The sequence below is a fragment of the Oryza brachyantha genome, chromosome 6 (assembly GCF_000231095.2).
Source record: "Oryza brachyantha chromosome 6, ObraRS2, whole genome shotgun sequence".
NCBI lineage: Eukaryota > Viridiplantae > Streptophyta > Magnoliopsida > Poales > Poaceae > Oryza > Oryza brachyantha.
The window spans coordinates 8,054,076-8,194,929 of record NC_023168.2 but is presented as its reverse complement, the minus strand read 5'-3'; the positions used below and the strand labels follow the sequence as shown (position 1 = coordinate 8,194,929).

The 140,854-nt window shown below is 41.9% G+C and overlaps 13 protein-coding genes and 1 long non-coding RNA gene across 22 annotated transcripts; 7 read left to right on the top strand and 7 right to left on the bottom strand.

The window, feature by feature from the left end:
• Window positions 1–18,504: 18,504 nt before the first annotated feature.
• Window positions 18,505–25,715, bottom strand: LOC102703600 (pyrophosphate--fructose 6-phosphate 1-phosphotransferase subunit alpha-like). 3 transcript variants are annotated; one of them, XM_015840508.2, is made up of 19 exons: window positions 25,496–25,715; window positions 24,237–24,278; window positions 23,965–24,137; window positions 23,344–23,456; window positions 22,811–22,999; window positions 22,662–22,729; window positions 22,445–22,528; window positions 22,130–22,183; window positions 21,496–21,576; window positions 21,310–21,403; window positions 21,115–21,188; window positions 20,936–21,046; window positions 20,806–20,850; window positions 20,662–20,718; window positions 20,451–20,555; window positions 19,911–20,027; window positions 19,675–19,778; window positions 19,226–19,391; window positions 18,505–19,110 (listed from the first exon to the last, which is right to left on the bottom strand). In XM_015840508.2, exons 1-19 carry the CDS (start codon window positions 25,598–25,600, stop codon window positions 18,982–18,984), a joined length of 1,911 nt encoding a protein of 636 aa, XP_015695994.1. In that variant the 5' UTR covers window positions 25,601–25,715; the 3' UTR covers window positions 18,505–18,981. The 3 variants fall into 3 exon arrangements, with proteins under 3 accessions (XP_015695994.1, XP_040380770.1, XP_006659170.1); XM_040524836.1 differs by lacking the exon at window positions 24,237–24,278 and having other exon boundaries at window positions 25,487–25,715; XM_006659107.3 differs by lacking the exon at window positions 24,237–24,278.
• A 19,703-nt stretch (window positions 25,716–45,418) lies between these two features.
• On the top strand, window positions 45,419–50,638 carry LOC102708825 (AT-hook motif nuclear-localized protein 10-like). The gene is made up of 5 exons (XM_015840377.2): window positions 45,419–46,520; window positions 47,486–47,538; window positions 48,925–49,053; window positions 49,612–49,773; window positions 50,073–50,638. The coding sequence occupies exons 1-5, from the start codon at window positions 46,001–46,003 to the stop codon at window positions 50,307–50,309; spliced, it is 1,101 nt and encodes a 366-aa protein (XP_015695863.2). The 5' UTR covers window positions 45,419–46,000; the 3' UTR covers window positions 50,310–50,638.
• Window positions 50,639–53,374: 2,736 nt separating this feature from the next.
• Window positions 53,375–58,263, bottom strand: LOC102708552 (damage-control phosphatase At2g17340-like). Its single transcript, XM_006659814.3, has 12 exons — window positions 57,966–58,263; window positions 57,776–57,841; window positions 56,460–56,526; window positions 56,298–56,366; window positions 56,044–56,184; window positions 55,649–55,777; window positions 54,904–54,990; window positions 54,342–54,416; window positions 54,159–54,236; window positions 53,989–54,066; window positions 53,828–53,890; window positions 53,375–53,720 (listed from the first exon to the last, which is right to left on the bottom strand). Exons 1-12 carry the CDS (start codon window positions 58,133–58,135, stop codon window positions 53,646–53,648), a joined length of 1,098 nt encoding a protein of 365 aa, XP_006659877.1. The 5' UTR covers window positions 58,136–58,263; the 3' UTR covers window positions 53,375–53,645.
• Window positions 58,264–63,428: 5,165 nt separating this feature from the next.
• Window positions 63,429–66,028, top strand: LOC102708273 (probable inorganic phosphate transporter 1-10). Its single transcript, XM_015840023.2, has 2 exons — window positions 63,429–64,156; window positions 65,032–66,028. The coding sequence occupies exons 1-2, from the start codon at window positions 63,429–63,431 to the stop codon at window positions 66,026–66,028; spliced, it is 1,725 nt and encodes a 574-aa protein (XP_015695509.2).
• A 2,601-nt stretch (window positions 66,029–68,629) lies between these two features.
• Window positions 68,630–71,113, bottom strand: LOC102707992 (probable inorganic phosphate transporter 1-9). The gene is made up of 2 exons (XM_040525371.1): window positions 70,398–71,113; window positions 68,630–69,748 (listed from the first exon to the last, which is right to left on the bottom strand). Exons 1-2 carry the CDS (start codon window positions 71,111–71,113, stop codon window positions 68,749–68,751), a joined length of 1,716 nt encoding a protein of 571 aa, XP_040381305.1. The 3' UTR covers window positions 68,630–68,748.
• A 7,290-nt stretch (window positions 71,114–78,403) lies between these two features.
• LOC102703234 lies at window positions 78,404–86,418 on the top strand. 7 transcript variants are annotated; one of them, XR_005812038.1, is made up of 14 exons: window positions 78,405–78,701; window positions 78,783–78,843; window positions 78,938–79,035; window positions 79,423–79,661; window positions 79,733–80,021; window positions 80,114–80,241; window positions 80,385–80,580; window positions 80,710–81,070; window positions 81,145–81,258; window positions 81,339–81,671; window positions 81,770–81,857; window positions 82,117–84,863; window positions 84,965–85,906; window positions 85,992–86,418. It is a non-coding gene; the product is annotated as an uncharacterized LOC102703234 (long non-coding RNA). The 7 variants fall into 7 exon arrangements; XR_001550917.2 differs by having other exon boundaries at window positions 80,114–80,580; window positions 84,965–85,212; window positions 85,676–85,906; XR_001550916.2 differs by having other exon boundaries at window positions 80,114–80,580; window positions 84,965–85,212; window positions 85,671–85,906.
• An 11,769-nt stretch (window positions 86,419–98,187) lies between these two features.
• Window positions 98,188–98,923, top strand: LOC102704899 (protein LE25-like). Its single transcript, XM_015838527.1, has 2 exons — window positions 98,188–98,352; window positions 98,462–98,923. The coding sequence occupies exons 1-2, from the start codon at window positions 98,266–98,268 to the stop codon at window positions 98,621–98,623; spliced, it is 249 nt and encodes an 82-aa protein (XP_015694013.1). The 5' UTR covers window positions 98,188–98,265; the 3' UTR covers window positions 98,624–98,923.
• Window positions 98,924–99,715: 792 nt separating this feature from the next.
• Window positions 99,716–100,512, top strand: LOC107304457 (inhibitor of trypsin and hageman factor-like). The gene is made up of 2 exons (XM_015838543.2): window positions 99,716–99,822; window positions 100,112–100,512. The coding sequence occupies exons 1-2, from the start codon at window positions 99,774–99,776 to the stop codon at window positions 100,333–100,335; spliced, it is 273 nt and encodes a 90-aa protein (XP_015694029.1). The 5' UTR covers window positions 99,716–99,773; the 3' UTR covers window positions 100,336–100,512.
• A 616-nt stretch (window positions 100,513–101,128) lies between these two features.
• LOC102706849 (thioredoxin-like protein Clot) lies at window positions 101,129–101,901 on the bottom strand. Its single transcript, XM_006655978.2, has 2 exons — window positions 101,637–101,901; window positions 101,129–101,546 (listed from the first exon to the last, which is right to left on the bottom strand). Exons 1-2 carry the CDS (start codon window positions 101,785–101,787, stop codon window positions 101,281–101,283), a joined length of 417 nt encoding a protein of 138 aa, XP_006656041.1. The 5' UTR covers window positions 101,788–101,901; the 3' UTR covers window positions 101,129–101,280.
• A 353-nt stretch (window positions 101,902–102,254) lies between these two features.
• On the top strand, window positions 102,255–105,288 carry LOC102706570 (CDK5RAP3-like protein). The gene is made up of 9 exons (XM_006655977.3): window positions 102,255–102,500; window positions 102,703–102,797; window positions 102,896–102,990; window positions 103,095–103,230; window positions 103,324–103,473; window positions 103,571–104,092; window positions 104,331–104,539; window positions 104,660–104,792; window positions 105,068–105,288. The coding sequence occupies exons 1-9, from the start codon at window positions 102,305–102,307 to the stop codon at window positions 105,206–105,208; spliced, it is 1,677 nt and encodes a 558-aa protein (XP_006656040.1). The 5' UTR covers window positions 102,255–102,304; the 3' UTR covers window positions 105,209–105,288.
• A 1,310-nt stretch (window positions 105,289–106,598) lies between these two features.
• Window positions 106,599–112,423, bottom strand: LOC102706291 (beta-glucosidase 24). The gene is made up of 13 exons (XM_006655976.2): window positions 112,283–112,423; window positions 112,117–112,186; window positions 109,751–109,809; window positions 109,571–109,646; window positions 109,205–109,282; window positions 109,027–109,114; window positions 108,626–108,881; window positions 107,974–108,089; window positions 107,656–107,873; window positions 107,543–107,574; window positions 107,253–107,355; window positions 107,073–107,181; window positions 106,599–106,947 (listed from the first exon to the last, which is right to left on the bottom strand). The coding sequence occupies exons 1-13, from the start codon at window positions 112,421–112,423 to the stop codon at window positions 106,779–106,781; spliced, it is 1,515 nt and encodes a 504-aa protein (XP_006656039.1). The 3' UTR covers window positions 106,599–106,778.
• A 4,046-nt stretch (window positions 112,424–116,469) lies between these two features.
• LOC102706012 lies at window positions 116,470–118,183 on the bottom strand. The gene is made up of 2 exons (XM_006655975.3): window positions 117,727–118,183; window positions 116,470–117,372 (listed from the first exon to the last, which is right to left on the bottom strand). The coding sequence occupies exon 2, from the start codon at window positions 117,164–117,166 to the stop codon at window positions 116,732–116,734; it is 435 nt and encodes a 144-aa protein (XP_006656038.1). The 5' UTR covers window positions 117,167–117,372; window positions 117,727–118,183; the 3' UTR covers window positions 116,470–116,731.
• Window positions 118,184–121,806: 3,623 nt separating this feature from the next.
• Window positions 121,807–123,262, top strand: LOC102705726 (chlorophyll a-b binding protein 1B-21, chloroplastic). Its single transcript, XM_015837929.2, has 4 exons — window positions 121,807–122,105; window positions 122,201–122,303; window positions 122,406–122,694; window positions 122,876–123,262. Exons 1-4 carry the CDS (start codon window positions 121,909–121,911, stop codon window positions 123,025–123,027), a joined length of 741 nt encoding a protein of 246 aa, XP_015693415.2. The 5' UTR covers window positions 121,807–121,908; the 3' UTR covers window positions 123,028–123,262.
• A 1,027-nt stretch (window positions 123,263–124,289) lies between these two features.
• On the bottom strand, window positions 124,290–129,375 carry LOC102704624 (protein adenylyltransferase SelO). The gene is made up of 8 exons (XM_015838076.2): window positions 129,028–129,375; window positions 128,758–128,867; window positions 127,760–127,816; window positions 127,376–127,675; window positions 126,093–126,340; window positions 125,698–126,004; window positions 125,339–125,612; window positions 124,290–124,825 (listed from the first exon to the last, which is right to left on the bottom strand). The coding sequence occupies exons 1-8, from the start codon at window positions 129,319–129,321 to the stop codon at window positions 124,571–124,573; spliced, it is 1,845 nt and encodes a 614-aa protein (XP_015693562.2). The 5' UTR covers window positions 129,322–129,375; the 3' UTR covers window positions 124,290–124,570.
• Between the last annotated feature and the right edge of the window lie 11,479 nt (window positions 129,376–140,854).

Here is a 140,854-nt window from a genome sequence, read left to right as displayed (position 1 = left end):
TGTTTCTAAGAACGATGGTTATGTAATCAACATTGTCTTTTGGTGTACCCTGGCTGGTCCTGGACAGGGATTTAATACACAATTAAGTTCAGAAATTCGTGTGAGGAATTTCTGGGCGTGACAAGTTGGTATCAGAGCCTCCTTTGACCGTAGGATCAGCCCAACGGAAACCCTAAGGGCCCTCTGCTTTTCATGTTTGTGCATAGTTTGCGAAAGTGGGAGTGTTTTGAAAATGGGTTAGTGCTTTTCAAAAGCGTGAGTGTTTTAAAAAGACAAAACCCCTTTTGATTGAAAAGCGTGAGTAAATCGATTTACGGGTAAAACTTTATTTACTTTCTTTCTTTTATGATTTATTTATCTTGAAATAAAATTTTGCATCTATTGATTCCAAATCCTTGTGTTCTTTAGATGGCTGACCACCCTTTGTATCATCGTGGAAACGGGATGGCTGGATTCGTGGCAGAGTTGGCAAGAGTCTCGTTCACAGCAGGATACCCCTACGAGCCGGAGTACACCACGATCCACCCTCTGGAAGGCAAGTTCCCCCACCGAGTCAGATTGGAGCTACATGGAATCCCCGGTTTCCTCCCTAACTTGGAAGCAGAAGGAGCTAGAGGTTCGCATGAGCATGCCTGCCAGGAAGCTGCCTACAGTCTGATGACAACGCTCAGGGCCAGGCATGACCTGACGTTTCGGCATTCGGCTTACCGGTATCACCCTGGTCGTGGACCCAATTCCATGGTCAGTAGGTTTCGATCTGCCCGAAGTGAGTAAGACCCTACCTTCGGTAGGATGTGCACGGTGATGCAGGGTCTCGACCAGATGCATCACGACCTCCACGAAGCGTCCAAGGCTCTGAACGACGCCAAGCTCACCCAGATCGTTCGTCTGCAAGATGAGGTTGACCGCTTGAAGAAGGAGAACGCCAGGCTGAAAGGACTCCCAGAGCCGGGAGGTGCAAGGTGTCGCACTACGGCAAGAAAGCGAACCCGTGGGCCGCCAAGAGTTCAGTCTTACCCCGGTGCCCCGGATGAACCAAGACCCCTGATGCAGATGGTACCGACCTCTCCGACCCCAGTGCCCGAGGAAGGTGTCTCCCCGTTCAACGCAGCAAGGAACCGCAACAGGGTCGTCACGGTCTCTAGCAGCAGCGAGTCCGCTTCTGGTGAGGATGAAGATGGTCTCCCTAGCAACTCAAGAAGCCGCTCTGAAGACGAGGAAGAAGATCCGTCTCCCGTCGTCGATCGTCGCTCTCCTTCCGTGCCCTAGACGCCGCCCTTAGCTTCGTTTTAGTCGTTGTGTGCTAGTTTTGGTGTGTTAGGTTTGCTTCGCTTGGGGCTAGTGGTGAACCATAGCAGTAGTGGGGTTATGGTTGTACCGCCAGAAGTTGTGTGGTTTTTAAGTGTGTTTCTTAAGCAAGACAATTACAGTTCACTAATTAAATAAAGCCCCTGTTTGCTTAGTCGTTTCTTTTTCTTCTTTCTCTTTTTGTTCCTCCTGCCCCGCAGATGGTGAACACCCGCCACGGCAACCGCGACACCGACCAGTCCAGCACCGGAGGACCGCCCCCGCCGCCTCCACCAGAGAACCCGTCGCTTGCCCAGATTCTTGCTAGCCAGAAGCAGATGCTCTCTTGGATGATGCAGCAGATGCAACAGCAACAGCAGCAACATCAACAAGTGCTCCACCAGCTTCTAAATCAGAACCAGAATAACCAGCAACAGCATGGACCACCCCCTGTGCAGTCCAAGTTACCAGAGTTTCTCCGCGTCCGTCCCCCAACTTTCTCAAGCACCACCAACCCCATGGAGGCAAGTGATTGGCTCCATGCCATCGAGAAGAAGCTCAACTTATTGCAGTGCACTGACCAAGAGAAGGTTTCCTTCGCCGCACATCAACTGATGGGTCCCGCCTCTGCTTGGTGGGATAATTTCCTGGTTACCCGCACCGCTACCACGGAAGTGACTTGGGCGGAGTTCTGCCTTAACTTCCGCAAGGCCCATATTCCCGATGGGATAGTCACCCAGAAGAAGCGTGAGTTCCGCGCTTTGTAGCAAGGTACCAAGACGGTGACTGAGTACCTTCATGAGTTCAATCGCCTAGCGCGATACGCTCCCGAGGACGTCCGCACTGACGCCGAAAGACAAGAAAAGTTCCTCGGAGGCTTGGATGATGAACTGAAGAAGCAGTTACTTTCGGGCGACTATGCCGACTTTGTGAAACTAGTAGACAAGGCCATCCGTCAGGAGGACCAGCACCTCCAGATGGATAGAAAGAGGAAGGCTTCACAGTCCAGGTCTAACCAGCCGCCTCCTCAGAAGCCTCGATTCCACACCGGCTCCTATCCTTCGAATCAGCAGCACGGGCAATCAACCTTCATTGTCCGCCAACATCGTCCTTACAACCCCAGCAACTTCTCCAGCGGTTCATCCCAGCGTGCTCCACCTCAACGCGCTCTCCCTGCACCAGCTCCCCGGCAACAGAATGCTCCTCCACCAACAGCTCAACCTCCTCCAGTCAGGAAGGATGCAGGTGCAAAGCCTGGGGTGTGCTACAACTGTGGCAACCCAGGTCACTTTGCTGACAAGTGCCCGAAGCCGAAGCGCAGTGGGCAAAGGTTCGTGCAAGCTCGCGTGAATCACGTCACCGCCGAAGAAGCACAGGCTGCGCCAGAAGTAATACTGGGTACGTTTCCTGTCAACTCCGTACCTGCTACAGTACTTTTTGATTCTGGTGCTACACACTCTTTTATTTCAAGGAAGTTTGTGGGATTGCTTGGGTTAAAAAGGGAAAAGTTAAGAGACCCGATGCGGGTTAATACTCCAGGGCATAGTATGTTTTCGGACCTTTATAGCCCTGATGTGCCCATAGAAATCCAAGGGATATCCTTTCTAGTCAATCTCATCCTTCTCGAATCTAAAGACCTAGATGTCATTTTGGGAATGGACTGGCTTACAAGGCATCAAGGAGTGATTGATTGTGCCAAGCGTACAGTCACCTTGACCAGTGAAGAAGGTAAAGTAGTGACTTATCAGTCGCTGGAGTCAGTGTCAACCAGGACTTGTTTGAATCAGATGGAAGCCGAAGAGCAACCCTCGGGAAAAGTCAAAGACCCAAAGAAGTTGGAAGACATACCAGTGGTTTGTGAGTATCCGGAGGTGTTTCCAGATGATCTCACAACGATGCCGCCAGAAAGAGAGATCGAGTTCCGTATCGACTTGGTACCTGGAACCGCACCGATCTATAAGAGACCCTACAGGATGGCCGCCAATGAGATGGCAGAAGTGAAGAAGCAAGTGGATGAACAGCTCCAGAAAGGTTATATCCGACCGAGTACCTCGCCTTGGGGTGCCCTGGTTATTTTTGTTGAGAAGAAGGACAAAACTAAGAGAATGTGTGTAGACTATCGTGCGTTGAACGATGTCACTATTAAGAATAAGTATCCTCTGCCAAGGATTGATGATCTGTTTGATCAGTTGAAGGGAGCCAAAGTTTTCTCCAAGATCGATTTGAGATCAGGGTATCACCAGTTGAGAATTCGGGAAGAAGATATCCCTAAGACGGCATTCACTACTCGCTATGGCTTGTATGAGTGTACGGTAATGTCGTTTGGACTTACTAATGCCCCGGCATTCTTCATGAATCTCATGAATAAGGTGTTCATGGAATACCTGGATAAGTTTGTGGTTGTCTTCATCGACGACATTCTTATCTACTCCAAGTCAGAAGAAGAGCACGAGCAACATTTGCGGATTGTGCTAGAGAAGCTAAGAGAACACCAGTTGTATGCCAAGTTCAGCAAGTGTGATTTTTGGCTGCATGAAGTGAAGTTCCTTGGCCATGTGATCAATGCCCAAGGTGTAGCAGTAGACCCCAGTAACGTGGAGTCAGTGATCAAGTGGACCCCGCCTAAGACGGTTTTCCAAATCAGGAGTTTCTTAGGACTTGCGGGCTATTACCGCCGGTTCATTGAGAATTTCTCAAAGATAGCCAAGCCAATGACACAGTTGTTGAAAAAGGAGGAGAAGTTCAAGTGGTCAAGTGAGTGCGATAGGAGTTTTGAAGAGCTCAAGCAAAGGTTGGTTTCGGCACCCGTGTTGGTTTTGCCGGATCAAACGAAGGACTTCCAGGTTTACTGTGACGCATCCAGATCAGGACTGGGATGTGTGCTAATGCAAAAAGGAAAGGTGGTTGCTTACGCCTCTCGTCAGTTGAGACCACATGAGGGTAACTACCCGACTCATGATTTGGAACTAGCAGCTGTGGTGCATGCCCTAAAGATTTGGCGACACTACTTGATCGGTAACAAGTGTGAAGTATATACGGATCATAAGAGTTTAAAGTATATCTTTACACAACCGGATTTGAATCTCCGCCAGCGAAGATGGTTGGAATTGATCAAGGATTATGATTTAAGTATCCATTACCATCCAGGCAAAGCAAATGTAGTTGCAGATGCTTTGAGCCGGAAGAATTACTGCAATGCTGCGGTAACAACAGAAGTTTGTGAGCAGTTACAACAGGAGTTTGAACGACTAAATTTGGGTTTAGTCGAAGAAGGCTTTGTGGCAGCTCTAGAAGCGCAGCCCACTTTGGTGGATCAAGTTCGCCAATCCTAAGCAAATGATCCGGAGATAGCCGAGCTAAAGAAAAACATGCGAGTCGATAAGGCCCGAGATTTTTCAGAAGATGAACATGGAACAATCTGGATGGGAAACAGGTTGTGCGTACCAGATAACAGGGAGTTGAAGGAGCTGATACTCCAAGAAGCTCATCAAACCTAGTACTCTATCCACCCTGGGAGTACTAAGATGTATCAGGACCTCAAAGAAAAGTTTTGGTGGGTTAGTATGAAGAGAGAGATTGCAGAATACGTCGCCTTGTGCGATGTTTGTCAACGAGTCAAAGCAGAACACCAAAGGCCAGCAGGATTGTTGCAACCTCTCCAGATTCCAGAATGGAAATGGGAAGAAATCGGGATGGATTTCATCACTGGTTTACCAAGGACGGCTGCTGGTCATGACTCGATTTGGGTAATTGTTGATCGATTGACAAAGGTCGCTCATTTCATACCAGTTCACACTACCTACTCGGGGAAAAGATTAGCCGAGATTTACTTGGCTAGGATCATGTGTTTACATGGATACCGAAGAAGATCGTTTCTAACCGTGGAAGCCAGTTTACTTCAAAGTTTTGGCAGAAGCTACAGGAAGAATTGGGAACCCAACTGAATTTTAGTACGGCTTATCACCCACAGACAGATGGTCAGACAGAGAGGGTAAATCAGATTCTTGAAGATATGCTCAGAGCTTGCGCTCTCGACTTTGGTGGAACGTGGGATAAGAATTTGCCGTATGCAGAGTTCTCATACAACAATAGTTACCAAGCCAGTCTGCAGATGGCACCTTTTGAAGCATTGTATGGGCGAAAGTGTCGTACACCCCTCTTCTGGGATCAAACAGGAGAACGTCAAGTTTTTGGGACTGAAGTTCTAAGCCAGGCCGAAGAGAAAGTCAGAATAATCCGTGAAAGGTTGAAAACAGTTCAAACCCGACAGAAGAGTTATGCAGATAATCGTCGAAGGGACTTAGCCTTCGAAGCAGGAGACTATGTGTACCTCCGCGTCACACCTTTGCGAGAAGTACACCCATGGGAAAGAGAAGATGAGCTCAAGGCCGCCCATCCGCACCTCTTCGCCAGTGCCTCCGAATCTCGGGGTCGAGATTCCGTTTAAGGGGGGTAGGTTTGTCACACCCGGAGTTTCGTCCTAAGCCTAAATCGTAAAAAGAAATCCGTAAATAACAATTGGCTTAATTAACTCAGGAAAAATCCCTCTAAAAGGAATTAATTCAATTAAATCGAGGCTCGCAAATCGACTAATAGGATTTAAATTCAAATTGCAGAAGTATAAAATTTGGCCAAACAAATTAATTTAAAACTCGGCAAAAGTGGGGTTTTCCTTTTTCCCACCTTTTTCCTTTCTTTTTCCCTTCCTTCTCAAATTGGGCCGAAGTCCAATTTTCCTCCCTCTCCCTTTTTCCTTTTCTTTTTCTTTTTCTTTTCCTTCCCGGGCCGGCCCAGCCGAGCCGGCCCACTCCTCCTCGGCCAGCCCAGCTGCGCCGGCCGCTCCCCTCCGCCCGCGCGCGCCCCGCCTGGGCCGCCGCTCGGCCCAGCTCGCCGCGTCGCCCGCGTCGCGAGTCCGCGCCGCCTCCCTCCTCTCTCTCGCGCCACTGACAGGTGGGGCTCACCTGTCAGTGACCATTTCGCCCGCCCGCGCCCGCGCCGCGCCGGCCGAGTCCGCCGCCGCGCCGCAACCGCCGCCGCCGCAACGGCCGCCGCCGAGACCGCGTCGTCGCCGACTCGGTCTCCAACCTCCGCCCGCCCTAGCCGGTGCCGCCACCCTATAAATCCCGAGTCGTCGCGCGCCGTCGCTCACTTTCCGCCGTCGCTCGAGTCGCCGCCGCGCTGCCACCGTTCGCCGCCGCCGCGCAATCTCGCCACCGGACGCCGGTCGTCGCCGCCTAGCCGCGTCATCGTCTTCGCCTCGGGGTCGCCAACCTTTCCCGGGCTCTCGTCGTCGCCGGTGGACGCCTCGCGCCCGCCGCAGCTCCTCCAACCTCTCCGCCGCCGCGGCTCGCCCCGTCGCCGTCACCCGTCGATCTCCGCCGCCACCGCTGATCTCCCGCTCCCGCCCGCGTCGTCACCTCCGCCTCGGTCTCGCCGACCCGTCCGCGCCCTCGCCGCCGCCGGTGAGCACCCGCACCCTCCTCCCCTCTCTTTCCCCCTTTCCGGCCGACCGCCGCCGAGTCGCGCGCCGTCGCCGGACGAGTGTGAAGCTCGCCACTCCCGCCGGCCGCCGTGGTCGTCGTCGCCTCCGCGTCGCCGACGTCTGGCCGCCATTGCTTGCGCCCGCGCGTGCCGTGCCGTCGCCGCTCGCCAGTCGCCGTCGCCGCTGTTCTGCCGGGTTAAGCCCGTGCGTCGTCGCCGTCGCGTCGCCGCCGCGTCGCCCGCCGCTCCCGCCGGTCGCCGCCGTCCGCCCGAGCCCGTGCGCTCTGCTCCTCTCTGTTCCCCTCCCGCTGACGAGTGGGTCCCGCCCGTCAGCCGTTCCCCGCGCCCGCCTCCTCTCTCTCTCCTCCCCGGGCCCGCGTGTCAGTCTCTCCCTCTCCCCTTCTCTCACCGACAGGTGGTCCCCACCTGTCAGCCGTCAGCTTCCTCTCTCCTCGCTGACGTCAGCAGCCCCATTAATTGCGCAATAATTGATTTAGGACTTTTCTGTTTAGCTAAAAAACCCAGAAAACTTCTAAAATTCATAAGTAATTCATCTAGTCTCCGTTTAGGTCCATTCAAATTTCATTAAATTCATAAAATTATCAAGAATCCGTTAAAAATAGTTTCTTTTGCTGTTTCAGTAGAGTTTGTGCCTGTTTTATTTATTTTTGTGCTTTGTCGCTTAGATTCGGACCCCGCCGAAGAGCCGGTTTACTTCGAGATCATCGCCGAAGTTCCCCAAGGGCCAGAGCAAGGCAAGTGACACTCATCCTTGAACATATTGAACCCATTATTGCAAATTCCTCGCTTATTTATTTCAAATATGCATTGTTTTGATTAAAGTATTTACTTTATGCTATTTTCGGGTAAACCTTATTATTATGCCGTTGTTTATCCAACTTTATTCATTGCTAGACCAGGGGTAACTTGATTAGAGTCAGGCCTAGGTTAATGCTTAGCCATGCTTAGAACAAATAGCTCATGGGATCACATGTAATCATGCTTAGTTCTGTTTAGCTGAGACATTGATTCACTACCTGGTTCGGGTTAATGTCAACTAAAATATTGATAATGATGGGCTGTGGGTGCATGGTTTTGAGAGTCGCACCCATGGCGATTAAGGACCGGTTCACGGGAAACCCTGGAAGTCATTAAGTGCTAACCACATGCCGAAATGGGTAAGGTGGGATTTGGAGCATGACTTCGAACTATTTGACGTACCCAGGCAAGGGTAGGCGTGATGGAGTATGGACGGGCAATCGTGGTGTAACGAAAGCTTCTCCTGCTTCCGGATCTACCAAGGCACAAGAGGGGACTGCCCGACTTGGTGTAAAGGAGGGGGTGAAACCTGAAGTGTGGTGCGATTAAATAGGGAGGGTTGTGTAACGGGTCCTATCACAGTCTCCTTTCCGGTATGCCGTGGTGGTATGTCGGCGCACGTTCAAGTGTAGTGGAGTCGTGTCTTGTGGGTACAGTAGTACACCTCTGATCAGAGTATAAACTATTCGAATAGCCGTGCCCACGGTTACGGGCGAGCTCCCAGCTTCACTGTGATTAGTGAACCTCTAATAACCTGAGTAAATTGGTTATCACTCGGGATTACTGCAACGTGGTGTAACGTTGAGTAGTGGTTGGGCCTGTTGCAACGTGGTGTAACGTTGGACAGTGTTGTGGTACTTTACAACTGCTTATTTTATTTATGCTTTACTGTTCTTAATTACCTTTATTCTTTAAGCTCTGTTATTTATTTAAACTGCTGCTTTATTGCAACTAACCCTAGCCTGTCCTTGCAAATCCCGTTGCATCATTTATTTTTCCCCTTGTCCGTGTTACTTGTTGAGTACGGTGGTTTGTACTCAGCCTTGCTTAACTTTCCCAACCCAGAGCTAGAAGCAGAGTCCGATGGAGGTGCCTCTCAGGAGTGAGCTGTTCCGCTGTCGAAGTGTTGCCTGTGGACTGGAGCCGTACCCGCTGGAGCTAGTCTACCCCTTTGTTTTTCTTTCCGCTGCATTTCCGCTAGAATAAGTGTAATTTTCAGTTGTTTCTAAGAACGATGGTTATGTAATCAACATTGTCTTTTTGTGTACCCTGGCTGGTCCTGGACAGGGATTTAATACACAATTAAGTTCAGAAATTCGTGTGAGGAATTTCTGGGCGTGACAGGACTGGAGCCGTACACGCTGGAGCTAGTCTGCCTTTTTGTTTCCGCTGCATTTCCGCTAGAATAAGTGTAATTTTCAGTTGTTTGTAAGAACGATGGTTATGTAATCAACATTGTCTTTTTGTGTACCCTGGCTGGTCCTGGACAGGGATTTAATACACAATTAAGTTCAGAAATTCGTGTGAGGAATTTCTGGGCGTGACATCAACTCAACTATCAGGTGAGTTCTTTCTTGAGTTCATGTTCATCTTCTTTATATCTTAGAGACGCGTGCACTATTGTTTTGCTCAGAAACGTTGGAGAGGATCCAGATGGACGAGGATTCGCGCGGGTAGGATTTGCACCGTAGGACAGCGACAACTTCTGACGGCCGCCATGACTTCATGCAAACTCGCATTTGGGCATACAAGTACCTTATCAAGTCTATTTTCAAATGGATCTAACTACACATCATTATCTATTCTGAAGCAGCTGTTATTGCTATTTTACTTCAGACTGTTCTCTATCTATGGGTGTCGCGTCACCTCTTTTTGGCCCAATGGGTTGTGTATCAGGTTGGGCCTACTAGGGGTGCGTCCTAGGGTTAGAGCACGCCCCGTGGTTGCTCTATCCCCCTATTTATACCCTAGCCGCCGTCAAGAATGAGGGGGTTTTGTTTCTGCAAGTTAGCTTTTGGTACTTCCTTGCACACGTGTGTGTTGGCGCAACCACTCAAATACTTGTTCACAGAACCCCATCATAATAAGATTCGTCTTTGTGCTAGATATTCATCTTACAATTAAGTTACATATTTACTTGTTCTTGCTAGTTCTTCGATTGCTCATTGGACAAGTGCCCTTGTGGCCAGCGTCGAGCACCGCAAGATCGTGGTGACCATTGGAGGTGGTGTATCGGTTGCTAAGGCGCAGTGTTCTTGGACAACTGTAGTCGAGCCATGAACGTCACATCCACTTCAATCGAGTTATCCTCTCATCGAAAGATTGGGCACCAAACAGAAACCCTCGCGGGTTCCATCCGATCCTCTGAAAGCCAAATTACGTTTACCAAGAAATTTGACAATAACAATCATTCTTAGTAAAACTAAACGTATACGTTCTTTCTCCTTAGCAATTTGTTGTTGCAATTCTTTGTCAATTGTTTCATTTTTTCCTCAATCTAGTTCTCAATTCATTCCAAGAGGTCATGTTGGTGATATGCTCAACACTAACTTCATGTTCTTTTAGTCTTTCACTAATATGCCTCCAATCTCTGAACACATCATGCACAAGTGAACTCTTGCAATTTCTAGAGTTGAAAATCTTACAACAAAAGTAAAATACTCTATCAACATGATTCAACTAAACCAACCATTTTCTATCATGACCCTCTCCATTGCTCATTTTTCTAGAAAAAAGAGCATATGCGAATTAAATTGTCATCCAAAGGGAATTCAATATTTTTTCTCTTATAGCCCCCTTCTTCACGAATATGTCCCTAGCTTTATTATCAAGTTTGTCCCAATATCTTGGATTATAGATATCGGCAATAAAAACCAGTTTGCAGCATGTGAATTAAATATGTTATCACGATCACTTAAATTCGTATCATCCTCATTGCCCTCGCCTTCAATGTTCATTTGACTTGCTTCCTCCACAACAACTATAGCCAACTCATCTGGGTTCATTGACGTGCTTGTGTTAGTGTTACCCCTTAAAAGTTTATCCATTACCCCCTTCTGGGATTTTATTAAGTCATCCGACCTTTTCCTTTTTTTCCTTTTCTCGCTACCCGAAGCATTCTTTCTCGATGGCATGGCCTAGCAATTGCAAAAAAGTAACATTAATAATTTATTATAATGCCATAGTGGTTTAACTCATATAAATTATACTACAAAATTGCACATCTAGATTTAAAATCTTACCAATTGGAATTGAAGAAGATGATGAATTATTTGACTAAATAAGTGAATATGAAGTCTTCTGTCCAGCTGTTTTGTTATGTTATGATTCATGAAAAGATGATAGATCATAGATGAATATCAGAATATATCACATATGATTATATGAAACATTGAAACTATCAGTCTATCAACCTAGTAACTAGTTAGTAGACAGTAGTTAGTTAGCACTAGTACTTACCTAGCTAGCCTGAATCCCTAATCTTTAATTCTTGATCTGCCCAACTGCCTCACTGCGGCTATGCAGCACTGCCTAGAGGTTGGTCTGGCTGGACGTTAGGGCTCAGGAGATGCTTAGTTGCTCATTTTGCTTAGATGCAGACATGTAGTCTATCGTCCATGCTATGCCGATGCGGATCAGCTCAATGCGTCAACGTTTCAGCGGATGAGGCCATGAGGATTAGGGATCACCGTCGCCACCGGGATGCGAAGTCCTCTGTCGTCTCATCAGCTCATCAAAGTCGGTCGGTCAGCGCGATTCCCCATTCGCAAAGAAGTCATCGGAAGACCAAAGACGAGAAGACGTCGCCCCTGATCACACGACACAAAGATGATCTAACAAGATGATCATAATCAAATCAGTAATCATGATATAGTCCATGCGGATAGAAGACGAAGAGTCATCGAGTCCAGGCCAAGTAGGCGGTCAGCCTCGTCATGTCGCAACTCGCACCCTCACGGCATCGCTCTCGCTGCACAGCGACCCAAGTTGATATGAGGCCGAATGGGACAGGAGGGGGTCGGCCTAGGTAGGGGTAAGGGGCCCCTGGGATTTGGGGGGCCTAGGGCAGCTGCACCTCTAGTCCCACCCCCCAGGCCGGCCCTGCACATGAGGGTAGGAAGAGGGACATGAATCATTTGAAGGGTCATTGGCACAAGATCACAAAAAGGTATCACTATTCAATGGGTGCTACATTCAACTGAGGGAGGCATAAGCGAGCAGGCAGAGCAATGGCCAACTCATGGAGCAAGATATTGAGCTGTAGAAGACTCGTCAAGGAACTCAATTTCAATATCTACATTAGTGGAACTGTTATGGGTTAGGGGATAAACACTGCCGGGAGGATAGCCAGGCAGCGACGGCTGCTTGGGATGAGAGGTGGACTTAGGTTGGGGAAGACTAACTCTGATTCATTGCTTGATTAGAATGACGATACAATCCATCCTTATATAGATGGTGAGACTTAATCCCAAGGTAACTAACTTGATCTAATCTAATTTTATCTCTTAATCTTATCCTATCGCCTAACCGATTGCTACATTACCGCGTGTACTGTTCACTCACTAGGGGGTTGGGTCCATGGGCCTCGATCCCTAGGCCCCTACCTATGACAGGAACGCGGTAGCCGATTCTCCAAAGTGGAATGTGCACATGTGTAGTGGAGGTCCTGGACCTATGAAGAACACTCCGGACCGTAACATGACTACTGAATCAATAGTGCGACCTGTGAGGATCAAGAGGGCAAAGAAGGGGAAGGGTACCGCTGATGAGGTCACTGGATCACTTGAAGACATTGGTTGATGCTCAAGCCAACTAAAGGGAGGAAATGGAGGGAATAAAGGGTTGAAGCTGCCTACCTTCAGCTGAGGGTTGCACATGGGAGTCCACAAATGGGTTAATGGGCCAAAATATCAACATATACATCATATACCGGGGCCCCTCATGGGTTCCCCGCATGTGGATTTCTTCCCTAGGTCCTTCTAGGGCCCTAAGCTCAAATCCCCACGGGACAAAAACATCCCCTGACCTCGTAGGGGTGGGTCCCTATTGGGTCCTCAGCTCGACAGGGATATTGCCATCCCTAGACAGAGCTTGCCCGGAGTGCCTTATCGGTGACAGTCATTACTCATTAGGTCCTTCGAACATGCACTGAAATGCCTCTTTGTCTATGGTAGAGAAAATCGGACTGGTCTCTCCCTTGCTTCTACTCCCCAATGGCAACAAGTGGTAGGGAGGAGGCAACATAGTATAAGGCAACATAGGATGCATTGCTAGCATACACCTATGTTTTTTTTTGTAAACCTCCACTTCAAAGCTTTCATTCATAAAAAAATTCATATGAAAATATGTGTTCGCAGCGCATATGCGATAATTAACAATCCGGGGAGAGAGGGGAGACCTAGGAGAAGGAAGGGAGGGTAAGCGTGGGGGAGGGCTGGCCTCCTGGTCCTGCTCCCTAGCTAACAACGTGCATCGGTATGCCCATGCTCTATGGAAACACAATGCGCCTTATAATTAAACCAGTTCTCCCCCTTCTAGCAACCCCTCATCCCCATTGCTCATCACCATCTAGAACAAGAGAAGGAGCGTGAGATTGGCCGCTCTTGAGCTCAGATCTCTCTATGCTCCGTCTTGCATCCATTACAACCGTTGGAGAGAAATCTCCCTTCCTGCAGCCCTCGTCCCTCTCACTTGTCAAATACCACTTTTCTTGATGGTATCCAGCACAGGGCAGCCACTGGCATGGGTGTAAAAGTACTAATATGCTATCTTGAAATCCAGGATGTAAGGCTTGACTCCACCAAGAAAGAGCATTTTACTACCGAAATCCGGAATGTAAGGCTTGACTCCACCAAGAAATTCTACTACCTACGTCCTAAAAAGACTTCATTTTTATCTCCTCATGTTTGTGTCACAAAGACTTTATTTTTGAGGTATTATTGTATGGGAGTCTTAAGATTTAAAAAGAATATGAGACATGCATTGAGATTTCAAAAGTTGAAGGGTATTGTAGTGTTTTTGGCTTTATTTTGGTAGATATGAGTAAATATAAAAATAATGTCTTTTTAGGATGGAGGAAGTACGCGCCAGCAACACGGACATAGCTCGCTTGGAGTGCATCGTTGATGATGGTCATCAGGTCCTTGGAACATGCATTGGAATGCCTCTTTGCCTATGATAAACTTTCCTTCATAAAAACTTTCATCCAAAAAATATGTGTTAATTAGCAATCCAAGGAGAGAGGGAAGACCAGGGCGAAGGGATGAAAATATGTGTTAATTAGAAATCTAGAGAGAGGGAAGACCCAGGCGAAGGGATGAAAATATGTGTTATTTAGAGCCTGTTTGGGACTGCTCCGCTCCAACTCTTGCTGCTCCGCTGCCAAAACAACCAGCCAAATAGGTCTAATTCTAGAGACTCTGCTCCAAGAAAAAGGTGGAGCCAAGGGGTAACTCCATGTTTTTTTGAAGCTCCTGAAGGGGTACTCCACAAATCAGACTTTCGTATCTCCTCATGGAGTTGGGAGGTAATTACCCCCAATTGCCACTAGTTACATACGTAACACTTCGTTCTTTTTTTCCTAGGCCGATAACCCTTCCTCCCCAGGCTGCGTCCCCCCTCGTCCACCCTAGCCAGCCGCCAGGCGCCGCCACCGCCTCCTCTTCCGGCCACCATGATGAAGATTCTAACAATCTGATGGAGCACGACAAGAATTTCGACCACCACAACGAGGCTTCATGGGCGGCAGGCATACATGGAGCAGCGGCGGCCAACCGCACACCAGCGACGGGGGACCTAGTGCGACGACGGGGACAGCTGGTACGACGGCCATCGAAGGAGCAACGACCAGCAGAGGAGCCGTGGGGCCAGCTGGATTAGGTGCGGTGGTGGGCAGAGGTGCCGTGGGAGTGGCCGATAGAGGCGTCACGGGGGACGGCTGATGGAGGAGCAGCGGCCGGCAGAGGAGCCCCAGCCGATAGAGGAACGGCGTTTGGCGGGGAAGGGTAGCTCGTGTGGCTGGTGGAGGAGGTGTTGGCGCGGCTGCCAGAGAAGGTGTTGGTGCCAGTGGCCGAGGAGTTGCGGCACTTGCCGGGAAAGGAGGAGCTGGGGCTGTTGCCAGCAGAGGAGTTGGGGCGCCTGCTGGCTTTCATGGGGTGCCTATTGGCCAAACAACGACTGCGGGTGTTGCTCTCCAAGGATGTGGTGCACGCAAACGTGCACCACCTACAACGAAGAAAGATGATCAGGTATTGCTCTTCTTTGTAAAATAAACTTGTCACCGTGCATGTTCTTTCACATAAAATTGTTACTGCATTGTGATTGCAAAATTCAATAGTGTCTGGCATGCTTGAACATATTGTTGCAATGCCATGATTAGGGTGATCAAATGGAATGGACCGATGCTCATGTGACATTAGCTTGTGAGTTGATGGCTGAACAAGTTAGCAGAGGCAATCGCCCAAATACTCACTTGAACACTGTAGGTTATACCGAGGTCTCAGATAGGTTTTATCAAATGACTGGTATATTATTATCAAAGACACAAATAAAAACAAGTGGGATAAATTCAAGCCGATTGGACCATATGGCTAAAGTTGAAGAGGAGGCAAACGGGTATTGGTTGGAATAATGCGACACAGACAATTGACATGGAGACTGGGTGGTGGAAGAAGGCAAAAAATGTGAGTGCTGTCAAATTGAGTTTTTATGTTTCGATGCACTGATACATATATTGATGTATATGTTTTCAAGTTATAGGATATTTCAGGTGGTGGTAAGTTTAGAAAAAAACTTCTCCAAAATGAGGATTGGTTATCTCAAATGTTTAGAAATATTACAAATGAAGAAGTAGATCACTGGAACCCTATGAGCGACAATCCTATTGTCCCTATTAATCATGAGCAACCCATTGATGTGGATAGTGAATATGGAGGTGAAGATAATTATGTGCTAGGTGATCCATTTGATGGAAACAATGAGGGGGACGACGAGCTATAGGAGGTCCAAGAGCTCACTCCAAGATCAATTCCAAATAAAAAACCTTGTGTAGATAGGAAAAAGGCAAAGTCAAGCATTGCACTTCTAATTCATGAAGCAATTTTGAAGATATCTGATTGTACAAGTTCTTTTACAGCAAAGAAGCAAGAAGGGGTCACCATCAAAGAAGTAATGGAGCATGTTTTGGACTGTGGTGCAGAGTATGGTTCAGATGAGCATGACATTGCCACCCAGTTGTTTGTGAAGAAGGATTATAGGGAAATGTTCATGACCCTTCCTACTAGAGAAATAAGGCTCAATTGGCTTAGGAAGAGACATAATGACAAATATGGAAGCTAGATGTTTGTGAACATGTATGCTATTTGCTTATGTACTGCTCTTTGAAACAACTATTTGTGAACCTATATGCTATTTGCTTATGTACTGCTCTTTGAAACAATTATTTCTGAACATGTATGCTATTTGCTTAATTTTTTTCAATTTGAGTTGAGTTTTTATCTCTAATGTCAACATGAGTGTAGTTTTTAATATGTGTGTAGAGTGATGATACTGACACTAACCAAAGTGATTCTGACAATGAGAGCATGATGTCTTGTAATCTGGCAATGGTTGGTGCTAATGTAGCTGCAGCCTATGTTGATTTGTATTGTTGTGCCAAAAATCGTCCTAGGATATCATTGCTTTGTGGAATGGGCTGGCTGATAGAGACATTGAACACACCGGGTGAGTGTCAATCACAGCTTCGTATAAGCACAAAAATATTCTACGACCTTCATGATATGTTGGTGGGAAGGTATGGTCTCAAACCATCCCTACATATATATTCTTATTTGTTTGTGCTGGTAATGAGTCTAATAGAAAAACTCAGAACCGGTTCAAGCACTCAGGTGAAACTATTCATAGGAAATTTTATGAGGACCTCATTGTTTTGATGGAAATGTCTAAAGATTTATTAGACCAAAAGACCCCAATTTCCCAACAGTTCATAACAGAATAAGAAATGAGGATAGAGCATATCCACATTTTAAAGATTGCATCGGTGCTCTAGATGGCACGCATGTTCGAGTTTCCTTGTCACCTGATGATCAAGCGAGATATATTGGAAAGTCTGGTTTACCAACTCAAAATGTTCTAGTAGTTTGTGACTTTGATATGAGATTCACCTATGTGTCGATCGGACAACCAGGGTCTATGCATGATACTAGTGTCCTGTATAATGCATTAAGAGTTGACGAAAGTTTTTGTCCACCTCCTCCAAAAGGTGAGCTTATATGTTTTCCTTATGTAAGATACTCTATTGTTTCATCAAATGCTTACAAATAGAAGCTAATTTTTTTCAATAGGAAAATATTATGTTGTCGATGCGGAATATCCTAATCGTCCAGGGTACCTCTGTCCTTATAAAGGTGAGAAGTATCGTATGTCGGAATGGCATAGAGGAATGGAACTAAACACTCCTAAAGAAAAGTTCAATCGTATGCACTCATCCATCTGTAATGTTATTGTGCGATCATTTGGATTGCTAAAAATAAAATGGCAAATTCTCTTTAGAATGTCGTCGTACCCAATGTTCAAGCAAAAAATGATTGTTGTGGCTAGTATGGTCCTTCGTAACTTCATTCATGAGCATGGCGGTGAAGACTTGGACTTCGCTCGGTGCGACCATGATCCAAATTATATTCCAACAATTCCTGAACGGTATCACAAATATGTAGCTGCATCAAATGGAGATACTATAGAACCAAATGCTCCTACTCTGGATCTATTGCGTGATGAGTTGGCCACCTCTCTTTCTCTAGCTTGGAATTAGAATTATATGTATTGGCAAATGGTCTCTGTTCGAAAGATGTACTTTGTTCTTTATGTATCATTAGTTATATATCCGTGCAATAATATTCATAGGGACAAATGTATGGAATTTATTGACCAAATAACTATTTTTTACTTTAAATGCAACGATAAATGTTACATCATATTAGAATGGATAAAAAAATAATCACGTACACAAGCTGTGCATACATCAAAACAGACACCAAACACTATTTAGGGGCATACTTGACCTTTGTCAAATAAACAACATGTTCCTAGAGCTAGAGTTATGGTGTTTGCCAAACAGAACCATTTGCTCCAAAACTCCACAGTGCAGTTGCTTTAGAGTGAAGCTAGTAGAGCAGAGCAGGAAAAACTACCCGGAAAAAACTGGAGCAGAGCAGTGCCAAACATGCCTTAGCAATCTAGAGAGAGAGGGAAGACCCAGGCGAAGGGATGAAAATATGTGTTAATTAGCAATCCGGGGAAGACCGGGATGAAGGGATGAAAATATGTGTAATTTAGCAATCCGGGGAGAGAGGGAAGACCCGGGCGAAGGGATGAAAAATGTAGAGGGAGGGCATTGCAAGCGTGAGGGAGGGCAGAGCCGAGCAATGGCCGGCCTCTTGCTCCTGCTCCCCTGCTAACAGTGCACAGCGTTATGCGGTTTTATGGCATTTTCATGTGGTTAATCTATGTATGACAATAGCTAAAACCCGAAAGTGGCAAATGAATCAAGGTGGTAACTAAATATGTGGCATTTTTTTTTACCAAAGTCCAACGAAAAGAGTGACAAATTATCGATTTTCTCCCATCAGGGTACATAGGGGAAGCCATGGGAGTCAAGGGCAGATCTAGCATGGGGGCGGCAGAGGCTAGAGCCTCTCTGCCCTCATTAAAACCATTGAAGCTTGTCCTAAAATTTTATGATAAAGATAAATAGAAAGGAGGACTGAAACTCTATCTAATTTATTCAGACCCCTCTAATCTTATTGGCTAATCCACCACCACTGATGGGAGTGATTTATCAGCTACCTACCCTTGGGAGGGATTTGATTTTTTTGACACTTAGAAAGATTGAGGTTCGATTATTTGACATCCTGACCCACTGTCATTGACTCTAGATGGTTCCATGTGTCATGCTCGTAAGTTTTAACATAAATAATTGGTCAACGAAGAAAGTGCCAAATCATCAAATTTATCTATTTCTATTTCACAGGAACCAGGAACTCCTGAGTTTAGGCAGAATTCATTCGCTGCCCATGAACAACCTGCCGCAAAGGAAAAAGAAGAAGATAGCTATGACCACTCCGAAATTCAATCTCTTAGCTCACGTGATAGCAATTGACCCCCGCCGAAATTTGAGGTTCTAACTCCACATTTCATAAATAGTGCCGCCAATATGTGTTGAACTCAACCCATGCAGCAAATACTCTTGCAAATGCAGTGACCTGTTCGAGAAATTATTGCCGTTCTCTATCTCATCATTCTCAATCAACTCTATCACACTTAAAATTCAGAGGTCCAAAAATAGAAACACTCAAAACAATGAGATACCAGAATATGACTGACTGGCTTCACTGGCTCTCAGATGGTTGCCTGGCCACTGAAAGAGGGGGAAGACATGATGGTCAGCATCTCGGTGACAGAGGCCATTGCACTTAACGCTGCTTTCAGGACATCCTGGGAGCACCCAGGCTTCACAATACTTTTGACCTGCAAGACAATCAAAGAAACCACAATGAGACAAAGGTTTCTGTAGATCTGACTGGTTTTGATAAGGAAAAAAAGACAAAAAAAAGGAAAATAATAACAAAGAAAATAGCGGCACCTTCTCCAAATACTCCTGCAATTGCTTGATCCTCCCCATGTAGTCTCGATCTTCGACACACAGTGAAATCGGCTTTGTCTCTCCACCAGGCCCCTCAAACTGCAATGGACCAGGGTTTCTGTAGATGTCTTCCATCAAGAAATTGGAAGAGTTTTGTCTCAACAACCTGGAGTACAAAAGAAAATTTTCATTACTTAGTAAGATGAGCAACGAAGCAGAATAAACAAGGCTAGGTGTCCTAAGCATATTTTAATGATTTAATTATTAATTAATACTGTAAGTAGTATGTGGACTAAAACAACTAAAATAGAAATACCACCGAGCGACATGTGCACCGGAGTAGTCATGTATACTTGACCACGAGTAAGAATACGTATACTTTCATTGAAATGATAATTCTTAATTACAGATATGTTAATCTACTGCATAAATATCAGCAATATACATACTCATATGGTTTTCCTTTTAGGTCAACACTCGCCATGTGAACAGCAGGCTTCCCAATTTGACTGGCAGCTGGGCCACGCGACCATCGCTTTACGGTCATCATGGACTGTTCATAATGAAATGTAGAAATGAGTAAGTCTTTCTTTTATAATTGACGTGAACTCATGAAAAATTCTTGAATTGACAAGTTATAAAGAAAATATTTTATTTAATAGCACAAAAGTAACTCTATGCTCACAGTAATAGGAGCAGCGCCACATTTCCACTTGTTCACAGGACTCTTAAGATTTGTCACAGTGGCCATATAGCCATTCAAGCCAGCAGCTAAGATGTGATAGCATACATGCCCGAGAACCTGCAAGCAAACAATAAAACAATTAGGGCTTGTTTAGTTTGCAAAAAGTTTTTGCAAAAATATCAAATCAAGTTTTTGGACACCCATTTGAAGTATTAAACGTACTCTAATTACAAAACAAATTTCAGATTCCACCTGGAAACCGCGAGACGAATCTTTTGAGTCTAATTAATCCGTCATTAGTACATGTTGGTTACTGTAGCACTTATGACTAATCACGTCCTAATTAGGCTTAAAAGATTCGTCTCACAATTTTCCGCATAACTGTATAATTAGTTTTAATGTTTATATATATTTAATGCTTCATTTAGGTGTCTAAAGATTCGATGTGATGTTGCGAAAAGTTTTTACGAACTAAACGGGGCCTTAAGGGCGAATAAACAGCAACAACAGGCATGAATAGTGAAGTGAGCAGAAACTTACATAGGCATAATCACAGTCGAACTTTGAGGGTAGGGCACCTCTGGCTTGGTAGCCAAAAAAGTGGCAAATTGCATTGAACTTCTTTCCTTTATAAGTGCCTTCCTTCTGCAATAAAATACAAAACGTACATCGCATTGATAAAGCTTTGTGCTTAAAGACCAAGTGAAAGTAAAATCCATACACCTTTTAAGGGTGTCCACAGAATGCTTACCAGGCGTTTGTTCATTTCTGTTTCAACTAATTGGGCTAGAAGTTTCTCAGTTTCAATCTGTAAAAACAAGCATATAATATTTACTCTCAGAGCATAGGTGATACAATAAAAGCAAAATGAATCACATATGATGTGCTATCATGCCTGAGAAAGTTGAGCAGAGTCATCGGATTCAGGATGAAGAAGTAGCTGCATGACAGAAACAACATACTGAAGCAACAGAACTTCTGTAAATTATAAATTTCTGATTATTATCCAAAAATAAAATATATACCTGTTTCCTAATAAATGGAGGTAAAAATTCAAACAACGCAGAAGCCCAAGGAGAAAGATGAGAAGAGATGTTCTCAACAGAAACACCTTTACCATGTAGCCCATGAATTTCCTAGAAATATTAGCTCAGCTCAGTAAATTTTAATGTAAAAAGCCAGTGCAGTCGGTGCTGATGCTGACCTGAAGCAAAGCATATAATTCAGGGATACTTTCAACAAGGCCCTCAGGAATAAGTACAACACCATGATATTTGTCTGCACAGGACATTATGACCATCAGAAATGAGAGCAATGAAAGGCATTTATGTGTACAAGATGGTATGAACTGGCAACTTGGCACTAAAAGATGAAGCCTGTAAGGTAGCTTTTTTCCTACCTTTTTGAGCCCTTGCCTGGACTGCGTCACATATCTGTTTGGTGATGTCAAAAATGGTGAGTTTTGATGCAGCAACCTCCTCTCCTAGTATAACCTGAGCATGATTCAAGCCATATTAAATGAGTAAAATCGGTCTTTTTGACCAACTAGGTCAACACACACAAAAAAAAAAGAAGTTTGTCTAACCATATTTGGATGAGATTGAAGAGCACATTCCAATGCCACATGAGATGCTTTGCGCCCCATCAGCCGAACAAAGTAGTAATACTACCAGAGGAAAAAATGTATGTTTAAGAAATATAAGCAGTTGATACTGTGAATATGAATTGTGTTAGTGTAAAAAAATCGTAAGAATATGCATCAAATCTGCAATGAGATAAATTATAATATAGAGAAACTTTGGAATTTGGATACTACTCGTGTATTCGAAGCTCAGACAGTAAATATCCCAAGATGTACCAATGTTGGATAAAATAAGTTCCCCTAAGATTAGTCGATAAATTGCAGAAAGTTTGGCATTGGACCCAATGTTGCCTTATGGAACAGTCAGCCATTAATACTATCGATACGGGCAGTAAGGTTATTTCCATTTCTAACAAGAACCAAAGGTATTTATGGTTTCATTTTTATGCATTACATCATTCTATAACGGATCCATGTGCTGATATGCCATATGTCTGGGGGTTAGTACTTAGCAGTATACAGAAAGGACAAGAAAGAAAAATAATTTACAGCAATTTCCCTATTTCATCACGAAATACACAACCTCGAAACGATGGTAATTTGTTAATATGGCATCTGACAATCTGTTCAAACTTACCTTCTCAGCAGAAAGAGCATCAGTGCAAACATTGCTTATAAGCTGTGAGTTCACCTACAAAATGGGAAAAAGTTCAAGTAACCATCACAAATTGCAATGAAATGATATAGCACAAAATACTAGTATAGTGTTAAATTGAAGTATGCTGAAACCATTGTACAAAATAGAAGTGAAATGTCAATTTGCTTTCATACAAATATCTCATACAGCTAGAGAGGCCAACTAGAAGTAAAAGGTGAATAATTAAACAACGTATGTTTCATACAGGACTTTAGATGATGGATGCAACTCTTTGATCTATGCATATATATATACCTTACAGATGGTATCAAAACCAACAGTTGTCTCCACAAACTGGTTCTTAAGGTCCCCATTCAGAGTTACAGGAACACCAACTACCTGTTGAGGAAATAATTGTGTCAGGTTATTTATGAGGCATAGGGAAAATTCTTGTAAACAGTATGTAGACCAACTTAAGGAATCCAGAATCAAGAGACTAGCCAAATAGATGCAAGACCAAATTTCTGCCAACCTTTGTTGAACACTTTGACTCAGCAAAAGTCTCAGAAAGCTGAGCAGCATCCGTGTTGGATGTAACACCTTATAAGAAAAGAAAAGGTGGCAGGTTATTCAAATGAATAATATCAGAAAACTTCAGCATACTGGCATAAGGAATACTACCGCCAATTATTACAAGAGCATCCAACTTCAAGTCCTGGCAAGCAGTCATTGCAGCATTCACTTGTTCAGTCGTTCTGATTTGATCCCTTGTCCGTCCAAGCATATCATAACCACCTTGATTTTTATAAGAGGAAAGAACCTCATCGGTAATTTCCAAAGTTTTCTGTGCAAACAATCCATCAGTGCCTCCTGTTTCCAAACAAAAACAATAAATTAGTAATTAAGTATATACAAGTTAACTCTATTTTAACTAATCTACCGTGAATGTCAGTTTTGAACATGTAAAAGTGAATATGGTCAGACATTTTGAGGACTGAGGACATACTAAGCTCACTTCTCATTATCAATCCTAAAAACTTATTTGTTTTCTAGACAATCCTGAATCAGAACAAAGTAGAATACATCTAAACACATTGAATAGCTATCAAATCCTTATTTTTTTTACGCAACAACAAGAAAAAATAAACAACATAAGATACATATATTAATTGAATTAAATCATAACAGTTTCAGAAATAAACATATGCACTGACCAAGAAAACCAATAAGCTTGCTGTTTGGGTTGTGAGCCTTTATAGCATCATGGAGTCCCCATATAACATTGTGCCCACCTGGGGACTGCCTCCCACTGAAGACAATACCAACCCTGCATCTCGCACAGATTTTAAATTAAAGTTGTGCAGAGTGGTAAGAGTCAAGGTTACTGCTCCAAATCATAACAGGAAAAATAAGCGGACATGACATGATTACACCAGTATGCATCTCACACAGGCATGTAACTATTTGTCCTCTTCACGATGACTAAATAACTTATCAGAAAAAGATACATGTTAAAGAAATCAGCAAAAAAAAAATGTTTGCTAAACGTTTTATGGCACAGATAAGTACCACCTTTGTTTGCTACATACTATAATAATGACACGAATTTGTGAGCAAAACTAGAGTAAAGTCCTATAAAAAAGTAAAGCAAAATAATGACAACTTGCAGTTTGTTTAATGTTTTATGCTTGAATACGAAAGAGTTTGCCAGATCCCCATTTATTCTTGAAGCTTCTATAAATACACATTTTCACCAATTTTAGAGCATAAGAAAGGTGCTTCACAACTTCATAACATGCCAGGACCGAACTGAACAGAGGAGGGTGAGTGTGTGCCTGACGACTGGATGCTCTCTTATGACGGTAGCATCAGGCACAACAGAAGTCTTCCTGAGGAAATGAGCCAGCGGCTGGCCGTATGTGTGCGGGAAGGCGTGGCTGATGACGTGCGCGCCTGCCACGTCGGCCGCGACAGCCGCGTCGCCGTACTCCACCCTCACCGTGGTGCCCTGGTGTCCCACCATGCAGACAAGAATTCAAGCCAGTCATCAAGTTTTGTCAGTCAAGAACATGACCCGCTCGACCATTCTAGCCATGTATGTACGCACCGGCTCTACCCTCAGATTGCTCTTATCCGTTGTCGCTGTGCACTTCCAAATACAAAAGAAGCCCATAAACCCAGTAAGATAAGATCAACAAAATTGGTGATTAGCTGCGTGCCAATGTGCCGTCGCATTCGCTTCCCCTCGTCGCGATCCCCATGCCACGTGGCGGAGGATCGAATCACAATTTTTTAAAAATTTTTTCATTCTTTTTGTTTTTGTTAATTCAAATTAAACTCCACAAAAAATTTTATTTTGATATTTAAACCTTTTAACTAGACACTACCTCATGTCACACTGAGTTGGTGTCCAGTAATTAACGTGGCGAGATAACGGTATCATCAAACAACGTAGCCATGCTTTGGTCTGGCCAAACAATTCAGGTTTAGAAATAAATTCTGGTGGACTTTAGTTCTAAATTTTAAAAATAAAAAGGTTCACATTTTTTTAGAAAATATTGGATGACTACGCATTGCTGCAACCTGCAACTGGCAAAATCAAAGGAGATGCCGAATTTTAGGCCAGCATTAAATATACATGAATATTAGAACTAATTATATAGTTACGGGGAAAATCACGAGACGAATCTTTTGAGCCTAATTAGAACATAAAAATCATGAGACGAATCTTTTTAAGTCTAATTAGTACATAATTAGAGAGAAACACCCAGGGGTCTTCTGGCTAGTTCCACAAGGTGGTGGGCTAGACAGCCTGGTTCGAAGCCTCACTTCTACTTATTTAAGGTTCTTTCCTAATATCCAAGTTTTAGTACATAATTAGTCTTAAGTGCTGCAGTAACCAACATATACTAACGATGAATTAATTAGACTCAAAAGATTTGCCTCGCGGTTTCCAGACGAAATCTGAAATTCGTTTTTTCATTTGTGTCCGGAAACCATTTCCAAAATATATTTACCAAAAGTTTGGCAACTAAACAAGGCCATACTCCTGTGTAGGCTCGGCCGCGGAATCCTAGACACGAGATCCCACACCTTACTCTTCATCCTCAGTAGTTGATGGAGAGCGACGGTGGCGTGGCGTCGTCATCGGCGCATTACTGCTACACCTAACCTCCCATCCTACCCCACCCCACCCATCCATCCGAATTCCGAAAGCTCTAGGGGAAATTATTCGAAACCGCACGACACCCCACTTAGGTTTAGCAACCTGGCCGCCGCCGCCGTCGACGGGATCGATCGATCGATCGATCCGGCCGGCGCGCGTGTGGTTGCCGCCGCAATGTCTCGGCAACGTACGTCGCGTACCTGGAGGCAGGGCGGGAGGCCGGGGCGGTAGAGCGCGCGGGCCTTCTGCAGCGCGGACAGCTCGCGCGGCACGCCGTAGTCGGAGTCCATCGCCACGCTTCCCATCAGCCGCCGCCGCCGCCCACACACACACGCACGCACACACTTTCTCTCGATCGTCTTCCTCGCAGCCGGTGCGCCGCCCTCGCTCTTCCTCCTGTATTTTTGTCGCTAATAAAAAAAGAAAAAAGCAAACGAGATAAACGGAAGGGAGAGGCTGCGGCATCTTATACCCGCAGCGGAGCCGATCGGGAGGCAGCAACAACCAGCTAGCTCGTCGCGCCGCGGGCGGAGGTGCCACGTGGCAAGCTGCCGTGCCGTGCGGGGGGAGATCTTGGCCGTTGGTTCACGTTGCAGTGGCGACTCTGCGACGGACGGAGGAGGGATGGGAAGCCTGAGCCTGACGGGTGGGGCCCACCGGATTTACCTGGAGTGGTGTGCTAGCCCAGTGCGCTCTCCCCGTCACTGCCGCGTGGGCCATGCCATGCGGGGACCGCAACTGCTTCACGCGACTTGCATGCATGTTGGGCCACGTTGGGATGGATGGTGATCCAGGCCTCCCCCTCTTCCTGATCTCATAGCAACTCTAATGGGCTATTACTTGGCAGCCCACTGACACCCCAATTTCTATCTGCAAAACAAATCCGCAGAGAAAATGTCACTGACCAATTGCGCCTCCCGCAACTACTCACCGTCGAATCCAATTTACATAGCTCAAATCTATCTCTATCTCATTTTACAGTGCAACAAATGGCGTGACTCATGACTTATAGGATAAAACTAATGATATAAAATTATCTATATCAATCAAATAACCTAGATCGACTCTGCATCCTATATTGTTATGCATGGAAAAATGGTTTCTATATACTTGCTACAAAATATAAATATATACAACTTTATACATATAACACCTATAATTATGCTACATATTGTGCGTGTTTCTATAATTACCAAAAGTGATGAAGTTGTAGCCATTGAGTTTTAGAAATGTATAAGATTAATCATTATATACACAATTAGATTTCTAAATTTCATATGATTAAGATTTATCATTAAGTTTTTCATTTACCTGTCATGTGATTTGTCGTGGACACTTTTGTTATATTGTGATAAATGAACATTGTTCAATGAGATGATATGAATTTGTCTAAATGTTTTTATTTATATGAATGAGAAGATAGATCCTAATTGCATTATATTAAATAGTCATACGCTCGTCTTCAAAAATATTCCTATTTAGTCCATCTTTAGTATACAAATGCCTTCATAGCAATGGATGGTACGTATATGATCATGAAATTCGTTTGATTGAATATAGATATGATAGATAAAATTGTGCAATGTTCGAAACATAAACTTTATTTCAATTAATTTTTTTCATTATCATTATCAAATGTCACCATTAATTCATTAGCACATGTATGTTTGATATATGACTTGAATCAAATTAAAGTGCAATAAGATATTTTTTAAAAAATAATTGTGTAACATGAAATTAAATGATGTATATGATATTATGATATCGTAGTGTTAACACGGGTATATTGCTAATATAAAATTGGGTACACAGTATCCTTTAACTTTTCATACCATTTGAAATCAACTCTCTCGGTGGTTTCGCAAGCGGTTTCATCTCATGTGATATGTTGACCAATTGACATGGATGTTTGACCGTGGCACATGCGATAACATGAGAAATTGCTTTTTACATGTGCTGATGCCTATAAGCCAAAATTTAAAATTTTAATCTTAAATTTAGAGTTATTTTTTGAGTTTTTCTTTTAAACTTAATTTTTAGAGCACTAAAAATATGTATATACATTTATTCACAAATTATTTTTCGTTACAAACATGTTTAGCCAAACATTCACCCTTAGTTCTATCTGCCCCAAGTCTCAAGCTTGACTTTCCGAAGTTGGGTTTACAAGGCACGTCTCATATTCTTGGTTGTTGGTTTGGCCCATATATATATATATGTCCATTCTTTTCTCTCTCTCATGGCCCAATTATTTTAAGATAATGAAGTGCATTTAGCCAATTACACTGACCCACCTCAAGAAAATAATATTCGTAGTGGAGAAATTTCCCAGTTACATAATGGCTTAACACAAGGCAAAATCTAAACAGCTGTAATGCTCAGCTTTAACCGGTGCACAGGTACCATTCTAACACTAGTCTATCTTTGTTGTGCTTTTTATGACAACCCATATCTTTTAAACCATACATTTATCTTTAATGTTCTTTTAAACCGTAATACCCAAATTAAAATATAAAATAAAACAAGTTTAATACTAAATATTTTAAAACTAATTTATACAATATAGAACTAAAGATAAAAATATATTAGGTTCATCAGAAGGAACTACACTGAAATAGTTTAAACCAATTAATTATGTCAAATAATTTCATAAGTAAAATGTAAATAAGATTCATAAGTAATTGCTAGACTTATGTTTATTCTTAGAAATCATTATATATATTTTTAATAAAGGTAACTATGCATCATATAGAAAGTAACTCTTTACCATACTACTACTTCCGTTTCATATTGTAATACTTTCTAACCTTACCTAAATTTGTCAATTGATGAATGTATATAATTTATATATATGTCTAGATTTATTGTCATCCATATAAATCTAAACAATGCTAGAAAGTCTTACATTGTGAAACGGAGAGAGTAGAAGTTACTACGCTGCTAGAGAGAGAAGTAATCTTGAAAAAAAAGAAGTAACTCGGTATGGGATACCCGTATATGGGGTATCCTTAGCCTATATATATCTATATAGAGAAAGGGATACATGACAAGGACGAAAATATTATCTTGCACTAGGTCGGTTAGAGTTTGGTTATATCTGGATTGTATGCCGAGATTGTTAGGCTCTACCGTATTTAGGTCGGGTAGGCATTGATCTTATCAAATTAGGTCTCTATCTGTAAGCATGTCCCTCAATATATATAGGGGGACATCAACTCTCTTTGAATGGTACATCATATTTAGATCGGCTATCTCATGATTGATCTACTCTCCACTGAATACAATATTCAAGCAGGAGTAGAGTATTATCTCATATACTGAGAGTCTGAACCTAGGTAACGCCTTGTCTACAGCTTACCATTGATCTTTGTGTCTCGTTAGAGCATCTCCAAGAGACTAGCTAAAATTTACCTCTTCAAAACTCCTAATTTAGCTATTCATGTCAAAAGATTTCATAGCCAAATTGATGTGCACTCCAACAGACTAGTCATCTTCACTAACTAAATCCTAATAGACATGTGGGCCTACCAAGGTTTGGCTATTGAGATGAGGTGGGAGAGACTAGCCAGATTTGACTATTGAGAAAAAGAATTTAGCCATTTCAATAGCCTACTAGGTTAGAGCATCTCCAAGAGATATGACTAGCTAAGCTAAATTTTAGCTATTGTGTGAAAAAACAATCTTCAAGAGAAGAGCTATCCAACCTGGTAGGCTATTAGAATGGCCAATTTTTTCCCTCAATAGCCAAATATGGCTAGTCTCTCCCACCTCATCTCAATACCCAAACCTAGCTAGGCCCACATGTCTGTTAGGATTTAGCTAGTGAAGATGACTAGTCTGTTAGAGTGTACATCAATTTGTCTATGAAATATTTTGACACGAATAGCTAAATTAAGATTTGAAGAGGTAAATTTTGGCTAGTCTCTTGGAGATGCTCTTAGATAGCTCTTCTCTTGAAGATTGTTTTGTACAAAATAGCTAAAATTTAACTTAGCTAGTCATATACCTAGTCTCTTGGAGATGCTCTTAGCCACCCCATAGTATTACTTCGATCCAAATCATCCACAATGAGTATTAGAAGTAACTAATGTTCTCAAGGAGTTAAGAACAACAATAGTTAAATAATTTGATGGATCTAGTAAATATGAAGGCATAATGACATGTGATAATTTTGCATAATTCTGAATGTATTCTTTCTATTTTTTAATTTGCGTTGAATTTTGAATATATATTTGATTGTTCGTCTTATTCCAAGATTTTCTGCAATATGTAAAATTATAAGTCATGCTTAATTGTCTTTAGTAATAAATCAAATCATAACAAAATAATTACTTCCTCTATCTCAATATAAGTGCATTTTAGCATGATAATGCAAATTAGTTGAAAAAAAATGACTTTAAGGACTCTCATTAAATAAGGAGGTGGTATGGAGCGAGCGGTTGGTAGAGGTAAATTGGATAGAGATTTGAATATCCGCTGATTCATGGACAGCTAGCACTCCACAAATTCAATCTTTGTAGGACAAATTTGATATCCAGAAATGCACTTATTATGGGACAAATGAAGTACTAATTATGAAAAAATTTGAATAAGAAAATTGAACAAACATAGACAAACAATCAACAGCATCAAATAATAAAATACGGAGGGAGTTACTGATATATATTGTAGGTGTAACTTACACTTGAATTAAACATAACCAGATGCAAGTTCCTCAAAAAAATATTAATTGAGTTAAGATTTTAAAAAAATAAATGTGGATGCATGAAAATGCATGGCAGAGTAGGGGAAATACATAAGCGCTCTTTTTGGCATTTGTTAGAGTGGTAGCTGGTTAATTAAGACTTGCACTGCACTATGTAGTCGTGCCCTTTCATGCCTAAAATGACTGCGCTAACAATAGGTTATTAGAACCTTTCAGTAAACAAGAAGGCCTTTGTGTGCTGGTTTGGAAAGGCCTATTGACTATTGTTGCTGGATTTTGTGCTAGAATCTATGACCGAGGTTCATGGGCCGGTGTCCTGTTAAGAACTGACACATATGGCCATTCAGGATTTTTTTAAAAAAAAGCATCGAGCAAAAGCTCAATGAATCGAGTCGATTTCAAGCCAAATATCAGAACGAAAAAAAAATAATCACAAAATGAATCACAAAATCATCACAAATATATCCAGCAAATCACACAATTAGTATCATCATATATATCACATAATCATAAAACCGAATCACAAATACATATTTATGCCATGGTAGCCACGATACCCATGCCGTTGTCATCCAGCATTGCGGCGATCTCTATCTCCATGCAAATCAAATCCAAAAGTACTCGAATTGGTAATAGGGAAGAGTCAAACAAAAACAAACATGCATATGCAGATAAACTATCGTCGCTGAGGAGGTTTGCAATTGCAAAGAGGTTAGGCATGTTATCCATGGCTACCAAGCTAGGTGTTTCTTCCTCCAGCTCCACCGCCATGTAGACCTGGAGCTATGGACGCCATCACCGACGTTTGGACCTAGAGATATGGGTGTCATCGCTGCCGCTGCCGCTGTGTCGACCTAGAGCTGGGGTGCCGCTTACTTGCCGGAATCGCTGCTCACTACATTGGTCGGATTTGGCCACTACCGATCGAGCTTGTGGAGGCCAGATCCATAGCTAGGAGAAGTTGCTGGGGATTGGGGAAGTGGAGATGACAGGAGAGGGAGGACAATTGCCAAGCTCTAATTGCCCCAACCTCCCGGTGGCTAGATATGGTGCATGTGCCCCTCGAGCTCGAGTCACTATCGTGTCCACTTGGAGATCAGGGCCGGCTCGGATCGCTGCGTGCATGGAGGTCGAGGGCTCGGTCCTTGCTATCGCCACTCGGAGGTTAGGGACTCAGGTCACTGCTGCTGTTGTACCTATAGTTCGGGACTCAGGTGGAGGAGGGAGAGGCTGAGAGGAGAGGAGAGGAGAGGAGAGGGGAGGGGAAATCAATGGAGTTTTTTTTTTTTGCCTCTATCATCAGCTTGGCTGGTTTGTTATTGGTGTTGGTTTATTATTGGAACAAATACTATTGGTTATGTTTTTCAAAGAAGCTGACACCCATCGTATGTTGCAACTGCCATTTTTTTCCGTTTTAAACCCAGGTGGGAGGATTAGGGGCGGAAAATGTCACGTAGGTGTTGGTTTTAAATTAAATACTAACTTTGTGCATCCTATTCCATATATGACATACCTGTCATTGCACGAAAATGTGTTTGATCTGGTCGTGACAACATCAGTTAAACACTACAAAAGTATTCTGTTAGTACAACTTAAAAATAACATCTATAGGCAAATAAAATGTTTTAGAATAAACCAACATTATTACTAATGCGCCAAATAGCTCAGCAAAATGCATTTTACTTCATGGCAAAACCACAGCGAGTAGTGAGATATGCACGTACGCAATTGTCAGGGACTTCAAGCGGAACGAATTAGTCGATCATCATATACTACTAGCTAGTAATTATACTTGAGTGTTAATGATGGCCTTACCAAATTGCGGGGTATGCTGAAATAAGTATAACAGTAGATTAATCGTCAGTTTTGATCAACAAGCAAAATTAATCCTAGACTGGAATAATAGCGTGTCTTAACACAAGCACTGCATGGTGATGACAGTTAATTCATACGGTAGTGTTGGTTACAAATTATGGCTTACACCGTCCGTTCTACAGAAAAAAAACTAAAATTTGAGGGTGAATCTAACCATATTTGTCCTAGAAATTGATTTTTTTACGTGGTATAAATTACCATGCATGTTTAGGGTAAAGCAGAGTTGAAATAGTCATAGACTCTCTCATATACAGATACATGATCCGATGTAACCACATGACGATCGTTACATATATAAGAAAACACTTGGCTGTTGTCCTAGATTAGGACTTCTAGTAGGTTAAGAGTCATTAATACCATCATATACTATAACTCCGCTGCATCAAGAGGAACATCCATAATCAGTGTCTTGAGGTCGTAGACTTTGGGTCAACATCCATAACAAATATTGCGTCAAATTATTGTTATCAAGATTAGATCTTATATGGTGTTCTTCTACGTTTAGCTACTAATATATATATGTCTCAATTTATTCAGGACAAGTTATATCCGAGCGTAACCATAGAGGTTGATTCATGGATATAATAAGATAGAGATGCCCACGTCGCTTCACTTAGACGTGATATCTGTGGAGGACACTAATAAAAAATGAAGCACGGCAACAATCAATAGATTTATCGTTAGAGTTAAATACTTTGGGCTGGTGATCCTAATCATTCAATGAGTTATTTTGAACATGAGGATGGTTAGGCACAACACTTAGGGTTATTGAAAGTTAAGGTGATGTATGATTCGATTAGTGGTGTTGAATACTTCGGTGAATTGTATTCGATAGAGCTCGAGGTGCGACTCAAGTCATTTGGTGGTTGTGAGGATGACGCGGTCAAAGGAGGTGACCGTGCTTGCTAGTGGCGGTCGAGAAGGCATATACATGTTGGCTTGTCCTCAAGGGAACAATTACTCAGTGGTTGGTCGGTCGAGTGTCGTTAATACCCTGATATGTGGTGATCAAATCAAATCAAGCAGAGACATTAATTCATAATCATTATCATAAGGGCACGTACAAAGGGCTCTAATTGGCGTTTCTATCCCTGCATGCTCGCTGACGGGGAAGAGAGATGATATGAGAGAATATTGGTTGTTTTACATGGAGTCAGCAAAATATTAACTCTTGGCACATAAAACTAAGAGACAATCATAAAATCTGCTTTGTACGTGTGCTGACTTTAACTAGAGACGCTGACTAGATGGAAGCAAACAAAGAATTAATTATTCTAGAGTCAGCTTGAAAGACTGTCATTTGTATGACGAGTTTTTTCTGCTAACGTGAAATGAGATAGAGCCTATGATAGGCTCTACCACTGAACATGCCCTAAGGATATATGTTTTGGCTAAAGCCCACTAATAAATATCGTATTAAGCTCATTTTTATTAGATTTGGATCATTCACTGAGCTATATAGCTGTCGGTATTTTTATAACGTCATAAAAGGTCCTGATGAATGCGGCAGCAGCTTAGCCGTTATAATGGCGACGTCGGCGAAGCCAATGATCACAGGGATATGCATATGTATGGATCAATGGATGATATGATAACTCCTCATTGTTCTCGCGATGATAGCTTCTCACTGTTCTCGCGCGTGACCTTCCAGCAACATTTGCATACTCCAAGTTGCAGTTTTGTGGGCGTGTGGGAAGTCATTCAGAAATTGTTTATTACAAGTAATTTTAATACTAAATCACCGGACAATTTTTTTAAAAAAACTGAACCATTTGATCATACATGTGTTGGTAGCGTGGCAAAATAACGCCGCCACGCCGCTAAATCGGTATGGTATGGCGTGGCAAGACAATGCTGCCACGCCACCGACAATAACGTGGCAAGTTGTTTCGCCACACTAACATTGGTAGCGTGGCCAAAAAGATTCATAGGATCAAAATATTTTTCCTGAAGGTCTAATAATAAAATTATTTATTAAAATGATATAAAAAAATAAAATAATTTCCGTCATTCATGCATATGTGGTGGCTGCATGCGCCGGCTAGCAACGAATGACGATCAATACAGCCAGTTTAGTTTTCAAACTTTTGACCAATAAAGCATTAAACATAGATAAAAACGAAAACTAATTACATAGTTAGGGAGAAAATCGTGAGACGAATCTTTTGAGCATAAATAGTCTATGATTAGCCATAAGTGCTACGATAACCCACACGTGCTAACGATGGATTAATTAGGCTCAAAAGATTCGTCTCATAATTTCTAGGCGACCTATGAAATTCATTGTTTATTCGTGTATGAAAACTCCATTTAGTCAAATATTTAATGTGACATTAAAAAATTCTCTTTTCGTTAACAAAGGGGGCCATATAAGCTGGGTGCATGTGTCAAGTACTAATGGACGTGAGAGTGGTGGGTGGGTGGGCCATTCTATTTGAGTAACGTGTGAGAATATATTGATATTAGTGGAGTCAAGTAATTAATTGTAGGTCCACCTAGCTATAGCTTGACGTCATATATCTTTTCCATGCGTGAGAATAAATGGAATACATGAGGGTGGGTGATTAAATGTTATATTTCTAGAAGAAAAATAAGTTGAGAATAGAACTTTTTTTATATATTTGATGATCTAAAAGCCAAAGCTAAGAAATAAACTTTAATAAAAAAACCTCAAAATCTACCCCAAATTTAAGGTTAAAAAAACAAATTTTGGCTTATAAGCATAAGCAAAACATGGGGCTAGAGGTTATATATTAAAAGTACGTAAATGACTACTTATATTTTTTAGATAAAGGAAACTTTTATTGATCTCAGATAATTACATCAAAGTGATACAATCACTCAAATACCAAATTTGACCTCCGCATAACTAAGATGCATACAGTAAAAAAACTAGACACAAGCGCAACCAAGTACTAAAAAATAAAGCAAATCCTAGCTAAGAAGAAATCCGCGATCTAGATTGCCACCCATAGTCCTGGGTAAAAAACTTCGTGACCACCAGTTTCAATTGCTGAGACACCATAAGCACTGTATTCCGTGATCCAGGCTTCTAGAGGATAGCCTATGTACACCAGTGAATAATTCTAAAAAAAACCTGTAAATGAGAAATTATCTTTTTGTCAAATACTATCTCATTCCTGCATAACCATAACGACCAACAGGTTGACGCAACCCCTAGCAACATAAGTGACTTAATATCATTCGTAAAACCCCGTAATCAATTACCAACCATATGAGTAACAGAACGAGGTTGTGTCTGATTTAAAGCCATATGAATTATGGACCACGCTGATCTCGTAAAACAAGACTACCTATAAATCACCCATATATAATTTTTACTAGAATCAGATGGACGTAACTACAGTACTGTTATAAAATAATTACAATATGATTATTATGTAAGTATAAATGTAACTAGTATAAATAGCACGTAATTAAGTCTTATGCAAATAGAAAATATATTATATCTTAATGCTAGTTACATTGTAATTATACTAGAACATTACAATCGTGTGATTTTAATCCGAAAAGACATATAACAAAATCGTAAAACGAAATGCACTTCGAAGAGCTCGCAACGCGGATTAAGAGCAAGTTTTCGATAGTATAGCCAACCACTAGCTCCAATTTATCTATAGTTAATCTAATAGTCAATTTATACCATAGCTACTTATAAAACATATATTACCATGTCCACCTGTCATATACACATTATGTCTTGGAGCCTATGCTGCAGCTGGCTAAAAATTAGTAGCTCACTACTCTTCTCTCTCCTCTTTTATCTCTTTAAAATATGTTTATAGCTGACTTATAGACTGCAATTGTACTTGCTCTAATCGGATAAGGACTAAGGTTGTGTTCGTTAGTTCGGGTGGGAACCGACGCGGAAACATAGCAGAGGATTAGTATATAATTAATTATTAACTATAATAACTTGAAAAATGGATTGATATGATTTTTAAGACAACTTACCATAAACAATAAACTTGTTAGGGAACCGCGTATACATGAACCGAGTGAATACAGTTTGCTAAGACGTGCTGTGAAACACGGCCTAAGAGAGTCCTCTGGTACATTTATTCTAAGTTGTAAGTGTGCAACTCCCTGTATGCACAAGCACAAACTCGATCTGGAATCTATCCATCTCTGTTAATTTGCTTCTTATCGTCCAGTTTTTTCTTCAAGCTCTTGGTCATCCATAATTCTTGCTGTGACGATGAGGCTTGTTGCGAATTCATGACACTAGAGATGGAAGCAATAGTATTAAACCTATGATTTGCAAATCTTTTTTGCATATATTTACGCCAGGGGCACTGAAAATTTTAATTTTGACCAAATTTGAAAATTTTAAGATGCATGTTTTTATGTTTTGTCTTTTTGTTGTTGTTGGGAGGGGGGTTCCAGAATTTCTAAAACACACCACAATCCTCTGTAATTATATTCAAACAAAATCAAAAAGTTGTGAGGCCTAATACGTACAATACAAGACAAGACAGTTTGCCACTACTCACTGGTAGTTAGTGGCCCGGACCATGCATGCATGGAATGGAACACAAAGCTACAGAAGGAGATAGCATGATAAGTCACGGGGTTACAGCCACTGACATGTAACTCTCACTCTTCTATAGATCCATTGTCATTGGCTATAATAGCACACTATCATTTTGGTAAAGAGTGTGAATCAGTGAATCACATCTGTAGATTGATAGATATTGTTGCGGACTACCATTTGCCCAGATCATGCGTGGAATGGAACAGAAAGATAGACAAAGAGCATGATAAGACGTCGGCTTGGATCTCTTATTATTATGTTAATGTTATTACACTCGCTAACATGTACTCTATCCGTTCTATAATGTAACATATTTGACTTTTTTCTTGCAAAGTTCAACTATTTGTCATATTCAAAAAAATTATAGAAATATCATTTATTTTACTTGTGACTTACATAATTATCGAAAGAACTTTAAACATGACTCGTCATTTTTTATATTTATACTAAATTTTTAAATAAGACGAATAAGGTTGCAACAAAAAATATCAAACATTTTACATTATGAAACGTAGACAGTAACCATGTCTTTCTATAGATCCATAAGTCCATAGCTATAATAATACTGTTGTTACGATAGAGGACGTGAATCCGTTAGTAACATGTGGAGATCGATAGATGTTGTTTAGTTTAGAGCACGCCAATATCTGGCCTCCCGGTGAGCCACACGTACCGGTATAATAGCCCCCACATGCTACAAGAAGTGCACTTCAAGTCATCTCCTGTCCGTCTTCGTCAACCCCGATCTTGATCCCTCCCTCACTTCAGACATGCTTAACTGTCTCCATCATCATCACGTACGTGAGCTCCACTCGATCTCGATCCCTAACTAAGCCCTAGCTAGCCGTATATAAACGGCCGCGGCGGCGGCCCAGCTGCTTCCCTGCACCCTCTTGTCCACCTTCTTGTTGGATTGCACGTGCCGTCGACGATGTGCGGCGTGGCGGCACCGGCGGTGGCCGTGCTGGCTCTCATGGTGGCGGCGGTGGCGGCGGCGCCGGTGTTTGGTGACGGTCGGGTTCAGGTGCAGAGCTTGGAGCCGGCTGGTGGTGGTGTCGGCGGCGGCGGGAATGGTACGTACAACGCGACCAGCGTGGCCGGCCGGAAGGATGGAGGCGGTGGGGGTGGAGGAGGTGGCGGGAGCAGCGGGGGCAGTTCTTGGAGCTATGGATGGGGCTGGGGCTGGGGAACTAACGGAGGCGGCGGTGGGGGAGGTGGTGGTGGCGGCGGAGGCGGCGGCGGCGGCGGCGGCGGCGGTGGAGGTGGAGGAGGCGGCGGCGGTGGTGGCGACGGAAGACGGTGCTGGTGGGGATGCGGCGACGGCGGACGACGGCGTGGTCACAAAAGTGGCGGAGACAAGGGCGGGAGCATCGGGACGAAGCAGGACGGGGAGGGCGACGGCGCGCGGCGGGCGGGGAGGCAGCGGCGGCGGCAGCGGCCAAGCTACAGCTCGGAGCTGTACCGCGTGGGGGAGTACGCGCGGTGCACGCGGGCGTGGGGGCGGTGCCGCGGAGCGCTGCTGGTGTGCCCGATGCAGTGCGAGGGCCCCTGCTTCTACGACTGCACCGCCAACTGCAAGGCGCACTGCCGCTTCTAGCATCTCGATCGATCAGCTCGCCGGCGTACCGGCACCGGCCAGCCAGCTGGTTGCATTATTATTGCCTTCTCTATAATTTATTATTGCATTGTCGATTGGCTGCTTAATTTCACTTAGTGCTGAGAAATATATACAGTATACTACTATATATATATATATATATATATATATATATATATATATATATATACACTGTTATCTATCTATAGGCTATAGCTGCATATATTATGAGGAGCGTGGATGCATGTGTGTGATGGCTTTTTGTGCGACATGCATGGTTGTGTTGGTTTAATTTGTCACCCTTGCTTGGACTGCTTTGTTACCGCCGTTTTCTACCGTGAATTTGAACAAGCAAGTATAAAGTATAATAGCAGGCTATAAGCCGGCTAAATATTGAGGTGGAGGAGAGATGAGAGAAGAAAGATGAGAAGCGAGCCGTAAGCTTACAACTAGCTCTGACACTAGAACTAAAAAACTCTATGAGAAAGATAAGTGCACATTTCATTAATTATAAATAGCTAACTACTATCAGGTTGTACCGCCTACCTTGTATTAGCCATGCAGACGAAATTGGAGGTCAAGAACCTATCATCTATTCCAGTGGTGTCAGAATTGATCAACGTCTTCCATGAGTGGTCGCCCTAACGGTCACTCTCAAATTCACTACTTGAGTGACGAAAGTCACTTAGCTTCTTTAATAGGGATTGCCAAAGAACCCCTCCGGGGCCCCAGGAAGAGGAAGAAGGAGATAGAGCAAAGGTCTCCTCTTTCTGTCCGCTCTTCCCGGTATGCAGAGATCCAATTGGGCTTATAGTTTAATTGGTTGAAACGTACCGCTCATAACGATGATATTGTAGGTTTGAGCCCTACTAAGCCCATCTGACCATCTTAATCAATGATACTATAAGAATTCTTATAGCCGGTTTACTAGTTATATTGTTATTAGCCTTGCCCTTATGTGCGTTGTGCAGCGTAACCGGTTCTTCTACCAACAAATCCTTTCTTGTACCATAATTAACCAGCCGTTTATAACTCTTCTTTTTTTTATATCAAAAGCACAAGTAACGTGATATTGAAGCCATGGGTATACTGCACTTATCGGAATTAAAATTCTAGCCCCCATAATTAATATTATATACAAATATATAGCGTGTGTGTATTTTCTGTATAATCGAAAAAAGCTCGTAAGGTTCAATCTTTAACAATGGTAATAATTCACTGCTGGAATGAATGGGCGAGTCTGCTGGCTAGAAATCTTGCCAGCTAGGAATCAATTTTGAGTGGGCACGGTAACGGGCTTGACAGAGACAACGGCTAGTTTTAGTTTAAGTTAATTAAACACTAAACTCCAATAAATGCTTGTGAAAAAATATAGAATTTACCAATAAAGTTCATGGAAGATTTTAAAAGCATTTACTCCACTTGTTACATATTATAAGATATTTTGGTTATAACTAGATTTATCAATAAATCAATATATATTTTATATGTGTGTGATTTATTGGGCGCATTCGCAACCGCCGATTGCATTAGGCTAATTCGTGCATCTAAAACGAGGAAATCTATTAGCATGTGATTAATTAAGTATTATCTATTGTAAACATAAAAATGAATTAAGCTAATTTTAAAGCAACTTTCATATTGATTTTTTTTTAAAACGCACCAAATCGTGCATGCAAAAAATTTGGAAAAATTAGCCCCCACAGACATTTGCGAACGCGGCCATTGAAATCATATAAATCTTAAGGGAATACGGATATTTGTGAACGCGACTAATTAAGAACCTAACTAAGATAATTGTAGAAAATAGACTTATTTAATTTCCAAAACTACTTATATATAGTTTTTTCTTTAAAAAAAAACGCATCGTTCGACAGAGAAGACCATCCAGCGAGCCGAAAACAACGGTTCCTATAAACTATTTATTATTGCGTGCTTTGTGAACGGTAAATATATGGCTGTGATGATTCGGGATGAAACCAATCTGGACATTTCCATAATGTGTGCCACGACTGAACCGGCCGTCTGGAACAGAGATTCCTTCAGCCTTTTTCTGTGCGCAGTAGAAAGAGGGAATGCTCTCCTCGGTACAAAAGGCTGGCTGACCACTTTACTTGTCCACTCAGCAGCTCAGTATTTGAAATATTGGTGCATCATCCCTCATAGCTCAATAGATAGTATGCTGTTGTCCCCATCATACACAGATATAGTACGTAATGCTTAAAAAAAATGCATGCCACTTTATTTTCCTTATGAAAAATAACGCTATGACCCACCAGATGTGACTTCTTTAAAGCCTTGTTCCGTTGGAGGGGGATTGAGTGGGATTGGGCCACAACCCCCGTGAATTTCTCTTCTACGGAATAAATCACGGTCCACGGTAAAATCGCTGTTCAGTTAAGCCCAGTCGGAGTTCTAGCCCGGTTTATCCCGAGATTTTTTCATTGTCTTGCCGAGAAATTAATCCTCCCTATCAGTGGTATGAAAAAAATCCCGTCACGAGAAAAAACCAAAATATTTTATAACATGAAACGGAGGTAATATTTTTAATTAGAGACCATTAGATTACGCTATTATTTCAAATGGTTAGATGGCTATGATGAACCACTACATAGTCCACTCTTTGGGTAGCGATAAGCCAGGTTATAATGTGTTGTGCCAGCTTGTTGTTTTTCTCTCTTTTTTTTTATGTTTTAAAAACCACTTGAGATGTTGCAAGCATATATTGAAGGTTGCAGTAACAATTCTTCGTCACAACATTTTGATTTCAAATGTGAGTCCTTTTATGTTGCTATATGAGTATGTCGTTGTTACTGAAAAAGCAAACTCAAAAAAACAACTTATTTGGTGTAATGGTAGAATTATGGTTGCATAGCTTCGTCCACCCACTTACCACCTTGATGTAATTAGTTGGGTTCAAACTTCCATTGTCTTGAAAAATATAATTGTACCCATATGCATCCATGGTTAGCACAGAAACAGAAAATTAATAAACCTTTGCATCTAAATTTAGTCTATTTGGGTAGTAATATTAATCATCTTCTAAAATGATATCAGTGATATATTTCAATTATTTTCTAAATACCTTTTGTTTTTTACTTAAATATTATCACACACACGTAACCATTGACATCTAATTAGCACAAGTGAATGAAAACTGAGTCTCTCTAACTGGATGATGCCAGTAGCTCATAAAGTGTCTAATGCATGTCAATTAACAAAGCAACAAAGATGTGGGGGTGACGTGGTAGGTACATAATTTCACTCGATGTGACAAGTCATGTGGTCTGAACAAAAATTACACATATGGGAGTGTTTTAAATAAAATTTAGTTAGATTATTAGGAATTTAATTAGTACTATCTTCATCCGTTTAAGCGTTTTACTACTGATATATGCTTTCAGTAATGTACGTCTTATGCATACACAGTAGTACGTGTAAAATGCACATCTTCCGCGTAGTTTTGCAAAAAAAAAAATATCTACCGCTGATCACATCACAGTTTCCTTGAAAAATTCAATCTGTTTAGTTCTCAAAATTTTTTCCCAAATACATTACATCGAATCTTTCGACATCTAAATGAAGCATTAATAATCACATCATGTTTTCCTCCACCGCTCACTTCGACTGTCTGCGCTAGATACCCATGTTGACCCATCCGCGGCCGCGTAGCACCAACTGGGTTCCCCGCGCACCTCGCTTCTCTCTCACCCGCATTTATATATGTGGGAAGATAGTAACTTTTGAATTTGTAAGAATTGGAATAAGCATTTGCACTACGACGATGCAGAGTGTAGGATGCATGAAGACACAATCATCTTTTGACATAAGGATGTTGTTGTTGTCGAGCCGCATGTGAGAGGGTAATAACAACACACTAATCCTCGGGCAAGAAATCGAGTAACTGGCCACAATTTTCTTGGACTCCATTGAAGACAGCTGCTTTGATCTCTATCTTTTTTATTTTGAAGAAATTAATGTCAGGACTTTGCCCAGGAGCTGCTTTGATTTTAACCTAATTTGCATTTTTGAGCCATATTGAGTATGAATAATTATGACAGGCGTGAAGGTGCAGGGAGGCAAGAACCAATTAACTATGTTTACCGAAGGAAATCTGGTAAACCTGATCCATTCCTCTTAACTCTCTAGCTTCCCAGTGATGTCTGGTGAGGTTAAGCACGAGGTGTAGCCACATATGTGTTTGAGCCGTCGGTTCCTTGAAGTCTCGATCTTGCTACCTGAGGCCAGTCTCAGTCCTCAGTTTCATTTCACAGTTACCAATAGTGCCACGTCAGATTTTTAGTCTTAGTCTGAGAAATGAAATAGCATGTCTCAGTGCCCAGTTTCATGTCATAGTTTCATGTGTTTGACAGAACATTGAATTACTACATGATGCATTGATCAAATGTGCCATATTTTCAATGCTATAGAAGTACTAGCATATATAAAGATGGTTTTGTTGGCAAAAGGAAAATATTGACCATACTATAAAAAAAATATTGACCTTGTTGGTAATCCCTGATATATGAAAAGTAGAAGTAAAATAATTTAGTTCGGTTGATTGGCAATGAAACAAAAAGATTGGAAATATGTAGTGCCAAACTGTGAGATGTGGTTGTGCACCGATATAACAAAATGTATGAAATTTCTTCATACTTTCATCGGTGATCAAGTCTATCTAAATTCAGCATAACAACGTTAAGACTATTTTCATGGGGAAGACTAAATGAAAGTGCATCACTAACTGAGTTACACACTTTTACACATACAGTCAATCAGAACATGTTTACTCATAAAGCTGTTGAGGCTGAAACAGAACAAATACGTGCAGTGGCATTTGATCGAACATGCAGAGGGTGTTATGAGCATAAAGGATAAAACATAAATGAAGAAGAAAGAAACTATACCATGGATTCTAGGGTGAGAAATTCATGCCGCTGGTGCCTCCAGAGCAAGGCCATGGACCAGTGCCTTGCTGTGGAAGTGGTGGTGCCGTTGTCCTTGAACTCTCCGGTGGAGATTCCTGACGATCCATGGCAGCACAATTATGCTGGGTTGATCCACCGCGGCCCTTTTTCCCACCATTGCTGGAACCTCGACGCCCCGAACTCGCCTCCACAAATGGCGGCATGCCCTGGCCAGAGGCATTCGCTTGATTTCGTGGATCCAATGAGGAAGGCAGAGAGGTGGCAGCAAGAGAAAATATGTGGGAGCAGCACAACAACAGGCAGGAGAAACAGAAGTGAGCGCGGGAAGGGCAGGAGCATCGCGTGGGATAAGAGGCATCAGCGGAATTTTGGACGAGCGCCGTGGCGGGGGAAGAGAGGAAGACACACGACATCAGAATTTTGGATTGCGGATGAAACAGACGACCTCAGTCCAGTTTTGTTTCGATTTCATCTCGTTGGAAACACCACCAGAAACGTTTTGTTGGGATGATACGGTTCTATTCTCTCCCCTATTAATTTTCTTGCCATGTCCTCAATTTATCTGATATGGCATGCAATTAAATACAAATGAAACCAGGAGACTGGATTGATAGGACGAAGATGAAGCGACTAGCCACCCTGGTCCCTGGGACAAGAAGGCTTAATTGATTCATTATTGGAGAGAGGGTAGTGTTACATCTTAATGTGTTTTAAACAAATTGTGTAGAAGTACTAGATTAAATTAGTTTTAAGTCCAAAATACCCTTAATAAAACACCTAACCTGAGGTAAAGCTCTAAAGTACCCTCGTAAGCCAATGGCTAGATTTAACTTCTACTGCATTACTCCCACACGTAGTAAAAGGTGCTATAAAAACACTATATAATAAATCCAAAACATCTCAAGCATACAACTCACAAAAATTCAATATCTGCGAGTGATCACATCATGTTTTTCTTCGGGGCATGTACAACATCTCTGTTGGAGACGACACTTTTGTAAAAAAAAAAAAGCCTGGCTTGCCCAGCAGCCGATGGTGTCGTCGCCTCGTCAGTTGACGGCAACACCTCATGCTTCAAGAAAGAATAAATGACTTTAATTCTGTTGTATAGCTTATAGACAATAAATTTTTAATATTGTATTTATAGTTGATCTTAACTACATAAAAACATTAAATAACTTATAGACAATGAAATAAACTCTGGGTTGTATGATCTATCTTTTTAATTGCCTATAGGATAGATTTGAGATGCTTAGCGACAACTGTCATCTGTCTGTGGATTGAATATGTCCTTGTCAGATCTAGGTCATTTGTTGCTTTGACGGTACACGTCAGATTCTCGGGGTGACATATTTGTAAACGAAAAATAATTTATAAGTAAAACTTTTATATATAAATTCTTAGCGATCTAAATTTCAATGATAGAAAATAAACTGTAATAAAAAACTCTCAAACCAACTTAAAATTTAAGATTAAAAATTTAAAATTTGGCCTATAAGTATAAACAGAAACAAAAGGATAAAATGTCTTTTTTTAAGATTTTTTTATGAAAGATGAAATATTAGTGATACCTATATACATAGTGTAAACAATAGTATTAACAAATATAAAATTAAAAATCTATTTTTAGAAAAAACAACACGTACTTGTATATAAAACTCTTTACATTTATTAATCTAATAAACAAACTTTTTCCATTTATTAATCCGATAAACAGACATACAAACCAAGAAAAAAGATGAGAAATATATTGGACAAACAACACAACGTAACAGCGTCGGCTGATATCTTCACCCCACTTAGAACATGTACTATAATTTAACTATAAATATATTTTAAAAAAAATAAGAGAAGAGCAGCGATGAATTACGACACTATAAAAAGTATACTATTAAACTTTCTTAAATCCTCCGTCACCTTGACAATCCATGTCAGATACCCACGTTGACCCGGCCACGTGGGACCCACCGGTCTCACTTACCCCGCTCTCTGCCCATCCATCTCACTGACAACCGGGGCCATCATAACTCATACAGTAACTCGGGAATAATTGGTGGCCTCGAACACGGTGCTCGTGAAAATCCCCAAAGTTTTAGCACCAGAATTAATTTCCTTCGGAAAATAAAAAACAAGCAGTAATAAACAAAAAAGACAAAACAACACAGCCACCCCACACCCCCCCCCCCTGCGCGTCATGTGAACACGCGTCCAAAAACACTTTTCTCCTCGAGAAAATAAAAGCCAAAACAGCTCGCAGGTTCATGTGAACGCAGACAGAAAAAGGAGGAAATATCTCGGTCAGCGTAATTTTTCACTTATCCCCCTCGGTTTCGCCGGATTTACGATCTGAGGAAAAAACCGGCCAGAAATAGCAACGTGGCGATTTCTGCGGGCTTTCGGGGGACTAAAATGCAAACAAGGTGTCCCGCTCCGAGCCCCCACCCGGCTCTATATAATTTCTAGGGTTCGGGCAATTTTATTTCACTTACTGATTTTCCAGTGCTTCGTACTATTTTTTTTATATCCCTTTCTGCTCCTGGCTTCCTTTTCTTTGCAGTGTTTTTTTCCCTTGTGGTCGCGAAATTTTGCAAAAGATGTGGAATTTGGGTTGAGGTTGTGGTAAAACTGGAGAATTTCGGTGCTCGTATGTCGATAATTTCTTCCTTTTTTTCGTGTTTTTAATTAGGGTTAATTATCCTGGGTTTCATTCGCCTTATTTCGTAGCTAGAAACTCCCTGGGTGAAACTCTCGTTTCTTTTTCGTTTTTTAATTCCTTTTCCCTTTTCTCCTGCTGTAACTGTAAAAAAAAAATCGAATCTGGTGGGGAAAAGAAGGAAGGGAAAAAAGGGAAAATGAAAATTGGGGAGTTGTTTGCTAGTGTTGAGCTGGGGTACACTCTCGAGTACGCTTCTTGATCTCGCTGAATTCCGCGTGGACGAAGAGCAAACGCGGATTCCCGAGTTCGTGGGAATCGTTTGGGCGAGGAGGCGTAGCTGGTTGAATCGAAAGGAGGGATTTTTTTTTTTGTTCTTTCTTTGGTGTTGGATGCAAGGAGCGGCCATGTCGGCGGCGGCGGCGAGCGAGGCGGCGTACGGCGTGGGCATGAAGAACAACAGTGGCCCCCTGCAGCCCCGGCCGCAGCACGGCGCCACCGGGGTGCGCCTCGCCTACACCCACGACGGCACCGCGGTGTACAAGCACACGCCGCCGCTGCCGCCGCCGATGTACGAGACGCCGGCTGCCGCCGCCGCCGTCGTGCGCGGCAATGGCAATGGCGCCGCGCCCGCTGAGCAGCAGCACAAGCGGAAGCGCGGCCGCCCGCGCAAGTACGCCTTCGCGGACATGCCGCTCGCCGTCGTGGCGGCCCCCTCGCCGCCCAAGGCTGCGGCCGCCGGCGCGCCGTCTCCCACGGCGCACTCGCTGCCCCCGGGCTTCTCGTCGGGCCTTGCCGCGAGCCAGCCGGCATCCGAGCGCGTGCTGCCTCACAAGATGAGGGGCCGGCCGCTGGGCTCCGGCAACAAACAGCAGCAGCCGCCGCAGCAGAAGAAGAAGGCAGCAGCTCAAGGTAATGCCTTTTTGTGCCTTGTTTGTTGGAGCAACTACTCCACTCGTATAGTCGTATTATATGGATGTGGTAGTATTCTACTTGTGATACATGTATATGATACTTCAGTATGGGCAAAAAGGCATCATGGATATATTTCTTTTTTGCTTTTTGGTTGTCGTGGTGACAAGGAGACAACACGCCATGAGAGTATGAGGCAATGAGCATGAGGGGACTAGAGTTGTGGGCTGGGAAATGGAATATGTTCTCATGAATATCATGATAATGACCTTTATGCCCTTGACCTTGCTATGTGCCAGTAGTTGCTAGAAGTTTCTTTGTGAGCATGAACCCAACTGGGAGTCTGTGGACTGTGTTTATTAGTTCTTCTATTCAGGATCACTGCTCCAAGGTGAATTGGTGCAGCAGTCCTGCACTAGTCATCTGTTATGAATATGAGAACGACTTGTTCTTCTAGTCCTGCTATTTAATTCTGAAATGTAACACTTGCTTTAATCATGTTTTAGCCTGTGAGTAATTGTGTTTTGAGTCCATTTATCCTCCCATGTCTATGGAATTGTTGGTTATGCTACTTATGCCCTGTCTTGTCAGTCTTGTTGTTGATCCTCATTGACAATAAATATGTTCTGGTTCCATTATTAAAATTACCTGTTTGTCGAAAAGGTATATGTGTTATCCTTGTCTGGAATATCTGGTCATTCGTCCCTTTTGGGTTTGATTCTGGAATTTTAGTAATAATAGGTACCACGGTTTGTACCTTCCATAATTAGCTTCCTTGGAATTCACTGCATTGACTAAGCTTCCTTAGAGGCCTGTGAAATATTTTGAAGGTGCTTACTCAATGCAGTGAATTATCTAGTGGCTTATGCTCGTGACTTTGTGAGTGCTATAGCATCATCAGTTTATCTTTATTACAGCATGATCTATGCTTCTTCAATATGAAATTTTCATTTTTATTTCTGCAGGATCTAGTGTGATTGGACTGAAACCAAATGTCATCACAGTGCAAGTTGGAGAGGTACAGTGTAACCATCCCAAGCATATTCTAGATATCCCTTTTGTGGTGTTAGGATTTTGTTTCATTTGGATATCATTATAGTTCATGATTTATTAATTTGTACATGCCCTTTTAGTCAATTTTTCTTTTCAATTTGTTGGCAGTACACAGTGTTTATCGTGGAATGAAGGTTCTTCTTTATAGTTTATGTGCAAAAATGTTTTTACTACTACATAATAGCTGTTTCTTATAATGATTTACATGCCAATTTATTTTAATTTTTGAATACAATGTGTTTTCTTGGTGTACTGATAATGAAGCTTTTGCTTAGTTATCTAGGATGATTAACTCTCCATTTATGTACAGTTTTTGCTCTGCCTCTACAAGAGATAGACTCTCTCTTTTCAATACCATTTTGGTGTAAAGTTAGTAGTGTTTTAATCAAATTCCCTGCATGAGTGCACACAAGACAAAATTTTCTCTTGCTTGTACGTTTATGAAATCTTTAACTTAACTCAAGCTATTAATATATTTATTTTCTTTATATAGCCTCTGGTGATATCAGTTTAGGATCCGCTACTACCAATTTTCCTTTTTTTTTTTTGGTGTGCTTTTCCAGTTAAAGTCTGCCAGATGCAAAAAAATCAGTACCTTCTATTTGTGTAAATTTGATCTGTCAAGGTATTCTATTAAATGATTGACCTATACCCAATTACCCATCAAGGATTGCTCCCTAAATAATTCATTTTATGGATTTGTGGTGATAATATACAGAATATGTGTATTGGAACACATGTAATGAAATATTGGATTAGGTAAAAGAAAGTATATAATTATAATATATCATAGAGAAATATATATTTCACCAACCATGTTAGCATATTCGAATGTATGCTATTCACTTGTTTGAACGAAAATTGGACTATTCCAAAATATCAGTATATTGTGGTCCCATTTGTAAAAAAAAATATAAAATTGTGGTGAGGTGGCAGATATATTGGCTTGGAATCTATTTGACATTCCTTTGAATTGTATGCTTATCACATTAGTCCCATATGGACCGCAATGATAGCTGGATTAGTACCCAAGAGTCCAATGTGCCACATTGTTTAGGTTCTTTTTTTTTAGAGTTCATCTATTTTCCATGTAATTCAGTAAATAGATATATGCAGGTCTGCTATAAATATTTTCCTCTGCTTTAAAATATTTGAATATAGGCGTGCATGGCCTATGGCTTATATAGTCTTTTCCAAACTAAAATATATAAAACCGTAACAAATTACATAGGGACATGATGCAACAGATATTTGTTGTTTATGACTGGCATTCCCATGTTTTCCAGCTCTATTCAAAGTTCTTTTGTACCTCTCCTGTAGTCGTATGATAATGAGGATTTGTGATTTTCAGGATGTAGTGTCCAGGGTGATGTCCTTTTCTCGGAATGGATGGGCCGTTTGTGTTCTCTCAGCTAATGGTACTATATCCAATGTGACACTACGTCAAGCTGATTCTTCTGTTGCAACAGTAAATTACGAGGTTTGATCCCTTTTTCAGTAGGAATCTCTATTTTAATATCTTTGAAAATTGTACTACAGTGTGATTTATTAAAACCGGTTGAAGAAATATTTTAGTATGCTGTGCAGCTGGTTTACTGAACCAGTGACCTGAGTCTTCCAGGCTAAAGCTCAAATCAAGTGAACTTAAGCTCATTCTTGGTTTGTAGATATAATAGAAGCAATATTTTGGGGTGATTAGCTTAGCTAGCAACATCCACCAGATTTGTAATTAATTTTGTCTGGAATATTAATATTATTGAACCATGGTCAGTCTGGTGAACCTTGAAACTATGACTTCAACAGTTTGATCGCCAGTTCGACTTATGTGATATGATTGTACTGTACATCAGGCCCTGCCAAATTTTCAGTAATATAATGGCTGTAGTATTTTGTGGTAGTATTTACAAAAAAGTATACCTCTATGCCCTTTCACCCGTATCGCATTCAAAGTGTATGATTTGTAGCTTTTCAGATAAATTCTGTTATTAATTTGCATTCAGTTTTGGAAATGTCATAATTCTTCCCCATCAACATGCAGGGCCATTTTGAAATTCTTTCTTTGTCTGGTTCATATGTGCTGTCAGAAAGTGATGACCTGAGCAGTCGAACTGGAGGACTTAGTGTTTCGCTTGCTGGTCCTGATGGACGTGTTTTAGGCGGTGGAGTAGCAGGACCTCTGAATGCAGCTGCACCTGTTCAGGTTTCCACCTTTCACTTCCACATGATTTTGATTGCCCAATTAAAACCTCAATGCCGCTATGTTGAAAACTTCAGCAGTTCTGGATCTTGTTCTCTTTGTTTCGCTATTAGAATGCCCTATGCTCCCACTTTAACAGAATTATTATTGTAATTCACTTGCCAAATGGCATTACATAACAGAGTGCTATCTTTACGAAACATAATCAAGCGCTAGTTTTCAATTCGGCTTCCTTCCTACCGAGTTGGCATGGTTCCAAGAAAATATTTCTAACTAGTTTGTTACGTTATGCTGGTGTTCAGGTGGTCATCGGAAGCTTTCCAGCTGATGGGAAAAAGGGTCCCAAGGGTCCCAAACAAGCTGTGCCGGGTGGGGCTCCATTTCCAGGTATGAGCACTCCAACATCCAGAGGGACTCCCAGTGGTTCCTCAGGAGGGCCTGGAAGCCCCCAAAACCAGAGTGCCAGTGGCTCATTCAACACCAGCAGCCAACAGGCCTTGGCTGACTTCCCATGGAGATCAGCTTCAGCCTTCAGCTAAACTCCTTAGTTTGTCTGATGAGGGAATTGGGTAAACAGAACTGGTGGTTTCTCTCATGTTAGTTTGGCAGGTTGTCTCTCATGTTTAGGTGCTGAAATTGTCAGCCAGCTCTAGTTTAGGTGCTCCTAGACACCTAGTTGTCAGAGAAATCAGCTTGAAACGAAAAGCTGAGGAAAAAAGCTGTTAGCTTTGATGCACCCCGGATGCCATGTGATTATGTTAGGCGTTGTTGTCAAATTATGAATTTTTCTGGTATCCCTGGTCTTGTTTTTTGCTTGCTTAGGGAATGCTCCATGGCCGTACTACTTATGCACACGTAGAATTGGGTTCGGATTCTGTAGTTACATGTAGAAACGGGTTCTAAATTTGGTTCCAGTTTGATCATTAGACATTGGTTGCAATCCGCTTGCCTAGAGCATTTTCTTAGAGGTACAAGGATAGCACAAGCGAACACTTGGGTTAACCATACCGCCACTGCCAGGTACGGTAATTATAATTGCGTGATAACTACACTAAGTTCAAATAGATTTTAAAATTAATTTAATCTTTTGGTAAATTTTATCTGATTTTTCACGGGTAGTCTGCGCTTACCGGGGGAGCCCCAACGGTAAAGTGAATCTAGTGCACACAGCCACTTTCTTTTGGAAATTAATCATCTCCAAGTGCTATTTGTTCATCAGGAAAATTTATGACTTGCTCATTGTATCTGTGTCATTCTTTTGCATGGCTTGTTTTGGCCACTTAGGAAGTGTTAATTTTTTTCCATACAAGATTTAGGTCCTGTTTGGGGGAGATTTTGGCAACTGCAGTGTCTTGTAGAATCTCTAGAAATCAAAAGTTATCTACAAACAATACTTAGCTTCTATAAGAATATACAGTCGTAAGGTTCAAAAAATAAATTAGAAGCAAAAAAAACTGAAAACCCTAGCTTTTATGTTTCTTAAATAAAATCTTAAGCCCGTCAAACAAGATCTTTAGTTAGCTCCCAGGGCATAGGATCTCACCTGACATTTTAAATGATTTGATGAACCATGGAGGTGCCACCATCACTGTGGCTTGAGAATTCACTAGCTCATCTGCATAAAGAAGAGAATATAAATAAAGGTCACACACACACACGATAATATACTAGCAAATTTTATCAACACACCAGGAGTAAGAACAGGCATGTACAGGTCATCTATTAAAAATAGTTCTACCATTAAATAATCATGTTTCTGGGTACATCGTACCGAACGTGCATACAACAAAATTCATGCCATAATTAAACGTTACATGAAGGCACGATGGCGGAAAATGAAGTCTTAGGCAAGCGCAGACTACCCGTTAAACAAAGTTCTTCGTGCCCTCGTACATCCTCCTGAGCCAACTCATCCTTGTTTCATTTGTGTCAAACGAACGAAACACCGTTCGGTTGCTCATCACTTCAGTATCACTGGTGGATGGTCCATGAGACCATGATCTCATCATTAGCTTTATAATTGTGTTTGAAGTAATATTTTAATACGGACGGAGCAGGTAACACTGGTGGATGGTAAACGTTAGGCCAAAATTTAATTAGGGCAAAAGTGAGAGGAGATTCCATGGATGGAATAGATCAATGACTCAAAAGCACCAAGGATTGTCCTGACTGTTTCCCAAACTGAAATACTGCAGACACTTTGGATCAATGGGACCGAGACCTAGTGGGTATTCAGGCCGCGTTTTATCCTTTCGTTTTCCACGCGTACGTTTCTCGAACTACTAAACAGTATATTTTTTATAGAAATTTTCTATAAGAAAGTTGTTTTAAAAAATCATATTGATCTATTTTATATTTTTGTAATAATTAATTAATCAGGTACTAATCTATTATTAGTACGTTTTCGTGCCGGGGTAAGTTAACCTACCCCCACTGAAACGAACATGGTCTTACTCTATTAGGGTATGGGTATAAAAACAAAATATATTACTCATGAGTAAGTAATCAGACAAATAACTTCACCCAACAGGTACATGGGTATGGAAACGTTTCTATGATCCCTATACCCGTTTACCCATGGATAATAAATACCCACAAGTTCAAATGCACGTTCTGGCTCAATATCAAATTAGCTCGGCTCAATTAACCAAAACCCTATGTATTTAAGCCATCTATCTCTTTTGTACCACACTGTATAAATGTGTGATGTCTTAAGTATCTAATGTCTATTGTAATATACTATACGGAAACTATGCAATTCCGATTGTTTTAAACTGTTATGGGTATATGGGTAACCCAGCGGATGGGTATATGGGTAACCCAGCGGGTGAGGTTTACCCAGACGGGTACGGGTCTGGCGAAAATTTCTTACCTATGACGGGTATGGGTATTTTGATGGTACTAAATTTTACTGTTGAGTATGAGTCTAGGGTACCAATATCCCATGAGGATTTACCCAATGCCATCCCTATTTGGATCAATGGATCCTATCATGCGAAATCTTCACACCTTCGGGGCAACCACGCAATCTGATCTTCGGTTACAAGTTCATCACACAAGTTTAAATTCAGGGTATGCACGCCCTTTTCTGTATTGTGCGGTGCTACTCGGGGCCGCTGTTTAGATCTAAGAACTTTTTTAGTCACTTGTCACATAGGATGTTTAGATATTAATTAGAAGTATTAAATATAGATTGATAAGAAAACTAATTGCGTAAATAAAGGATATTTCATTAGATAATTTTTTTAAGCCTAATTAATTCATAATTAGCACATGTTAATGGTAGCATCACATTCGCCAACTATGGACTAATTAGACTCAATAGATTCGTCTCGTGAAATAGTCCAAAGCATGAGATAAGTTTTATTAATAGTCTATATTTAATACTTCTAATTAGTATTCAACCATTTGATATGACATGGACTTTAAAAAAAGTTAGGGGGAAACAAACACCCCCTCAGTTACAGAAGGGAATCATGTCACACTAGTAGCTTAAGCTGTACAAACTATGTTAGAACACACCTGATCTTCAACGATACTTCTATCAGAAGCGGAATCAGATTTAAATATTGTTCGAATCAAATAATCTCATAAAACACAGGTGTGCAAATTGAGCTGTTATTATTAATCAAAATAGCAGAACAGACTTCTTTTCCTTTTACTATTCTGCTACCTAATTGCACAGGCACGTAGTGCAATACGAATTAAAAGTTCCGTGATTGCATTACCTAAGGCTGCCGCAGTCTAATATCTTATTTCCTTGCTATTAAAGCGAAAAGGACGAGCACATGTGATATGTTCAGTGTGCATAGCACCAGTTGAAAATGAAATGAAGCAACCGCAATGCATCTGATGTTATGCCAAGTTTTACAAGTTTAGGCCTCATTGAATTTGAAGACACAGTCATAGAGCCTCCCGCCTAAAAATTGCGCCACTTCAGGATGTTTTACCTGGAACATGGCAGAAATGATGACAGTTTGTATAGCTCAATCATTGATGATACCAAAACTATTCAATATAAATTATATAATCGCAGTGGAAAAAAAATGTAACACACCATTCCAATCTTAACCGAGTCACATTTCATCTGTGCATATAGATTGGTTTCAATTGCTCTTCCCTGCAACAAAAACAGAGTCAGAAAAGTGATATCCTTATGGTCTTCAGATAAAAAGCTGTGTGAAGGCAAACAGATGCGAATGTTGCAAGCACACTTACCATGCCTTCTAGAATGACCAAGTCAGCATCATTTGCCAAATAGGCTAGCTCTGGTGGTACACTAGACAAATCAATTACCTGAGACAAGACATATATCCATTAAACTGTATATGTATACAGAGTGCAGTAAAGATTATTAAGCCACCATAATGGGCTTGAGAGGTTCTTACTGGGAGATCGTTACCAGAGTTGGCAACAAGTAGTTCAGATGCATCCACACCTGCAAGCTTTCCATTTTCATCCTTGAGCTGCAAATAATTGCAGAGCATAATTCAGAATCGTCTTAGATCTCCAAAAGAAGTTAAAAATAATCTTGCCTCAGATGGTTACAATAATTTCTTCATACCCATTACCTTGTTTATGATTTCAGCAAGCTCTGGGTAAGTGACATCATTGATCGACGGCATATCATTGGCAGCAAGTATCACCTGCACAATCCAACGGTGGCTATTTATTGACATTCTTTACCAACAGAAAAAAGATAGCAAATCTCAAACAATATAGCAAATATCTACATATGAAGTCAACTTCAGCAAGTACTTTAATGGAAAAAATACATAAATTTTACTCCATGGATAAAGATTAAGACATCATTTGGAAATTCAAATGAATTTAATAGTTCAATTTCCATGTGAACAGGAAAAATTATAAGCATGTTTAGTTGTTCCCATGTCTCAATTATGTTGCAGGTTATCTCACATTTAGCCTACCAGTTAAATCAGAATACTGCTTCACAAATGCCAAAAAAAAAAAATGATCTACTTTCAATGTTGATTAGGAGCTCATTTCCATATTGTTTTTGTTACATTTAATTCCTAAAAACTATATAATGTTGGCAATGCGTTGCTGGATGGAACAAATAGTAACATCTGCTCTTGTCCTGACATAACACGAGCAATAAAGGGTGAGACGAACCTTTGTGCCACGTCGGAGCAATTCCCTTGCAAATGGTAAAATGCCCAAGATGACATCAGCACCAGAATTGTCAACAAAAATAACAGCCTACATATGTGATAGAGCAATGATTGAGCTATGCATAGCAGTGGCATAACAATCTTAGTTAATAACCAATACCTTTAGTCAACAAACAGAGTATGTACAACTAAAGGATATTGTTAGTGCAGAATAATCAGACTGACCTATACATGTACCCGTTTACACAAGGACCAGATGTTGTGTAAGTCAAGAGTTACTATTAATTATATATCCTAATAAAATATAAATACAAAAAACAAATCCATTAACAACTAAAATAAAATAACAACCTGAATATCATTGGGAGAATTATTTAATATTTATCAGCATGTGCAGAATACATGTAAAAACAATTATAGCATGGGCAGTAGCAAGTAAGATTGTTAATCATTTTAAGTTAGATACTACTTACAAACATCAAAATAACTTTCTTTCAGAAGATGAAGTGGGAGCATTTCTCATCTATTTTAGACTAGAAACAAACGAGTTAGTAAACATTTATAGAGTATTATATGTGCACCTACAATAATTCTAAAGTTGGCACCAATCACCAATCTCTGGTATATAGGTCTCTTCTTTCATCCAGGCTATTGCATTAGCATTATTCATGATGCAACACTAAAACATACTCAGCATGGTAGTTGCATCTAACTGATGTGTACAACTACATGGGAGATAATTTTACCTTTTCCCAAGATTTCTTAGTCCATTTATTTTTAAATGCATCAAGGTCGTCGATAACCCAAGGTCGAGATACAAGATTCTGGCAACTTGCCAAAAAGGACATACCATCTTTAGCAAAAACTTCTGCAAGCTAAATGCAAGAAACATAGACATTAGAGGCAGAGAGAAGTATGTAAACATTCTGACAGTGTGTACATAAGAGCATTTCATCAACAACAGACCGATAATTCAAGATAAATCAGAAGGAAATAATGAATAATTTAAGTGGTTCTATCCCTTTGGTACCAATTGGCCTTTCACACTAAGCCAATGGTGCAATGACAAAACCTATGGAAAACCTTGTGAACTCCCATTGACAAGAAAAGGACAACAAAATAGTCTCAAGTGACAACATACCTGTGCAGATCCCAAATCAAATATATTTCCTGCTAAGATTCCACGGATCAAATTTTCCGCTCGTTTTCCATCATCTTCAATCTCATCATTTCGCTGAACAACACCCTCAAAGAGTGACATAGCCTTAGCATTCTCCTCATCCTAATCATGTACAATCATGCAATGAACAGAAAATTGCAACATGTAAAATTGTCACAATAATAGTAGATACTAAATTAGTGTCGAAAACAGGAAAAACTTTTTGTGATATTTACCTTAACCTTCTTGAATATATCCCTAAATCCCAGTTCTCTAAGGACCAGCTCACGAAGCCTACAAAGAAGCTTGAGATTCAATCGAAGAGTTAGAGCACAAATGACCAAAAATCTTCTTTTGTTGTTCAAAGAACTCATCTATCAAAGTATCAATATTCTTACAATGCAATCTGGTGGCCCTCCATTACTCTCTGGGTTCTTCTTCATCTCCTCAAGCATTGCTGTGTACCTACACCATACAATAGATAGATATAATAAAATGTTAGGGCTTCACATTAATCTTGGAGCAAAGGCACCACACAAATACTTATTCCCTCAGCAGTAAAAGAGATATAGGGCCAGAAGGCAATTAAATGTCTTATTCTTGAAACCTACAACTGTGTGATATCTGTAACTCATAACAAGGAGAAACAAGCTAAAAAGAGACTGTTTCATTTCCCACCAAAATACAATCAGCATTATTTGTTGTAATGGCCAAATCTTATGCTTTTCAACTTCTTTAGTACTAATTTGAAAACAGTTTTTTTTTTCATGACAGACTTGCTAATACCATTTCTGTATGTAGCAAACCTGTGTATTTTAGAAATATTGTCCAAATAAACATATTTTTACTACGTATGTTCAATAGCATCAAGGGGGTTATTTGGCACACTCAAATGGACTAATGCTGAAAACACATACAACCCCATTTTTTGGGGACCAAAGAGCGCCTTCCTCCCTATATTTATCTATTGCTATAGCACAAAAGGCATTTTTGCACAACACTAACATAATGAATGTACGGGTGAGTAAAATGGTGCAATACTTTGGGTGCAAAAGAGGGAACAGAAATAGTGCAGCCTCATGCATGGACACCAGGCATATTGCATGTTTCTTTCTTTGGACCCCCCCCCCCCCCCCACCTCCCCCGCCCCTTTTCCCTGGCACCCCCCTCTTCTTTCTTTCTTCATGTAGAGTGAACATGGCCTCTCTTGTTTTTTAACTTTTCAAAGTCAACACTATGTCAGATACTAAACCTTTTAATGCATATTTGAAAAGAGTAATGGAGGTTCAATGTTATGAATGTTGTTTCTGTGAAAAGTTTACCATCCCATTTTCGTATATCTAAATAACATGTTTTTCACAATATATTTAATCAAATAAAAGCACTTTAACCACTACATGCTTGGGCGATGCCTTTTTCTTCACAGAACAGAGATTAGCTAAACACACCAGGCATAGTTTTGAGTCAGGGAATGAGTCAACCAACACTCCATATTGAAGGGTCCTTCAACACATTCAATAGGTTTGATGCTGAAAACACATCCCACCCAAAATAGAGCCTTATCCATCAAACACTAACCTCTTACAGGCCAACAAGCATGTACCCTCGGCCACTACCTTACTTCTTACTTTTAAAACAGTACATTGAGTTGCAGGAGGAACAACCGTGAGCAATCGCTAACCAGATGTACACAGGAAGAAAGCGATGCATATACCTCTGGGCAAACTTCTCGGCCTTCGCGGGCGCGTCGGGCACCGTGGGATCATTCTCCGCGCGCTGCCTGCGAAGATCCACAGCAAGTGCAAGACGGACGAGCTCAGAAATTCAACTGCGACGGGAAACGGAGACGGGGGAAGCGACCCATCCGGCGGAGAATTTGGGCGGGGTGGGGGGAAGCATTTGACCTGAAGGAAGGGACGGAGTTGAGGAAGAGGTCGATCCACTGGATCTCGACGGGGGTGGCCTTGCGCGGGTTGTCGGAGGGGAAGCGGTAGGGGATGGTGCAGGCCCGGTACGTGCTCTCCACCGGCGCCTGCAGCAGCGGGAACGGCACCGACGGCGACGAGCTCTCCATGCTCCACGTCACTCCTCCTGCTCCTGTCGCCGTTCCCCGGCTCGCCGTGAGATCCGGCGTTGGTTGAGGTGGTTACGGGCGCGGCGGCGGTGAGGCCGAGGAAGACGGAAGGGAAGGGAAAGCAGCAACTGCCGCTCGCCACAGATGCACATTCTGCTGACGTGGGATGGGCCGTTTGGGCTTTCCATTCCCAGAGTACTGGGCCATGGCCCGTCTATGTGGGCCCAGTAGGGATAAGTGGCTTGCAACTTGCAAGATGTGTCGTATTTTCTCTGTATCAGATTATAAGACTTTCTAGCATGGTCTAGATTCATATGTGTGCTAATGAATCTAGATACGTATATAAAACATATACATTGAGATATGGATAAATCTAGATAAATTCAGAAAGTCTTATAATATGAAACGGAGGGAATAGCCTAGTTGGAAAAAGGTCCAATTTATATTCCTCAACTGTAGGTCAGTTTCGTTAATGACGTTCAACTGCAAAACCAGGAATGACTGTTGCAGCAACCATTGCCAAGAAAGGAGTAGGGTAGACTAAGAGAGAGGGGGTGACGGGAAGAGAGCCGGCCGATGGCGGGGGTTCTAATCTAGGAGCCCGTTGAGCTCAAGCCCATTAGCAGTGTAGATCGACGAGTCCCACGCCGAGTCAAGCTCACCTGCTCGGCCGAAGGAAGGAAGGCAGTGGCTAACCTATGGGATACGGTTGAGGTTGACAAGCCTTGCGGCGCCAGCACCATAGTTGAGGGGCAATGGTGGGAGGAGATCATCATCGGATTCATTGGCTAGGAGACAACTCCGGAGAAATAAAAGAGTGTTGATGCTGAAAATAACAATCAATGGTCACACACGTAGGCCTAGAAGTCATTTCTCAGAATGCTCCAGTACAGTACCTAAATTCTTAGAAGGTGCGCAGGCGTGCCAGTCAGTTTGATCCTGCAACTAACAAGATGAAGAACAAAACAAGCTAATCGGCTATCGAGCCGATAGGTGACTAAATATTCAGCCAATTGGATGTTGGTGTAGCAGCGTTTAGCTGATAGGATGAACGATCGACTGTAAAAAGGCTGGATCGACTAGAAACTTGATAGAAATAGACTTGAATTAAATATTAGACCAATGTAATTCGCCAAGTTACTTATTAATCCTAGTTGATCGGACGAGCCCCTATAACCAGATCGAACCAAACATACATAGATCGGACTTAACCAAGACAGTATGCAGTCGAGCACGATATATATAATTATAGAAAACATGAAGATCGATAAGGCTAATAAATAAACCGATGAATTACTTGGAATAATTAACTCAACAATGAATGCTTTGTTGTGATCCACTAAAACCAATTTGCGTGTAATTCTCACGAGCTGATGTAACACAAAATAAATACCAATCTAAGTAAATCAAACCGATTAGTGTAAAAATGATACAGTAAGGCAATCGACTACTCTGTTGATGTAAATATGATGAACATGTAGATCGGCGAATATCATCGGCTAAAAACGACTGACAAACGACCAAGATCTATAAAATATCTAGCCTAGATTACTAACAATAATCATAGAAGATCGGACCAAACCGAGGCAGTTCAAGATTACGCCTAGCAATGTCAGGATAGATATTAAACAGATCTAGATTGCTATCAAGCTGATTAACCGATGACTGATAACTTATCGGTTGGTACTCCGATAAAACGATGAGCAAAATACAGTGATTTGATATAAACCATCTGATAAACGCAATCTACAAGATCGGACCGAATCGAGATAGTATTAGATTGAATATGTCAAATAGCAAATATCAAACCAACGTAGATCGCCCAAAGTGGTCGATCGGATCAACTCAAAACACGAAAGTGATCTAAGCTGAAACTGGTATGATAACTAGCAATCGCGCAACTAAATTAGAAGATCGGACTGAACCGAGACAGTCCTAATCTAGCCGATGCGATTACCATGGCCGGCGGAGCGTAGGGCTTACCCCTCCGCCGAAGATCAAGACGATGCAGCCCCGCGTCAGGTGCCAAGCTCCTCCGGTGTTGAAACCTCGATGAAGAGGGTGGCGATGCGCCGAGATAATTGATCTAAATTGAGAAGTAAATGATTAGTAGATGATTTACAATGACCCCGGGCATACATATTTGGCAAATTTTGTTGCAGGACACCATAAGATCATGGATTTGCTGCAGGACACTACAAAAATGTGGTAATTAGTTATAGGGCACTCTGGCCAATTTTTTATTATTTTCAGAGTCAAAAATTTTAAAAATGACGAGATTGCCCTCGGTAGCGAACCCGTTATGCGCCCTCGCCACAGCTGGGTTGCCGTCGTCGCCGCCTGCTCACTTGCTCTATAGGCTAGGGTTTGGGTGTGGTGCGACACCGAGACCGATTGGGTCTGGTTCGACCGAACCTAGTCAGTATAACGGGTTGGCCACTGAGGGCAATCTCGTCATTTTTAAAATTTTTTACTCCAAAAATAATAAAATGCTGGCCGGAGTGCCCTATAGCTAATTACCATTTTTTTAAGTGTCCTGCAGCAAATTCGTGATCTTATGGTGTCCACCGGCTAATTACGTGTTTTTTCGATGCCCTGTAGCAAATTTTGCCTACATATTTATACCCTCGGGTAGAGACTAGTCTGTGTTAGACATGACATATATCACTAACACAACACGGTTTCTAATAGATAAAAGAAAACAAACAAGTCCCGATCGGACTCTAACTCCCTTAGAGATAAAGAAAAATCCTAAACTAACTCTAATTAATAGATAAATTCACGCCGCCATGCCTTGGTCTTCACGATTTCCTGTTAGATTCAATTGCACCTTTCCTTATCTGAATCCAATACAGAAATTTACCAAATTTCGGTGTTAACAAAGAGATAGAGAGGAGAGATAGGAACACAGGGGAATTCATGGATACTGTCGCCATCTCTACTACACTAGCTATGAAGAATAAAGGGCTACACTAGCTATGAAGAATAAAGGGACCTCTAAATAGTTGGGGTAGGAAGGGTGGCAACATGAGCTCCTCCCTTCTCTTTCGTCGATCGTGCAAAGTGGAAGGCATCATCTCCACTAACAACCACCACAAAACTCTCCTCTACCAGGTGCTGAAATGCCTGTGTCCTTAATCATTTTGATACTTTGGCTCACTACAATTATCACTGACACATGGCCCCTACATATAGGCTTGGCAACAGGGTGGGTTGTAACTAGATTGGACAAGAAAAGCCTATCCCCCAAATTCCTCCCCTCGGACCTAGTCCCGAAGTTGAAACTCGGGCCCTTAACCCAACCCCGTCTAGGGCCCGGTAGATAGATGACGAGGACACGGTATAGCAATGATCTAGGAGGAGACGGGAGGAGGGTGGTGACTAGTGCAACAGCAAGTTGGGAGGATGACGACGAAGGCTAGCGTGGGTGGGACAATGGTGACTACTTGGCTTCATGGTGAGACAAGAGAACGACAAGTAGGGGTTTGGGAGGTCACCAATATGGCGGCGTGGATGTGGGACATTAGCTGGGGGGATCATCGAGTCAGGATCGTCATGCGTTAAGCGCTAGCTAGGGGGAGAGGGTTGTCTGGTTGGGCACCACCGTGGCGACATGGATGCGCCTACTAGGGTGGTGGCCTAGGGAGCATTGGTATGCACCGAAGGCAGCAACAGTAGGGGGCTCTTGGATGGGATGGGGAATAGGTAAGTGGATTTGTGGGTGAGGGGGTTGTAGTTTTGACTTTATATATGAAGCGTACAAATCGGCTATTGAGCATTTATAATGGGTTATCATCCAATGTTATATTCTTACAGTGGATTATATAAACCAGACCCTACGTGACTCCTTACGGGTAAATTTCCTTCCCCGCCCCGATCCCCATGAGGACCCCCCCCCCATCCCCCACCCCTGTAATAGTGGGTCCTTGGCCTTAGCAGGGATATTGCAAGCCAACCCTACCTACATATTCTCTCTTTTTGTGTGAATATCAAATGTGCCATCACATATTTGTTTTTATTTCTTATTTTTTTAGTGGCACATTAGTGTCATGCGTGGAGAAAGGCAGAGTCAAGAAGGCCAGGTAGGCGAAACATTATCTGAAACCGCTCTTAATACTGCTTTAGGACTTAACTTACACTTGTATTAGAAGTTGGGAGGTGGTTTATAGCCGATTATGTGATTAACTAATATGAATGAAACTTGTCATGAAGTTGGGGACCTAAAATAAAGTTGGGGGTCCAAAATTTAACTTGAGGTGCAATATATATTAAGGTACCAAAATTTTACATAACTTTTTTATATCTAGAAATACTTTTCAAGTATGAAAAAAATCCTTTCTAGTGTACTTTGATGGTGTGGATCCCAGCTAGAAATTATAGCTCTTCGACGGGACATTTAACTTTGTGCCACTCTTATGAATGTTCGTAACAGATTTGCCACTGAACCTACCTATCATAGACTCATGAGGATCTACATGTCAAGACAGCGAGCGATAAATCTGTTTTGTCGTAAGAGTGGCAAAAAGTTAAATTTCCCAAACAAGAATATAGAATCTTAAGCAAATTCCCTAATTTTAAGGAAGTCACGTGGGGATGTATGAGGTTCTGGAGACAAATGTTAAAATATCTCATATATATTTCCAATCTAGTGTAACATTTTTACTAAATTACCCCTTTATGAGTTATCTATACATTTTGTCTTCGTATTTTAAATAAAATATTCTAAACTTATTAGTTATCAAAGTTTTAAAAGTTATAATCACACAATAATTATAGAACACCAGTTCGTAATATGCCGCGTTCTAGGAATTGAAATTCCCGGTAACATTATTGTTGTCTGGTTCGCAGGGCGTAGCGCGGCAACAGTACTCACAACGCCAAACACGGGGCACTACCCTTCCCCCGAGGTTTAGCATACGGAAGCGCTGCAGGATTGCAGATTAATAATTAGTAATACTACGCGACTGTGGGTTAATCAATAATTAGTGCACATATTTTATCGCATAATCTGTCTGATGAAGCCAACGATCAGCGGCATCTTCCTCCGCATCTCCCTTTTGTACGGCGATGTCAACGCTCCCCGCCCATTTCTTTAATCCATCACGTCGCCGTCACCACCGGGTTCGGCCGGCCGCGGCCGTCGATCGGCGCCACCTGTATATATAAAGAACCAGGTAAGTGTCAATCCGCAGCTGTAAGCTGGCTGGTGGGGGCGGCGGTCAGTCCTGTCCTAATCAGGCAATTCGTTGCGAGCTTGCCGTGTCCGGTAGCTGCGGCGGCGGCGGCGGCGGCAATGGCGCCGATCGGTGTGCTGACGGCGCTGGACCAGGCGCGGACGCAGTACTACCACTTCAAGGCCATCGTCATCGCCGGGATGGGGCTCTTCACCGACTCCTACGACCTCTTCTGCATCGCGCCCGTCATGAAGATCGTGGGGCGGGTGTACTACTACCCCGACGTCGACGACGGCGGTAGCGGCGGCAGCAGCAGAAGCCGCCCCGGGGTGACGCCGCGGGCCGTCGTGTCGGCCACCGTCGGCGTCGCGCTGCTGGGCGCGGTGATCGGGAACGTGGTGTTCGGCGCGCTGGGCGACCGCGTGGGGCGGCGGCGCGTGTACGGCGTGTGCCTGCTGCTGATGGTGTGCAGCTCCATCGGGAGCGGCTTCTCCGTCTGCCGCACGCGCCGGTGCGTGCTCTCCAGCCTATGCTTCTTCCGCTTCCTCCTCGGCGTCGGCATCGGCGGCGACTACCCGCTGTCGGCGACCATCATGTCGGAGTTCGCCAACCGGCGCACCCGCGGCGCCTTCATCGCCGCCGTGTTCTCCATGCAGGGGTTCGGCATCCTGGTCAGCTCCGCGGTCACCATGGCCGTCACCGCCGCCTTCGACCACTACACCGGCTACCCGGCGCCGCTCGACACGCCGGACTCCGCCGACCTCGCCTGGCGGATCATACTCATGGCCGGCGCCGTCCCCGCCGCGGCCACGTACTACTGGAGGATGTCCATGCCGGAGACGGCCAGGTATTACTTTACGTGGGCCCGGCTGTCATGCATGTATTCCTCTTCCTCCGTACCTTTGACTTCATAACTGCCATTTAAACCTATAAAACAATCCCAAATAGTATTTGAATGCTAAATTATATTAAGTGTACATGAATACACAGTATGTTAAACAAATGTGATAGAGAAGGAATATACCAAACGTGATTCCAAGAACAAATTCTTGGTTCAGTCCATATGAGAAGAGAATTAATATTTAATGAGTATGTTAATCACCTGGCGCTGGCAGCTCGCTGATCAATTAAACTTATCTTCTTCTTTGATGCTGAGAAATTTTCAGAATGAATTGTTAAGTTGGAATCTTAAATAATAAATAATTAGGCCGCTCCTCGTCACTGACACATATCTAGGGTCAAACTAGCTGTCGTTTCTTAATAGTCAAGGTTAATTACTACCTGTACATAATCTGGATGCTCTTGCATTTGCTAGATGTTACCGCAGTCTTGACGTCAGGATTTACCATATGATTTTTGAATTTTGTTTTTTAGTACGCAGTGTGATTGTTTATACATTACATATTTAATTTTCACTCAAACTTCGACGGTGTCTAAGATAGGTAAGATTTTAGAATCGAATAATTATTTAATTTTCTAATATCTATTTGAGGATATAATAAAAAGCTAAATTAACTAATACAAATAAAAATATTTTTTTTGAAAGATTAAATAAGAAATTTTTATACGAAAATGTTTTCGCGAAAAGCTTGCTCGCTATAATCCAAAATCCATAATTGGAACATAACACGGCTAATACTCTAGAAGTTGCTAAGAACAACTAAATTAATTATACAAAAGAAGAATTATTAACGTTTACGTGTGGTGGCAACGATCGAGCAGGTATACGGCGCTGGTGCAGCGCGACGTGGTGAAGGCAACCAACGACATCGGCCGCGTCCTGACCGACCTGGACCTCATCGCGGTCGCCGAGGAGGAGGCGGCGGCGCTGCGGCGACCTCCGCCGGGGGCGCCGGCGCCGCCGCCGAGCGGTCCCTACGGCCTCTTCTCCCGGCGCTTCGTCCGGCAGCACGGGCGCGACCTGTTCGCGTGCTCGGCGGCGTGGTTCCTCCTCGACATCCCCTACTACAGCAGCACGCTGTTCCAGTCGCACATCTACCGGCCGCTGTTCCCGGCGCCGGAGCACGTGAACGCGTTCCAGGAGGCGTTCAACGTGGCCAAGTTCCAGGCGATCATCGCCGTCGCCTCCACCATCCCGGGCTACTTCGCCGCCGTGCTCCTCATCGACCGCGTCGGCCGCCGGCGGCTCCAGATGGCCGGGTTCCTCCTCATGGCCGTCTTCCTCCTCGCGCTCGCGGGGCCGTACGACGAGTACTGGCAAGACCACGCCAAGCACGCCGGCTACATCGTGCTCTACGCGCTCACATTCTTCTCCGCCAACCTCGGGCCCAACACCACCACCTTCATCCTGCCGGCGGAGCTCTTCCCGGCGCGGTTCCGGTCGACCTGCCACGGGCTGTCCGGCGCGGCCGGGAAGCTCGGCGCGCTCGTCGGCTCCATCGGCTTCGTGTGGGCGTCGCATCAAAGGGCCATGCCGCAGGCTGGGCGCCTGCCGGGCATCGGCATGATGTACGCGCTGTTCGTTCTTGGCGGCATCTGCCTGGTCGGGCTGGCCCTCACCTACGCGTTCACGCCGGAGACGATGATGCGGTCGCTGGAGGAGAACGAGAGCGACAGGGCCCAGGTGACCACCCAGGTCGGCGACGGCGGCAGCGACGTCCCCGGCGCCGGCACGGAGGCGGCCAAGAGCCCGACGTCCACGACGAGCTCGCAGATCAGCATGTCGCCCATCCTTCCACACCGGGTCTCTGCTGTGTGAATCAACTCATCAGTTAATCAATACGATAATTAGCGAGAGAGAAAGACAAGATCTTTCGAATCTTTTGTGACTGTCCATTGTGCATTTGTGCGTCAGGCTGCATGCGGTAGTGTTCAGCAGAGAAGGGAGGGAGCGAGTATATATGCAAATGAGATTTGTTTCGGTCCAATAAAAAATATTGAGGTGCTGGTATTTCACAGTATCAAATTATTTTTGATCGTTGGATCTAATAATGCACATCCTATATAGCTAGATCCAATGATGAAAATTGATTTAGTATCTTGAGATACCAGTACCTCGAGGTAACAAGTCATTTCTAATAATTGGATCTAACTGTACACATCCTACTTAGCTAGATCGAATGATTGAAAACGATTTGGTACCTTAAGGTACTTTTTGTTGGAAAAGAGTAAATCTACATGCAAATACAGATCAAATGGTACGCAGGAGATGTGTAGATTTACTGATCAGGGTGTGTTTTAGACTTCACTGATTTGTTTAGTGGAAACAAATTGCTGATTTCACTGGGTGAGCTAGATATTGTGTTGTAGTTTGGGCAAGAATAATGAATATTATTAGAACTGTATTTATAGTTTAAGCGGTCCACTGATATGAAATATTTAACTGAGTACGTACTATGCTTGCATCTTTATGATGTATCCTGGGAATAGTTTTTAGCACACGGGTATAGGTGTGCTTACATACTATCTAAATAGTCATTAAAAATATGAAAAAAATTGACAACGTAGATTAATATGAGTTATATCACTCCACAAACATACAAGTTTAAATTCAACTTCTACAAGTTACAGCAAAAAAAACAAATAAAACTGAAACTAACTATACGATATTCATAATTATTTTTGTTATTTTTGCTACAACTTATAGAAGATGAATTTAAACTTGCATGTTGGTGGAGTGATATAACTCATATTGAACTATCTTATTAATTTTTTTCATATTTTTAATGACTATTTAGATAACATACAAGTAACGAGTGTATATACACCCGTTTGCTAAAAAACTGCTTCCGAGACATCCAACTCATAAAACTGCGGTGAGCTTTGCACCCAATTAATTTTCTAGTGTGTGGATTCATTCGATGTTCAAAAGATGGTGTGGCTGCTAAGGGCATGTTTGGATCCCAACCTTCCGGTCACATCGAATGTTTGACACTAATTAGAAGTATTAAATATAGACTATTAATAAAACTCATCTTACACTCTGGACTATTTTGTGAGACGAATCTATTGAGCCTAATTAGTTCATGATTAACGAATATGATGCTACAATAAATATTTGCTAATCATGAATTAATTAGACTTAAAAAATTGTCTAATGAAATAACATTTATTTATGCAATTAGTTTTGTTATCAGTGTATATTTAATACTCCTAATTAGCATCTAAATATTCGATGTGACAAGGGACTTAAAAAAATTCCCTGTATCCAAACATACTCGCTATAGGTTTGCATATGAATACATGATATACGTTCTAGATCTAAATGTACGTCATTGGCAGTGATTTGCTTCTCAGCCAAGATATGATAAAAATTAGGAGGGAATGAGAGTGATCGATCTCCTAGCCAGGCTGTGGTGACATGCCAGTTTCATAGCATACGGCACAGTAGCTACAGTAACAAGATGCTTGTCAGGGTGCAGAGTGATAGATACCTATGTGTCCCTGGCAAGATAGATAGGGGATGTTTAGATGGACTAAACTTTTTAGCCCCATTTAATATCGGATGTTTGAATACTAATTTAAAGTATTAAACATAGACTATTAATAAAACCCATCTATAATTTTGGACTAATTCGCGAGACGAATCTAATGAGCCTAATTAATTCATGATTAGCCTATGTGATGCTACAGTAAACATTTGCTAATTATGGATTAATTAGGTTAAAAATTCGTCTCGCGGATTAGCTCTTATTTATATAATTAGTTTTATTATTAGTCTATGTTTAATACTTCAAATTAGTGTCCAAACATCTGATATGACTAAGGACTAATAATAAGTCTCTAGAAACAAATAGTAGATGGAGATAGTAGCCCTAATCTATCTCGTATACGGCTCTTTTGATCTATAGGGTTCCTGAAAATATATTGAACATCATACAACATGAAGATACTGTAGGACAAATAATCTTGGAAAAGCAAGCTCTAGTACATTAAAAGCATCAAGTTCACCAACAGTCAAGTGTGAACAAGTTCTGATGTTAGCTTATGAAGTAATTATAAGTCTTACTTTTCTTTTCCAAATTTTAATTTGTTTCATCAATACTGTAGCAATATTTTTGTTTTGATATTATAAGACTTTCTGAGTTTATCTAGATTCATCCACGTATAAAATGTATATGTTTTATATATGTGTTTAGATTTATTAGTATACATATGAATCTAGGTAAGACTAGAAAATCTTATAACGTTGAACGAGAAGAATACACTGTGAGTATTAGAGTATAGGCATGTTAATTTAGTTTGGTGTCAGTTTTTTACTACTAGTAGTCATTAGGTACTGTATAACTTTTCATTACTGACAGTCTGCTACGTATTAATCCACCACACCGATCTACTATTTGGTATTTTTAACCTTTGCTTTGCTTGTTTAAGCTTTTCATTGATGAATTTTTTTTCTGATTGTTTAAGATGATACCTAAGATCTGGGAGAATATCCCTCCAAGAGTTTAGAATCATCTTAGATTGAATCGATTCGATTTACAGTGATGCCCGGTGTGGCAGGATGGGTGACATGCTAAGATGCGAGCTCGCCATGGACGCCGGGCTCTTGGCCGCCTCCGTGTATATACTTAGCTCTTGGAAGCGCAGCCCAGCACTGCGGGTTCCGGCGGCGTCGCTGTCGCCGTCGCCGACCTGGCTCTGCGCCTGCTCGCTCTCGTTCTCCTCCAGCGACCGCGTCATCGTCTCCGGCGTGAAGGCGTAGGTGAGGGCCAGCCCGACCAGGCAGATCCCGCCAAGAACGAACAGCGAGTACATCATGCCGCTGTCCTTCTGCTGCGACGCCGACGCCCACACGAAGCCGATGGAGCCGACGAGCGCGCCGAGCTTCCCGGCCGCGCCGGACAGCCCGTGGCAGGTCGACCGGAACCGCGCCGGGAAGAGCTCGGCCGGCAGGATGAAGGTGGTGGTGTTGGGCCCGAGGTTGGCGGAGAAGAAGGTGAGCGAGTAGAGCACGATGTAGCCGCCGGTCTTGGCGTGGTCGCGCCAGTAGCGGTCGTACGGCCCGGCGAGCGCGAAGAGGAAGACGGCCATGAGGAGGAACCCGGCCATCTGGAGCCGCCGGCGGCCGACGCGGTCGATGAGGAGCATGGCGGCGAAGTACCCCGGGATGGTGGAGGCGACGGCGATGATCGCCTGGAACTTGGCCACGTTGAACGCCTCCTGGAACGCGTTCACATCCGCGGCCGGCGGAAACCACGGCCGGTAGATCTGCGACTGGAACAGCGTGCTGCTGTAGTAGGGGATGTCGAGGAGGAACCACGCCGCCGCGCACGCGAACAGGTCGCGCCCGTGCTGCCGGACGAACCGGCGCGAGAAGAGGCCGTACGAGTGGCGCGGCGCCGGCGCCGCCGGAGGCGTGCCCAACGCCGCTGCCGCTGCCTCCTCGTCGGCGACGGCGCCCAGGTCCAGGTCGCCCAGGACGCGGCCGATGTCGTTGGTCGCCTTCGCCACGTCGCGCTCCACCAGCGCCGTAAACCTGCTCGAACGTTCGTACGTACGTTAAGTACGGTCATTAGCTTTAGCTTTTTTGTCAGTAGTACGTTCTTAAACCCCTTTTCGGTTCAATGAATCTGGTCAACTGCTCACCTGTAGCATAAAGCTAAAGTGCAAACTAAATGTATAATATAAATTGCATTGAACGCCTCTAACCAAAATGGTAAACGTTAGCAATGACACAACGCATGTATGATTAGTTAGCATAGATAAGATAATCCAAGAGTACGCATGCTTACGTTAAGATGCATGTGTGATCACTTCTAGAACTTCAACACCAAGGGCAACTTCATGATTAACATATTCGAAAACTAAACAATTCTTGCTGCAATTTTCGGCATCAGAGCTTATTATTACTTAGGCGAAATGCTGTATGATTAATATTCAATTTCTTCTCGGATGTGTTTAAACGATGAGTTTGTTCTTGGGATCACGTTCGGTATATTCTTCCACTATTACTATTGTTTAAGATATAATCAGTGTACTGTTAATCTAATTGACCAATCAGATTACTTGGGAACAATTCTTTTATGTTCAAGTGGTAGCTATGAAGTCAAAGATACGGAGCAAGCATGGACGCCTGACATCTGGGACCACATGTCAGCGAGTAAGTGAAGTGTATACGCATATACCTGGCCGTCTCCGGCATGGACATCCTCCAGTAGTACGTGACCGCGGCGGGGACGGCGCCGGCCATGAGTATGATCCGCCAGGCGAGGTCGGCGGACTCCGGCGTGTCGAGCGGCGCCGGGTAGCCGGTGTAGTGGTCGAAGGCGGCGGCGACGGCCATGGTGACCGCGGAGCTGACCAGGATGCCGAACCCCTGCATGGAGAACACGGCGGCGATGAAGGCGCCGCGGGTGCGCCGGTTGGCGAACTCCGACATGATGGTCGCCGACAGCGGGTAGTCGCCGCCGATGCCGACGCCGAGGAGGAAGCGGAAGAAGCAGAGGCTGGAGAGCGCGCACCGGCGCGTCCGGCAGACGGAGAAGCCGCTCCCGACGGAGCTGCACACCATCAGCAGCAGGCACGCGCCGTACACGCGCCGCCGCCCCTCGCGGTCGCCCAGCGCGCCGAACACCACGTTCCCGGCCACCGCGCCCAGCAGCGCGACGCCGACGGTGGCCGACACGACGGCCGGCGGCGTCACCCCGGGGCCGCTCCTCCCGCTCCCGCCGCCGACGGCGTCGGAGAAGTACACGCGCCCCACGATCTTCATGACCGGCGAGATGCAGAAGAGGTCGTAGGAGTCGGTGAAGAGGCCCATGCCGGCGATGACGATGGCCTTGAAGTGGTAGTACTGCGTCCGCGCCTGGTCCAGCGCAGCCAGCACCCTTATCGGCGCCATTGCTGCAGCTGCTCGATTCCTCGACTGGTTTGAGATATATATATCTATACACAGCTAGGGTCGTCGCCGTGCGGCTGCTCCGGGGTAGTGCCGACTGCCGAGGTAGACGACGATAGGGCTAGCTAGCTTGCGAAGCCCGTTGGTGAGGGCGACGTGGAGGGGATAAAGAAATGGCGGGAGTTGACATCGCCTGTGAGATGCCGAGGAAGATGCTGCACATTTCTCGCTTCATCGGATAGATTATGTGATAAAAATACGGCCACTGACCAAGACTCGCGTCCACCAATCCGCAGCGCTTGCGTGGGGTTGTGTGTGTGGTCGTGTTGCCGCGCTGCGCCCAGCAACCCAGCAGAGTAAAAAGTTGCCGGAGGGGAGCTTTTTCTATTTCTTTTTATAAAAATAAACTATGTGCAAACTGGCAGTGACCGCGAGTTTAATAGCTGAGTTAATTATTGTTACTCGGTTTTATATTATAAGATTTTTTTCTTATCTAGATTTATTTGTGTGGTAATAAATTTAGGTATATATATAAAATAATCTATACAAAATATATACATTGATACAATAGATAAATATAAACAAACTCATAAAATTATATTATAATATGGAACATATGAAGTAACTGTATGTTTGTATTAGAGCTAATATGTACAATAAACTGATTCTAAAACTTTTCTTATATTTCTTAGTCACTTATGTGTTTAACACTTTTGTTTCGTAGTATGCGGAGAGCTAAAATAAGAGTAACTCCCTCATTTTTTTAGTTTCTTCCTCCGCCATGTTGTTTATAGTTGGCTTACTGTACTTAATCTTAGTGAATTTATTGAATACACACCAGTAGTACGGAATATAAAACATTGTTGCATCTAGAACATTTTTTGCATTTCCGAGGTTATTTATATACATGGAGCATCTCCAAGAGATGTCTAAAATTAATGCCTAAAACTTAATTTGGGAAATTGAGCTAAGAAAATATATCTCCAACAGGTTGTCTAATACATTCCTAATATTTACACATATCTAAAATTAGCTCACTTATGTTCTAAATTTAGGAGAAGAATATGTGATCCTAATACAAGTTATTCATTTTTAGATTCTATTGGAGGAATGTATAATTTTATGCCTAATAATTTTTTAGATAAAGCAATATAATTTTTTAGAAAGTAAAATATTAGCATTGTCTTGGAAATATTGTTGTACAATATGATTAGCAATATGATTAAGCTAGCGGCACCCTTTTTAGTATGACTGGGTCAACTGGTGGTACGTCAAGTCTTGGCCAGTACACATTGGCTCGCAATAGCACCACCGGCCAAGACCATCTTCAATAGAATAGACTTGCTATATGACTCTCTAAGTTAAAATTTACTCCCTCCGTTCCATATCATAGGGGATTTTGACTTTTTATTTGTAATCTTTGGCTACTCATCTTATTCAGAAAAATTTAAAAGTATTATTTATTTTGTTTATTATTTTCTTTATTATTAAAAGTAATTTAAGTATTACTTATAAATTTTTATATTTGCACTAAATTTTTGAATAAGACAAATGGTTAAAAGTTACAAGTGAATAGTCAAAATTCTCTATATTATGGGACATAGGTAGTAGCAATTTTGATAGAAATTTGACTCCAACAGACTAGCTGACTGGGTGACCAAGTCATTGTTAACACTAAAATTTGGTAAAATTTCTTAGTGAATTTAGATAAGGAAATGCACAATCAGCTGATTGAAATTTTAGGTTATTCCTGTATATTGAGTTGATCTGGTTGATTACTTTGGGTAATCTACGTTGATTTGATATTTGTTATTCGACAATCTGATACTGTCTCGATTTGGTCCGATCTATTAGATTGCATTTATCAAATAGTTTATATCTTATCGATGCATCTTGCTCATTTTTTATCGGAGTTCTAGTCGATAAGTTATCAATCATCAGCTCATCGGATTGATAGCAGTCTAAATCTGTTTAGTATTTTGTCGGAGATTGCTAAGCGTAGTGTTAAACTGTCTTGGTTTCGACCGATCTTCTAAGATTTCCTAGTAAGCTAGGATAGATATTTTATAGATAATGGTTCATTGTTAGTCGTTTATAGCCGATGATCCTTACAAGCCTGCATACTCGTTGCATTTATATCAATAGAGTAGTCGATTGACTTACTGCATTACCTCTACATCGATCGGCCTTATTTAGATCAGTAGTTATTTGTGTTGCTATTGACGTCGAAAATGTGATCAACGTGTCACATACGTAGGCCTAGGAATCACTTCTCAGAACGTTCTAGTGCATGACGTAAATATCGGAAATCGGGCGTGCCAGTCAGTTTGATCATGTAACTGACATGATATAAAAGATATGGAAATCAGTTAAACCCAAAACTGCTATCGGCCGGATAACCGATATCGCTTTAGGACGCTAGCCGATACGTTAACCAATCGACTTTACAGGAATTTCATGATATCATGTAAAGTATGCCCTATCGGCTAAATTATGAGTAGGATAATCACTAAACAACCCAATCAACTAACTTATCTAAAAAGATCAGTCTTAACCGATACAGTTTTAAGATCAATCAGCCAATCAGACTGATTTAGTACTTATCATACATGCAGTCAGTAGCCGATAGGACACTAGACATGCAAATCAAAGTAAAACTAGATTGCTATGCTAATTACCAACACGAAACTATAAAAACTAAACGCATACATGGCTATGCTAAACCAAGAAGATTGGACTAAACCAAGATAGTTCAGATCTAAACATAATCATGCATGAAATCAGCATAATATTGCAACGTACAAGTAATTAAATACCAAACCAGCATAATCCATCAGCCTACCTAATAAGCTTAGTAGATCGGACAAGCTTCTATAGGCAGATCGAACCAAACTTATATAGATCGAACCAAACCGAGACAGTATGCGGTCAGATTCGATATAACTATACAAGACATGAAGATCCACGAGCTTAATAGATAAGCCAATGAATTACTCAAGATAATGCTGGCTAGAACCCCAACAATAAGCCCTCACGAGTAATTGATCTGATTTGTTAACATAAACCCAGCCAACCAAATTGATTGGACTAAACCGAGGTAGAATCAGGCTGACCAAGCTCATGCTGACAACTCGAATAAAGAACTCGCGAGGACTTGATCAAGAACCTATCACTAATTCAAACCAAGAATAGATTAAAAGTAACAATTAATAAGCCTCAGATAAAACATCGAACAACTAGACAGGAGATCGAACTAAATTGAGACAGTCCTGTTCTGGCCAATCGACGGGTTGACAGACACGAACTACATTACGAAGCTGACAAACCTCGTGTCGAGAGCTCGCTCTTGTCGAAAAGTTGGTGATGCGCCGAAGATGTATGTATTGAACTAATCGTTGTTTTTACAAAGCTACGGGATACCCTATTTATATCCCACAAATTAACAAACCTAACCGGATATGGATTCGTATTAGTAACTAACATACTACATACTGTCACATCCAAAGTTTCTAACCCAAGCCAAAATCAATAAAAGAAATTAAATAATAATTGGCTTAATTAAACTCAGGAAAATACCCTCTAAAGAATTAATTTAATTAAATCAAAGATCGTCGAAATATTCTAAAATATCTTGGGAACAACAAAATCATTAACTGGATTTAAAGTTGAAATTCAAATTATAAATTTTGCCCAAAAATTAATTTAAAAATTGGCGAGGTGATGTTTCCTTCCTTTTTGTCCTTTTCCTCCTCCTTTTCTTTTCCTTTCCAGTTTGGGCCGCAGCCTAAAGTCCCTCTCTTTTTCCCTCAATCCTTTTCTCCCTTGCCCTTCTTTCCTTCCTGGGCCGGCCCACAGCCACAGTCGCGGCCTGCTACCCTAGCCACGCGCCTGAGCGCAACCCGCCGCTTGGCCGCCAGGCCGAGTTCGCCCCTACCTCCCCTCCTCTCAGAGCCGGCCAGCGCGCGCACCTGCGCCCACTGATCAGTCCCGCTCGCCCCATGTTCGACTCAGCCCCCTCGCCGCCACCATCTCCACCGGCCACCGCCACTAATCCTGCCCCCAATCTGACCAGGATTGGTCTCCTTCCTTCCCCACTCCCCCTCTCTCGGCGCTAGTTTTCCACCGCACTGAGCCGCCGCCCACCTCCCCGTCGTCGAACCCGATGTTGATCGCCGGTCTCTCGCGTCGATCTTTCAGTGAGTTATGATAACTAGGATTTGAGAGAAACATTGACGATTCGACTACAACCGTACAAGACTTGTGTTGCGCCTTAGCGATCGATACACCTTTCCTTGGGTTGTTGATCTTGCCGGTGCAAGTCAACCTTATTCCTGCAAGCAAATCGAAAAAACAAGCAAGAACAAGATAAAAGCAATCTGATATTGTAAATAGGAATTGAATACACAAGATAAGTTGGGGTTCCGAAGAACAAGTATCCGATTGGTTGCACCAACACACACGTCTACAAGCAAGTAGCGAAGGCTAAACTTTAATCTAACAAAACCCACAAAACCCTGAAGGGGTACCTAGCTATTTGTAGGGGTGGGAGGATGACCAAGGGTGCCCTAGGGTTGTGCTCCACCAGATTAGGGTGTACTCTACTTAGGCCCCTCTTAGGCTGGTCTATCGGCTAGGGCCTGGGACGGTATTGGCTATCCAACCGATAGCGATTTCAGGGTTAACTGTTGTCCATGATTATCTTGTCAGTTACAGGATCAAACTGACTGGCACGCCCAGTATTTCTAAGAATTAGCTCCTGCACTGAATGGTCTAAGATTGATTCCCAGGCCTACGTGTGTGACCGTTGATTGTCATTTTCAGCGTCAACACATTTTTGGCACGCCCAGTGGGGCCCGTGTCAAGAACCCAGCTCAAGTCAGTCAAGCGCACGTCAAGACAGGATAACAGCAATGGCCACGAAGGAAGTCAGCGCGGAGAACATTCTCCCCATCACCCGGGAGAGCCTCACCGACGAACAACGGGTCTTGGTGCAGCGCCACATGGACATGTTCCAGAAGCTGTGCCTCGAGTCTTTCAGCATGACGCGAGGCGGGCCTCGAGTCTTTCAGCATGACGCGAGGCGGGCCAGTACAGAAGTCTCAGCTTCCGACGCCGAGCTCAGATCGTCGGAAAGAAGGTGAAGCAGGAAAAGGAGTTGACGTAGAGAAAGGAGGTGGTAGCAACCCTCCCCTAGAAAACCAGCCAAATTTACAGGACATGGTAGATTCGGCAGTGCACCATGCCCTCATCAATCAATCGGGGGTACTGGTGAACACCCTATCAGGATTAATCCAATATGTGGCCGACGGAGCTCCCGATGGGGAATCACACCAAAGGGGGCTCAGATACTTCCCAAATGGGGAAAGGCCTAAGTATCGGCAGTACGAAGATGAAAGAGATCCAAGGGAGGACGAGCCAATACCACGCAATCCCCGTGTACACTTGGAGGAGATCCTAGAAAGGCCAAGACAACCTTACTAGGAAAGAACTCCTCCGAGGAACGCTCGTCATGCTGATCCCTTTTACCGGGACAACCATCAGTATCAGCTGCCTCCGGCATGGCCCCATCGGCTAGAGCCGGTGTATGAAAACCAGTTTCGACAGCCTGATCCGGTGCCCAGAGCCAGTTCAGGGATGAGGACTGGACAGACCACATTGCAGAGGTCTTGCAGGAACGTAAGGCCTAAAGAAGAAACAACTATGTATCGACGCCCATACTAGGAGTGGTTTGAGAGAGTGCCGTTACCTCACCGGTACAGGGTACCAGATTTCTCCAAGTTCTTGGGACAAGATGGTACGTCGACCATCGAACACGTAAGCCGATTCCTAGCTCAATGTGGTGAGGCATCGGCTGAGGATGCACTAAAAGTACGCTTCTTCCCGCTCTCGCTATCGAGATCGGCTTTCACCTGGTTCTCGTCTCTACCCGCAAATTCCGCCAGGAATTGCGCCGATCTTGAAAAACAATTCCACAAGTATTTCTTTGCGGGAGAACAGGAAATGACACTGACCAATCTCACTACGGTCAGGCAGAAGCTGGATGAATCGGTCCATGATTACGTCCAAAGATTCCGCAACGTGAGGAATCGATGTTATCGGCTAAACTTAAGCGATCAACAACTCGCCGAATTAGCATTCCAAGGCTTGCTTGGCCAGATCAGGGAGAAGTTCTTGGCATAGGAGTTCGAGAGTCTAGCTCACCTCGTCCAGAAGGTATCGACACATGAAATTCGTTACCAGGAGGCCAAGAAAGATAAGTTCCAACGCCGCATCGCCTATCTGGCCGAAGAATCATCAGATTCTGACGTCGAGGAGTCCGACATAGGGCTGACAGAATGGACCAGGAACAAGAAGCCGATGAACTGCCCTTGGGTTAAGGGAGCGAAAGAGACGGAGAAGTTCGACTTCGACGTCAATAAAGCCGACAAAATCTTTGACCTCCTGCTACAAGAGAAGCATATCCAGCTACCGGCAGGAATGTCATACCATCGGCTGAGGAGTTGAAAAAGAAGAAATACTACAAATGGCATAACTTCGTCTCCCACCATACGAATGATTGCCAGGTCTTCCGTCGGCAAGTCCAAATGACAGTCGAGCAGGGTCGCATCAAGTTCGAGGAAACCAAGAAGCCGATGAAAATAGACGGGCATCCGTTTCCTATCAACATGGTTCATCCTGAGTTCGGCTACGGGTCAAGCAGGGGTTCAAGGAGGCGTCCAGGTACCAATGACATCACATACACCTCAATGATGAACATGTACCATCGACGGTTCAAAAGAAACCAAAGGCACGACGGGCTATCCCGATATGATGATCGTTGGGATTGTCCGTTCTTCCAATACTGCTGGGAAGAGAAGATACAACTGTCATCAAGAGAAGACTGCCTGGAATGCAATCTCGAAGAACGAAGCCACACCAGCTCGCAACCACGATCCAGGAGGCTAAGTACGCCGCCACGGTGCCACGTGTCAGTGCACGACAGGCCGGGCCCTCGAGAACGAGACACTACTAGAAATCTATGGTATCCCTAGGGTATAAAATGTTCCCCCAGGGTGATTAAAGAATATCCAAGGGAAAATTTCATGTTTCCTAGAGTTTTAATATTCTCCTAGGGAAATTTTGCCACATCAGCACCAAAATGTATTTACGAGAAAGGGAAATTTTGCCACATCAGCACCAAAATGTATTTACGAGGACACACTAGCAGCAAAAAGTGGGTCCCACCGAATTTTTGGAGGCAAAAGTCCCACCAACCAATTTTTTTGCCGGGAAGGGCAGATCCAAGAGAATAAAAAAATATTTTGTGCCCCACCAAAACAGCAGCACACTCCATCTTCCCCAAATCCATCTCCAATCTCTCTTTCAGTCTCTCTTGCTCATTCTCTTCTCCTCACCAAATCAACAACTGCAACCCAGCAAATCATCATCCCTGCACCCCTCCAAAATCAACAGAGTTGTCGTAGCTACCTCCCAAGAACAGCAGTTTTCTTGGAGCGATCTGCGCTCGAAATAGCCTCCGGCGGCGGCGGCAGTGCGTCCAGCAAATCAGCGGACCCTCCTGGAAATCGACGCCACCACCTGCAAATCACTGGTATTATTCTTCACAAATCAGTTTATATCTCTTTTGAAACTGTCATTTTTTTCTTGGAGCTTCACAGTATTTTTGGTACAGGTTGAATCTATGTGCAAAAAGTTTCAGCTTTGCTTCTTGGTGTGTGGTCTACAGATCTAAGGTATAGGTCACTTAACTATCTTTTTTTCAGATATTTGATTTCGTGACAAATAAATGAGTTTGCTATATGATTTTTGTTGTTTACTACTTGGTAGGTTAGGCAAAGGCAAGAGTTTATTCGTTTGAGTTTGCTGAAGGTGACAAATATTCAGGATCTGTAGAGCTATTCCTTGCTGCTGAAATCAAGCCATAGGTAAGTTTACCTATGCTTTCTCCATTTTTCTTTGGCCCTTTTACTGCATAAACTTTATTAACATTAAGCTCATTTGTTCATGGTAATGTGGTTTACAAATTCATCTTCTTTTGGCTTAAACAGTACTTCCTCCGTTTCCTAATGATGTTTGACTTTTTCCTTGCAATGTCTGATCATTCGCCCTATTCAAAAAATTATGGAAATATCATTTATTTTTCTTGTGACTTACTTTATTTTCAAAAGAACTTTAAGCACGGTTTGTCATTTTTTATATTTGTTCTAAAATTTTGAATAAGACGAATGGTCAAACGTTGCAACAAAAAAAGTCAAACATCTTACATTAGGAAACGGAGGTAGTAGGAAACATTACATTATTTTTTTATGTAGAATAAAAGCATGTCAGTAGAAGATCGGAGTTGGATGTATGGTGGGTGGCATGACAGTGGATGACACTCTGATGACTGGGTGCACAACACAAATATATTTTTAGATCGTGCTTTTGAAGGTGTCCAAAATGCTGATAAATTTGGGGTTGTTTGTCCTTGTTCAAGTTGTAGAAATAGTGTTAGGCGGAAAAAAACTGAAATAAGCTTTCATCTATGCAAGTGGGGATATACATATGAGAGGTATGCAGAACTGATACTCTGTACTATCGATAATACATATATAAATTGAACTAACATTTATATTACTTCAGGTTCATAAAAAAACTTAAGCAAAAAGTTGGTAACAGGGCAGTGTTGAAGGATCAATTGTAGAAGCTTATCTTGTAGAGGAGATTTCACACTTCACTTCTTTATTTTTGCCAAATCTCATAGCTATTCTGGAAATGGTGGAAGAAGAAAATGGCTCTGATTCTGACACAGAAATGATTACTGAAATAAATATTATACCATTTCGTGAAGATGTGGATGATTTCTAAGTCTATATAGTGCAGCTCCTTATACAATCTGTTGCAAACATGTTTGCTGCTTTCCTCTCAACATGTATGAAACTTGCTTCTTTAACTTATTTGCATACAGATCATTCTTTTTTAATTACTTAAACAATATATGCATTCTCTCTCTTTTTTTTGCAGGATGGCAATTGGTCGTGGAGGTCCTGCTCGTGATGAGACTAGTGTTGGCATTCCTATTAGAGAGAGTACAAATGATGATTCAGATGATGGGGATAATGCCATAGAAACTATGGAGTTTCGCATTCGAGGTCTTTCGTCACTTCCACCTCCTATTCCCAATGAGGCTGATCGCCCATTGATCCGACCAAAAGGGCAAACGGGAGTTACTTAAAGTTATTCAGCAAACAATTCATAATTCTATTATTAACAGGAATATTTTTTTCTTATGTAGGCAATGGACTGAGATCCCAAAACATGGAAAGGACAGGACACCAGCTAGTGTCTTGACTAGTATTCTAAGAGATCACCATCCTGGTATTGTTCTATTTAATGGTAAGAGTGTGGTTGCAATGAAATGGGAGCATTACCAAGCAAAAATGGATTCAAATGGGCATTCTAAGGCTGCTGAAGTTGAACATCAATTTTGGGTAAATTTAAATATATGCATCATGTGTTCACTAATATAGAATGTATGTTTAAGTAGAATTTGGCTGACATATACTTGGTACAAGGCAACCCTTTATATGACTGAATGCATGTGCATTGTTCTTTTTCAGCTAAGGTTTAGGTTTGAACCTGATTATGAACGCGATGCAAGAGGACAGATTGCTAGATGTGCCAAGAATCTCTTCTACAGTATAAAATATTATGCACGAATTCAAGCCACACAAGATCATTTTCTAAAAGTGGAAAAAAGAAAAGTGCGTGACAAGGTTGCTGGAAAGATCTATTTAACTAAGGAGAAGTATATAGCCCAAAAACCAATATGGTGCTCCATGGATGCTTGGAATGCACTTGCCGATGAATGGTGTAATCCAAAATTTAGGGAAAAATCTGAAAAGAATCGTGCCAATCGTGGGAGCTCAAAATTCAAGCCTCACAAAGGTGGATCCAATTGCAACAATATGCCAAAAACTGGTGATTCCTAAAGTTATTAATCATTGTAAATGAACTTATTGTTTACACATTTAATTTGGGTTGTTTTTGCACAGTCCGAAGAATGAGGACAGGAAGTAACAGATGTTGAGGCTTGGGTTCATACTCACAAAGGAGAAAACCCCAATAATCCTGACATGCTTAATACTGAAGAGGCAACTGAATCTTGGGTAAAATTCTTGCTTGAATCATGTGTATATAAATTTTTATGTGAAGTTTTACAATATTCTGTACAAATATTTATGCATAGGCGAGGTACAAGACTAGTTTTTTTGAAAGAAATGGAGATGGAAGTGATCCTATGTGCTCTCCAGTGGACTCTTTAGCTCTCTATGATAGCAATTCTGGGAGGCCCCATGGTAAATGGCCTTTATTCAATGGGATTATTAACAACAAAGAGGCAATCGCTGAGCTGAAAAGTGGCTGTTTATTGGCTCTCAAACGTCAACGTCGTGAAGCAGCAAATCTTCAAAGAAGTTGAGAATCTAAGAAGTTCCAACTACAAAATGCTTATACACAAAAAATGGTAGAGTGGAGTTCAAAGGCATACAAGTGTTGTTCTTTGGGACATAAGCTTCTTGAGGTGCATTCTTTCTTCTATAAGCACTACATTTACTTGTTTTAATTTGTTTCGTCGCTGAATGAATTATATTTAAGTTGGTTAATTATAATTATTTGCAGACAATGGCTATAGAGACCAAGGATATTCTTCTTCTGACATTCCTCCTACCCTATCCCCACCTCCTGAACCTCCAACTAATCCAACCTTGTAAGTGACACTGATATAGCTGCATGTGGTCCAGTTAGAGTGTTAATCAAATACCATCCAACTATTCTGTATTACACATTGCAACTCAAGTAGATGCCGGTGATTTTTTTTTTGTTTAAGTTATACTCTATGGTCAATACCTTGTTGACATTCTAGTTTGCTAGCTTTGTTGTTTGCCATGTACAAACCTCATTTAACATATTGATTACTTACTACATTTGTTTAATAAAAAATGTAACAATTATAGTTACTTTTACAGGATGACATCAGAGGTTTACAGGGTGACACTAGAGGTTTAGATGTTGGAGAGGAAAATGATAACAGGTTCAATGTGGTGGCTGATGGAATGTTTGGTGGCTTCTTGACCTGTTCATCTCATAGTGGTGCCAGCAACTTACTCCCACCACTAGATGAACTTCAGCCATTCTGATTTGATCTAGTTGTGTTGACATATCTAACTTTTGGGCAAACTTGATAGTTATAGCATATCTGTTGTTTGGGTGGGTAAAGTTAGTTGACTCATAGCAAGCTCAACAGTGTAAGTGTGTAATGAAGCAGAATTGTGCCATTTTGTGACAACATGATCTGATTAAAGTATATCTTTTGAGCACTTTGGTGCTAATGGACTTACTATATTTTGTTCTTGGTGTTTAATGTAAGGAAAAAGTACGGATTACCCCCCTGAAGTATGGAGGTCGTCCGTTTAACCCCCCCAAAGTCGAAAACCAGACATAATGCACCCTCAACTATCAAAACCGGTTAACTAACCACCTAAGGCAGTGTCAAGGGCTGGTTTGACCGGGTGTTGCACATGTGGCAGTACAGCGTGGCAAGAGGGGGCCCCGCCAGCTTAACAGGGTATCGCGTGCATGCTCTCTCCCTCGCTCTCGCACAAAAAAAAAATCCCCTTTCTCCTCAAAACCCTAGAACGGTGACTCCAGCAAGTACGGCGAGTTCGGCTAGGGTGGTTGCAGTTGGACTGGGCGGCCGGCGAGGCCGGCGCGCTCCAAGGCAGCGAGGGCAGCGTGTGCAACCTCACCAACGGTGACGAGGCTGGCAAGTTCTACAGCAACCATTGTGACGCATTGCAAGGCAGCTGGGATGAACTAGGGTTGAAGAGACTGGGCATTCGAGGTACGTGATGTAGTTCGATTTGAAGTCTGGAATTCGAGGTAGCGTTGATCCCCTTGTTAATTTGATTTTGTTGATTTCATACTAAGTTCGAACTGCGGTGGTTGGTCTGTAACGGTTAGGCACATATGCATTGGGATTGATTTTGTAGTCTTCACATATTTTTTAGGACAATTTAACCATGAGTGCAATGGATCCTCTCGAGTATTTGCCTGTTAGATTTCACTTTGGTGGGGAATTCATTAAAAATGGGAGAGAAACTTTATATGCTGGTGGATCTGAGGGCATGTCTTACATTGAACGGGATAAAATTTCGTTGCCTGAGTTAATTGGGTATCTAAAAGATCACTGTGAAGTGTTCCCTGGTATGCTTTTGCACTGGCTTTTTCCTAGCAAAGAACTGGCAGATGGGCTAAGGGTGTTGGTCGATGACAAAGTATGTGATTACATGTCAAGGTGTGTTGTGGAAGGAGGAGTCGCTGAAATATATGTAGAGGCAGTAGTGGGAGGGGAGTCCAATGAGTATGGTAGCAGTGATGACAGTGACTTTGAAGATGAATTGGAGGAAATGTCAACTGCCGATGATGAATGGGAAAATTTAAAAGATGATGATGTGTTTGAATTACGTACTAGGAAGCCTATTCTTGTTATTCAATCCACACCAGAGAAGACAAAAGGTGATTTAGATAGATTGAGAGCTTGGAGGTCCCCAAGCCCAAAGGATAAGGGGAAAGGTGTGGTAGTATGTAAAGAGAGGGTGAAGAGTGCTGAATTGTGTGGGTCTGACAGTGATTACATTGGTGGGGACTCTTGTTCATCAGGAGAAGATAAAGAAGTTGAGGAAATTATGAGGGCATACAAGGAGTTTAAGAAGAAGTTAAATGATGGTGAGGTAGGAAATTTGGATGATGTGATCTATATGGGCTCTTCGAGACAGTTTAATGATAGAGCATTGGTTCAGATGGAGGGTGAGGAAAATAATAGCCCATATGAAAATAGTAGTGCAGATGGTGATTCATATGAGGAGGATTCAGATGGATAGTTGGTCAGAAAGGAGTCTAAATACCCCAGGTTTAATGCCAACCAGACCCATGTTAGGCTTGCTCTTGGGATGAAATTTGATGGGAAAAAAGAGTTTAAGGAGGCAGTGGTACAACTAGCCTTGGAAAATAAAAGATTCATAAGGTTCCCCAAAGATGAAGGGTATAGGGTAAGGGGTAAGTGTGACTGGGCCACCTGTCCATGGAGTTGTTTGCTATCAAAGAACAGCAGAACAAATAGTTGGCAAATAGCAAGTCTTGTTGATGAGCACACTTGTCCTCCAAGGAAAGATAACCACCTGGTCACATACAAGAGAATAGCTGAGAAATATGAGAAGATGATTACAGATAACCCAACTTGGAGTATTTAGAGCATGCAGTCAACTGTCTCTGAGCAAATGTTTGCAAATGTTAGTGCATCTCAGTGCAAGAGAGCAAAGGCATATGCCCTGAAGAAGATTTATGAGTCAAAAAGGGATGAATACTCTAGAATCTTTGACTATCAATTGGAGTTGTTGAGAAGTAATCCTGGGAGTACAGTTGTTGTCAAGCTTGATACTGACCAACCAAACCCAGTCTAGCTGCTTGCAAAAATGGGTTCCTAATGGGATGTAGAAAGGTTGTAGGTTTGGATGGCTGTTTTTTCAAAGGTTCAAGTAACGGGGAGCTATTATGTGCTGTTGGTAGAGATGCCAACAACTCCATGTGACCAATAGCATGGGCTGTGGTGGAGAAGGAAACAAATGACTCATGGGATTGGTTCTGTGATTTGCTCTGCAAAGACTTGGCAGTTGGTGATGGTGATGACTGGGTGTTTATCTCAGACCAGCAGAAGGTATAGCATTCTCTGCCTTTGTAAATATTTTGGATACTATTCTTTGTTTTAATTCATGATGTGGTGGAGTAATTACATGGATGTTTTGTGCTTGATTGTAGGGTATTGTAAATGCAGTTCAGAACCGGGCTCCAAGTGCTGAGCACAGAAATTGTGCAAGGCATATTTATGCCAACTGGAAGAAGAAATTCAGCAAGAAGCAATGGCAGAAGAAGTTCTGGAGGTGTGCCAAAGCTCCAAATGTCATGCTCTTCAACCTAGCTAAGGCAAAACTGGCACAAGAGACAGTTGAAGGTGCAAGGGCCATCATGAACACAGATCCAAGGCACTGGAGCAGGGCCTGGTTCAGGTTTGGATCAAACTGTGATTCTGTAGACAATAATATTTGTGAGACATTCAACAAATGGATAGTTCAGGCTAGGTTCCTACCCATTATTAGCATGTTGGAAGCTATTAGAAGGAAGGTGATGGTTAGGATACATGAGAAAAAATCGTTGATGGAGAAGTGGGTAGGATCAATTTGTACAAACATACATAAGAAACTGAATGCATACATCGTCGATTCAGGAAACTGTCATGCAATCTGCAATGGGATGGACAAGTTTGAGGTTACTCATCTCACTCATAGGTTCATAGTTGATCTTGAGAGAAAAACTTGTTCATGCAGATATTGGGAGTTGGGTGGGCTTCCATGTTGCCATGCAATAGCCTGCATACACTTTAGAACCAGCTGCATAGACAGTTATATTGCACCTTGCTACTCCATATATTCTTTCAAAAAGACCTACAGCTTTGCTTTGGAACTAGTTCAGGGAATGGAAAGCTAGCCTACATCTGATAGGCCAAGGCCACATACTCGAGGTTATGTTAGAATGCCAGGAAGGCCGTTCAAGAAAGAAAGGAGAAGAGAGCCACATGAAAAGGCCAAAGCTACAAGGGTGTCAAGGGTTGGGTCAGTGATGACTTGCAGGTTGTGCAAACTGCCTGAGCACAACAAGGCTTCATGCCACAAGAGGTCAAAACAGCAGCAAGACAATGTGCAGGTAGTAAATATTGTTGCACTAATTTTGCATCAATTTACCAGCACATTAAAATTGTACTTTTATGTTTTTTTGGTACAACTTGCAGGCTCAAGGATCTCAACCAATCTCTTCACAGGCCCAGGCTCAAGGATCTCTGCCAATCTTAGAAAAGGCTTCATCATCTGGAAAGAGAAAGGCTTCTTCATCTACAAGGGCAGCTGGAATGGTTGGGGTCAAGCAACCAAGACAGAAGTTGGAAGTTAGGAGATCTCCTCGGCTTAAAAGAGGATGAATATGACAAATTGTTCGTAATACTTTTGGACATGCTTAGTGGAATAGAAATAGGCAGAAGATCACCACCTTTTGTAGAGAAACATGTGGTATGAAACTTTTGTGTGACTCTAAAGTTAGAACTACTTGTTAGAAACAATATGTGTCATTTACTGCCACCACTAGATGATGTAATCAAAGATAATGGGATCAACATGTGGCAATATATGTGATCAAGCTTTTGTTCTCTCCAATAATTACAACTGCCATTATATGTCAATTATTCCATACTGATTACTGCCATTTTGCAATATTCTAACTCCACATTGATCACCACGATTTTCAACTGTCATCACAAACAAAACCATAATTTGCATTCATTACAGTTTGCAATTCCAGATTTTAATAGAACAGCATGCATTCAAAAATTCCATTCATTTTAGTTGCCATTACAGAACATAATACAACACCTGACATTTCTTTAACTCCACACTGACCTACAATTTTAGATACATGGTACCAACCAAAAGAACAATAACAGCCACTAAAACATACACCAACATCATCATACATGTCTGTTGTTTGTCAAACCTATCAACTAAACCACAATTTGTAGCTTGCATCTTCTCTAGAGCATCTCTCAGATCTTCTACCTCATTGTTTGCTTTCTTGGGGGTCGATTGGAAGTTTTGCTGGACTACACTCCTATCCCGATGTGCAGCCTCCATGCCATTCACTTGCTCTCTTGCAGACCACACAACATTCCTCAAATCAAGTAACAATTGCTTCATATATGGTTCTGCCTCAGGATCACACCATTCCCAAAAACTGCAGCCACCCGACTTCACAAAGTTGAAGAAGTGCAAGACTGAATCAGTTCAAAACAAATCAAAAATGCATAATCAATTTCTAAGGCATAAATTACAACTCACGCGCGCATTGTAGCATGTAAAATATCTCCTCCCGGGGTTACTGGCACTCCAAGAAATCCACCGAGCTGCCTTCAGTTGACAATCACAAAACACGGGAGGCTCATAATCAAGAGGCCCATCCCTGTATGGCACCGGCGGCTGACGTCTTCCTCGCTCACCACCTCCAGCCCAAGAAGACGACGGCGATGCCCGCGATGTTCCTGAGCTCGGCATGTGGTGCTTGCTGTGGAGCTCGTCGGCCTCGACGTTGTGGCTGCGGTTCAGCGCACCGCCCTCGCCGCCTTGCAGCGCGCCGCCCTCGCCGGAGTCGTTGCAATCGCCGGAGTCATTCTAGGGTTTTGGGAAGAAAGGGGAAATTTTGTGCGAGACAGAGAGAGAGCGTGCCTATTGTTGTTCATACCACCATGCTGACGGGGCCTCCTCTTGCCACGCTGTACTGCCACGTGTGCAAAACCCGGTCAAACCAGCCCTTGACACTGCCTTAGGTGGTTAGTTAACCGGTTTTGATAGTTGAGAGTGCATTATGTCTGGTTTTCGACTTTGGGGGGGTTAAACGGACGACCGCAATACTTCAGGGGGGTAATTCGTACTTTTCCCTTAATGTAATTATATATGGTGGAGTGATATATGACCAATATTAATTGCTTTAGGTACAATTTATTGTATGAAATTTAATTCACACCATGAATTTAAAAGCAAATATTTAAAAATAAAATATACATTAAAATATGGGATGTAATTCCCAGGGAATGTATTTTTTCCTTCCCTAGGGTTTCAAAAGGAGCCAAGGGAAATATGCTTTACATGTCACATTATTCCCGCCAGGTGGACATTGTTCCCTAGGATGAATTACCCTAGGGAAGTTTCTTTTTCCTAGGCTTTGTTTCCAAGAACCTTAGGGAACTCTTTGTTTCCTGTGGACCTCTTCCCTAGAGGGCATTCCCTAGGGTTAACCCTAGGGAAACCTTTTCCCTAGAGTTTTTGCTGTTTTCCCTTGGGTCTTTAGCTCTAGGGAAGTCATTGATTTCTAGTAGTGAGACCATGTAGGTTACGACGAGGAGGAGATCGGCCAGTATTATGACGATGATCAAGAGCAGCTGCCAATGAGGCCTGTTCAATGGTGTCCTAGCGGCCTATTCACAAAAAACCAGAAGAGAAGGCTGCAACGGCTTCGCTAACGTGAACTCCAGCAGCAGCAAGGAGAAGAATAGCCACCGGTACCCAAAAGGACACGCAAAGAATGCCGCATCAAGTCAGAAGTCCACAAGCCATCGGCCGATGTGAACATGGTAGTCATTCTACCAGCAGAGTTCAGGGCCGATTGGTCGGATGACGAGGTACAAGAGGCAACAGCCCAGCTAGTGCTACCCTCAAAACAAGCCGTCTTCAAGAAACCGGTAGAAAAAGACCATCGGCACCTTCGACCACTCTATATCCAGGGGCACGTCGATGGAAAGCCGATGGTGAAGATGTTAGTTGATGGCGGCGCAGCAGTGCATCTAATGTCATACTCCACCTATAGAAAACTGGGCAAAACTCCCGACGATCTCATCAAAACTAACATGATGCTTAAAAACTTCGGAGGCAACTCTTCAGAAGCCAAGGGGTGTCTCAACGTAGAACTCACGGTCAGAAGTAAAACTCTGCCGACTACCTTCTTCGTCATCAATGGGAAAGGATCCTACAGTCTACTACTCGGACGGGACTGGATCCATGCCAACTGCTGCATCCCCTGAACCATGCACCAAAGTCTAATACAGTGGCATGGGGATTAAGTGGAGGTGGTGGCAGCCGGTAGATCAGTTAACATAGCCACGACAGATCTTCCCACGTGGGAGGCAGAAGGCTATGAATGCATCTCCAGAAAACCCTGGTCGGGGGAATTCCTGAGTGTATCGGACACTGGGATCCAGCCGATGCGCGATCAGGAGTTCTAGTAAATACTTTGACCGGAGCAGTAGATGACCTAGATGGTAAGTTAGGCCAGGGGTTTATGTCGGCCGATAAGTTAGAAAAGATAGACATAGGACCTGGAGACAGGCCAAGGCCGACATACATAAGTGCAAGTTTGACCTCGGGATTCCGGGAAGAATTAATAAAATTATTGAAAGAGTATGTGGATTGTTTTGCATGGGAATATCATGAGATATCAGGATTAAGCCGATCGATCGTTGAACATCGGCTGCCGATCAAGCCAGGATATCAGCCCTTCAAGCAACCACCGAGAAGATTCAAACCCGACATGTATGAACCGATCAAGGCCGAAATCACAAGATTATATGATGCTAAGTTCATTCGGCCTTGTCAGTATGCAGAGTGGGTATCCAACATCGTCCCGGTCCTCAAGAAGAACGGCAAGCTACGGGTCTGCGTGGATTTCCGAGATCTGAACAAGGCAACTCCCAAGGAAGCCGATTACGTTGAAATCGCACCTTGGACAGTATTCTTCGACGGATCGGTCTGCAGACATGGGTGCGGCATCGGCCTAATGATAATCTTGCCTCGGGGGGCATGTTTTGATTTTGCGTACACAATCAAGCCATATCGAACCAATAATCAGGCCGAGTACGAGACATTGATCAAAGGGCTAAAGCTGCTGAAAGAAATAGGCGTCGAGGCAGTCGAAGTCATGGGAGATTCCCAGTTGGTAATCAAACAACTATCTGGGGAATACGAGTGCAGAGATGACATCCTCAGGACCTACCATGAAGAAGCCAAGGAACTACTAGAGGATTTTAACCAAGTCACGTTGACCCATATCCCTCGAGAGCAAAACACCGAGGCAAATTCCCTCACCCAAGGGGCATCGAGTTACCGGCCGATGAATGCAGAAACCGAAGCAGAAATAACACAAACAGAGCTGATAGAAGGAGCTAGCGTATTGTGCACAGAAGACGATGACTGGAGACAGGAGATTATCGACTATCTAAAAGATCCATCGACATCGGCCAACCGGAAAACTAGGTACAAAGCGCTCAAACATGTACTACTCGAAGGCTTGTTATATTACAGGACGATTGATGGTGTATTGCTAAGATGCCTAGACAAAGAGGAAGCTAAAGTGGTAATGTGCGAAGTGCACGATGGCATATGCGGTACCCATCAATCGGTCTACAAGATGAAGTGGTTGTTGCGGAGAGTGGGATACTATTGGCCGACTATGCTGGAAGACTATTTTACATACTACAAGAGCTGCCAGGATTGTCAGAAGTTTGGAAACATACATAGATCTCCGGCATCGGCTATGAATCCGATCATCAAACCTTGGCCGTTCAGAGGTTGAGGCATCGACATGATCGGACAGATATATCCCCCGTCAAGCAAAGGACATAAGTTCATACTGGCGGCTACAGATTACTTTACCAAGTGGCTCGAAGCCATACCGCTCAAGAAAGTAACTTCGGCCGACGTGATAAATTTCATAAAGGAACACATCATATACCGGTTCGGAATTCCTCAGACAATAACCACAGACCAAGGATCAATATTTATCTCGGAAGAATTCCAATAATTCGTTGCTGGTATGGGAATTAAGCTACTCAACTCATCTCCTTATTACGCTCAGGCCAATGGACAGGCAGAGGCTTCAAACAAAAGCTTGATCAAGTTAATAAAAAGAAAGATAGCCGAGCATCCTAGGAGATGGCATACCTTGCTAGCCGATTCACTCTGGGCTTATCGGATGGCGTGCCATGGATCCATCCAGGTCCCACCCTATCAACTGGTATATGGGCATGAGACAGTACTCCCATGGGAAAATAACATTGGCTCTAGGAGATTGATGTTGCAAGATTAGTTGACGGCCAATGAATACTATAATCTCATGATGGATGAATCAGAAGAAGTTGCCCAATCCCAGCTAAGGGCGCTAGAGAAAATAAAAAAAAACAAGGCTCGAATACAAAGACACTACAACAAGAAAGTCAAGACGAAAACTTTCAAAGAAGGTGAATTGGTATGGAAGCTGGTCTTGCCAATCAGATCTAGAGATAACGTCTTCGGCAAGTGGTCACCAAATTGGGAAGGCCATTTTCGGATTCACAAGTGCGCCCCGGGAAACGCATATATGCTAGAGGGATTGGATGGAGAGGTGTTCAGGAGAGCTCTAAACGGAAAATACCTAAAGAAGTACTACCCGACTGTTTGGATAAACACGTAATAGGCTAAGGCCGATTAATGTGAAAGCCGGTACAATCAGGTATTGCCTCAAGATGGCCGATGTCAATACATCTCCCTTAGACCAAAAACTCATTACAGAAGCTACATCTCCATACCAATCTGTCACAAATAAAGTGTCAAGCAGTAGCAACAAGCTGGTCATGTAAGAGAAGTTAAAATTACAAACCCAAATATTTCTTCAGGGCGGCGATCGCACGCAGGCGAACATTATCGGCCTCCTGAATAATTCTCAAGTCGTCAACATCAGTCCCAGCAATTGTCTTCAAGGATCGACGGCTGTGAATTGCAGTTTGGACAGCCGACTTCAAGGATTGCTCTTGAGTGGTGACGGCCGACGGCAAGTTGGCTAGCCTTTGTTCTTCAGCCATAAGATCTTTGGAGACTTGGGCTAATTGCGCCTCCAAGGCAGCCTTCTTCGCCTAAAGATCGGCAATTTTGGCTCAGATGGCTGGCGCGGCCGAATGAAATTCATCTAACTTGGCCTTCTCAAGAATAGCTTTCTCTCGATCGGCTTGTACCCTCGCTTGGGCTAAGACCTGAGAAATGAGATCTTCAATCCATCGGCAGGCCCGCAGCACAGGGAGCCGATGAACTTCAATATAGCCTGCTAGGGCGATGGCATCGACTAGGTCGTCAGGTAATTGATCTTGTATCTCCTCAATCCTCTATCTGATCGAGCCGGCGTCGTTGATCAGTGTATCGATAGGGTAGTCCAGCCTGGCCAAAATGTCTTGAAGTCGGGCTTTGAGATCAGCCGACAGAAGGACGTGCTCATTGACATCAGTCTCAGGAGAATCCAGATATTGGTCGATGTCGAAAGAGAAAAAATTCCCCAAGTCCTAAAATAGGAACAACAGGTGAGCCAGAGCATAGGTAAAGCAAGGGGATGAGCCACAGAAAGTCACATGTGCCACAGAAGCAGCATCGGCCGATGGGATAGGCACACCAGCAGGAACTTCCTCCAGGATGGGTGCCGATGTTGGATCAATATCGGCCGGTGGAGCCTGTGGACTAGGAGCATCGGGAAGCTATCACAAGGGAACAGAACGTAGCCGAAGACATGAGACCAGATAATAGAGGCATCATCGGACACGTACCAGTGCGGAGGTGGTAGCCGGCCTAGGAGACCGATGGGCCACTCTCTTTCGCTTCGAGCCGAACCTCGGAGATGGGCCAGATGGTGAGGCCGGACTCGGTGGCACTGGCGGTATGACAACAACAGAAGCCGGATCACCGGCAGTGGGCGACACCGGGGAAGCATCGGCCGATGGTTTAACAGGAGACTACAGGGAACAGAATTAGCAACACAATTGACAAGATACAAATATAAGAATGTGTTATAAGGCAGTAACCCGTAGGGAAGGAAAAAGACATGTAATCACCTGCTGACAAATCTCGGTGTCAGAAACCTCATTCGCAGCGGCATCGATGGCGGCATCCAATTCGGCCGATGACGCAGGGGCCGGAAGGGCTACCGCCATCGTCTTGGCCTTCTTTTTCTTTGGGGCCAAAGTGACCTTCTTACTCCTAAGAGACCTCTTTGCTACACTTGATGACCCTGGGAGGTTCTTGATATATTCGCTCGGGGAAGGTGCTCCGTGACCCAAGGAAGGAAGAGCAGATGAAGAGTATTCAATCAGCTTGCCACTTCTGCTGACCGCAGGAATGGCGACGGTAGGCTGCAAAAGAAAGAGGAGTCGGTGACCATAGGAAAGACATGACAAAAGAAGAGTACGAGGAGTTGGTATAAAAGTTACCTCGGAGTCAGAATACTCATAATCAGAGTCAATCCGATTGCAGAAAAAGCCGACGGCAGTCGAAAACAAATGTTGATGCAGTTCTTCCCACCAGCCGATATAGAGGTCTAATACCGCGTTCCTAAAGGAGAAGGAGGTCACGGATCCAAATGGTATAGCTTCGGCTATCTTGCTAATTCGGTCGAACTCCAAGGCCGAAGAAACTTGTCCCCTCATTCCAATCTTCCCGAGAAAGAATAAATCGGCCGGTAACTGACCGCATCCTAGCTGGCGGGCTGCAAGGGCCTGATGATAGAATTCATAAGACGGGCTGGCCGATCATCCGGCGTGAAAACTCACTGGCAGCAGATGAGGGGTGTAGGCAAAAAAGAAATTCTCCGATGAGCATTTGTCTGCCCGCACGTCATCTAGCCTGAGGATGCTTGGGATTTCGTAATCTTAAAAATCCGGATAAGCAAACCAAGTCTGTGCATTAGGTTCGGGGCCGAGGTAACAGATCTTGAAAATATGTGCCAATCGGGCAGCTGACATCCGATGGCCCGGGAAAGTTGACACCACTTTGCCGTATGACATGCACCTCCGGGTGGTAGCCGGTTCTGCTTCTAGATATGATAGCGAAGGATAGCTGCAGTGACTGATGGCAGATAGTTCCAACACTTTGGAAAAATAAAGGTGTAGCCATAACTGGAGAACCCACCACGGGCCGGCAACGTGTCCAACTGGTTGACCAATGGAAAGCTTTGAAGAGACTTGGTGTAACATATGGAATACTGCTCCAAGCAAATACTGACCAAGGGGCAAAGAATCTCCATCGGCCAAGCGCTCGGCTATATTCTCGAAGTTAGTGGTGGGGCCTAGGGTTTTCCCACAAAATACGAACCTCTCTAACCATAGGTTCAGAAAAGCACTATGTTCTCTATGATCGGCCGATCTGGAATCCTTGCGGTGAGAAGAGATGTATCCTAACCAACCCCCAACACCCTTGGTTTGCAGCTGATGTTGGAAGGTAGTTTTTAAGATCAAAGGGTTTGCGGGTGTCATAATATTTAGGCCGGTTAACATCAAGACGTCCATAAGGGTAGGAGTGAGTATCCCATGGCCGAATGTGAAAGCATTCAGAGCATCGGACCAGAAGTAGGATGCTGCGGCTAGCAAAGTTTCATCTTTCTCCATATCAGATAAGCTTAACTCTATGCAATGGCTGATGTCTAGTTCTTCCCATTGGGTGCCATAAGTCTTATGCAACCGATTGTACCAATCCCTCCAACCGGTCAAAGGAGTTAGGAAGGATCTAAAGGATTGGGTCCAATCGGAGATGCTAAGTTGGGCATTTTTAAATGTTATCCTGTTGGCCTCTGAACAAATTATGTCTGTCGGGTCTGGGCTCCCCATGGGTCTGAGAAAGTAAAACCTAGGGTTTGGGCTAGGGATCATGATCTGGTTTTTAAGTTGCTGGAAAAGAAAACAATGCAAGAGAGAAATCAGATGTTGGGCCGATTAATGGCATGATGCAAAGAAATTTTGCTAACAGTAAACCCTAGAATGCGGAAATGGGGCAAGGGTGAGAACTTACCTCTGGAACCTCGTAAGGGGTGTCCGACGATAAGCTTGCGGATGCCATTGATGCTAGTGAAAGCTTGACGTGGCAGAGGTCGAAGTTCTTCGCGACGCGGCGGTGATGAGCCTGGCGGTTTCACAAAGGAGCGTGAACCCGAGAGGCGGCAGGCATGCCGGATGCAAGAGTGTAGGGTGCGAAGAGCGGGAGAAATGCAGTGGCGGAAGTGCTCCACTTCGAAGGGGAATGAGATCTTATAGAGCAAACGGGCGGAAATGTAGTCGTTGGCTCTATGCGCTAAAACAGGGGATCCGTCGGACTGTACCGTTACAGCCTGAGCCGATAGCGGAATCGGTTACAGAAGAGGAAATTTTGGAACATTAAATTATTCCGAAATTGGGGGGCATGTGTTAACGCCAGATTTTGGCAAATCAACGTTATTGATTGAAACATGGTTAAAAACTGAATCGGACAAGGAAGCTTGAATCGGCTGGGAACAGGAAGTTGGACACAAAAGGGTTGCAACCGATAGAGTTCGAATCGGACAAGAATGGGAGTCCGATTGGGCCTAAAAATTGGAGATAGATTCGGTGTTTAACCGTGAGTCCGTGTAAATTAGTTAGGATTTATCTTGAAGTTTGTTTAGGGTTCTGTTATTTAATTAGAGTCCGAATAATGTAAACTTAGTTATTAGCGTATTCTTATCCGGTTAGTTATCTCCCGGGGCTATAAATATAGGTGCCCGGGGTCTTTGTAAGATATCTCTCGATCAATTTAACTTGGCGCATCGCCTCAAATCTTCGACTTGCTTGAGCTTTCGGCGCGGGGTTTGTCAGCTTCGCAATGTAAGTTCTAGCTCGTCAAACCCGTCGATCAATTAAGCCAGAACTGTCTCGGTTGTATCCGATCTTCTGTTTAGTTGATCGGCGAGCTGAGTTCTATCATTATTTTAATCTATTTTGGTTTGAGGTAATGGTAGTTCTCGATCAAGTTCTCATAAGTTCTTCCATCTAATCTGTTCACGTGAGTCTTGCTGATCTAATTCTGTCTCGGTTCGGTCCGATCAATTAGGTTTGCTTGGTTCATGTTGTCAGATTGGGGTGAGGGCTTGCGAGGGCTTACTACTGGAGTTCTAGCCAGTGTTATCTTGAGTAATTCATTGATTGGTTTATTAATCTTACTAGCCTTCATGTTTCTATCGTTATATTATGCTGAACTGTGTTCTGTCTCGGTTAGGTCTGATCTATGTGTGTTTGGTATACTCTATCCATGGAAATCTATCCGATCGGCTGAGTTTAATAGATTAGTTGGTGAGTTACGCTGCTGTGCTATCTTATTATTCATGCGCTATAATATTTATCTGATGTCATGTGGGGTTATGCTTAGATCTGTACTGTCTCGATTAGCTTCAATCTTCTAGATCTGGTGTGGGCGTATATGTCATTGGTTGATATTATCTTATGTGAGTAATTAGTGTAGCATTCCAGTTTACTATATGAATTTCATGCTTAGTCTTACATCGGCTGGCAAGCTAGCAGATGATAAATGGTGGAGCAGTCCGATCGGCCGATTAATCTTAAGATTGTCTCGGTTGAGTCTGATCTTTTAAGATTAACTCGCTGGTTGGCTTATCTAGCATTTATCCTGCTTGTGACTTAGCCGATTAGGTATGTTTATAATTGATATCATAAAATTCCTGTAAAGCCGATCGTCTAGTCTATTGGCTAGAGTCCTGGACGGTATTGGCTATCCAGCCTATAGCGATTTCAGGGTTAACTGTTTTCCATGGTTATCTTGTCAGTTACAGGATCAAATTGACTGGCACGCCTAGAATTTCTAAGAATTAGGTCCTGCACTGGAATGGTCTAAGATTGATTCTCAGGCCTACGTGTGACCGTTAATTGTCATTTTCAGCGTCAACAATTCCGGACCAATTTTTAAAAACGAAAATCATTGGTCAATTTATTTTTTGGAAATTATTAGAAACATAAACAGTTTGGAATTTTTTTTCTCAGAATCAGAAACGGATACGATAAAACCACTATCTGTCGAAAAATTTTTGAAACTTTTGTCGAAAACTTTTTGGAATTTTCCTCAGAATTTTCGTAGGCCCATATGCCATAAATCCACAGTATCAATCCAAATAGCCTAGTCCACATCATCGAGTTAACATTAAGTCCTTAAATAGTTTAGACATGACTTTGTAATGATTAGTATGATATAGTTAAGACATAAGTCATTAAATCCTTAAATAGTTAAGACATGACTTTGTAATGATTAGTATGATATAGTTAAGACATAACTTTGTAATGATTAGTATGATATACGCTTTACTTTGTAATATGATGTTTAAACTTTGTAATAATATGCGAGATGTGCATTTTAATTTGGTATTGAGATAATCATTAAGAAATTGATCTATGAATTGGTTTAAACTTGGTTGTAATGATAAAAGGTGGTATATTTAGTTGCTAATATTTGAAATTTGATCTACTATTTTTGAAAAAAAAATATGGAAGCTCAGTTTGAGGGTTTTCCATAAATTATGTTACCATATTTAATCCTATTTATTATATCTTTTTATATCCGATAATATTTGATTTTATTTTTATATCTATATGGAACAGAAATAACAGAGGTGGTTCATCCGTTTCTACGCGTTTTTCATTCCTACTCGTCTTCCCTACTTTTCACAATCACCGGCTTAAAAACTGAATAAGCGATTTACTGAAATAAAAAAACCGAAAAATGTGAAACTTATCAAACTACTCAACGCGAACGAACGTGAATGAAACATAACAAGTACAGTATGTCAATAGAGAACAAACTACCACTGTTAAACACGCTAGCTGAGCACGTACGATGGTTGAGTTCCGGTCGTTAAAAGGCCTCCCAAAATATGCTCCTCAAGCATACGAATGTCGCTACGTGGACAGACACGCGTCCATCGCATGCACGACCGACGTGCCACGACGCACGGACGCGGGTGCCACGCACGACCGACCGACCGCATCCAGAGATTTCCCCTCGTTCGCTGACGTCCGTGCCGCAGCCCGCCTGAGCAAGTCGACACGTCCGTGCCGCCGACGGCTCGCATCGTTCACCGCTTTAAACTGTCCGTATATACGTGCCAGCTGTTGCTGTGTTGGCTGTGTCGCATATATAAATATAAATCGATGAAACCGATGTCCGTATATACGTGCTAGCTGTTGCTGTGGGTTGGCTGGAAAATAGTTTTTATCCCACGCTTCCATGCTAATTAAATAGTCTAAATATAAAAAAATGATAAGATATTTTAATATGAGTTATATCATTCCATAAATATGCAAGTTTAAATTTAAGTTATACAAGTTGTAGAAAAAAACAAATAAAACTGAAGCTAAGTATACGCATATTCATAATTTAATTATATGCGTATTCCTAATTGTTTTTGTTATTTTTGCTATAACTTATAGAAGTTGAATTTAAATTTGTATAATGGTGAAATGATAAAACTTATATTAAACTATCAGTTTTTTATATTTTAATAACTATTTAGATGACATGAAACCCTGTGTGCTAAAGCATATATAAATCGATGAAACCGACGGCCGGCCGGCCGGCCCGGGCGTCACAGATCAAGTGCGCGCGTGCTGCACCGGTCCAAACCAGCAGCAGCTAGCGGAGGGGGAGTTTAATTAGGAGGATATGTCGAGCATGAAAGCCAAGGCCGAGGACGCCGCTTCCTCCGCCAAGGCCGCCGCCCATAAGGCCAAGGCCACCGCCGACGAGAAGGTACATACATATGTGTGTCTCGATCTCGGCTGGCCGTCGCTATACATACATATATGTGTCTCGATCTCGCCGTTGAATTGGGCATACCTACGTACGTTTCGGTTTCCAGGTGGCGAAGGCGACGACCCGCGACCCGGCGAAGAAGCGGGAGGCGGAGGAGCGGAAGGAGGACAGGAAGCTGGAGGCGGAGTCCGACGAGCGCGTCGAGAAGGCGGGCCACGCCGCCGACAGCTCCGGCCAGCGCACCTTCACCACCGGCACCACCGGGTAGATCTGGGTGCGATAAATAAAACTGTTGCTATTTACCACGGTGTACGTCGATTCAAATCGTCCGATCGCTTGTAGCAATGTGCAAACTGATGAACGGTGCAATGTGACACGGTAGCTCTGGTTCACCACTTGTAAATGTGCTTGTACGTGATTTTTAGCACAACTTTCAGCTTTACAGCTAATCTTTTTAAAAAATCGCATTTAATCAAAGGCAATAAAACGACTCACTATCGTGGAACTGCTCATCATTTGTGATAGGCCTAAATCTATATTTACGATGGACCAAGGCTCTTTTCAGTGACGAGGAAGACTCATCAGTGATGGCCCTGATGATGGCCCTTTTGGTATGTCACCGATGAGCCTCTTCTTTTTAGTTGGCAAAAACAAAGTTCGTTACCAATGATGTCGTCCGTGATGAGCCATCTGTAATGGGGTCTTTTATAGATGATCTGGGTATGATCTTTTATATATGAGGAATACAATAAAAATAATAAATTAATACGAGTAAAACTCTTTCGTGATGGGCCGTAGCTCGAGGCCCGTCATGACTTATTACGGGAATAAACACTACAATATGACGGGCATGGAACTACAAGCTTGTAGATCTTGTTTTCATTTTATCATTTGTCATAAAAATAAAGAAGCTCGTAGATCCTTCATTCGTAGTTTATTTCCGTCATTGTCTAGAAAAAAAAATCACAAAATCTCATACGGAGTATATCTGCATTTGTATCTATTAATCCCTAATTATTCGTATCAGTTTTAAGTCGATTAGATATTAAATAAAATCTCATACGGAGTACCATTTATCACATCATTGTTTCCAGCTGGATTTAGAGCGTGAATGGAGTATCACGCATACAGGGAAACATATGTATCGTTTGATTAGTTTCCGTCTCTCAGCACGACAGGAAGGATAATGGAGTATTCCTTTCAATTTGATTCAGTTCGAGATTACACCTTAAAACACTCCGTTCCATTGGATCTATTACCAACTAATAATTTGCAATCCATCCAACAATCAATTAGGATGGATCTTAACATATATCATTTACCTATCCACATCATAAGTATGGGCTTCACCCCCGTCATCCACCACACGTTACCAACCACACAATCACCAAATCAAAACAAGAGAGAACACAGCAACAATGTCATATGATCAAGCCAAATGGACTTGCCTCTCCCTACCGAGTTGCCGTAAGATACATCTCTCATCATGCTTTTCTTTCATGGTTTCATGCGTGAACAATCTTTCCTGGTTTTTCTTTGAAAAAGGGATAGCGCAAAATCAGTGATGATTATTGCTCCTCCGTTTCAGATTACAAGTTGTTTTATTTTGATCAAAGTCAAACCGTTTTAAGTTTGACTAGGTTTAAAAAAATAGTAATATTTAAAACCCAAGACACATATTATGAAAATATATTCAAATATAGATTTGATGAAACTTATTTGGTGTCGTATATGTTACTATATTTACACTGTGCAGCGGCTGGCAAGTCGGCGTGGCCGGAGCTGGTGGGGAAGAAGGGCGGCGAGGCGAAGGCCGTGATCGAGAGGGAGAGGCCTGACATCACCGGAGCAATCTTTGTTCCGCAGGGCGCCTTCGTCACCGACGACTACTGCTGCAACCGCGTCCGCATCATCCTGGATGGCAGCGCCGGCGCCGACTTGGCCAACGCCATTGTCGCCGCTGTTCCGGTGATCGGGTGAGCTGCCTGTGCGGAGGCGCCATGCGGAACAGAGAATTTCATTCGCCTGCGTAGTTCCAAAGGGGAGGGAAATTTGGCATAGCATGTATCTATGCTGTGTTTTTCTTCATCAGAAGAACCGTTTAAATAAAGAATTCCCCGCACTGCAGATCGATCCTGCAGATCTGTTCTTTTTGCTAGTTATTTGTCACCTACCTTTGAATGGTTTCGGTTTTTCAGGAGAATCTGCTAGCGAAGTATTCAGCTAACTGATAACAGTACTTAGCTAAATGGGGCCTTAAAAGCTCTTATAGAACCGAAAGTTCTGATTGCAGTCCTTACCTAAATACAGTAAGACATTAAAAAGTTTTGATTGCAATCGTTAACTAAATGAGACCTTAAAAACAATGGCATAACATTTCTTCTCTATATCATGGACAACCATATTGGCTGAGCTTGATCCTGAACTCCTGATACAAGCTGAGCCGATACTTCACTCTGTATACTTTCCTCGGTTAACAAAACTAAAAGCAATGGCTATCAATTGAATTGAACAATACTAGTACATTAGCTGACTGGCTCATCATTAAAAAAAAACTAAATCCCTTCACCGATGAATAAAGTTGTTCAAGATTTGATCATACTGTATGTTTCCTCTAACAATGGCGTTCGCGTGGCATTTCAGAACAAACACAAGTAGGCTTAAAAGCTTAAGGGGAATCAGCTTACTATAGTGACATTCTGAATCGAACGTACTTGGCTGGGCATTTGAGAAATTATTTCTAAGTTGCACGGAATTGAATCTTTGAACTCTCTTGGATTAAAAAACTTGTTTTATTTTTCCCATTTTCCATTCATGTTACAAGCAAATTCAGCCGTCACTGGCATGATTTTTTTTTCTTCACTTCGATTCGCTAACAATTAGATTAGAGAGCATACAAGCCGTGCTTTCTTTTTTTTTTTTGTTTCAGTTGGCGGAGGAGGCGTCGTTGAGGACGGCGTCGATCTTGTCGGCGAGATGGGCCTCGTCGTCCCCGAGCCTCGCCGCCGCGGCGCCATTCTCCCACCGGATGAGCGTCGGGACGCCCGTGAGCCTGAAGCGCGGGTCCACCCTCCACGGGTGCGCCGGGTCCCTCCACGTCGGCTTGTCGCCGACGTACGCGCGGAGCAGCACCACGTCCTTCCCCAGCGCCTCCACCCTCTCGTAGATCACCGGCTCCGCCACGTTGCAGTCTGCAGGGGTTCGCCAAGCAGCTCGCCGTCACCGGGCAAGTTGAGAGGGAGGAATCGAGAGAGAGAAGGAGCTGGAGTGGCTTTGGTTACCGGGGCACCAGGTGAGGTCGGAGGAGGCGTCGCGGTCGGCGAGGAAGAGGAGCAGCTTCACCTTGCCGCCGCCGTCTTCCCCCGCGGCGAAGAGCTTGTCGAAGTGGGCGTCGAAGTCGGCGACGGTCGTGTCCACCTTTTCCACCGCCATCTCGGCGACTACGTCTCCTCGCTTTCCACGGCGGCGGTGGCGGCGGCGGAGGAGGAGGGGAGCAGATGTGAGATTGGAACCTCGCCGACGCGTTTTATCTCCCCGCGCGTTACGGGAGAGCGTGCGTGACGTCACGATGCCTTCCTTCCTTGATTTTGTTTTCCCATTTCCTCCCCTCCGCACACTGACAGGTGGGACCCACCTCTCGGTGCGCGTGCCGCGTACGCGAGCCGGGACCCCAGCGTTTCCAAGCGAAGAGATGATTTGGGCCTTGAAACCATCGCTGGGCCCATAGGCAAGTAGAGGGCCCAGTAGAGAGCCCAGAATAGATTATGGGCCTAATCCGTCACGGCCCATGGACTCCGCGTCTGGCCCGATAACTCCGCACACACACGCTCCGCTGGGTTTCGTCTTCCCCGAGCGGCGTCCGGCGGTCGCGTCGTCCTCGCCGCGCCCGCGCTCCCCTCGTCTGCTAGTGCTATCCATCCAGCCAGCCCCGCCGCGATCTGCGCCAGCCATGCACGACCCGGCGGAGATCCGGAACCTCCCCATCGACATCGCCTTCGGCCGCCTCCAGGAGTGGCTGGTGGACCGCAAGCGGGTGCCGCAGGACTGGAGGAAGCGCCTCGCCGGCGTCCGCGCCCGCGTCGCGGCGGCCTTCGCCTCCGTCCCGCGTGAACTCGACCCCTCCCTCCTCGCCCTCGAGCCAGACGGTAAAGCCGCGCCGCCCTCTCTCTGTCTGCCTCCTAAACCCCTTCTCGTCTTCCTCCGCGCGGCGTTGCTTTGTCTCCGATTTAAGCTAGCGATTGCGTAGGTTCAGTGTGTATTTGGTGAATTAGGGATTCGGGAACCCTTCCCCACTAGATTACTGCGTGGGATGTAACGATTTGCTCGTGTTTCACTTTCGTGGAGTAGAAATTGGGTATCTTGAAGCAAAGAAGATATATGGCATCCTCCTGGAGTCCAACACGGAGAGTAGGAACATATTTGGCCGCCTGACTGGATCCGCGGTAAGCATAGCGATTCTTTTTGTTCTGATGAGAGACTCAGATGGAGCAGATCAGTGTGTACTAAGTTCAATACATTTTTATGCAAATGCTATGTACAGGGTGAATGGGAAGCCATTGTTAAAGCCTATGAGAAGGACCATTTGTTTCTTGGAGAAGCAGCTCAGATCATGGTCCAGAATGTGAACTACGACATGTACGGGGTGTTCTCTCCTTGCTCTTTGGTTTGACTTTGTATTGTGTTTGCGCTTTATCTAGCTTGGCCATCACCAATTTACTTTCTGTTTCGGCTGCCTCTAGTCCTTATCAGAGGAAGCAGATGCAAAAGACCCAGCAGCAGCTTGCAGAGCTGGACAGAAGGGAGGCTGACATTAAGCGACTTGCAGCTTTGTCCGCAAGTAGATATGCAGAAGCTTGCCAGGAGCTTGGTCTGCAGGTTAACTTCTACGTTTATCATGTGTTGCTGACCTGTATGATGGATAGCGTGTTATACTGATGTGCACGTGTCAATTGCTTTTCTTGACTGTAGGGAATCAATGTGCGCCAAGAACTGATAGAGTCTGCAAAAACACTCCCTTCAACATTTACAAAAATCTTGGAAGTTCTGAACAGTGATCCAGTCTCAAAGGCTACTGAGTACTATACAACTTTTGTAAGGGACTGCCATGCTGAGGATAAGGTATAATCAGTACATATCAGATATTGAATATATAAAATATCTGAAATGAACAAAATGAACTTCTTGTGAACTTAGCTCTTTGTTCTTCTGAATTCAGGAAAACTGCAAATCCGTGCTACAGAATCTGAAACAGTTGCAGGCTAATCCTCCTTCCCTTCATATCTCAGTATGCAATGAGGTTGAAACTTCACTTGGAGAGACATCAAAAGCTCATGGATCCAATGTGACTGGGGAAGAGAACATTGCCTCAAATATGTCTGCAGATGATATTGACTGGGACATCTCTTTGGATGATAATGGAATTGATTGGGATATTGGTGCTGTTGAACAACCTGTAGAAGAATCTGGCAATGGTTTTGGATCATATGAAATTATTGATGCCAATGTAGAGTTGGCAGGTTCTGAAAATTATAATTTTGGTATTTCAGATGATCCATCTGTGAACAAGTCTAGTTCATCTGAGCCTGGTATTTGCTGGGACATCACAGATGATAATCCTGAAGAAAATGCGACTATGCAGAACGCTCCTGAATCAGGACAGCCTCAAAGTTCAGCTGAAGAAAGAAGCCAATTACTAGAGAAAGAGTACAGAAATAATATTCTTGATGATTTACTTGAGGTACACTTTTCTGCAGTTTTTCATTTCTACCTGTCCTGTGAGTTCCAGCTATAAATACACTTGAGAGGCATGTTGCATTATACCAATTAATAGAAATATGAACTTATTTATTTGTGACAAAGTTTTCTTTTCCGTGATTCAAGATGATCAGTGTTGTTATTGTATTAGGCTGCTTGGTCAGCCTATCCTCTTTCATTTAGTAATACTATAGCTCCATTAATTTCTGACACTTCAACAGGTTAAAGCATTTTTGACCCAACGCTTAGGGGAGATGAGGAATGCTGATACATCATCTCTACAGCATCAAGTGCAAGCTGTGTCACCATTTGTTCTGCAGCAGTATGCTCCTGAAAATTTAGAGAATATGCTTGCAGAGGTCTCATCAGCAATATCTTTACTGACTAACCAGAAAACTCTTGACCTTATAATGATTCTCAACTCAAAAAGGTAAGAATTATTCCACAGCATTTAATTGGAGATTTAAATAGTACATCATTTTGTCTTGCATCAATATATATGCTTTTCAAACATTTCTTTAACTTGATATTTATTTCGCATCTTTCAAAGGTTTTTAGACAGATTAGTATCAACATTAGAAGATAAGAAGCATCATGAGGTGAAACTACGAGAAGGCTTAGGTGATCTGTCAGTTAAGCGCATGGAGCTGCAAAACGCACTTTCCTCATCCTGGCCTAAGCAAGTAAGTGGTTATTTCTTCATCGCAATGTCTGATTACATGTATATGCTTATTATAAACAGATTATGTCCTATAAAGACACTAATAATGGGCAAAAATACCTCTAATGTTGTGAACAATTGCACTCCTTTCTTGCTCTCTACATACTGAAATAGTCCCTTTTTTTGGCCATTACTGCCCATCATGTGTGATAAAGCAAAACAACAATATTGTTCAGCAACTTCCTAGTTCCTATAGCCAAAAGGTTCATTGTTGTGATTTACTTTGTAATTTGACAGGAGGCAGCAATTACAAAAACAAGGGAACTCAAGAAGCTCTGTGAGGCAACACTCTCATCTGTTTTTGATGGCAGGCCAGTGCATATAATTGGGGAGATCAATACTTTACTAAGTTCAAGTGTTAGTCAATTAGCTGGATGACTGTAACATCTGTAATGAGCTGCATGAGTGTACCTAAAACGAAATCGAAAGCTGGTTAGTAACATTATGGTTCATACTTTTCCAACATGTCTTGTTGCATTTGGGTTTTTGCTGCTTAAAGTAATGTTCCAACATGTCTTCTGCCCCGGGTTGGGTGGAGACTGAAGATTGAATAGGGAGGTTAAGGTAAATATGTTGTGGAGAAAAGTGCCTTTGCTAGCAGATAGCATATGATGCCGGACTGTTAGAATCTTAATGTCAATTGTTTGAATATTTACTATTTGTTGCTGTGCTATGTATCTTGAGCGAGTAGAATATCGAATGCATGCGTACAATGGTAAGAGGTTTATCTGGTAAGTTAAACTAGTATTGTGTTGTTAAATTACAAATCTATTAAGCTCTACTCCTGTATTATGTTAGAAAAAAATGCTAGTTCTGCACTCTCACGTTCCAATTCGCTACGTATTAGCAAAAAGGATCTAGAGTAAATCGCTACCGGTGATACATCAACTTGTGAGGTGAGTGCAATCTACTGCAAAAAGCTTGTTTCAGTGCATGAACTTCTGTAGTAAGTGTGAACCAAGGTTAAGATGGCACACCGAAGCTAAAATTCGTAAGTTACAAGCTGATTAGGAAACTCTGTCGCCACTCGTGGTGAGTGTTATAGTCCTTATAGAGTTCTAGTTGATGTTACAATTGTTATGGGCCTTTTTATTTATAAAAACTGAGAAAATGATATGTTGTTTCCACTGAAACACATCGTGTAACTAGTTAATTGTAAAAAGGATTTTGATTTTTTTAACTTTATGGAGTGATATTATTTTAGGGTTTCCATTGATTCGTGGAAAGCAATTTGGGCCTTGGAGAGGTGATGTTGAGTTGTTAATGCTAGGTTTGTATTACTAAGTTTATGTAACATGTCATCAACATAAGCTCATCTCATATCCGTGTCTATGTAATGTTCTAATCAGTGTCTCCCACTTTGTAAGGTTAGTTATGGTCTATAATTTGACTTGGTTTGTTTTATATACTGAATTGCACCCACCTCACAAGTTTGTGTCCGCTAGTGCAATTTACTGAATCAACTTATGCCGCTGAAGCTTACATAGAACCACACAATCTAATACTCTCTCCATGTTTTTTATATGACGCCGTTGACTTTCAGGTCCATGTTTGACCATTCGTCTTATTTAAAAAAATTATATAATTATTAATTATTTTGTTATAATATGATTTATTATTATAGGAACTTTAAGTATGCACTAAAATTTTGCATATTTGGATATAAATTTTGAATAAAATGAATAGTCAAACATAATTCTAAAAGTCAACGGTGTCATACATAAAAATATGGGGGGAGTACATACGAAGAAAATACCAATATGCTTTATTATAAATTTTGGTGCCTCTACAGTGCGAAGGTACTAGCACACTAAAAGTTTTAACACCACAATTTGTGATATTCCGCGGTAGCTTTAGTACCGTAAAGTTACTCCAATATATAGATTACACTAATAATGTTGCTCCTTCAAAAGATGTAGGCAGGTGCTGCCTGTGACAATCACACGCTTCAGCTATGAAGGAAATTCTGAAACCACTGGCTGGATCGCTTTGGATATCTTTTCAGCCCATCCTTGTAGTCGATGTAGTTTATGCCGAACCGAACACTATAGCCATCCATCCACTCAAAATTGTCAAACAGTGACCATGCAAAATATCCTTGTACATCAACTCCTTGCCTGAAATATGATCACAGTATTCGTACTTTGGTAGATAATCATTTTGATATAAATCATATCGAACAATTTCGATATTTATTGTAGTTTCATCCACATATTGGCAAGCAGTTAATAATCAAAATTACCTGAGGGCTCTTTGAACATGGAATAGGTGTTGCCGGTAGAACTCTATTCTGGTGTTATCAATTAGGGCCTCTTTAAGCGATAAGTTTTCATTGTTAATCTCATCAACACCTGCAATAAGAGCTCTTTTTTTGGTAAGCAGAAGACCAAACATTTCATACTTTGTAGGTAGGATGTCATACCATTTTCTGTGATGTAGATAGTAGGGTTGTTGTACGTCCTCTTTGTGTACAGCAACAGTTCCTCTATTCCTTTTGGATAGATGTAGAGCCAAGATGAACCAGCCTGGACACAAATATAGTTTATGAGTTTTCTTTTCCATGCTTGTGGAATATCTTAGATTTCTTATTTAACAAGAAATGTGCTATTTGTCATCACACTGATTATTGCTATGAAACATAATATTAAATGCGTCAAGAAACATCATCTAGCCATATACATCTAAAAGCATGAAGAAAGGTTTTTGTCATACCTTTGGACCAATATCTGTTCCATTTCTTTGCACTGTGGTTGCATGTAGAGAAACATTAGCTCACCAAAAGAGTTCAATTCTAGAACACAAATCAGAGCTTTTAACATGATTACCTCTCTGGTTAGTCAGTGAATCAGTATTGTAGCTTTTGTTATTATTACTTTCTTGTTTTGTACCCTGAATATATCTTGCTGTATAATAGTTGAGGCCAATGAAGTCGAATGATCCATTTATAACTTTTGACTGCTCTTTTGTGAATATTGGTAATCTGTTACCAACCAATGTTCTCATGCTGACTGGATAATCTCCCTTGGTTAAAGGATCCATGTACCTATTTAATTTGTTAATCATCAAAAAGAAAAGTTGTATTGGTCTGAAAATTCAGTTATGAAGCTGAGATCTCTGTCATACTGAATATAGCAAGAACTCACCATCCGTACATGAAATCCAACGCACGTTTGGTAGCATGCCTGTCTTCCTTGGAATCTTCATAGGGAATCATCCAATTGCTAACAATAGTAATGCCTATTTTCCCTTTTTGTTCCCCCTGCATGATTCAACGTTATTACGCTCATTCATGTTTCGAAGAATAAACTAGCAAGCTGCAATTTTGATATTTTGATCCTTTTGAAAATTTATTTTACAAATAGACTCTTAAAAAAACTTATTGTACGAATAAACCTTTTTGACTGTGTCAATTTTATTGGCGTCGTCATTGAATAGGTGGCGCCGTCCTCCGGTCACATAAGCATAACATAATGACTTGTAGGACGGCGTCAATGATATTGGCGCCGTCCTATTTAACGACAGCGCCAATGACGTTGGCGCGGTCAAAAAGATTGATTTGTACAATAAGTTTTTTTAGGTCTATTTATAAAATAAGTTTTTAAAAAGGACCAAAATATCAAAGTTCCAGATGAAATAACTATCGGCATCTACTATTTTTTTAGCAATGATATCTAATGTTTTCTGTAGTAAAACGTCTTTGGTTGTCTGTAAAAATGCATTTTATATTATTGATATTGACCTTTGTTTTTACTGAAAATAACCACAAAATTCACAGTAAAGAAAACTACGCCATACTTGGTATTTGTCTCTGTACATTTGAACTGCTGCTGCATGAGCCAGAAGCTGATTGTGAGCTACAATATAAGGCTCTCTTCCTGAGTCTCCCTGGCTGCAACCTGGCTTTCCCCTAGAGGAGCATCTACCAGGTGCTAATATGCCACTGCCATAGCCACCAACACTGAAGCTCCAAGGCTCGTTGAATGTTATCCAGTATTTTACCCTGTCACCAAACTCCCTAAAGCAGATGTCTGCATAGCCCTGGAAGTCTTGCCTGATAATGTTGGCAAAAAACTGTTGATTAGCTCAAGTTCTTTATTTTCTTCTCATTTCTGCATTCTTCTAGGTATTAATCAGAGCTGTGAATTTTGGATACATGTAGGAAGATTCATATGAGATGATAGGTCTTATTAACTTACACAATAAGGTCACTCAAGAATCCACCATACTGCTGTTCTAGTGCTTGTGGAGAGTCCCAGTGAAAAAGGGTCACAAACGGTTCAACACCTGCATTGTTTGTTAGACATTGAGATGCAAACAGATACTAATATTTGCAATCTCTTTTGTAGTGGCATTATGAGCAAATGTAATATTTACCTTTCGAAATTAGGTCGTCGATGAGATTATTGTAGTATCTGATACCTTCCATGTTAACCCCTCCACTCAGTTTTCCATCTAAACATAATATCAATGTGTAAGCTACTGACCTGGGATCAATTTATTTTGCTCTTTTATTTCTTTAATCTAGATCATTATAAAATTGAAAGGCATATTAGTGTTCAATTGCTGATCATGGAAAAAATATTATTTGTTTGAGCACTGTAATTCTGTGTGGTGGCTGGGATGTGCTCAAAGCCTCAATAGTGATGAATTTATGTATAGTGTTATCAAAATACATTTACCTTGGCAGAGGATGTAAACTCTATTAGACGAGAAAAACAAAACAAAGGATGAATCACTCACTAGGAAGAATTCTTGACCAGGAAAGTGAAAATCTATAGGCACTCATGCCCAAATCCTTCATGGTTCTGACATCCTCCTGCACTTGGTGAATAGTATGGGTTAAACATTTAAACTTTGTGAAGATGATTTGAATGGATAGTAAGAACTTACAAGATGATCAAGTTAGCTTAAAAGCAATACCTTGTAACGGTGGTAGGAATCTATTGCTACATCACCATTGCTTCCATTTGCTATCTTCTCTGAATGAAAAATGTTGGTGGGAGTTAGATCATAAAGCTCCATAATCTGAATATCACATAATTTTGAAACGTTTCTTTCATGCATAACTCTCTTCACTCATCTAATAATGAAGTACTTGACTAAATATTATATGGAAAAATATATAGCCAGTAGAGATCAATTAGGTTATGGCTTCTGGGTAGACATCTGTCTAAAGCTGTTTGTTTGCTTGTGGTTACATGAATTAACTAAAGTAGTGACAATTAAGATTTAGGAGTGGTCATTAAACTAGTTTAACAAAGTTTAAATTATCAGATCCTTGAGTTCTGTCTGCAATACCTTTTTGCTTTTGCCTTCCTTTGCTAGTAGGTCAAAATGACGATTTGTAGTCCCTAAATAACGAATTACTTTTGGTTTCTCGTAGGTCAAATTGACTATATGTCCATATGGCTGAAGTGCTTTAAGTCCCAATCAAGCATTATACTGCTGTTCTCTGTGCCCTCTATCCTACTTGTTTTCTAGGTCAAAAGACTAAACAATATACAATGTCAAGTGTAGGTGGTTTTGTGGTACTGGTTGGTACATTGCTGTTGTGTTCACTAAATTAACCATATCTAATATGCTATGGCAGGAATGCACTTAACTAGGTTTTCTTTCTGGAGTGGTCTGATCTTGGCATCTTTCAAGTGGTATTACTTTACGATACCAGAAGATAACAGGATTGTCTGTGCTTGCTTGTTTGGAAGTTTGGTAACCATTTGTTTTCTTTCCTTTTGGCCAGTTTGGAAATGTTTAGTCTGGGTCTGTGTTTCTTCTAATTTTCTTTTCTAGATGGGATAAGACTACAAGAGGGGATGAGGCGTCATAACTTATTGGATAGAGCTGGAAAGAAGAATTTAGGAAGCACATAGGGATAGCTTGATTGCTGAGACAAACTAACAGGCATCACATCTGCGTAGTTTTTCACAAAATCCAAATAAGATCCCTAAACAACCTAAGGGCTCCTTTGGAACAAAGGAAACATAGAATTTCAAAGGATTTGAATCCTGTGGGAAAAATTCCTATAAGGCTATTTCAAACAAAAGGATTGTGTCTCTAAAATTCCCTTGAATAGATTCCTTTGGAATGGCATGTTTCGGGGTTCACAGGATTTTCAAACCATAGGAATAGGAAAAAACATAGGAATATCGTAGAAATGCACATACAAAACAAATTATTGAAACATAGGAATTTTTTATTCAATGAGCTAAATAAATAGGATGGAGTGGATGTTCTTATTCCTATAGAGCTAGTATAAGGAGGACTGATACAGGATTCCTATAGGAATTTTTCCTTTGGATCCTATGAAACGAATGCATAACCAATGTTTATTTCAAAGGAATAGATATTTTCTATGGTCTTCTTTCAAAACGAAGAGGCCCTTGATGGGAATTTTAGAGTATTCCTAGAATGGGTTCGAATCTCTGATTTTTTTTTTGTGTCTACTTCTCTCTTCCCAATCCTATGTTTTTCCTGTGCTCTATCCAAACGGCTTCCTATGTACTTTTCTTATATTTTTTTTCTTTTCATAGGATTCAAGGTGTATCACATTCCAATCCTGTGTTTTTCATGTTTGTTCAAAGGAGCCCGAATCATGTACATGTGATGGAATTTATGGAATTAATGCAATAACAAAACCTTCCTGTCGAATTTCAAGCCCATGGACGAAATCATAAATATGATTACGGAAGGTGTTCCACAAATAAATATAGCAATGTCCTCCAACTTAATATATGTTGTCGCCGACTGTTGTGTTAAAATATTTTCATGGTGTAACACCCATGTAAGAGAACCTATGTAGCTTCTATCATTTTTTCCACTACTAATAGAATGGACATATCCCTGGCAACCATTTTTCAAAAACGAACTTTGGCATGGTTTGTCTCATTTGCAACTCCTAAAGAAACACAAACATTTGTACGATATTTTATCATCATTCATAATTCAGAGAGGGGTTTGGCTTATAAGGTTTGAAGGTCCTACTCATCAGTTGACTTGTGTAACTTTGCATGCCTTTTTCCTTAGTCAGAAGGCTGCTATGGTATTGTCCAAAGGTAATACCATATCACCCACCAAGTTGACAACGGGTTAAAATGTGAGATAGCCCTGTTTCAAATCCTACTGTTGTCGGCAAGTAATATATATACCCTGGTTTGTAACAATCACACACGCATCAAGAATCTAACCATGCTTTTAAAAAAATTAGGTAAGAGTGGTGACTTTTACAGAATGCAGTCACAAATGTTGTGTTGGTTTGTCTTTGGCATGATGATAGGAGCAAAGAGGACCTGGATGATTGTGAGTGAAGGTGTCCCAGATGCTGGGTCCTCTGCCACCTTCCCTCACAGCGCCTTCATACTGCAACCACATCAAAATTGTGTAACAAAGAGCAATTCAAGCGCGCGCACGCACACACACACCTTCCAGTACTCTCCAGAAGATTCTAGAACGTACCTGGTACGCCGAAGAAGCTGCGCCGAAGAAGAAGCCCTTGGGGAACTGGCTCCTCTTGATCTCTCCCACCTTCGCTTCGGACCGCCGTGATGTCGAGGAAGCCATTAGTAGCATCAGAAGCATCAGCCAGAGAAGCTCCATGGCTGTTGCTTTGTGTGTAGCTAGCTAGCTCTGCACTGTGGTTTCTCTTGCCTGTTGCCCTTCTGTTCTCACCAGGCCTGTCTATTTATAGGCAGATTGGTGTTGGAGAAGAACAGAATTTCATTGTGTCCAGTTGCTTCAAAAGTCGTGCTGCCACTGGTGGAACAACGAAATCTTGCGTTTGCTGATGCAAAATCCATGTGAAGGCTTATCCTTTGTGTACAGATATAAAAAGGGCATATTTTGCATGATGTGTTTAGTGTTTCAGGTGTACTCTCAGGTGTCATCAGACTGTACTAAAAGGGCAAAGTGTGGAGCTTTCAAATTTGAGCTTTTGTTGTTTATGAAAAGAATGTGTTTGATTTCTTGTGAAAAATAAGTTGAATAAAGTAGGACTCAGAGGCCCCGTTCATTTGCCCCAGGTAAGATAACTTACCCTCTCGTTTTACACGCGCACGCTTCCCAAACTACTAAACAGTGTATTTTTTATAAAAATTTTCTATAGAAAAGTTGTTTAAAAAATCATATTAATCTATTTTATATATTTTTAATAATTAATAATTAATTAATCATGTACTAATCTATTACTACGTTTTCCGTGCCAGGGATAAGTTATCTTACCCTCACCAGCCGAACACGGCCTCAGGATTGCTTGATGCAAGAAGCATACCCTTTGGAAAGCAAAGAAATTATGGATCCAACTCACCCTTGATTTGTTTATTATGACTTTATCTGTGCAATTAACCTTCATTCTATTGAGAAAATTGAACATTTGTCACTTTAAAGGCTGCCAGTCATATGTAATGTTATCATTCTCCACTCTAGGCCCCAACTTAATCATATTCTATTCATGGAAAAGGATGAAGAGAGAAAAATGCTGGTCAATAAATGAGTGTCCTTACTGGAAATAATAGAAAAGGTTTCAAAGTGGGCAAAATAGCATTCCTCCTTTTTGAGTGGCATCAGAATAATTGTGTTCTTTGGAGTGGAGTTTCTTAGATGGTATTAACATTTTCTATTCCGGACAAAAATTATCTAGGTTCTAGATACTACAGTGTATGACTTAGATTTTTGTTTGAATTTTTAGTTTGTTTAATAATGGCTAAGATACCGCAAAACCATATATAAATTTCTAGAGCAATTCCTAGTTTTGTATTGGATCTACAACCTAAATAAATTTGAGTGTAGTGAAAAATATATTGGTCCCACAAAAATGGTTTGTAGTACAATTAAATTCTAGTTTTATACCTCGGTTATGTTTATTTATACATACAAAGTCTATCTAGATTGTTCATGCTCCACAGTGGAAGTGACTTTTTTTTTAGATTTTAAATGTTTCTTACGAATGTTATAATTCAAAAATTATTATAGCCATGGGATACATTGTCACATTATCACAACGTCACCAAACACACTCTAGATCTAGATCGAGGTTCAAAAGTGAATGATTATTTCAAAATTTAGAACTTGGTGTGTGTTTCTGAATTTTTCAGTAAAGTTTACGAATGGAATTCTCAAATATAAAAAAATAAAAAACATGTGTGTACTGCTATACTTACTAGTGATGTGAAGTGAATTGTGCATTTGTGCTTCATTTGTTTCAGGCAAACAATTACAGGAGCACTTCACTTATAGTAACATATGACCTAAAACTACAAAAATTAGAATACACTTGAACGAGCTCTTGTCACAATACCAATCACAAATGCACAATCTACACTCCAAACACAATTGTACGATTAGAATAACATATTAACAGAATTTGTCTACATTTTATAGCTCGTTTTCTATGGTACTCTGAGATTTTAGAATAAGTACAACAAAATACTTCATTAAGAGTAGAGCAGACAACGCACAAATCATTCCCATTAGGGCCGACAACACATACCAAGGCTCTGTTATTTATGGATGATTGGACATATTATGGACCATTACTTATATGATGAATTGAATATTATGTATTACAAACATAAAAATTAGCTTATAACAGGTTACTTAATTAATCCTAATTAATGTATAATTTTCTTTTAAGAAATCGTAATTTGAGAACTATGGTATGCATAATAATAAATCCATAAGCTGAAAAAACGTCTTCTATGCCCATTGTTTGCATGCCTAGTTTCTATCTCCTCCTGCTTCTCTCTCATCCATGTTACCAGAAATCATAGATCAGTGTACATTGTTTAATATGCCCTTGATGATTGTGGAATAATAGATGATACGATTCTACAAGATCACAAGCCCAATATTTCGAACAACTCTACATAAAAAGAAAATAGAGAAATTGAAATTATCTGCTATTTTGTGTTGGCAGAAAGTGCGAGATTCCACTTTCTCACCCATGATCTTCTTCCCCCATAAATATATGATAAACAAACCTACACAAATTTCAAAACAGGGCACCCATATTTTGTTCTAGATTAGCTGATTAGGTCACCTGCATTACCACTACGGCTTGCCGGAGCAACGAACCATAGAAGTGCTCATCCACAAACTACCAATTTCCACGGTCGAGGTGTACTTAGGGCTAATAGCCCATCGTACTTGCCAAATCCGGCAATAGGCATTGAATATTTTGAGCATGTTGAAACCTAAAATTGAAAAAGTGACAAACAGGGTGATTGTTTGGCTTTTTTAGAAAAAAGTCAAACGACATATTTACAAATAAAAATAATTTTTGAACATTGCTTTTACATACATGTTCTTAGTTATTTAAAAGACCAGACTAGACAATAAACTATGATAAAAAAATTAAAAAATATACTCCAAATTTAAGATTGATAGTTTAAATTTTGGCTATAAGAAGTGAAAAGATGTGGGTGTTAAAGTTCAGCCTCCACTTGAAATGGGTCTTGATGGTCAGAGGGGCGGTCTCTAAGAAATCAAATTTTGCATATTTTTTTGGGTTCAAGAAAAAAAATGACTTGTAAGGGGTGATTGTTTAGCTTTTTCATGAAAAAAGAAAAACGATATATTTACAAACAAAAAATAATTTATGAATAAAATTTTTATATATGTTTTCTTAGTGATCTAAAAACCAATGCTGAAAAATAAACTACCATGAGAAAATCTCAAAATCAACTCCAAATTTAAGACTAAAAAAATAAATTTTGGCTTATAAGCATAAGCAAAATTGAAAAGATGCAGGTGTAAGTTGCACGGAAGAAGCAATCGTAAGAAGATTGTACCATATATAAAAGTTTTATCTCTATTTCTAAGTAGTTTTTTTATTTTTAATAATGCTATGATTTTGTCATTTGCAGTCATTGATCCTGCAATCTCTAGAATAACTGGGTGTAACTTCTATAAAGCAAAGGCCAGAATGATTTTCACTATCTAAGAAAAGCCAACGATGGAGAGAGATCACATTTATATGGCTAAGTGGAGATACTATCATGATGTCTGAATCTTTTTGTTTCTTTTTATTCCATGATGATAAATACTAGGATTGGTAGATTAGTTTTTAATGTAGTTAGACTCATTGTTGATTCAGACAGGAGGCAACAATTTGTGTTTCAATAGTCAATAATGGTTCAGGCCAGTTGCCAAAAAAAAGAGAAAAACGCCAGACCATATGGCTCGAGAACATCATCACTGCAGAATCAAATACCCTGTAATCTTCTTTTTTCATGAGGCTTGTTTGGTATATTGATAATTTGTCATCATTTGAAAGCATCCATTATGTATGCAAATTGTTCACAAAGGACTATTTCTTCACCCAAGAGAGGATTACACTGTTTATAGCACACCCTGATCCAGCACAGACAAGGAACCCTAGAAGCCAAGCATGACATTTGAAATCCGAAATCCATGATCTCTGCACTTCACCAGTAAACAGAATGAACATAAATAGTCCTTTGGCCTTTGCAATATTGATCAGCAATCAAGATGTCTTGATTAGGTAAGACAAAGTGCCGCAATAGATCAACAGTCAAGCTATCTTTGATTTGGTAAGAAATAGGAACTACCAGTCAAAAACTACATAGAGAGGTTAGCCATGAACCTCTGAAATGGCAAAGGTCGAGATGAACCGAAGTTGCAAGAACTGATGCGAGCTATTACCATCAGCCGGTGCTAGTTCATACAATTTTTCATCAACACAAGCAAAACTTCGATGTCCCGCGATTAGTATATGTTTACATTACATTCACGTTGGGACTAGATAATCATGAACATGACAAAATTTGAGAAGACAAAAAAAATTTTGCCAAATCTGAAGATGACAAAACTGAAGAGCAGCTTGCCTAACTGATAAACCCAAGAACCAATCCCTGAAAGTGTCTCTCCCCCTATCCCAAGATCCTCGAGCTATATTCCGGCCTCCGCCGCCCGCCGCGGCGTGCTCTTCCGCCGGCTGCCATTCTGCCGGAAGCCATTGGACCTTGTGGATTCGTCATTGCTGGACCGAGTGCCTGAGCTGTTCTCCTCAGGGTCAAGGTTCGAGCTTTCTTCTTCCTTGGGCAGCCTGTTCCTCTTGCTGCCCTTCCCTGCAGAGCTCTTCTCTGCTCTCGACGCCTTCGGCTTCGCGCCGCCGTCTTCTCCTTCCCCTTGCTGGTAGTCCGCGTCGCCGTCGTCACCCTCAGCTACATTCTTGGCCTCTGCCTGATCCACCTTGTCGGTGATGCGCTTCTGCGGCCTTCCCCTCCTCTTCCTCGCAGGCACCACCTCCTCGCCGCTGCTGCCCTTCTCCTCGTGGCTCCTGCCATTGGTGACCTTCCTCCCTCTGCCTCTTCCCCTACCCATCGAGTTCAGTCCAGATGGGGGTTTTGGATTGAGCAGTTACTGCAAACAGAAAAGGTGCTAGTTTTGCAGCTGCCTCTGTTATCTGATTACTACTTCTTCTTCTTGGAATCAATCTATGTGATTACTTCTTTGAAGCAGAATATTTCACTTTCCAGTTTCTCAGGACGTTGATTTGTGATGCTGTAGCCAAAAACCAAGATAGGAATCTGCAAGAAAATTGTACAAGAGCTTACTGTAACAAGACATTGGAACAGTGTATTTCAGATTATCAGATATCTTTTGGGGAATCGATTTAATAAGCATACAAGGAGTGCTATATTGAGATCCATAGAGCTTGATAAGCTCAGACAACAAATATCCCCATTAAACTCAGATTGGAATACATCAATCAATATAACCCACAAAAGATAGGGACAAAAACAAGAAAACAAATTCCCTTTTGTTTTCCTTTTGCGGGGAGCAAAAAAACTAGCAATTCATTACGTCAAGAAAAGAAACTAATTGAAGAGATGAAACCATACCATCCAATAGAAGTGAGATTATAAAAAAAAGAAGCTTACCTTATTGCATCAAATCAGCATCTAGCCTCAAGAAGCATCCTGCATACATCCATTTCTCCTCCCCTCACCCAAAAAAAAGATAGATTTTCGGTGGTGAAGCAAGCACTTGCTATGGATTTGGAAGTGATCTTGGATTCGAACCACAAGAAATCCCACAGATCAAGAAGCAACAGCAGGAGAGCTAGCTCAGTCAGTATTGGGGAAAAGCTGGAAGGTTCTTGGGTGAGCAGCTGAGCAGGCGGCAGCAGCAGCAGTGGTGCGCTGCTATGGAGGAGGAGGAGGAGGAGAGTGTGTGGACTTCTTGGGAGGTGCTTGAGCTGCTGCAACAGTAGCTGTAGCCGCAGCAGGGACAGCAGGAGTACACACCACGCGCAGAGAGCCAGCAAGAGAGAGAGAGGGGGGTAGCTTGCTTGCTTCCGTTGCTTTGCTGTGTGAGAGAGAGCTGAGCTGCTTTTCTGTGGAGCTGTCACACGCTGCTGCTCGGTCTCGCACTTTGTTTACAGTCTACCAACCGTTGAAAACGAGCTGAGCAGCTACGCTGTGATTTTTAGCCTCTGACAAGAAGAGATTTTTATTAGCAGTCGCAGAGGTAGGTTACTGTAGCATAATGACTGTGATTTTAGTACCCGCACTTCTTCTCTAATCTTGTGTGTGTGCGCTCTTGGGGGATTCAAAAGGGGTGAGAAGAACAGGGAGGGATCCCAAGGCTGGCTGACAGTGGCAGAGAAAGAAAACCAGGAGCTAGAGCCAAGATCCATCAGGGTGGTTCTGACCCCAATACTGGATGTGTTTATTTGTTGCTGGTGGCTGTTTGGGATAACTGCTTCTGGGGATTACTGCATGATTATTATTCATTACTATTATTGAAGCTGATTCAGCATGAATAACTGTACTAACTCTACTGCTCCCTGTATTATTTTGTAGTAAACGACAGTATCCAAAAAAAAACTTTAAGTGTCCAGGATTTGACCATCCATCTTATTTTAAAAAATTATAAAAAATTTTAAAAATTAGTCACAAGTAAATTACTTTTTGTGTTTTATCATCTAATAACAATAAAACTATCGTAAAAATTTGTATATAAGACAGAATCAACATTGTATCCAAAAATTGAAAATAAACTTATGTTGGGACGGATTAAGTAGAGTAAAAATTGAAAATTAGTCACGAGTTAATTACTATTCATTGCAATGCGGTGATTGTTTTGGTGTTTCATGAAAAATCCAAACGGTATGTTTAAAAACAACAAATAATTTATAAAAAAAATTTATATATGTATTCTTAGTGATCTAAGACGGAAAAATAAACTTAGGTGAAACTACACCAAAATTAACTCTAAATTTTAAGGTTAAATATTTAAATTTTGGCTTATAAACATAAACACGAGCAAAAGGGTGGGGTGATCGGTAGGATTTGGTTTCAGTTGAAACCAAACCATATTTTCTTTTCTAAGTTGATCCTTTTATAACATATCCTATATACTAAGCTAGTACTATGTAAATATATGTCCTCTTATAACCTTATTACTTTAGTATAAGACATACATTTAAAAGTTGTAGCCCATCTTTTCATTTTTATGCTTATAAGCCAAAATTTTAGTTTTCAAGTAAATTTCGGGGGTTATCATAGTTTTTTAGCATTGTTTTTTAGATCGCTAAAAACACATAAATAAAAGTTTTACTCACAAATTATTTTTATTTGTAAATATATTGTTTGGTTTATTTCTTGAATAAGCCAAATAATCACCCCTTAGATCTTCGGTGATTATAACTGTGTCTATTTTTTGATAGTCTTTGAACGGTTTCATGTAGAATCATTTAGCAATGGATATACATGTACATTTGACTAGTAATATAATTATTGAATTAACATCCCTATCCATGAAAGACATATCCAGATTCCTAGCTAAAAATATAATTTTTAGGGATAGAGGTAACACAAATATTTTGTTTGTATGTGTCAAGAAATTGCATAACATTTTTTCTACATCTATTGGAATGGCATGGGTATTCAGTACTAAAACATGAAAAGCACCCCTTTTATTGGTGTATTATTACAATGCGTACCTAGAAACTATGCAAATGTACATGTTAGTTACTTCGTCTCATAATAAGTGTACTTTTAGAATTCAAATTTGGCTTACAAAATATGTATTTGTGGAATACTAGTTGTTCTATCAATTACCTCACCTTGTACTCAGATCTTATCCATTTTATCCCTAACAACCTCTCGCTCCATACAATATCCTTATTGAATTAGGAATATTTAAATTATTGTTTGTTATAACTAATTTGACTCTACAGTGCTAGAAATGCATTTATATTGGGACGGAGGGAGTACTGCATAATTTCCTAACAAACACTTTTTTTCTGCACGTTGTTTTGCTTGTGGTCCTGAACAATCATGTACCCTTCATTTCATCCGAAACCGGTAATTGGTCACCACACGATTCCATGGCAGAATGCATTCATAGCACAAGTGAAGACTGCACCACCACTTTGCAACAACATGAAGCAAAGACAGCCATCGTGCGCTGACGCGCCCCTTGCATTCTTCTCCATTTATTTCAAAAATGATGTCGTTCATTTTGTTTGTGAAAAAGTAAAAGTCTCAAATTAATTCGGACTAAGATATATCAATTTGACTGCATGACTTGTTGCTTTAAGATACTCCCCCACGTCAAAATTTATTTGACGTTGGTTAGCTGAAAGCCTTAAAGGCACCTTCATATCCAGGAAGGGTACATTTTTTTAAAAAAATATTTCTAAAAGTTACCTTTAAGAAATTATATTAATTTATTTTTAAAGTTTGCAATGACTAATACTTAACTAATCATTCACTAATAAAATATCTCATTTTACATGATATTTTTTCTCCTTACCTCACTCTCAAACTGGGCCTAAATACACTCCCTGTCAAATAAGTTTGTAACTAGATGCATAATGGAAGTCACCAAAAATCTAGAACTCTTATCTTTGAATGTGGGCTATGTTTTGGGCCAAGAATGGGCCTAGCCCAACCTGTTTTTCTCTCTCTCTTTTGCCTGCTTGAAGTCAAAGAAAATGACTGCACTGTGGCTACGTGTAGCAAATAATGAAATAAGCCAAGTCATCTTTTATTTATTAATATCTCGTTACAAAATATATACTCTTTCCATCCCTAAATATTTGACGCCATTAACTTTTTGTCACATGTTTAACAATTTGTTTTATTCAATTTTTTAAAAAAATATGTAAAGCTATATATATGCATAAAAGTATATTTAACAATAAATAAAATGATATAAAAATAATTAATAATTATGTAAAATTTTTGAATAAGAAGAATAGTCAAACATGTATAAAAAAATCAACAGCGTCAAACATTTAGGGACGAAGGGAGTACATTTTTAGATTGTTTAACAAATACAAATGTGAGATCCACAGATTCTCTTTGCCATTTTAATAGTCAATTTTTAATTTAGAATTTCTTAGATTTCTTTTTCAAACACATGATTGGTTATAAAATCATTGCAACGATTCGAATGATTAAAACTGGTGTAAAAATATTTATATTCTGGTATAAATTTAAATCCAATAGATATTTATATTTTAGAACAGATGGAGTATTTTTGTTAAAAATTTCATCTGGATGACATCAATTGTGTCCAGCTCAAGCCTGTAAAAGACAGTGCTCTTTTGATGATTCAGTGAACACTTAGATGGACAAAAAAAAAATCTTCCATGGCATATATATACAGTTCAGGAGGGTGAGAGAAAAAAAAATCTTCCTTTGCACCATAATCATAACCAGGAATTTGGTCACTTGGTGTGGATTTATAGAAGTGACATGGCGCAGATTGATTTTTTTTTCCCAGTAGAGAGAGCAGCAGCAGGTCATCTGGCCATGGCCCATGGATATGTGGACTGCATTAGCGCGGTGGCGGGTGCCACGTCGGACGGGCAAAAGATACCCCGATCCGACGTGGCCCAATGGGAGCGGGGGCGCGCGGATATCGCAGCCAATGGGCGGCGGGGTTTGGATATCCCCCATCCCGCTTCGTCTCCGGCCCGCTCGCGCCGTGTCCCCCTTAATAGACACGGATGCCGGCGTCCACTCACCGGCCAACCTCTCCCGGGCTGCTTCATCTTGCTTTTTTGGTCCAGGGAGGAAGAAGGGTAGCACGTACGTTCAGGCGCGGCGATGGCGATGGCGTCGTCGAGCGGGCTGAGGAGCTGCAGCGCGGTGGGCGTGCCGAGCCTGCTGGCGCCGTCGTCCCGGAGCGGCGGCGTGCGGCTGCCGCTCTGCGCCCACGCGACCACCTCCGGCCGCGTCACCATGTCCGCCGAGTGGATGCCCGGCCAGCCCCGCCCCGCCCACCTCGACGGCTCCTCGCCCGGGTAAGCACGCATTCATACGCGCGAGAGCCTGTGGGGTATCAAAGTACGTATGTGTCGCCGGCGTGACTGACGACGGCCGTGCCACATGCTTGCAGTGACTTCGGGTTCGACCCGCTGGGGCTGGCCACCGTACCGGAGAACTTCGAGCGGTTCAAAGAGTCGGAGGTGTACCACTGCCGGTGGGCCATGCTCGCCGTGGTAAGCTAGCTAGCTAGCTACATGAAAATCAAGTGTTGTCTTGGTCTGATCTTGAGTGAGAAAGCGAAGCGAATTAATGGTGGGATGCATGGATGGATGCAGCCAGGGATCTTGGTGCCGGAGGCGCTGGGGCTGGGCAACTGGGTGCAGGCGCAGGAGTGGGCGGCGGAGCCCGGCGGCCAGGCGACGTACCTGGGCAACCCGGTGCCGTGGGGCACGCTGCCGACCATCCTGGCGATCGAGTTCGTGGCCATCGCCTTCGCGGAGCACCAGCGCACCATGGAGAAGGACCCCGAGAAGAAGAAGTACCCCGGCGGCGCCTTTGACCCCCTCGGCTTCTCCAAGGACCCCGCCAAGTTCGAGGAGTACAAGCTCAAGGAGATCAAGAACGGTACGATATATATATGCCACGTACTCGATCCTTAATTTCTTTTCAAACAAATTAATGTCAGTTTGGTCGTTCGTCTTGTTTAAATTTTCTATGAAAATATACAAAATTATATGTCATACTTAAAAGTTTCTTTAGTTATAAATCAAATTATAATAAATAGGTTGACATCGTTTTGTTGCAGGGCGGCTGGCTATGTTGGCGTTCGTGGGATTCTGCGTGCAGCAGTCGGCGTACCCAGGCACCGGCCCACTGGAGAACCTGGCGAGCCACCTCTCCGACCCGTGGCACAACAACATCGGCGACGTCATCATCCCAAGAACCATCTACCCTTGAGCTTGAGCCTGTGAGAGGAGGGATTTGAGGAATGAGTGATGATCCGACGAAGGGTTTCACGTGCGTAAACTGTGTGTGGATTGGTTGATTGTTACGGCGCGCTGGGCATGGGCATAGCCTTGTAATTGTAATGTGTAAAGCTTATTAAGTAGCGGCTACTCTTGTGAATCCGTCCCATCTCTTTGTATCGAACCACGAATTCAAAACCGGTCTTAGTTAAACTCGATCTTGTACATATGGCGATTTATTTGGCTATGTATACATGCGTGACGAAGTAGCCAGCTGCGCCCAAGTGCGTAGCAGATCGAGTGCCCAACGCGTCGGCAACTCGGTATGGCGGACTCAAAAACACATGCTCGTCTGTTACACAACTCTATGTTTTCTCTTTTCCTTCACTAGCGATCCATACTGTGGTTTGTACAGTACAATAGAGACGGCCCGATTAAGAGCTCTGGTATAATTAATAACGTCCTGCCTGTTTAGGATTCTAGTAGCTCCAACTATCCCCAAACAACCTAGATTGTTACTCAGATCATGGTATAATCTGAAGTTTGACAATACAACTTCAGAAAAATGAACTCAAGCTGCTTTTCTCATTACGTGTTTATTAAAATTTTAAGCTCCCTAAACAGGCCTGAATCTTTAAGCTCTCTAAACAGGCCTATGAGTCTTTGTACGTCGATGATATATTTATAGAGTTAGGTCTCAATAATGACAAATGAGCAAGATAGAACTGGGAAGGGATGATGAGCAGGTTTATGCATGTTGTGAGCAGATGGGTTTGATGACCAGATTCTGATCCAATTATTGAAATATATGCGACTGAAAATTCAGGGAAACAAAATCAGACAACCATGCGTACAGTCACCTAATAAACAATAACCAGGCAGGCGTAGTGGAATCTACCTGTTGGAAGGAAGCGGTAATCTTCATATAGAATCAAATAAACTCACCAAGATTTTAAAGCTGTATGTTTTTTGTTGACCAGAAGTACTCCGATCTGAGTTATGGATCTAATAAAATACAACTGAATAAACAAAAAAAAACAGTCTGAACAGTGTCGTTTTTGTTCCATAAACACAGCAACGGAGTAAATACTAAATAGCCGACGCCACAAACAATGTTCTCATACTGTCAGGAGTTAGAACGTCCGTACCTCGTAAACCATGAAAATGATGAAACACAACGCTCTCAATTGCAAGTCCACTCACCAACACCGCACGAATCTGAAGTAACCACCTATCTTGCTGGACAAAACAAAATGGGCAGCTAAAAACACCTCATGTTCATCTGCTTGTGAAAAATAAGTTGCTTACATCAACAGCACCATCTACGTTCTATTTCCCAACTGCTCATGAATGCATAACTACCCACAGAAATATGATAACTCAACATTGATAACATAGTTTCTGATATGCATCGCCAGTAAAATAACATGTGATGCCTTAAACACTATAGCAGTATAACTCAAAATTAGGTAACCTATACAGAAAAAAAAAGGGAAAAAAACAACTTTGCGTATTTGAGGTGCCAGATGTTGAGATCATGATGAGCACGACAGCATGCACACCCCTGGCCTGTATGCCCAGGCTGGTGGCAACCGTGCATATTTTTCCATTCCTGGCTGGTCATCATATGGATGTTCCATAACTTTCAATAACCGACGAACTTCATCATGATCACCTTGCTCAGCTGCGTCAATTGCACTCTGGCAGAGATAGTTCCGAAGAATATACTTTGGATTAACAGAGTTCATTGCAGCTTTCCTTTCTTCGTCAGGAACACCACTTGACACCAACTTCACAGAGAATAAATATACCATTAGATTGAGGATGACCAAATAGTCACTTACAATATGTTGTTTCTCAAATTCATAGTTCACAGTTGGAAATGTTTGATCTAACCAAGCACTAGAGGACCTACCAACATATTGACAGAATAAGTCAAGAATTCAGGGAATTGATTAGCATGCTGATGACACATTAACAATGGACGAGAAATTATCCAAAATGTGCATTTTTCAAAGTGTATCATCCAATATGCAAATGCTTGTAAATTTTTGGAAGCATATAATGGGGCACAAATAACCATTTATTTCTGCCTTTAAGACATTCTTTTGTAGAAATGAGTATTCAAACTTCAGAAAACATCAGGGGTTGAGAAACACATACCCAAACACCAACGGGCAAGAAAAGGACCACTAATAAAATATTTTGATGCGCTATACCTTTATGTTTGTTTGAAAGTGTGCTTATAAAATAGAAATAGAGAACAAGAAACCGAATAAACGATTACCAAAAATAAAGCCTACCTCTTCAATGTAAGTTTGTACCCAACTAATCCATGCTTCCTTTCGTTCTTGTCCAATATCCAGGAGTGCAGCTTTAAGTGGAACAAGTAGGTCCTTCTCTGGAATGTTACGATCCGCTTTGACATTTGAAAGAAGACGGAAAAAGTTTGTATAATCAACCTTATCAACAGCGAGGTTGCTAAGCAGCTTGCCTATTAGCTGCTTATTATACTTGGGTAGACCAAGCTTCCTGGTCATTATAGATTGATACTCATCCATGAACTTTGTCCCATACCTGCAACTCACAGAAACAAAAATGCTATCATACATCTGAACATAATCATGGATAGTAATCAATAAAGATTGGACAAACAGATCACCTCTCCATCACATAATTTGCCTCATCTTTGCTAATAAGTTCGGCAGCTGTCAATGGTGAGGTAAACTGAGCAATATTCCACAAGCCAACATCAGGTTGATTTGCAAAACAGTATCTCTTCCCAGGGAGATCAGTTGTATTTGGAGTATAGCTAGGATCAAAAGCATCCAAAAAGCCAAAGGGTCCATAGTCAATAGTTAGGCCTAATACACTCATATTATCCGTGTTGAGCACACCATGGGTAAAACCAACACCTTGCCACCTGGCTATCAAAAAAGCAGTGCGCTCTGCAACCTCAACTGCCCAGGCTGTAACCAAAGGTTAAATGGGGGGAAGAGTTAGTTTTTTAAACATTAATGAGAAGACTGAATGGAAATAGCACATAATGATATTTGCCTGCATATTTGTTCGAAGTAAGATCTATCGCTGGAGAGTCCCCTATAGCTGCTTCGAAAGATAAACCTTCACTCTTCTTAATATTTTGAAGATGTGGGTAGTGATGACGTATTGTGTAGTCTGCCAACTGACAAACAATCTCAAGGTCCTCTTTATCCCTTGTGGCATGTATCTGGTATGAACCAAACCGTAAAAAGGATGGTGCTACACGGCATACAATGGCACCTGGTTCCTCCTTTGAATTGCCACTGGAATATAAAGTCAAGTCATTAGACTTCTGATCATAAACAAATGCTAATAGATCCAGCATAATCACTGAAACCTTCAGAAGGTTCTCTAAAAACAGAATAACATCCCAGCCAATCAGTGTTTTTTATGAAAAAGCCCCATGGTAAGGTTAATCAACAGTAGGTAAATGAGGGATAATGGAGTTTGTACAACACAGAATCACAATAAAGACTTGATAAAAATCAAGCAGCGCAGCAAAACTATGTACTTTTTTGAAAGAAGGATGTGTTATTTGGCCCATGGAAACCTGAAGAATCTTAGGGCAGCTGCTACATGCTCCATTACAGTGGTTGTTGCTGATTTATTATAGAACTGAACATGCTTGTTGACAAAAGCAATTAGTAGCTGCAGTATCTCGCTCTCGCTCACATAATATTGCAGCCAAGAATAATAGTTGAAATAGTGGCAAGGTGCCAATATACTTATGTACACTAATGATACTTGTTATAGGATGAATATAATCTCTACATGTAGTCATGTATTAAATAACAGGGAAAAAAAGACTAAGACTCACATATACTAAAAACGAAAACAAGACATCAGGACATGATTAGTGCCATTCAGGGTAATTTCTACATCCCCAGCACAACGCTACAACCATCACCGAAGAAGCAGACCAGCCTTGTTCAGCAGCAGGCTCAGTGTTACAGCTTATGCTGGCATAAATGTGGCTCAAGCAGCATATAGTTAAAAAGTTTAAAACAATATCCCGTTTTTAGAAACAAGCTACCATTACTATTTTTGCCTATCGGCACTGTGCTTAATATTTAGCTTTAAATAAAATATTAATCGTTTCTCGTTCTTTCCGTAGAGAGACTCATACCATCTATTGTTCTCTTTTTAATCTTGGTGACCACATTAGATAAAAGGAAAATTATCTCACAACAATGAGACACACGACTTAGGAAATGTAATGCTCTATTTCTAAAAGTAATTTAGATCGAAAAATGGATTGAGCATGATGTAGTTCAGGAAACAGAGATTTCATGACATACTCATAGAACATATCTCGAACAACAGATTTGCCAGTTTCAACAAGACAAAGAGCACGAGTTGTAGGGATGCCTAGGCCATGCATAGCTTCACTGCATAGGAATTCACGAATGCTGCTGCGGAGGACAGCAAGGCCATCTGCAAATCGGCTGTATGGAGTCTTTCCACAACCCTTGAGCTGCAACTCCCACCTCTCACCTCGAGAGTTGATAACCTCTCCAAGAGTTATTGCTCGTCCATCACCCAACTGACCAGCCCATACACCAAACTGGTGTCCACCATAGCACTGGGCATAAGGCGAACTGCAAGTAGTTGTTCATCAGAAGGTGTGCTCCTTATTCTTGCACAACTATATGGAGAGAATATTGAGCACCAGTATTACGCACCTCCCAACCAAAGGACTTGCTCCTGAAAACAGCTGAGGGAAATCAGGTCTTTCAAACCTGAAAGTAGACAAATAAGGATACATAACATGCATCACTCATCTTCATCTTGCTCCATTGACAGATCATATCAAGGCCAAAATCAGCTTAAGATATATGTGTTCTTGTAACAAACTAACCATTATAAAAAGCTAACTAAAAAGCAAAATCAACTTGCCATATACAGTTTCAGCAGTCAGTAACCAAACAAAGAAGCAGACAACATGCCAGACAGCAGACTTGGTTTATCATGTGGCAAAATAATAAAAAGAAATCAATTCCAATTCATCAACATGGAAAAAGGAAAGCACGGGAGATTATTTCTTGCCCTGTGATTCGAGTCGTATTCCAACACACTACAGTCTGATTCTGAGTTGTATTATGTGTGTCCACTTTTTATGCAACTTCGGATACATCACTGCAATTAGGATCAGAATGGTGTTCAGAATTTCAACATCTGATTAGTAATTTTTTCTGTGTGCTAACTTTTTTTTCAAAAACTTAAGGGGAGTGCGCAGATATGTCAACAAGGTGTATTCTTCAACAGAAAGTTTCGGTACATTAACTCACTGCAACACCACTTTCACTCAGTCTGCAGCACATGAAAAAAAAACCATAAAGGAATAAAAATTTCACAGTAGTGGACCTAGTGGTGGACATAAACCAAAATGTTGGCAATAAGTGTGTTGGATAGGCAAAGGCTAATGATAATACTAATTCTTCACGAACTGATACTTAGGTTAGAGGTGCAGTGTGAACCAATTGCAGTTTTTGAGTGACAAAAGCGTGATAGGTTTTCTAACATTTTTGCAAGTTATACATCCTAGATGAAGGGGACTCCAATGCTCTCCGAATCATGAGAAGATAATTGTCTGAAAAAGCAGTTACACCGGGCATTCCTGCGCCTCTCATGGTCTCATCTCATTAATCCAGTGACTAGTAACTAGGATTTGGGGGCTCACTCTTTGTGATCCAGATCGAGGATGTCAGCCACGGACTGGGACCACGCCACCAGCTTAGGGTTGTCGACGGGCGCCGAGGGAGACACCTTGGTGTAGCAAGCGTGCAGAACCTGCGGCAACAAATCACGGTGTGAAGCTGCCTAGGATCCCGACACCAGTGGGCAAGCTACGCACTACACGAGCCACCCACCAAAGAGTTCATAAACCCCAGCCAGAGCGAAGGGGGAGACCCCCCACCGGGGGGAAGGGAAGGGAAGGGCGCACACGCACCTCGCGGGGGATGGCGTCGGATCGGAGGTCGCCGGGCAGGTCGCGGACGAAGGAGTTGTCCCAGGCGAGCTCCTCCAGCGGCCTCCGCGGGCGGGCGGGCTCCTCCGCCGCGGCGGGAGGAGGGGGCGACGGCGCCTCGGCGGCGGCGGAGGCCATGATGCCACGCGTGGGCAGCGGGCTGCGGCGGGGGCGGACGCGGGGGCCGGCGCGGGCGCAGCGGGCGAGGGAGGAGAAGAGGGCGGCGGTAGGGAGACGGGAGGAGGAGGAGAGGAGGAACGGGTGCGCGGGGGGCATGGCGAGAGGGGGGAAGCGTGCCACTACTACTTTTCTTTGGTTTCGCTCTGCTCTGCTCTGCTCCGCTCCCCTGTTGGATGGATGGGTCGGTGAGTCGGTCTGTCACTCCGTCTCGGTCTGTTTGTGTTGTTGGGTTTGGGTGAGCCGCACGCACGCGAGGTCGCGGAGGCAGCCACGCCCACGTATGCACGTGCGTACGTGGTGGTGAGCGGTGGGGGCGTGCCACGTGGCTGGCTCCTCATCCGCAGCGGATTTGATGTGTGTGTGTGTTTTTGTGGCGACGGACCGACCTACCGTGCTCCACGAAGTGGCAGTTGGGCGGCTTGCGGGTTCGCGTGGCCCGTAGGGGCGTACGGCCCGCTGAATGGGTGGACCTCATCGGCAAGTCCATCCATTCGAGGCCTTGATTTTGGTGGCCCGTAAATTACGGCCCATTTACATGTGTGAACTGTGAAAGTTTGGGGTGGACATAATAAGGAATAAGTTCATCCGTCGTCCATTAACTTTACATCGAGTCTGCGAATTATCCTTAAACCTCAATACCAAAAATATTCATCCTTAAACTATACAAAACCGTGTAGATTAGGTCCAAGAGTAGTATGTATAAATGGTTTTGCTGACGTGGAATCCTAGTCAGCAATGAAGTAAATATAAAAACAATAGAAAAACTAATTCAGAAATTATTGAAGGACATATTTGCCCCTGTTAGTAGATAGACAACGGGAGAGGGGAGACGCCCTATTCGCATCGTCCTCTCGTGGAACCGGCCAGCGACGGCTGAGAGGGCTGGGTGGTTGCGTCGTCAGCGGCGGCGGCTGAGAGGGGAGATGGCGCTGGGCGCAGGGGGTGGCGGGTGGGCCTGGGAGCGCTGTAGCTCAAGCAAATCGTGTGCACCAGCCTGCACTACTGCCGCCGGTGCGGCGCCTCCTCCTCCGGATTCGCCACCCTCAGCAGCGCCTGCTGCTTGGTAGGAATTAGGGATTTTTTTCACTATTTTTTCCCCTCCTCCGTTCGGGGTTCCATCTGGATCTAACTCTAGATGTTGTAATGCTAGCTAGTGGTAATGCAGTATTTGCTCTTTTTTTTTCTTTTTGCTAGGGGTTTAAAGTGTCGAGATGATACAAGTAAGCAAAGGGCTAATCTCATGTGAAATGACTCAAGTTGCTGATGCAAAATCGATCTTTTGTTAAGCTCCAAGATCCGGGGGAATCATTAATGCCATGAGTATTTTTTTTGTTTGTGTTTGTGCAGTTAATTCCCATGTAAGCAACGGTGGCAATGCATGCGGAGATCGCAGTGGGAGCCGGAGCCGGGCGCGCCTCGTCCGCCTTGAAACACCTCGGAAGACGACCTGCCTCGCCGCTGCCGTCCTCTCTTCCCAAGCTGAGCTAGAGCTATCGGTGGTACCGCCCCCATTTCACTGCTAAGAGGAGGTACAATAGCAGACTATAAGCCAGTTATAAGCATATTTTAAAGAGATAGTAGGAGAGAGAAGAGAGGTGGACTACTAAGGGTATGCTCAACCCATAACACTAGATGTAATTTTCATAAACTCCACATCATCAAGAAACTAGTACAAGACACTACTCTTCCAATGCAAACACCACTATTCCATACTTCAATTTAATGCTACTTATCTCACATGATATCTTGAATGTTGTAAAGAAACCATGTCTCATGCAAGACATGGTTTCATTCTCTTTCCTTATTTATTCACTTGCCACATCATTTTTTATCCTAAATGACAACTTATTTAATGTTATGGACACCATCCTAGTCATTTGGTTGGGAATGCTCTAATTTGTAGCCAGCTGCACACGGACTCCAAGACAGTGCGTATATGACATGTGGGGCCATATACTAATGTTTTATAGATAACTATTGTATGAATTAGCTATTAGATTGACTATAGATGAATTGAAGCTAGCAGTTGGCTATACTATTGAACTTGCTCTAAGGAGATGGAGGACAAGAGAGATTGAGGGTGAGGATGACACGTGGGCCCAAATTTATTCTTCCCATGTAAGCGCTTAGTTAGCACAAGTATACTTGGGTTAAAATGCCACGTCAGCGAAATCACCCTTTCATACTGTCCTAGGACCTATTTTAAATGGAATTTGTAAGTTTAAGGTTTAACATTTCTGGTGTTGCGGTTTAAGGATGTTTCGCAGACTTGATGTAAAGTTGAGGTATCTCTGGAGAACTTATTCCGCATACTAAACCAGAACCAGAAATTGAAACGAAATGACCAAAGAAACTGAAGCCCAAAAGTTCGGCCAGCAGTTTCGATTAAACGAATTAATTCTGGTTAATTCAATCGTCTCCCATGGTCAATGGAAGTGACCGAATAAACTGAAATAGGTCAGCCAGCAAGCAATCCCATAACACCCAATACAAAAATAATACTCGCCGGCACACGTGAGAAGCACCGTCACATGGGCGGTGAACTGTCGCTGATCAAGACTTGTCGCCAGTGGCGAATCTACAATTTTAGCTAAGGATATGCTCGATCAAACATTATTATATACAATCCAGTAAATTCTTTTTTGCAAATCGGTAAGAATTATAAAATTAACTACGTAATTCGGTATATATGCATTAAGTAGCACGTTAAGACTTAAATTCATGGATTAATTTGAAACTATCACTAAATACAACTTAAATAGTTCAAAAGATATATCGATATTTGAAATAGATGCATAAAAAAGTAGGGGAGACTTACAATGTTATTTTTCTAACTGTTTTATTTAACACGTTTGAAGGGACATAAATGTATTGATTATATCGTCTTCATCAACTTAAAAGAAAATATACCGCTCGATGAAAGTGACTAGAGAATCATCCAAAAGACTATCCCCATCTTATTTCCAATCTTTGTTTTCACTAAAACCATTGCACAAAATACCCTTTCAACAATTGCTATTGCCATAGGCAGAAGCAATACCAATTTGATAAGCTCATAAACCATATCATATACTTTGTGCCTATATATTTCAACAAGCTTAACCGAGAGATCAACAATTTTGTCTAAACCTTTGAAGCTATCAACCTATCTCATGCCATCAATATAATTATCTAGCTGAAATTCAAGTTTGAGCAAATTATTATTTGAGAATCCATTTGTGTAGAACTCAGCTAGTCCGTGCAACTTCTGTACATCAAAAGAAGCAAACGAATTGGAAGGATTGAAAGCCAACATACAAGACAACAACTTCATATTAATCTCATCAAAATGATTATCAAGTTCTTAATATTTGATCAATGACACCAATATATACTTCTCTTATGTTGTCATTATTGGTTTGCTTTCGAGCACGAGCTTTCCTTGCTGATTTTCCATAAGAAACATAAGCACCATCCATACTAGAAACTTCAACACCATGCTTATCACAAAATGAAGTGACCCTATGAAGAAAATTATCCCAACCATCATACCTCAATTCTTGCATTCTTTTATTTGCCACATTAACAAATGAGATTGCATTAAGAATATCTTGCTCCCTTCTCTACAAACACTCAGAGAACTCATTTGTATGTCCAAATATAATATATATTAAGTGTGCAGAGAAAATAAACTCAAAGTTCTTAAATGCTCCAAGCACAAAATGTTTTGGAGTTAAATTCTTTCAGTTTAAATTCATATAAAAGGTTAGACACATGTATTCCTCCTCTAAAGCAACCATATTTTTTAAATTTGGTCGGTCTAATCCAGAGAAATTAGTTGTATATTATGGATATGTATATATGATGTTTTTTGATATTTTTCATGGTTAAAGTAGTTTCATGAGTATAATTTTACCACATAAATAGTTATGAATTGTTATTTGTATATGTGGAAGTCATTAATTGGATGTACCTCACATGATAACAAATCGTATTGAATGAAAGCAACATTTTGGATGAAAAACAATGTTTTGCACGAACCATACCGATTCGCATAGGGAAACATATTATTTCGCACGACTGTTAACGTCAGATTTTGGAAATTGCCGTTATGGATTAATGCGCGATTAAAGACCGAATCGAACAAGAGAAGGGGAATCGGCTGGAAGCATAAGTTAAAGGTGACACGAGTTCAACCGATGGAGTTTGAATCGGACAAGGACTGAAGTCCGATTGGGCCTGGAAGCTTACAGATAGATCCAGTGCTAATCAAGAGTCCATGTAAAATAGTTTGTTTTTATCTTAGAGTTTGTTTAGGATTTTATATCTAATTAGAGTCCGAGTGTAATAGGTTAGTTGTTAATACGGATCTATATCCGGTTAGGTTAGTTAGATTTCGGGATATAAATAGGTGACCTTGCAGCTTTGTAAAAACAACAGTCAATTCATCAACTCAACTTCGGGGCATCGCCAACCCTTCGACAGAGCGAGTTCTCAGTGCAAGGTTTGTCAGCTTCGCAATGTAAGTTCATGTTTGTCAACCCTATCGATCGGCTGGAACAGGACTGTCTCAATTAAGTTCGATCTCTTGCCTAGCTGGTCGACGGTCTGAGTTTTATCGTTGCTTTGATCTATTCATAGTTTGAAGTAGTGATAGGTTCTCGATCAAGTCCTCACGAGTTTCTTTATTCAATCTGTCGATATGAATCTGTTCAACTTGATTCTGTCTCAGTTTGGTTCGATCAATCTAGTTGCTCAGGTTTGTACTGCCAGATTGGATTAAGTACTCGTAAGGGCTTATCACTAGAGTTCTAGCCAACATTATCTCAAGTAATCCATCGGTTTATTCATTAAATTCATCGATCTTCGTGTTTTCTATGGTTATATCGTGCTCAACTGCATACTATCTTGGTTAGGTCCGATCTATGTATGTTTGGTTCGATCTAGCTACAGGAACTTGTCCGATCGACTGAGATTAACGAATAGATTGATGGATTACGCTGGTCTGGTATCCGATTACTCATATGTCACAATATTTTACTAATTTCATGCATGGTTACGGTTAGATCTGAACTGTCTTGGTTTAGTCCGATCTTCTAGGTCTAGCGCGAGCATGTACGTAGTTGGCTATTATTGTTTTGTATTAGTAATTGCTATAGCAATCCAGTTTACCTCGAATTCCACATTTAGTCTCCCATCGTCTGATGATTGTGTGTGCGATAAGCACCAGATTGGTCCGATCAGCTGATTAATCTTAAGATTGTCTCGGTTAAGTCTGACATTTTAAGATTAATTGATTGATTGAACTACTTGGCGATTATCCTACCCCTGATGTAACCGATTGAGCATATTTCTATCCATCATCACGAAATTCCTGAAAGGCCGATTGTCTAGCTCATCGGCTAGGGTCCTAAAACGGTATCGGCTATCTGACCGATAGCGATTTGGGTTTAACTGTTTTTCCATGTTATATCTTGTCAGTTACAAGATCAAACTGACTGGCACGCCCAACAATCTAAGAATTTAGGTTCTGCATTAGAGTGGTCTTAGAGTATCTCCTAAATCTTCGTGTGTGACATGTTATTATTATTTTCAGTATCAACAACGACCCATATCGTTATCACATGAACCACCCTGTTTTCGCACGAATCACACCGTTTTGTCCGAACAAACATATTTTTTCGCATAGAGCACACCATTTTCATATGAACCACGCTGTTTGGTACGAACAAACGTATTCTCTCATACAAACCACACCATTTTACACAACATTTAATTTCATGCATTTGTACGCCAGACAAATATTTGATGCTATTATCTACTGTGTTTAACTATACAATGGAATTACTTAGCGTGATTTGTGTTGCAGAGAAAATAATAATAACTTTTTGCCCATGAACATTATCGTAGGCAGATAAGTCACGGAACAAACCGCCTGCAAAAAATGAGTTTCACAGGCGATTAGCTTACCATAGGTGACCCACTTAACCAACGTCATGGGATAATAACTATTCACACGCGGTTTGTTCTACCCGCATGCGATTAGGCCTATTGCCAAAGGCGAAAGGAGCTAGGTAGACCGGCCGACCGCCTGCATGGGCCCTTTGGCCTTGTCTATTGGGCTATTGTGGTGTAGTGTCTATCTATGTGTTCCAGGTTCATAGAATATGATGGTTCAATAGTAGCTGGCTAGAACTCCAGCGATAAACCCTCACGAGTACTTGATCCAGTCTAACAACACAGACCCAACCAACTAGATTGATCGAACTAAACAAGACAGAATCAAATTAAATAGATTCAGGTGCAATGCAACAAGTATGTGAGAACCGAGCGTCGCTCGGGTGGCTAGCTGCGTGCGCGGGTGTGCGAAAAGCTCACGTGAGTTCGATCCCTGGGATCGCACCTTGTGTGTCTCACCCGGGGATTTTTCCTCTCACATGACTATGCGTCCAAAATCCTAAGTGTGTGGTAGGAACACGCACGTATGTGTGCACGTATGTGTGTTCTAAGTTCTAAGTTGTATCCTTGTACCAAAAAAATAATAGCTCGTTATTGATCTATAGCTAGGGAAAATAAAACCTGATCCGTTACCAAAAGCATACCAGGTGACAGACCCCGGCCGATTGATACGTCCAAAGTCAGATTCGCCCAGCAGTCGCAGTTAGGCAACACATGCGAAACCACCGCAAATTTCTTTCAAGGACAAGAGAGTAGTTTTGTTAATTTTGGAGAGCATAAATTCGCCATCATTAAGGAGGAGAGCATCAATCTGTTCCCTCGTGCATGCACTGGACCTGTGTTTTGTGGACCTTGGTTCTTCTCCCTTAGCTGGCATTAATATTACCGCTCAGGGTTACACTCATAATCTCATCAGCTCGTGCAACTGCTTATACGGGTTTTTTTTCTCGTATGCGAAAATTGTTAACTAATGTTATTTTGTATAGCACCAACTGAAACGTAATAGTATAACGATTACAAATATCGGGTTTGCACAGTAACTTGTAATAGTTAAATAAAAGTAAACACATGGTATACATGACAGCAACCACAAATGGATATGACAGCTAGTTAATTTGTTCTCCATCCGGTTAGAAGCATTTGTTATTTAGCACAATATTTATCTTTTTTTTGTTTGGCTTAAGCTTATAAGCCGATTTTTTTTTACTTATATGGTTTATAAGCCAATGACTTTAAAGCTTCAAAATTAACACTAAGTTATTATATATATGTATTTCAAATAACACAAAAAAGTTACCGGAACATAGCTTTTGGCTTAACAATATAAGAGCGGCTTATCTCTTTAAGAAATATTAAAAAAAGCTGTTTGTTTGTTTATGCGTATGCCTTTTGGTTTAAAGGTTGGCTTATAAGCCCAAACAAACACACCCTTAGTCAAACTTCTAAAGTTCGAGCAACCATTTTTTTAATAATACGTTTATGAAAAGTTAAATTAGTTTATGTTATTACAGTAGTACATTAGGAAGATGTATCTACCTATATCATTTATTTTGCATTTATAAAATAATAATCGATGGTGGAAATTTTAAAATTTTGATCAATCCACTATCCTAAATAATAAATATTTTTGACCGGAGCCAAGTAAGGCTCTGTTTGTTTCAGTTTAGGATTATTGTAATCTGGATTATAGAAATAATCTGAAACCAGCTTATTCTAAAGCTCCAGATTTCCATAATCTGATAAGCTCTTCGAAGGATGCTTTTTCCAAATTATTGAGTGGCTAAAAACACACTATCTTTAGGCACTTTAAATTAAGGGAAATTTAACTTTTTGCCACCTTTAGGTTTGGCAATTAGCCAAATACCCTTCTTAGAATTGCACTTATTATTTTGCTATTGGAGAGAGAAACTTTTCTATATTTTTGCCACTTTGTGTACTATAGGCTGCCATATGTGCATGCCAACATGGAATGGACATGCAAAATTACCAATCTACCCTTGATTGAAATATTATATAAGCTCGCTTTGGTGGAGATAAAATTAGAAAATAAAGTGAAATATAGAAAGTAATTGGTAAGACAACTAATAATATCATCTAATTATTCAATTTTAACAATATCATATTATTATTTAATTTTAACAATATCATATTATTATTTAATTTTGACATTATTATTATTTAATATTATTTAATTTTAACACTATCATATTATCATATAATTATTTAATTTTATCATATTATTAGTTGTCTTACCAATTACTTTTTATATTTCAATTTATTTTCTAATTTTATCTCCACTAAACCATATTTCAGTCAGAGATAGATTGGTAATTTTGCACGTCCATTCCATGTTGGCATGCACATGTGACAGCCTATAGTGCATACAGTGGCAAAAAAATAGAAAAGCTTCTCTCTCCAATGGCAAAATAACAAGTGCAATTCTAAGAAGGGTATTTGGCTAATTGCCAAACCTAAAGATGGCAAAAAGTTAAATTCCCCTTAAATTAATTATCCATCTTGTAGTAATCTAGTTTATAATAATCCACTTTAATAATATAGATTATAATAATCTTAACGGAAACGAACGGGGAAATCACCGTCACACCTGGGCTCGCCTCCACCATCCGCATGCTAATATATCCACGTATATGCTTTTGTTATATATATTCTCTCCTTTGCTCCACTCGGTCACTTTAAGCATCGCTAGCTAGTCGGGAGCATTGCGTAGTTTAATCACTGGAGTTAATTTGATTGCTTGCTAAACTCCCAGCCATTACTACTCTATATGTAGGAAGCAAGTAGAGTGCTACTATACTACTTAATTGGTCTGCGTGCCACAGGTTACTAGCTTAGCTAGCTAGCGACGTCGGTCGGTCGATCCAGCGGCCGCCGGCGATGTGCTTCCTGTCGTTGTGCTGCGGCGAAGCCGACGACCACGGGGCGCGCCATTGGCTTACCGACCAGGTGCCGGACAAGAAAAAGCCACCACCTCTGGACGACGGCGCCGCCAAAGGGGGATCTACGACGACACCGCCCGCCGAGCCCGCCGGCACCGCCGACGGTACTTCCGGCGGTCCGGGTGAAAAGAAGACGGCCGGCACGTCGCCGCCGGCTAAGGCGACTCCGGAGAAGCATCAGCAACAAGACCCCGCCGAGGTGGTGCAGCAGCATGCCAAGGAGAAAAATAGCGCTGCAGGTCAAGGCGCCGGTGCTCGCCGCAATGGATCTGCTTCTACGACCTCACCCCCGGTACCCATAGCCATGGCCACGCATGCGGCGACGGTGCAGGATGCTCCTCCTCGTGCTGCTGCGGCCGCCGGCGCCGGCGCCGGCGGCGTCGTCCACGGTGATGATGAACAACGCCGTGCAGGTCATGGCGATCAGGGCGGCGGCGAGCAAGATCGCAAGCCTTCTCGACGAAAGTGATCAAGGTGAGCAACGACACGCCTACTCTATATATATGACCGGTGATCGCCGTCGTGCATCGATCGATCCATGCATACCGCGGCCTCTGGATGATGATCATCGATCGAGATATATACATACATGTGCTATAGTTTACAGGTTTGTTAAATAAACATTAAACAAACATTGATAATATTCGTTATATATATATTGTGCCGGTTATCTAGGTTTGTGCGTAATTAATGTATGTGTAAGTTGTGGTTTTTCAATATGAGCGCAGTTTGTATGGATGTTTATGAATCATGGACTTACATCTATCAGTATTGCATGACCTCGGTCATTATATATGCGCATATATTTCTGCAAATTTGTTCCATTTTTTTGGAAGGATGTAAGCAATTTTTGTCAAGTTCTGCTATTTCGTTTTGTCCCTTCATTTCTTACTTTCCTCTGATAATTTATTACTTACTCCCTCCGATTTTTTGTTTGACGCCGTTGACTTATTGATTTATGTTTGACTCTTCGTCTTATTCAAAATATTTATATAATTTTTGACTATTTTATTATGATTTGATTTATTACTAAAGTAACTTTAAGAATGATTTATAATTTTATATAGTTAGATAGATTTTTTAATAAGACGAATGGTCAAACATAGATAAAAAAGTTAACGACGTTAAAAAAACGAAAGGAGTATATCGTATTATCTGTATCATATTTCCAAGAGATTCACCGAGACTTCTTTCATTTGTATTGCCTAGAAAATTTTCCAATGTGTTCGTTAACATTATACTCCCTCCGCACTGCGTTGACTTTTTATCTATGTTTGACCCTTCGTTTTATTCAAAAAATTTATATAATTATTGACTATTTTGTTATGATTTAATTTATTATTAAAGTAACTTTAAGTATAATTTATAATTTTGTATATTTGGATAAAATTTTTAAATAAGACGAAGGGTCAAACGTAAATCAAAAAGTCAACGACGTAAAAAAAACAGAGAGAATAATATATAACCGGCTTATCGATCGAATAATCGGCACTTCCCCCCAAAAAACACGACCAAGAATCTCAGTTCAATTTCATCTCTATCGATCATGTGGTGTACGTCGACTAATGTAACAAGAGCCCATGGAAAAAATATTATTCATCTAGTCTTGGCATGTACACATAGTAACATCGTAACTCTTTTACAGCAGCTTACCCGTTAAAATTTAAATTCAAAACTAAATTTTAGAGTTGATTTTATAGTTTTTTTATAGTTTATTTTGCATTATTTATTTTGAATTGTTATGAACATGTATATAAAATTTTACCAATCAATTATTCTTTTAAAATAAGCCGCTTTGTTTTTCTTTTAAAAAAATAAAACGACGGGGGTTCTCTGTGTTTATGCGCGTGTTTGTGGGACCAACCGAATATGTTCCTCTAAAGCCAAGATGTCACTTATTAGTTGCATGCTCTGATCGAGTGGTTCTGGGATGAGAACGAACCTCTTCCCATTCTCTTGGCACATTCCAACCCTCATGCTTAAAAAGAAGGGTTACTAATTGTTATCATGGTAAAGATGAAACACACACTTTCGTAAAAAAAATATTTACTTTTACCATCGCAAAAATTATGAACGTGAATGCAACGAAACGAACAAGATATTTTCTCGAGAGAAAACGGACAAATATATATGTCCGCAATAATTACAGTATGTCTTTTTCTTGTGCAGCCAACCAGCTAACTCTACTAATCATCACGCAAGCCAATTTAGTAACGTGGAGAAAATCGTCACGCAAGCCAATTTAGTAACGTGGAGAAAAAAGAGGGAAGAAGAGATAAAAGTCGTTGCTATGCATGACAATGGTTTAGAGTCGACTATTAATATTTATTGAAGCAAATTTTGCTGTTGGTGGGTAGATAAAAACAAAAGTAGTGTAATAAAAAATATTTTGTTATATTAATAAATAAACCATACATGACTATACTTTATACGTACCATTATAAAATAGGGTCTCGTTGTTGACGTGGATTATACAAGAGTCAACAGTACGTTCTACCTGAACATACCCTTATTAGCTGACCATCTCCATTGCCACGTGAACAAATGTGATGAAATGGAGGAAAGAGAAGTGAGAAAAGAGAAAAACAGTTGTTATATATGCATGTCAACGACTTAAAGTCGACTCTTAGCATTTATTTAAGGATATTTTGTTGCATGATGGAGATTAAAAGAAAAGAAGAGTAATAAAAATGTTTTATTATATTAATGAAGAAATCATACATGACTCTATATTT

What these genes read in the sequence shown, in the direction of transcription:
- LOC102703600 (XM_015840508.2), bottom strand. Translation starts at nt 25,600, where the DNA reads ATGGGAAGCGTGGCGATGGACTCCGACTACGGCGTGCCGCGCGAGCTG. An exon ending in CTCCATTTATTAGGAAACAG is followed by an intron (nt 20,851 to 20,935) that starts GTATATATTTTA and finishes TCTGTCATGCAG; the next exon opens with CTACTTCTTCATCCTGAATC. An exon ending in GTGGCGCTGCTCCTATTACT is followed by an intron (nt 19,779 to 19,910) that starts GTGAGCATAGAG and finishes CATTATGAACAG; the next exon opens with TCCATGATGACCGTAAAGCG.
- LOC102708825 (XM_015840377.2), top strand. Translation starts at nt 46,001, where the DNA reads ATGCAAGGAGCGGCCATGTCGGCGGCGGCGGCGAGCGAGGCGGCGTAC. An exon ending in TTGCAACAGTAAATTACGAG is followed by an intron (nt 49,054 to 49,611) that starts GTTTGATCCCTT and finishes ATCAACATGCAG; the next exon opens with GGCCATTTTGAAATTCTTTC. An exon ending in ATGCAGCTGCACCTGTTCAG is followed by an intron (nt 49,774 to 50,072) that starts GTTTCCACCTTT and finishes GCTGGTGTTCAG; the next exon opens with GTGGTCATCGGAAGCTTTCC.
- LOC102708552 (XM_006659814.3), bottom strand. Translation starts at nt 58,135, where the DNA reads ATGGAGAGCTCGTCGCCGTCGGTGCCGTTCCCGCTGCTGCAGGCGCCG. An exon ending in TTGATTTGGGATCTGCACAG is followed by an intron (nt 55,778 to 56,043) that starts GTATGTTGTCAC and finishes TCTTGCATTTAG; the next exon opens with CTTGCAGAAGTTTTTGCTAA. An exon ending in TGGTCATTCTAGAAGGCATG is followed by an intron (nt 53,891 to 53,988) that starts GTAAGTGTGCTT and finishes TTTTTGTTGCAG; the next exon opens with GGAAGAGCAATTGAAACCAA.
- LOC102708273 (XM_015840023.2), top strand. Translation starts at nt 63,429, where the DNA reads ATGGCGCCGATCGGTGTGCTGACGGCGCTGGACCAGGCGCGGACGCAG. An exon ending in TCCATGCCGGAGACGGCCAG is followed by an intron (nt 64,157 to 65,031) that starts GTATTACTTTAC and finishes ACGATCGAGCAG; the next exon opens with GTATACGGCGCTGGTGCAGC.
- LOC102707992 (XM_040525371.1), bottom strand. Translation starts at nt 71,113, where the DNA reads ATGGCGCCGATAAGGGTGCTGGCTGCGCTGGACCAGGCGCGGACGCAG. An exon ending in TCCATGCCGGAGACGGCCAG is followed by an intron (nt 69,749 to 70,397) that starts GTATATGCGTAT and finishes ACGTTCGAGCAG; the next exon opens with GTTTACGGCGCTGGTGGAGC.
- LOC102704899 (XM_015838527.1), top strand. Translation starts at nt 98,266, where the DNA reads ATGTCGAGCATGAAAGCCAAGGCCGAGGACGCCGCTTCCTCCGCCAAG. An exon ending in AGGCCACCGCCGACGAGAAG is followed by an intron (nt 98,353 to 98,461) that starts GTACATACATAT and finishes TTCGGTTTCCAG; the next exon opens with GTGGCGAAGGCGACGACCCG.
- LOC107304457 (XM_015838543.2), top strand. Translation starts at nt 99,774, where the DNA reads ATGTCATATGATCAAGCCAAATGGACTTGCCTCTCCCTACCGAGTTGC. An exon ending in CCTCTCCCTACCGAGTTGCC is followed by an intron (nt 99,823 to 100,111) that starts GTAAGATACATC and finishes TACACTGTGCAG; the next exon opens with CGGCTGGCAAGTCGGCGTGG.
- LOC102706849 (XM_006655978.2), bottom strand. Translation starts at nt 101,787, where the DNA reads ATGGCGGTGGAAAAGGTGGACACGACCGTCGCCGACTTCGACGCCCAC. An exon ending in CGACCTCACCTGGTGCCCCG is followed by an intron (nt 101,547 to 101,636) that starts GTAACCAAAGCC and finishes GAACCCCTGCAG; the next exon opens with ACTGCAACGTGGCGGAGCCG.
- LOC102706570 (XM_006655977.3), top strand. Translation starts at nt 102,305, where the DNA reads ATGCACGACCCGGCGGAGATCCGGAACCTCCCCATCGACATCGCCTTC. An exon ending in GCCAGGAGCTTGGTCTGCAG is followed by an intron (nt 103,231 to 103,323) that starts GTTAACTTCTAC and finishes TCTTGACTGTAG; the next exon opens with GGAATCAATGTGCGCCAAGA. An exon ending in TTCTTGATGATTTACTTGAG is followed by an intron (nt 104,093 to 104,330) that starts GTACACTTTTCT and finishes ACACTTCAACAG; the next exon opens with GTTAAAGCATTTTTGACCCA.
- LOC102706291 (XM_006655976.2), bottom strand. Translation starts at nt 112,423, where the DNA reads ATGGAGCTTCTCTGGCTGATGCTTCTGATGCTACTAATGGCTTCCTCG. An exon ending in TATCTACATCACAGAAAATG is followed by an intron (nt 107,182 to 107,252) that starts GTATGACATCCT and finishes CTCTTATTGCAG; the next exon opens with GTGTTGATGAGATTAACAAT. An exon ending in CATGTTCAAAGAGCCCTCAG is followed by an intron (nt 106,948 to 107,072) that starts GTAATTTTGATT and finishes ATCATATTTCAG; the next exon opens with GCAAGGAGTTGATGTACAAG.
- LOC102706012 (XM_006655975.3), bottom strand. Translation starts at nt 117,166, where the DNA reads ATGGGTAGGGGAAGAGGCAGAGGGAGGAAGGTCACCAATGGCAGGAGC.
- LOC102705726 (XM_015837929.2), top strand. Translation starts at nt 121,909, where the DNA reads ATGGCGATGGCGTCGTCGAGCGGGCTGAGGAGCTGCAGCGCGGTGGGC. An exon ending in CTCGACGGCTCCTCGCCCGG is followed by an intron (nt 122,106 to 122,200) that starts GTAAGCACGCAT and finishes ACATGCTTGCAG; the next exon opens with TGACTTCGGGTTCGACCCGC. An exon ending in GCTCAAGGAGATCAAGAACG is followed by an intron (nt 122,695 to 122,875) that starts GTACGATATATA and finishes GTTTTGTTGCAG; the next exon opens with GGCGGCTGGCTATGTTGGCG.
- LOC102704624 (XM_015838076.2), bottom strand. Translation starts at nt 129,321, where the DNA reads ATGCCCCCCGCGCACCCGTTCCTCCTCTCCTCCTCCTCCCGTCTCCCT. An exon ending in CTCGATCTGGATCACAAAGA is followed by an intron (nt 127,817 to 128,757) that starts GTGAGCCCCCAA and finishes GTCTACTTTCAG; the next exon opens with GTTTGAAAGACCTGATTTCC. An exon ending in TACTTCGAACAAATATGCAG is followed by an intron (nt 126,005 to 126,092) that starts GCAAATATCATT and finishes CTTTGGTTACAG; the next exon opens with CCTGGGCAGTTGAGGTTGCA.